Raw genomic sequence first — 137,368 nt, forward strand, 5'->3', positions numbered from 1 at the left:
TAAAATTTAAGCAAAAATACCTATTTACGCCTAATTTTAACAGAGGTGGGTTACGGAAAACAAACGGTACATATCTCAGGTGGGTTGAGTGACACTTTTTAAACCACGGATAGGCAAGGTAATTTTCATCCAAACCACAGGTGGGTTATTTGTAATTATCCCTTATATATAAGAAAGTGGTGCCCTAACCTTTGCATAGACTATTTTAAAGCCATCTAAACTACTTCTAGTGTGTGTCTATATATATATATACATCCAAAAAAGTAATGTTTATGACATTTATTTGCATGAAATACAGTGCTTATTAGCGTGAATAATGAGACAACTGAGCAGGGTTTCAGAATCTGAAAAATCAATAAGCACAATCGTAACAATTTATTAATTAAAAAATGTATCATTTTGACAAATCTAACATAATCAATTAATACTTAGGTAATATGTGGGCAACAACTTATTTTATCTTGTTTTATTTATTTATTTTTTTTTTTTCTGCATTGGCTTTTATCATCGATTTAATAGTAAATTTTTTTATGGACGTAAAAGCATGTTGTAATTGACTAAATGCAAGAATTATTTTGTTTTGAATCTTTTGATCCTCATTATATCCAATATTCATATATGTAGGTACTGTTCCAAATTCCAATTGATGATCCATTTTAAGTTCAGGTCCAAAAAGGGAGGCATCTTTAACGGTGATACACAAATATGGCCCATGCTTTCAAAGACCAATTACTGATTCTCAATCACACTGAAATCCTCCTTCAAGACCAATCCAGAGTGAACTCAATCCACTCCATGTTCTCTAACAACTCAGATGGCAACAAATTAAGAGAATCTCAGGCCACCACCCTTCCGGATAATTCTGGTCTCACCATCGGCATGGGTATCTACATTGTCACCGTGGGCCTTGGCACCCCCAAAGCCGATCAAAAACTCGCATTTGACACTGGTAGCGACCTCACATGGGCACAGTGTGAACCATGTGCAGAAAAGTGCTTTAAGCAAGTAGACCCAATCTTTGGCCCATCCAAATCCACATTCTATGCCGACATTTCATGTCTTACACCCTTATGCTCTCAACTCACTTGTCTTTTATTTACTTATTAAAATAAATTCTCCTTATTTTCTATCTGGAAAATACTAAAGATACAAAAAAAAGTTCATAATTTTTGTTACAACTTGTTATGTGAATAGTTTTGAGAGGTGGTGTGGACCCATCATTTACCTTCACCACTTACAACTCACCAATGGTGAATTGTAATAAAAGTTGTGAACTTTTTGGTGTCCTTAGTACTGCTCTTTTTCTCTAATCTACATCATAGTAACATAATGAGGAATTTAGAATTTCCAAAGTTTGGTGATTTTGACCTAAATTTGAGGATTTTTTTTTTTTTTTTTTTGGATTTTTTTCGCTTCATTTCATGTAATGTTATTAAGTAACTAGATATATAGACTCCTCTAGTAAAATCAGTAGAATCCCAAGCATTATGCAAAAAGTAAGTTGGAGAAGTTCTTACCCAATTATTCAAAAAAAATTAAAAAAGATTATTTAGAGACTAAGGATAATGTCACACATACACTTTTTTTTTTTCCATTATAGATACTATAGCATTTCAACCTATGAAGTCTATTTCATAATAATAGTCTTTTATCATCAAGCCCAAGATATCAATTAGTTTTTAACGTATGTTGGGTTCAATCCTTAAATCTCTTATTTGATGACAAAAAATTTTACCAAATGAACTGAAGCAATAGTAAACTTGTGAATTTGGTACTATAATTTAATTAATTTTTACATTTTATTCACACTATAGGAAGCCCACGAAAATGCTCCACCAATTCACAATGCGTATACAATAAACACTATGATGACAAATCATATACAGTTGGATATTTCAGCAAAAAGAGACTAACCATAACATCAGATGTGGTGGACAATTTCATATTCGGTTGTGGCCAAACCAATGAAAGCCTCTTTGGAGGCATTGCTGGGTTGCTAGGCCTCGGTCGCAGCCAAGTTTCCCTTTGTACAACAAGCTGCACAAAAGTACAAGAAGTTTTTCTCATATTGTCTTCCTTCCACAATTAGCTCAACGGGATACCTTACTTTGTGAAAAGGCAATGAACTTTCGAGTTCACTAAAGTTCACACTTATGGTAATGCTTTCTCTAGGGCAATTATTCTATGGCCTCAACTTGATTGGAATAAGTATGGGTGGACTAAGATTATTGATTCCCACATCAGTTTTTTCAACTGTGGGTACTATAATTGACTCTAGGACAGTCATTAGTCATTACACATTTGCCTCCTACAGCATACAATGCATTGCAAACAATATTTCGAAAAATGATGCGTAATTATCCAATGACAAGCTCAAGTATGTCACTATTTGATACATGTTATGACCTTAGCAAGAGCCAATCTGTTTCAATTCCGCACATAAGCTTTTTTTTTTTTCAATGGTGATGTTAGCGTGGATTTGGAGAAAGTGGGAGTACTTGTCATGTTGAGCCAAACAAAAGCTTGTTTGGCCTTTGCTAGAAATAGTAATACAAGCAACGTTGCCGTTTTTGGGAATGAACAACAGAAAGGATTAGAGGTGGTGTATGAAGTTGTTGGAGGGAGAACTGGATTTCGTCCTGGTGGTTATAGGTAATGGAGTTATAGTAATAGTAATATAATAAAGTGAGCGAGTTAGTAATGAAAAGGTATTTGGTATTAAATGATACCATGTCAGCGGTATTAAAATCCAATAAGTGTAATACATATCAACAAAAAATAATTAATCCACTAATAAATGAAAGACGTGTTAGTGGATAGTTATTTTTATACACATATCTCTCGTTTATTGAATTTTAATATGGATGACGTAGTATCATTTTTTTTTTTTTATGTGAACTACGACAATTTTATTAAGAAGAAGAAAACATTACATCAGAAGTCACTAAATGCTCCACAAAAGGAGGGCAAGATTCTAACCAAATGACAGACTCAGATAAAGACTTTGCATGCTGGGCTAACCCATGCGCTACTTTATTACCACACCTTGGCACAACAGAAAATGAACATTCTCTGAACCGAGTAGCTTGAATTAAAGAGCCAGATATCAACTTGCAGATACTGAGAGGAGAAGTGATTGATCCGGTCAAAGAGTTATGAACCACCATGGAATCGCCTTCAAAGATAGCTGAACTGAAACCATGATCCCAAGCAAAACGCATACCTTCCTCCATCGCCTTGGCTTCAATCTCCAAAGAGCCTAAGGGAGTGTGGATCTTCATGCTCAGTGCAGCACGCACCAACCCGAGATGGTCTCAACACCAACACCCGCAACTCGCTGTCTCTCAAAAACTGCACCGTCAACATTGACTTTAAGCCATGGTTGCTAAGGACGAACCCATCCAACATCGACCTCAGGAGTCTTGATCTTAATACAATGATTTGCCACTTGAAACTCCTCCAAAAGCTCCAATTTCCTGCCAGCAATACCAAAAGCTGATTTGCGAGGCCCCCCTACCCGAATCTCATTTCTATTGGACTAAATGGCCCAAGCCACAGAAAATAGCCAAGCCAACTCCTGAATCAACCACTGTTTCATATTCCGAGCATACCAAACCAGATCAATAAAATCCCTCACCTCTCCAACGTCTGAACCAAGATCAATATTCGCAGTTGTCCACACCTCCTTAGCTTTAGCACAATGCCAAAGCACATGAGCTGTGGACTCCACAGCAATCCCACACTCATCACAAACATCATCTTGGGTTATTTTCCAAGAGAACAAATTGGCTTTCGTGGGCAGGATATTCCTACAAGCACGCCATGCAAAAGCTTTGATTTTGTTGGGCAGCGACAACTTCCAGATACAACGCCAGAAGGACACCATGGGCTGTGAGGTCGAGCTTTCTCCCTGATGAGTATCACACCGAGCTTGGCGAGCTACACAGTAAGCACTACTCACAGTGAACCGGCCTGAAGGAGTGTAGGTCCAAATCAACCTATCAGCAGGCAACGACAGACTAAGAGGAATAGAAAGAATAGCTTCAGCATCGAAAGGAAGAAAAACCTCATGGATTATATCTGACTTCCAAGTTGCTGTCTCCGGGTAAATTTAGGCAGAAACCAAGGCATCATCAGGGAAGAAATGAGGGCGGAAAGGGCAACCACTTATCTCTCCACAAGCTAACCGAACCTCCATTACCAATCAGCCAGCGACATCCTAATTAAACAACCTTTTGAGCTTCCATAATACTATGCCAAGAATATGATGGATGCCTCCCCAACGACGCATTTAAAAAATCACCATTCGGAAAATACTTAGCTTTATACACTAGGTGAAATAATGAATTTGGACAATTCTGAAGCCTCAACCCCTGTTTAGCCAGCAAAGCAATGTTAAAAGCTTTCAAATCTCGAAAACTCATACCTCCTTCCTCTTTTGGTGCACACATCTTGTCCCAGCTTAGCCATGCCAATTTATTATGGTTTTCCTATTGCCCCCACCAAAATCGCCTCACCATGCCTGCAAGTTCATCACATAGATCATTAGAGAGCTTAAAACAGCTCATAGTATAGGCCGGAATAGCTTGGGCTACTAATTTAATCAAGATTTATTTGCCTGCACTTGACAGAACCTTAAATGTTAGCTCGTGGTGGGAATTATTATGGATTAGGATATAATAAATAAATTCATTGATAAAACCAATGGAAATGTTAAATGAAGGACATTGGAGATGATTAACTCGGATGTACCGTAATTACCAAAAGTTCTTTTTGGACCTTTTGAGATGAGGATAGTGATTTAGAAATTTGAAAAATCCTAGTAAAATTCTCAATGAATTTTAAAATAAAAGTTGAATAAGATTAGGGGAAATGAAATCTATGTCAAAACTCCTCAAGATCCTATAATGAAATTTTAGTTTTAATACAGGTAAAAGTGAATATGGTGGTAAGCTTATTTTTTATTTTTTATTTTTAATTGAAATTGTGTTAAGTTATTTAAAATTTTATTTCACCATAGAATGAATAATGATAACTGATTTTAGGTTAGAATATACTACTAACCCAACTTAAAATTCTTAAAATCCCAATGATTCATGTTTAAATGAATTATTTAATTAATGTTATGTCACTAAAATCTTACATGGATAAAAGAAAATAGTTCTAATAAATATTTTTTTATAAAGGTTGAATACAACAATCAAAGTAAAGCCAAATGCATATATATGCCAGATACAATGAATAATAAAACAAATAAAGTAGTTCCTCACCATCTCTGCTTACATTTTAATGAATTTTTAGTAATGGTATTCTAATAGGCATTGAATATTATGCTAAATTAACATAGAATTTTAGAGAATATGAAAGTAAGATCATATTGTGCTAGCACCTTAAAAGAATGAAATGTGTTTATATATATATTTGACATATTCCAAACTTTTCTTTTCTTTTTAATAATTCGATAGTTATAACAAAGAGGAATGAGGATTTGAATCCTAATTCTTTTCATAAAGCAGAGCATACAATTCTACTCATCTATAAGACTCTAATTGGCATCATCGGTTGGTCTAAGATGCCATGGATGTTCCAACTAGTATGGCATTGGGGGCATCCTCATTGCACCTCACTCGTCTAGGTCGTTTAAATCAGAGTTGTTCCTCCTAATTTTCCTAGCACACAAAGAGTGCTTAGATTAATAGTTACAATAGACTTCTTAGGTAAGTATTTTTCAGGTCAGTCAACATATTGGCTTCGTGTATTCCAATTTAGGTTTTAGCTCATGGTCTTGACAGCCTCAATCCATTTTGATTATGGGTTCTTATTAATATTGACCTCCCAATCCCACAAGCACAACATGTGAATGAAATATGATTGGCTAATTAATGGAGGTTTTTCTCTAAACTATTATACGATTTAATTTCTTTTTCCTATAAAATTTAATACACAATTAGTGTTACAAAGCTGTTTAATTTTCAATCATGAGAATAGATAATAATTTTGAGAAGCAAGCAATTGTTTTGCTGTATAAAAGTCACCTATAGGAACTCAAATCATTCACGAAAGTGACAAAGATAAATTATAACGCCTTTGAAAAAGCCATAAGAACCCTACGGAACAGGCTTAAAATTCATGGATGAGGCATTCCAAACATAAGGATTACATTCAGATTATGATTCCACTTATAGAAGTTAATTTTAACATTATTAGAGTTCTAATTTCTCTTGAATACAACAAGCAAGGCTAAATTGCTTCTATTTCTATAGGCCAAATACAATGAAAACCAACAAAAAACAAAAGGGCAAATAAAGTAACTTCAAAGTTCAAATTGCCTGTGCTTTCCTTTTACTGAAATTAGTGATGAAGTTTTAGTCATAGCATTCTTATAGGTACGAAATTGGTCGTGAATGTTAAGTCTTATTATTGGCATTGAATTTCATGCTAAATTTAAATATAATTTGAGAAATTGCTAAATATATTGTGGTTGTGTTCACAATGTTGTGGTTGAAGAGGTTGACTTATATTGTAGGTTCATGTATTTGTAAAACAAAAAAATTTCCTCTTATTACACTAATTGTGTAAGTGCTACAACTCTAGGGTTAGTCTAGAGTGAGTTAGCCTAGAGTGAGTTCTTATATACACTTTACTTAGAATTCATTGTAAAATAACATTTTAGTAAAGATGTAGCCATTAAAGATCTTTTATTATGTATGTAGGCCTTAGGCCAAACCGCATTTCACGTCTTCTTACATCTGTTGTATCTCTCTACATCTATATATATATATATATATATCCAAAATTTAGAGAAAATTCAATTAAAATCCAACTTGATTGGATTTCAATTGGAGTATAATTTTGTGTCATGTGTCCCCTTTAAACTTTCTAATTTTTGTACCAAATGAGTTATTTAGTCCAAAAATCGAAAAGTTTTTCAATCAAAAAAACGAAGAGTTCAATACTAATGAACCATTATATTTATGGCCAATACTATATGTTAGGCCTCCACCAACCACTGTCAGGAAAAAGTTATGCAGAAATATTTGGTGCCAACTCTACCTGCATTTCTCGTATGGTAGAATTCAACCCATGAGGCCACATGGGTGAATTTTCCCAAGAAAGCAATTGAGAAGTGAAAAAATTTTGTATTTGGAGACTCCAAAGGGCTTTGACATTGCCAACTCTACCCACATTTTCTACTATGGTAGAATTCAACCCATGAGGCCGCGTGGGTGAATTTTCCCAAGAAAGCAATCAAGAAGTGAAAAAACTTTGTATGCGCCAAGTGCATACGTCATTTGTCTCACTAACAGGGCAGGCCTCACACCTATGGGGGCCGTCTATCAGTGAGACAAAGATCTCATGTGCCAGCGCATGAGATACCTTCTCATCAAGAAGTACAACACTAATGATGTCTTTTAAATCAATCTTATTATTGCTTCTTTATTGGACAATTTCTTCTCACTTTTCTCCCCTTAACTCATTGTTGTTATTATGTTTGGACAAGTTCTGTAGAAGAACTTCAAGTTCAAGGAGGTGGAAACAAGATCGGTGAGGACAATGCGATCAACGACATTGGGTAGTGGGTATAAAATATATTGTAATATTGATTATTCACAAAGTCAAGTAGTGATTTATTTGATCATGTACTATCATTGTTCGTACTTAATTTTGCCTTTTTCTTTATGAATAAATAATTATCCCCTTTAATCTTGATGCAGGCATATTTAATATTTTCCTTAAATCTCTAGAAGGACCCATTTTTAAGGATTCAAAATGTGATTGGAAACGAATGGATTTTTCATATCATATTTTATTTCATAACAATAGCAGAATGTGTGTTTTGGGGGGTGCAACACCCAATCAATGTAAATGCAAGTTGTAGATACATGTATCCTCAACTCCTCACGAGGAATGAGTATACTTGACTACAGTGTACGATGAGGATCTAAGATATAATCCTATGAGAGCCACCTTAATTGGATGGGTGTTTCAACCTATTCAATAACTCTTGGGGTGGGGAGGAAACATATAGGGTTGATAATTGAGTTGGATAAGGATAAAACCCTATACACAGGTTATGGAGTATCTAAGATCCATGTGAAGCAACAATATTTCGATGTTGTAAAAAAAAGAATAATAAAATATAGACAAAGTTTAGCTACAAAATTAGTTGTAATATAAGATTACAATCTTACTCAATAAAATAAATATTACTACATGTAGGGACACGATTTTTAAACGGCCCAAGGATAACGTTGGGCTCGTATGTAAAGGCCCCGAACAATACGATTTGTAGAGAGTGGGTTTGGAAAGGCAGGACCTTGGTCGTCAGACGGCGGTTTAGTCATGAGTTACATGGAAGCCCATACGAAGGTGGATTTGGCCTATATAGCTAAGCCTTACACGGATGTGGTTTGAAAGGTTTGTCTCCTCGGACTTAGTCCGAGGAGCGTCTCATCCTCGCCATTCTTCTTTTTTATGGGGTCTCCCCCCCTTTTTCCCCTTTTATCTCAGCTCTCTTTCCCTTTTATAATAGTATTTCCTTCCCGTTCTTCACCAACGTGTCCGTTTTTCCTTATTCGGGGTAGTTACTCGTCTTATCAATCCATACGTCAAAGTAGTTGGGAAAAGCTGGATAGCATGGTATGAGTATGGGCTTGTCAGGTGCTGGGCTCCACATTATGGTGTTGGCAGCTTTCTCCCGCGTACTGCTCTTGTACTAAGTTTGTCCTTTTCTTCATGCGTTTCTATGAGGTGTTGAGCGTGAGATTGTCCTCAGCCACATCCTTGGGCCTTCAAGGAGCTTTCATCGCGCGTCCTCGGCAGTAGGGCTCCTCGGCCTGGGCTTTGGGCCCTTAACACAAAGTGGGCTGGGACCTCAAATTTCGGGCCCCACAATAGCCCCTCAAAATCCTGCTGCCCGACTTTTTGGTTGGGGAGGAGGGTTTTGGTGACGTAAGACCCACATTATGGCTCGCTCAAATCCTGTACTCCACTAGTATTTGTGTTTTTCCATTTACATGGGAGATGTGCCAAAATAAGAGGCACTCCTTTATTTTTCACTCACGCGGAGCCTTTCGATATTTCGGTACTCGAGGCGCGCCTTCACGAGGATCTTCAGATCCTACGGCTGCGGATGAGGTTGGAAATTGAGCCAGGTCTGCCTTGCCTGTAGCATTCCTTGGAAACTTGCATGAATTAAATGCCACCGGTTTGCTCTCTGTATAAATAGGATAGGGGGTCACTCCCCTTGCATATGAACTCTCCTGTTTCCTTCAAAATCATATTCCTTCCGCCATACCCACGATCTCTATTTCTAGTTCCATTCTGCCTCAGAGCAAGATGTTTGAGGCGTGGGTGGGGATGAAAGGTCTTCACACGCTTCAGAGGCACCGAATCCTCATGATACTCAAGGTGATGTGGTACGGACAAGGAAGTCACAGATTCAAGTCAGTCCCCCGTTTTGACAAGGGGGAGATGGCATTTCTCCCTCTTTCAGTCAAAATCCGAAGCAGGTACTGTTCGCTCCAGATTCTTGGTGCGTCAAAAGCAAAGTTTTCCGCCATCAGTGCCGTCTGCTTTATCGCAGGCATGATTTTGTGGAGGCTCATCAACTTCCGGCTCCCGGCACCTTTTCTTCAACTGTGCCGGCCGTAGGTTGGGTTCCCTGCACCTTTTCTTCAGCGGCGCCAGCCCGGAGTCGGGCTCTCTGCACCTTTTCTTCAACGGTGCAAGTCCCAAGTTGGGCTCTTTTACTGCCTAAGTTGAAGGCATGTAAAAGTATTACGGAATGGCTCCCCTAGATGAAATTTTGAAGTGGCAGCACGTCTCTCCCCTGCACCTATTCTTCGGCTTTTTCTTAATTCCCTTGTATTTTCTCTTTTTGTTTTGTGTAGTTAGTTTCAGTATGAGCTCATTTGAGCTCTTTCAATGTACGCTGTACTGTTTCTTTGTTTTAATAAAAGATGAATTAATTTCTTTTTAAATATTTTTCCTTTCTGTAACAATTATTTTGTGCATGGGTGTGCTACATGTGTGCTTTCCTTTGATGATACTTAGAGCAGGAAACCTTGAAATAGAAACCTACTAATTCTAGTTTACCGACATTAACAAGCATAATAATGATAATTCCCAGTAAATTAAAACTCACAAAACTAACCGGGATAATGGCTGAGTGCTTCGTAATGCATGCAAGGCGACCGTCCGAGAACGATAAACTCTAAATAATTCATCCGAGAGGGCAGCCGAGCAGTGAGGGACTTTGACTGTGTGATTTTGGCAACATGTTGTCCTATATTGCATCAATCCTCTGGGTATTGAGGATCCGAGGATAGACCGAGAAATCCATGTAGTTTAGGGATTAGCCCAACTATTAATGGGGGATTCTACTCGGATAGATTCTAAGGTCCACGTAACGTCCAGGTTGTGCCCAAACCCCATGTTGTCTCTTTTAGGTAGTTGGTTTCCCCATAGGCTTAAGTCCGAGGACCATGCAAGGCCTTGGTTCTGTCCAAAACCTGTAGTTTTTCTTTTGCGTACTTGGTTTCCCCATAGGCTTGAGTCTGAGGACCATGCAAGGCCTTGGTTCTGTCCAAAACTTGTAATTTTTCTTTTGAGTACTTGGTTTCCCCATAGGCTTGAGTCTGAGGACCATGCAACGCCTTGGTTCTGTCCAAAACTTGTAATTTTTCTTTTGAGTACTTGGTTTCCCCATAGGCTTGAGTCCGAGGACCATGCAACGCCTTGATTCTGTCCAAAACTTGTAGTTTTTCTTTTGAGTACTTGGTTTCCCCATAGGCTTGAGTCCGAGGACCATGCAACGCCTTGGTTCTGTCTAAAACTTGTACTTTTTCTTTTGAGTACTTGGTTTCCCCATAGGCTGGAGTCCGAGGACCATGCAACGCCTTGATTCTGTCCAAAACTTGCAATTTTTCTTTTGAGTACTTGGTTTCCCCATAGGCTTGAGTCCGAGGACCATGCAACGCCTTGGTTCTGTCCAAAACTTGTAATTTTTCTTTTGAGTACTTGGTTTCCCCATAGGCTTGAGTCCGAGGACCATGCAACGCCTTGGTTCTGTCCAAAACTTGTAGTTTTTCTTTTGAGTACTTGGTTTCCCCATAGGCTTGAGTCCGAGGACCATGCAACGCCTTGGTTCTGTCCAAAACTTGTAATTTTTCTTTGTATTTATTTATTTTTCGAAGGTTAGCCCCTAGACCAGGGCGGGGAGAGCTGGGTTGAGGCCAGCAGTCCCTAGAGCTGCCCGCGCCATTGGCACTGCAGGGCGTAGCCCCTAGCAGAGGTTTATGTCGGAGCAACAACTGCGTGTTGCCGGAGATGGAGGAAACCCCGCGAACCTCTGCTTGCTAGAGAGTTGACTCCACCGCCACCTATGCCAACGCGCAAGCCTTCCCACAGACAGCGCCAATTGTAGGGACACGATTTTTAAACGGCCCAAGGATAACGTTGGGCTCGTATGTAAAGGGCCCGAACAATACGATTTGTAGAGAGTGGGTTTGGAAAGGTAGGACCTTGGTCGTCAAACGGCGGTTTAGTCATGAGTTACATGGAAGCTCATACGAAGGTGGATTTGGCCTGTATAGCTAAGCCTTACACGGATGTGGTTTGAAAGGTTTGTCTCCTCGGACTTAGTCCGAGGAGCGTCTCATCCTCGCCATTCTTCTTTTTTATGGGGTCTCCCCCCCTTTTTCCCTTTTTTTCTCAGCTCTCTTTCCCTTTTATACTAGTATTTCCTTCCCGTTCTTCACCTACGTGTCCGTTTTTCCTTATTCGGGGTAGTTACTCGTCTTATCAATCCATACGTCAGAGTAGTTGGGAAAAACTGGATAGCATGGTATGAGTATGGGCTTGTCAGGTGCTGGACTCCACATTATGGTGTTGGCAGCTTTCTCTCGCATACTGCTCTTGTACTAAGTTTGTCCTTTTCTTCATGCGTTTCTATGAGGTGTTGAGCATGAGATTGTCCTCAGCCACATCCTTGGGCCTTCAAGGAGCTTTCATCGCGCGTTCTCGGCAGTAGGGCTCCTCGGCTTGGGTTTTGGGCCCTTAACACAAAGTGGGCTGGGACCTCAAATTTCGGGCCCCACACTACATATTTTGAAAATCTAATTGTTAAATTGCATGTTTCTTACACTCTTAATACACATGTCAACTTTTGTGTCAATCTGATATTCATATTATTTACTATATAATCTATAAGTTTATATTTTATGCATAATTTTAAATTACAAAAACTTGCAATTTAAATAATTTATTAATGACATAGCTATTGATCTTTAATTTTTTAGAAATTTTGAAAGTATAGGGGATATAAGAAGAAGATGTAAACCAACAATGGATTTGTCAAAATTCAAATCCAATAAAAAGATATTAAGTAAGGTTGTAGCATAAGACTAAAATCAATTTTGTACCTAAACTTTGTTCATAAAATATTACCTTCTCAAATACATCATTCTTTTATTAATTATTTATAGCCTTCAAAATATTTTACATAAACCCAGGTGGGTTGGCCAAGTGGTTGGGCACTTGGCCTCAAAGTGCTTGTCCTAGGTTTGACTAGGTGTGCTCCCCAGTTTGAGTCCGGATACCTATACTTTGAAAAAACTCCCTGAGCCAACGATTTACCCCACTAGGCCTCACCCGTTATGAACAGTGATTAATCTTTGGTTGAAAGTTTTGAGAATACATTGTGGGAAACCAAATATATAAATATATATATATATATATATATATATATATATATATATATATATTACATATGTTGTTGGAGTTGTTTTTTATTCAAGCTTATATTTAAAATTGAAATGGGAGTGAATTCATTATAAATGTTAATAATCGTAGTTATTAGTGTGTGTATGTGTATGTGTACATAGTTGAAGAGTAGAATCCAAATTAGTTTTTAATTGTAGTTTAGCTAGGTGTCCATTTTAATTCTTCTAATTTGAGTGCCAAGATGATCATCTCACTTACCTAGGTAATACCTCTTTATTATCACTATTGTTGAGTGTTTCCATGTGTAATCACATGTTACAAACTAATTATTTTTAATTGCCTTCTTCTTGTTTTTATTTTAACACAATATCAAAGTTATGTTTCAAAAACTTAAAAATGGTATTAAATTAAGTCACTTTTCTATGGCCTTCACTAGGTTGTAAAAGGCCTCTTCTGACCATTGGTCAACTCAATCCCTATTGACCATATTTTGGCTCAACGTTGGGACTAGTCAATGTTTACCACCATCCTAAGCTCCTAACTGTTTACATAAATTTTTTCCCTAAATCATAGCCTTCATAGCCTCTCTCTTTTTTTGGCCATTAAGCATAACAATTGATACATAACTTAAAGATCAATTGAATGCAAGTCGAACCACCCTAAAAGAAGGCCACACATTCTCCCATACTCCACCAATGATCCGGCCATGTCCTTGGAGCTTCTCACATTCCTCACAAGTCAAACAAGAAGTTGCTTGCGTGCCATCATATGTTAGGAACCAAATAGTTCCTAATGGGGATGGATCGGAATTATTAGAGAATTAACTTAATTCAAGGTAGTCATCTTCCATAGAGAAAGAAAGAGATTAAGAGAGAGAGATGCACTAATGCAGTAAGCAATTGGTTTATTCTTCAATGATATTTAATGTTGAGTTACAATCATGTATTTTTTAAAAACTAGCCCTAATTTCATTAGCCCACATGGCTTAAGAAAATTGGCTAGTTAATTCAACATGTGCTTTATGAATTAAGTCATGTGTTAAATGAGTTACATGTGATCAAATCCTAACTAAATCATCATAATCTCAACCAACTAGCTAACTACCTAACCACAGGGATTACAACAGTTATTTCATATTCCTAGCATCATATGGCCTACATGCCTAACATATCATATCAACCATGTTGGCCATCATCCATGTTAAGTGAATTAATCACACAAAGTGGAAATGATATGGTGACAAAGTGGAAAATCAATATAAAACACTCTAAAGAAAAAACCACTTCGAGGGAAACTTTTCCCAATAAAACAATCTGCTATAATCAAGAGAAGATTACAATCTAGTATAAAACTATTACCTAGATTCTACAAACCAAGTAGAACAACTTACTTCATAAACTTTCTACAGCTTTAGAACCTCTAAACTCTTCAGTTATTCGGATGTTTCAAGGATAAAACACCTATGGTAAGATAGGAACCCTTGATTGAATCCAAGAACCTCCAGAAGATTTCTTCACAACAGCAACAACAACAATAATGTGTCATGTGTGTTTCAATCTTATTGCTCAATATCTTCAATCGCAGGGAGAAAATGGGCTTTTGCCCTTTTTAAAAAAAAAAATCCAGCATTTTGCCCCCTTTCCCAAACTAATTAGGGAAATGCCCATGTTTTTAAACTCGATTTTCTAAAAATCGAGTTTCAATTTAAAACTCGATTTTTGGAAAATCGAGTTATAACAAACTGAAAATTATAAAAAAAATTAAAAAATTAAAAAAAATTCTGGAATTTGAGTTTCATGTGAAGTACTCGAGTTCCTTGCAAAAATTCAAGTGGAACTCGAGTTCCATGAACTCGAGTACTTTACATGGTAATCGAGTTCATGGAACTCGAATTCCAAATAAAAAATAAAAAAAAAATTTCTAAGTCCACATTCGTTATAACTCGATGTTCCAAAAATCGAGTTATACATTTGAAACTCGATTTTTAGAAAATCGAGTTTCAAAACAGGGTCATGTTCCTAATTAGTTTGGAAAATGAGGCAAAATGCTGGATTTTTTGTGTGAAAGGAGCATTTGCCCAATTTGGCCTCAATCGCAGTGTGGAATCATCTTTCAAGTTTGATTTCACCGAATGAATGATATTAGGCTTGGATGTGATATCTCTCTAGAGTACAATAGCATCCTCTCAAGCCCCTTTGAAAGTCGTGCTAAATAGTCCCTTTTATATTGACATCAACTTGGGTAGGAAATTTTGTTCACAATAGACTTTATAACTTTCAAAACACATTATCCACGATTTTTGATTCATTGAGCTTCAATCGATAGGGCTGTCAAACTTTGATGATCAAGAGTTGATCGAATGGTAGTTGAACTCTGTCAAATTTATTTTTCTTAAGTTTTTTCTTGCATTGTATGTCTTGAACTTGATCTAATCTTCAATGACTCATAATGACTTAATTTCGACACATATATACATCATGTTCTGACACTAAAATTAACCCTAGCAATTCAAGTCAACATCTTGTCAACCTTATTGCCATGTCATACCATCATTGACTATGGGGAGAATATGGGCAAATGCCCTTTTCGTGCAAAAATTTCAGCGTTTTGCCTCCTTTTCCAAACTAATTAGGGAAATGCCCCTCTTTTGTAACTCGATTTGTAGAAAATCAAGTATGGGGCGATCAAACTTAAAAAATATATAAAAATTGCATGGAACTCGAGTTCATAGAACTTGAGTTCCATAAGAAACGCCACTATAGGCCTCCATGAAATGCAACTATAGGTAAAAAAAAATAAAAATAAAAAATTGCATGGAACTCAAGTTCATGAAGCTCGAGTTCCATATAAAACGCCACTATATATATTTAAAACACCACTATAGGGCTCCCTATGGAGCGATCAAATTTAAGAAAAAAACTTGCATGTTTTAAAACACCACTATAAGGCTTTAAAACACCACTATAGGGTTTTAAAACGTCACTATAAGGTTTTAAAAAATTGCATGGAACTCAAGTTCATAGAGCTCGAGTTCCAATATATATATATATATTTTTTCAATTTGCTATAACTCAATTGTCCAAAAATGGAGTTTTAAATTGAAACCCAATTTTTAGAAAATCGAGTTTCAAAAGATGGACATTTCCCTAATTAGTTTGAAAAAAAAGACAAAACACTAAAAATTTTGCACGAAAAGGGCATTTGCCCATTTTCTCCTTGACTATTGTCAAGTGTTGATCACCTTGTCTAACACCATCACCATTGATTGTTGTTGACCAACCACTTCCAAACACCTTTTTACTCTAAGCGTGGAACTTTCAAACTCCACTTTTCACATATTTTATTTATACACTTTTTTATACAATTTATATTTTCACAATTTTTTTTTTTTTTTTTTTTTACTTATCTCCTGTACTTTTTAAACTTGAATTTTATTTTATTTTAATGAGAAACTACCACATCATCCACTAATTAAATAAAAAAATAGAAATTAAAACTCACTTCCACTTATTACCATTGTATATTTAAAACAAAAATATATATCCAATTAAAAAAATACAGGGAGGTAATTCAATCTTTCTTTTTTTTAATTTGTTATAAATAAATAAAAAATCATTTTGAGCTGAGCTAAAGTGGAATTTAATGGCCCACCTCATCAACAGAAGGGTCTGAATTAAAGAAATATGTAACGTTAGAATAGTAAAACCGTAAAATAAAAATATTTCCAAATTTTAAGATGTAAATTGCAACTTTATGAGATCCTTGGGAGAAAGAAAATTGCAACTTTATGATGATAATGATGACGATGACGATGAAGACAATAAACAAATGGAACTAAATGCGCATTCCATTCAAAAAGAGCAGCACAAAATTCATTGAAGCGCATGTTTTTTGGACTTTTGGCCTCCTTTTTAATAAAGGGTCCATTGATTTTATACACATGTTTTTAGCTATTGACCTGAAACACATGTTACATGTAAGTAAATTAAAAAAAACTCAGGCCAGGAGTTCAAAAGTCAAAATAGTCAAAAGGTCAAAGAATTATCATGAGGAATTGGCTGGATAACATTGAACATTTGGCATGTTTTCTATACATTGAATTAATTTGCATTATAAGTTCATATTGTAGGTAGAACAAGCTGTTGAATTGGCTTTTTTTTTTTTTTTAATAGACATATCTATGATTTAAATTCCCAAAGTCCTAATATTGACTTATATATATATATATAATATGCATTATTATATATTCCATGAACAGTTGTTGGAAATTTAATCAATGTAATTCATGCTGTTGTAGCATTTTACATGCCAAAGTGATCAATGAAGAAAAATTGGATGACTCAGCAAAAATAAATAAATAATCCGAAATTCTTTTTCTTCCTTTGTAATTTTTTTTTTTTTTGGATGAATTTTAATTCAAGTGGAATTATTTTTATTAAAACACTGAATACAATTATGGAAAAAAATAGCACCACAAAAAATAGCATATTGGATGGTAAGTAAATGTTACCTTCAGGGCAGAATTTTTGCTGTTATTATTATTTTTTATAATTATGATAGAACTTGAATAAATGGTATCCACTCCATGATGATCTAATTTTTACCATCCAATTAAGATATCAATAAATGAAATTATTTTTTGTGTAGGCAGGTAGGATTTGAAAGTGAATTTTGATAAATTCACCATTGGATTACATATTCTTCTTATATTTTCCATTCTTGCAAAATTTCTAGAAAATTAAAGATCAATAGTTATGTCATCAATAAATTATTTTTATTGCAAGTTTTTGTAGTTTCAAATTATGCATAAAATTTAAGCTTATAGATTAAATAGTAAATAATATTCGATTGATACAAAATTTAATACATGTATTAAGAGCGTAAAAAACATACAATTTAGCGGTTAAATGTTCAAATATGTAGTAATGTTTATTTTATTGGGTAAGGTTGTAACCTTAAATTACAACCAATTTTGTAATTAAATTTTGTCCTAATAATAAAGCCCGTAAAATTTGTTGTCTAGTTAGTGTCTATATATATATATATATATATATATATATATATTTTAGAAGATGTCTAGTGAGTATTATTTGTGGTAACTTGGTAAGTAAACATTACCTTTATAGCATAATTTATATATGTGTGTATATATATATATATATGATAGAATTTGAACATAAATGGTTTTCACTCTATAATGATTTAATTTTGCCATCCAATTAAGATCTCAACAAATAAATTTACTTTTTGTGTAGGTAGGTTGTAGGTAGGGAGGGTAGGATTTGATCCTAAGTCTTTATTCAATGACCAAAAAAAAATCTAATTGAGGTAATTAGAGTAAAAATATTTATACATTATAGATAGGATAGGAATTATAGGATAAATTTTGGGGTTAAAATAATAACTCAGTGTTAATAATATCTTTTGTACTGTTTTAGGTATGTACAAGCTAGGTTAAACCCCACCTCCCTCATCCACTATCTATAACATTATTTTTTTCTCAAAAAAAGAAAAGAAAATTACAGATGAGGGTTGGATGACAAGGATGATGTGAAAGAAAGTGGTAAATATTGTTGTCTGGTTTAGTATTTTTGTTGGGGGTTGAATTCCAACATCAAATCCCAATTCAGACAAAGAACTATAAAATTTCATCAAAGACTAATAGAGACCCAAAAGGACTCTTAAAAGACCAAAACACCAACCTTTGTGACCAAAATTGAACCAAACCAAACCCATATCGAACCTAAACTCACTCTCTTCCAACTCTTCCTTGTTCTTTCCAAAGTACAATTTTTTTTTTCTTTCCAATTCTCAGAATCTTCTCTCTCTTTCCCGAAATCCTCTCTTTGTGGCCACAAACCACTGCCCCAGATTTTCTCTCTCTCTCTCTCTCTCTCTCTCACTTGTCTCTGTTACATACCTGATTTTCAGTTTTACTTATATCCATTAGCGAAAACCCAATTTGTCGTTTTTGGATGACAAAGACCATCATGGATTAGTGGATAGATTAATCTTATAAATATATATTCATTATCACTTTCTTCTGCTAACTGAAAAGAAAAGGAAAAAAAAAAACGACAACCATGCATCACGGTTCCTCTGTGACCCAAGAAACCAGTCCTGTCTTCGATTTCGTATCTCAATTGGGTCGGTTTTCCTTCAGTAGTACAAAGCTTAACAACTCAGATGGCTGCTCTTCTTCTTTACTCTCCAACTTCGTCCACTTCGATTCCCTTGCTTGTACTACTGCTTCAAAAAAGCGCAACGTGCGTGCCTCACTGAGTTTGGGCGGTAGAGGCGGTTCGGGTATTCGGAGAATTCTCAGTGACTTTAACAGAGCTATAAAGTTCCATTGTGAGAGAATCCCAATTGGGTTTGCTTCGGTTCGGGTTGGTTCGGGGGACAACAATGGGATTAGAGAAGATGGGTGTGGTGTATTGGAAGATGATGGGTTGGCTTTGAATGGTGTGGCCGGAGAAACCCCCAAAAAAGTTTTGATTTTGATGAGTGACACTGGTGGGGGTCATCGGGCTTCGGCTGAAGCTATCAAGGCTGCGTTTCATGAACAGTTTGGGGATGAGTATCAGGTCAGTTTTTTGATGGATTGTTCAGTTTTTTTTTTTTTTTTTTTTTTTTCAATCTAATACTTTCTGTTTGGTTGCTTAGGAAATGTGGGAAAAAGAACAGATTTTTAGAAATTAGGTTCTTCAAGTTTGCATTGCCAGGGACTTGAATTGATAGTATATGGACATGTTTTATATGACTTAATGTGTCTGCCCCTTCTGTTTTACTCTATACTTTTATTTTTTCTGAATTTATGTTTTACTGTATAGGTACCTTAGTCGTGGCCCCTTAGTATTTCCTTAATCAAGGCATATTAATTATCCTTGATTCAGGCACAATCTGTTGCCCTTTTTTTCAATTATTGTTTGTGGATATATACCCCTATATTGGGTTCGTTTAATACACAATTCATAGTAGTATATGATCAAAAAAAATTTAGAATAGTAAAAAATGTAGCCACTAAGGGCTTTCTATTTTAAAAGTAGGCCATCAGGCTGAACCATATAAACCGTTGCTTCTGCTCTTTCCTTCTCTCTCTCAATAAAAAAAAACTTTTATTTTAATGTGAATGATGATGGATCACATGATAATATAAGAACACTTAGTTGGCTGAGAGTAATGTATCTATTTGGTTCAATTCAGAAGACATTTAAACTTTCGGAAGCCAAAAGCGACTTCAATGTTCTTTCTTTCTCTCCACAATTTCATAGAAACCAAATAGAGGAATTGGGAAAATAAAGTCATTTGGGTGTATGAATTGCGTATTTGTTGATCATGTTCTGTGTGTTAAGAGTGCGTGTCACAGGTGTTTGTTACTGATTTATGGACGGATCATACGCCTTGGCCATTTAATCAACTTCCTAGGAGCTATAATTTCTTGGTGAAACATGGGACATTGTGGAAAGTGACATATTATGCAAGTACGCCACGTGTGGTGCATCAATCTAATTTTGCTGCAACTTCAACATTTATAGCTCGGTGAGACTTTGTTAGTCTCTGAGTTAATACATGTTTTTTGTTTTTTTTGGTAAATTAATTATGTGATGCATTTTCTTCTAATTGGCCTCTGAGTTCTTATCCATTAATTGAATCCATAGCAGACCTCTTCAATTTGGGATGAGTTTTGGTAACCTGTTTGTGTCATGCTAATGCAGAAAACGTTTTAGAAGATTATAATTTCTATTTAAAGCAATATATGTGATGAATTAGTGTTTCAGTTTGCGGCGGCACCAATTGATGTTTTTATGGATAAACGTTGATTTAGGTTATATGTACATATCATGAAGATCTTGGAGTTTTTATTAACTCTTGGGAGCAGTAAGATTATTCTGGTCTCTCGCTGCAGCTTGTGCAATTCTGTATTTTGATCATGCATGAGATATGAATAAGCATGAACTTCTAAGATTTTTTTCCCCATTGAACACCTTCATCTCCATTTAATTCTTGTTTTGAAGTTTCAAATATTGGACCCTCGGGCCATTCAAAATGACATTTTGATTGTGAAAACATGGGAATTATCAAGAGTGTTTATGCTTGAACATGCAAAGTATGACAGATGCACATAAGCATATAAAATCATAAAATATAGAAGTATAGTCAGTTTTTGTGCTGCCATAACATTTAGAGATGTATTGGTATAACGTTGCATATGGATTTTACTATAGTTTTCAAACTATTTCACTATGTCGGGCATTAAAAATACATCATGGAGTGACATGCCAAAGGAATTTAGATAGCAGAATCATGTTTCAGAAAATCTCCCTCTTTGGAATGTTAAATCTTTATAGATGATTGGCTTCTGTGCCTCTCATATGAATTTCATTTGCTAGAGTACTGGTGGGTGGAAAAACAGTGGCAGCTAAGGAGCTAATAAGCTCTTGCTCAAATGGCACTTACTTTTCTCATAAGAATGGGTGGGAGGTAAGGTCATTGGTTCAAAACCCATTGGGTGAATGTATAACTTACCAATAAATTACCAATAAAAAAAGTGACAGCTAAGGAGTCACAGCATTCCATATTGGATAAATAGTAATAGAATCTGTTTTGCCTTTCAAGCCATGATGCTAGAAGGTTTTTTTGTTACATTTTGGCAGTAGATTATCTCACTTCTCCCCTGTTATATATTACCTCTTTGTAATCTTTTCCTTTTTGAGTTTTATAATCCCTTTTTTAGGAATTTTTTAGCTCTATTATTTGTTGATCTTCTCCTTTCTCTTTTTGTGTTGGTTTGTAGAGAGGTTGCCAAAGGACTGATGAAATACCAACCAGATATTATTATCAGTGTACATCCTCTGATGCAACATGTTCCACTTCGTATCTTGAGGTCAAAGGGTCTTTTGAAGAAGATTGTGTTCACCACAGTAGTGACAGATCTAAGCACTTGCCATCCTACATGGTCAGTTCTGCACTCAGTCTTACTTAATGATACTCTATAGGTATAGTTTTGATCGGTTATGTTTTTATCTTCAGGTTTCATAAACTTGTAACTAGATGCTATTGCCCATCAACAGAGGTGGCAAAGAGGGCCTTAAAAGCTGGACTCCAGCCTTCCCAAATTAAGGTTTATGGACTTCCTGTGCGGCCTTCCTTCATTAAGCCTGTTCGGCCAAAGGTTGGTACTTTCCAACTGATTTCTTTAATCTTGGTTCCTGTCTGATGTGGTTTGTACTCTGTTGCATTGTATGTTTGATGTAGAATTTACGGTCCTTGTACACTTATTCATGGAAAATACCACTTGATCTTTTTTTATAAGCTTCTTTGTAATATGTGATGCATGTGCTTTAAAGCATCTTTCCTCTGATATGTTACAGATTGGGATTTCTTTACATCAGAATTGATGGTTATGTTAATTCTTATGCATCCTAATGTTTATTTGTTGTCAGATATGCCATTAACACTATGATATTGACTAATTTTAACCCACTTCTTGTTCAATACTTATAGTTTGAACTAAGAAGAGATCTAGGAATGGACGAGAATCTTCCTGCTGTGTTGCTGATGGGAGGAGGAGAAGGGATGGGCCCTATTGAGGCTACTGCTCGAGCACTTGGGGATGCATTATATGACGAGAATCTTGGGGAACCTATAGGCCAAGTGCTCGTGATTTGCGGCCGCAACAAAAAGCTTGCCAGCAAATTGCTTTCAATTGATTGGAAGGTTCCTGTCCAGGTATTAACATACTCTATGAAACCCACCCACCGTCTTGATTGCTATATGCCTGTTTGAAATCATGTTGTTTATTTTGAAGGTTCAATTCAAATTAGTGCTTAGTGGCCCACTTTATTTACGTGCCTTTTTTATGATTTAGTTAATTTTCTAGCTGCAATTTATGTGCCTCTAGAAACAATCTCTTGGCCAAAAGAACTATTAAAAAAAAAAAAATCTCTTGGTCCAAATAAACACTATTCCATAAGGGCTCCACTATTCATGTGTTTTTGCATTAAGCATAAAATATAATTCAGTTCATGTATTAAAATATTTTACTATTATTTACTGAAACATCAAAAAATCTGAGTTGTGTTTGAAATTGTATGAAGTTATTTGGAATTACTAGACATGCAATGTCATTATTGATACTGCAATATTACCTCCTTGAAGTTCTTGTACTATAGCTGTTCAGTTATACTTGGTGCCTAGTGATCCCTGAAACTGAGATTTTTGTCACGTTTATCTGGATGTACTTCTGACTGCCTGTATTCACTCCAAGTCTCACAACACTCTATACCCATGAACCTCCTCCCCTCAGAAAATGAACAGACGCCACCCAAATTTGAGATAACTCTGTGATTAGCATTTGTTATATAATTTGTTGCAATGGTCATGGAGGATTGTATTTTCTAGGAACAAAATACATAGCCAAACTTCCATAAAAACACTACTATGTAAATTCATTCATGTGTACTATAAATTTATATACAGACATAATTTGCCAAAGTTGATTTTTTAACATAGGTGAAGGGGTTTGTCACCAAAATGGAGGAATGCATGGGAGCTTGTGATTGCATCATTACGAAGGTATGTCTCTCACAAAAGTTAAGATTATATATTCTAATTATATATCAGCCATTTACTAACAGCTTGCTTCTGTAGGCGGGGCCGGGGACTATTGCAGAAGCCATGATTCAAGGCCTTCCCATTATTCTGAACGATTTCATTGCTGGCCAGGTAATTTTTTGCTGTAAACTGTTCTATATATTCTCAATCTACATTTATTCTCTTAGTAAAATCTCCGTTAACTTGATTGCAGATATCTTGCAATTTTTTTTTTTTTAGAGTAGATATCCTGCAATTCAATCACAACTTTTCTACTTTGTGAATTGAAGTGTGTTGGGACTTGGGATGAGCTTATTTTCATTAGTTTATTTTGTTTAAAAAGTAAGCTGTGTAAATTTATTGTACCTAAAAAAAAAAATTGAGGTTTTATAAAACTGTGTATAAGCTCTAAAAATAAGCTCTCATTTTATGCTAAATCAAACAGAGCTAAACAGACTGACCTTTAGAACTAATGTGTAGTGAGTGAACAACTTAAATAATTAAACTAGACAGACTAGAGGCGTAGATGTTACAAGTCCTATCATGTCTCAGAAACTTACTGGAGTGAGTTCATATGTTTATCTTATATGCATGCTTTTCCATGAATTTGATGTTGAAACTGGATGCTCAATTAAGGGCATTATTTCAAACAAGCCGGTCTAATAATATTGGCATTGGATAATAACACGAACATCATCTGTTACGTATCAAAAAAATTATCATCATTGTCATAAACAGTAGATTGCAGTCACCACCCTTTCCCTCTCTTCTTATCTCCCCTCAATCATCTACTAAAGCTCTATCAATTTTGCCTTTTTTTTTTTTTGGCAGGAGGTTGGAAATGTGCCATATGTTGTTGAAAATGGATGTGGGAAATTCTCTAAATCTCCCAAAGAGATAGCAAAAATTGTTGCAGACTGGTTTGGTCCAAAAGCTGATGAGCTGAAGGCCATGTCGCAAAATGCGTTGAAACTGGCTCGGCCTGATGCTGTATTCAAGATTGTTAATGATCTTCACGAGCTTGTTAGACAAAGAAGTTTAATACCCCAGTTTTCCTGTACAACTTGACTCAATTACTCAATTGCCTTGCCCCCATCAATTTTGGCACATCTGTTTTTGACAAGGTCCACCATTGGGCAAATTAAGTGACAGTTTTCCTTTCCTTTTCATTCTTATTTTTTTTCATTTTATCAATAATAGTAATAATTTATTCCTACCATAATAAAACATCTGCCTGTGATATTTGTAAGCAGGGAGTTTTTAAAGTTAAATGCAAAATTCCACACATCGGATTTTCAAGGAATTATGTAAAATTTAAAAAGAAATGATTCATCGCTTCAACCTCTTTTCTCATGGTGGTAGGTAGGAGTTAAGAAAAGTGTCTTATTTTATTTGATCAGATTGATTTTGTCTGATCTTGACTCTTATCTACCGTAGCTATCTGCAAGTCTCAACCGCCTCCAAACAATTCTTTTTACTTACATATGGTTTTTAGTAGCCAAAAGGTTAAACTATATTTCTTGTGTTTTAAAAGGAGGCATTCTCTGCCGTTTTATTCAAAAAAAAAAAAGAAAAAAAAAAGAAAAAAAAGAAAAAGGAGACATTCAAAGGTTTTTTTTTTTTTTTGAGAAAGAGTTTCAACCTATGACGTCCGCTCCTGATAATAACTCTTTATTATCAGACCAAAATACCAATCAGTTTTGGTGTAGGTGGGGATTGAACTTCAGATCTCTTATACAACCATCAGAGACTTTACCAGTTAAGCTAACTGGAACCCATAGGAGACATTCAAAGTTTAAATATTCATTTCTCAATTATTGAATTGTCAAAAACAATTGGTGTTTTTTTTTAGTATGTTTGACATATTACTAAAATTATTTATTATTATCCTAATCCCCTTTAAAAATTATTATTTTAGGGTTACGGATTTTGAGATTGTAGGGGTGAAATTCCCAAAATCAACAGTGGACCTAGGACCCACACAAAGCCTAACCATGACCCAACGGGGAATAGGGGCCCAAATGACTTCTGGCCCAACCCTATTGAGTCTGGTTCGTTCTAGAAGACGTCCGAGGAGGAATGCCTCCTCGGACACTCAAATATGGGCCCAATATGCGTCCCCCCCCCCCCCCCCACAGTGAAGAACCTATCCAGGCGAACGTGGGTAGGAGAGTGAGCCTCACGCAGCAGAAAAGAGGAAAATGTAAGACATCAAGGAGAAGCCACAACTGCCGCATTAAATGCAAGAAAGCTACCTTTTCAGCCGCATTAATGTGGAGAAGACAGGCGAACAGTGCTACATTGGCCAGTGCAACTCACAGAAGGATAAGGGAGATGTCCGATGGGACAGGCACTCAAGTGAAGGTCCAGATGGCTTACAAGTGTAAGTTCCTTATCAATTCAAGAAGTCTATATAAGAGAAGGAGATCCCCATTAAAAGGGGATCAGAGAATAAGGAAAAAAGAGAGAGAAAAAAGGTGAAAGAACTCCGTAGTCTGTAAACAGAGCGAGAGGTGCACTTATACGTCTCCTCGGACCAATATCCCATTAAACATAAATGGAATAATCTCACGTTCAACATGCTGCATAGGGTACATCTAACTGACGTTCACTTCGTCTAGTCCTAGCTCTGTAACCCACTCTCTACAAATTCATTGTCTGGGGACTTTTGGGCCAGAACCACTTACTTGCTGGGCCTGGGCCCCAAAAACCGCCCCTACAATTGGCGCCGTCTGTGGGAAGAACTTGTGTCTCGACAAGTGAAACAGTAAGAGATGGAAGGATCAGGTCCGCGCCAAACCGGGCGTGCGGAATCTCAACGGCAAGACAACTTTTTAAATCTCGAACGAGGGAAGGACCAAGATAATCAACGAGAGGGCAGTGTGAACACCTCTCACACAAGTAAAAGCCGCTCAAAAGGGAAAAATCATGCATCCCATAAGCAGAACGAGCGAGAGGCTCTACAGCAAGAAATTGATGATTTGAAGAAGAAGTTACGTCGAGCGCAGCGAAAATATCCTTCACCTAGCTCGGACACTAGCAGTGATGAGGATGGCGAATACAGGCGAAAGTCAAGAACCCCTCCGAGCGAGACTTTTTCCTATGAGGAAGAGCGGCCTCGCAAACGCAGCCACAAAAGCCCATCTTACCAAGGCTTGGCCAATGATGCCATGAGCAAGGCCCTGGATCGCATCTCCCAGTTGCCATTCACGCGTAGAATAGAGAGGGCAGTGCTTCCTCGGCGGTTCCATCAACCAACGTTTGCCATATACAATGGTCGGACTGACCCAGTGGAGCATGTAAGCCAATTCAACCAGAGGATGGCCGTCCACTCCAGGGATGAGGCGCTAATGTGTAAAGTGTTTCCATCCAGCTTGGGACCCATGGCGATGAGATGGTTTGATGCCCTCCAGTCGAATTCCATAGATTCCTTTAAACAGCTAACGTAGGCTTTTGGTTCCCGCTTCATCACCAGCACTAGAGTCCCTCGGCCCCTCGATTCCTTCTTATCCTTGTCCATGCGGGAAGGAGAAACGCTGAAGGCCTACTCGGACAGATACTGGAAAATGTACAACGAGATAGAAGGAAATTACAATGACGTCGCCATTAGTACGTTCAAAAGGGGCCTGCTGACAGAGCATGACTTAAGAAAGTCTCTCACTGGGAAGCCAGTTACCAGCGTGCGCCAACTTATGGACAGAATAGACAAGTACAAAAGGGTCGAGAAGGACCAGCAGATGGGGAAAGGTAAAGCGAAGGTTGTCCCTCAGGAGAGGAGGGACTTCAGGTCGGACCACTTTAACAGCAGTAACAGACCGAGAAGAGACTACGTGGAACAGTCCGGACCTACTGGGGCTCAGGTAGTCCATGCTGTGTTCCCAGAACCATTGCACAAGATCCTGGAGAAGGTAAAGTGCGAACCCTTCTTTCAGTGGCCGAACAGGATGGCAGGCGACCCCTCAAAACGCAATCAGAATCTGTACTGCGCGTACCATCAGGAGCCTGGTCACACCACCGATGATTGCAAGAATCTGAAAAACCATTTGGATCGGCTTGTCCGAGAAGGAAAGCTGAGGCATCTATTGCACCGCCCTGAACAGTCAAATGTCGAAACCAGACAAGGCACATTGAGGCCACCCATTGGCACAATCAATGTCATTCTTGCCACACCTAGGAGGACCGGTTCCAGCCCTTTTAGAGTAATGTCAGTGGGCAGGTTCCCGACTGAGCCAGACGAAAGGGAATCCAAGAGAGCCAAAGCGAGTGCCACGCCATTGATTGGGTTCACGGAGGAAGACAAGCAAGGAACCCTTCAACCCCACGACGATGCCCTGGTCGTCACAATCAGAATAGGAGGTTATGACGTGAAAAGGGTGTTAGTTGATCAAGGCAGCGCCGTGGAGGTAATGTACCCCGATTTGTATAAGGGGTTAAACTTGAAGCCAGATGACCTGTCGCCATATGATTCCCCTCTGGTCAGCTTTGAAGGAATAATTGTCATCCCGAAAGACATGATTAGGCTGCCCGTGTAAACAAACTCAGACGTGGTAGAGGTGAATTTCATTGTCGTAGATGCATACTCCCCCTACACAGCTATTGTGGCCCGACCGTGGCTTCATGCACTAGGAGCTGTGTCATCAACCTTGCACCAAAAAGTGAAGTATCCGTCAGGAGGTCAAATCAAAGAAACAATAGGGAATCAAGGAATGGTTAGGCAATGCATGGTGTCGGCAATCTCACGACGACCAAATAGGGAACCTTCCACTTCAGCCGAGAGCGGCTTATAGCAATCAATGACCCCGGTCCCAGCTGTGGATAGTGAAGGACCGGCCATGGAGGTGAACTGTGAGGAGCTAGAGAAAGTACTTGTCGGATTAAACCCTGAGAGGTTTTTTCAGATCGGCTCGGAATTACCACCACAGGAGAAGTCAACGCTAATTGATTTTCTTCGACGAAATGAGGACGTATTCGCCTAGGATCCCTATGAAACCCCCGGGATTGACTCATATCTCATATGCCATCACCTTAATGTCAACCCGGCCATAACACCAAAGAAGCAACCTCCTCGGCAGCCGTCAAAAGAACATGCAAACGCTGTGAGAGAAGAGGTCGCAAAATTGAAGAAAGCTGGGGCTATCAAGGAAGTACTCTACCCTGAATGGTTGGCAAACACAGTCGTGGTAAAGAAAAAGAGCAGGAAATGGCGGGTCTGCGTAGACTTCACGGACTTAAACAAGGCCTGCCCGAAGGATCCTTTCCCAATGCCGCGGATAGACCGATTGGTGGATGCGATCGTCGGACACCCCCGAATGAGCTTTTTGGACGCTTTCCAGGGCTACCATCAGATATCCCTAGCTACCGAAGACCAAGAAAAAACCGCTTTTATCACCCCAATTGGAAACTATCATTATAAGGTGATGCCCTTTGGCTTGAAGAATGCCGGGTTGACCTATCAGAGGATGATGACTAGGATATTTGAACAGCAGATGGGTAAAACCGTTGAAGTGTATATAGATGACATAGTAGTAAAAAGCAAATTGGTGGCCGACCACATCAGAGACCTCGGTGAAGTCTTTCAAATTCTGAGAAAGTATAAGCTACAACTGAACGCATCCAAATGTTCATTTGGGGTGGGATCAGGAAAGTTCTTGGGCTATATGGTGACCCACCGAGGAATAGAAGTTAACCCTAACCAAATAAGAGCCATTCATAGCCTGCAGCCTCCTCGGAACCCCAAAGAGGTCCAGAAGCTTACCGGCATGATAGCTGCTTTAAACCGTTTCATCTCCCGCTCGGCGGACAGATGCAGACCTTTCTTCCTCCTGTTGCATAAGTGGAAGGGCTTCGAGTGGACTGAGGAGTGTGCATTAGCTTTCCAACAGCTCAAGGAATACCTCGCCCGACCACCGATCATGTCCAGCCCCAATGCCGACAAGGTGTTGTTTGCATACATAGCAGCAACCTCTCATGCGGTGAGTTTAGTGCTAATCCGAGAAGACAATGGCACACAGCGACCCGTGTATTACGTAAGCAAATCGCTGCAGGAGGCAGAGACCCAGTATCTCCCTCTCGAAAAAGCCATATTGGCCGTCGTACAAGCCACGCGGAAGCTCCCCCACTATTTTCAGGCACATACAGTAGTTGTGCTAACTCAACTTCCGCTGAAATCCGTCCTCCGCAGTGCCGACTACACAGGTAGAATAGCTAAGTGGGGAACAATCTTGGGCGCCTTCGACATTAGATACATGCCTCGCACCGCCATAAAAGGTCAAGTCATCGCCAATCTAGTAGCTAAATTTGCGGAGCCCACCCTAGAAGGGATGGAAATGTCGGGGTCACCAAGTGCTGATGGGAAACTGATCAGCACAGTCTCTCAACATGAACACAATTGGTGGAAAGCACACATCGATGGTGCAGCAAACCAAAGGGGCTCAGGGGTGTGGCTCGTTCTAGTCTCTCCCGAAGGGATAACCATAGAAAAGTCGTTGAGGCTCGGATTCTCTGCCACGAATAATGAAGCCGAGTATGAGGCAGTGTTGGAGGGGATGTCGATGATCCGGAAATTAGGTGGAAAATGTGCAAGCATATTCTCGGATTCGAGACTCATTGTGGGACAAGTAAATGGGGAATTGGAGGCGAAGGATGAAAGAATGCGAGGGTATCTTGCCCGAGCTAAACACTTGCAGACCCATTTCGATGACTTCCGTTTAACGCATATACCCAGGAGTGGGAACACTCATGCTGATTCTCTCACAACTCTGGCCACCTCCTCGGCTCAGCCCCTTCCACGGGTTATTTTAGTTGAAGATCTCTGTTGCCCAACAACAGAGGAGGCCAACGGTAGTCGGGTACACAACGTCGGGGCAGGACCTAACTGGATGGATCCTCTGGTGCTGTTCTTAAAGCGCGACACCTTACCAAACGATAAGGTTGAGGCTAATAAATCAGGAGGAAAGCTTCTCGGTTCTGGCTGTCCGAGGACTCCAAACTTTACCGACGATCATTCTCGAGGTCATACCTGCTATGTGTGCACCCAGAGGCTACAGAACTCATCCTGGAAGAGTTACATGAAGGGATCTGTGGAAGCCATACGGGGGGTAGGTCCCTGTGGAAGCCACAGGGCCATGACGTTGGGTTACTGGTGGCCGAGCATGCACAAAAAAGCTCTAGAATACGTGAAGAAGTGCGACCAGTGCCAAAGGTTCGCCCCGAACATACATCAGCCGGGCGAAGAACTTAACCCGCTGTCTAGCCCTTGGCCCTTCGCACAATGGGGCCTAGACATACTAGGACCATTCCCCAAAGCGGCTGGAAACAAGAAATTTCTTCTCGTCAGCACCGATTACTTCACAAAGAGGGTCGAAGCTGAGGCGCTGGGAAACATTAGGGACGTCGATGTCAAGAAGTTTGTTTGGAAAAACATCATCACTAGGTTCGGGACCCCACACACCCTGATCTTGGATAACGGCCTCCAGTTTGACAGCAAAGTCTTTAGAGAATACTGCAATGAGCTGGGAATTATCAATCGATACTCCACACCGGCCTACCCACAGGGTAATGGACAGGTGGAAGCCATCAACAAAACCATAGTGAATGAACTGAAAAAGAGGTTGGACGACGCGAAGGAGAGGTGGGTTGAAGAGTTAGCCCACGTCTTGTGGACATACCGCACCACGCCTCGCAGGTCCACGGGAGAAACCCCCTTTTCATTGACCTACGGAGCCGAGGCTGTCATCCCACTGGAGATAAACTTCCCAACCCAGAGGACTACTACCTTCGACCCCATTGCCAATAACCGCCTGCTGGAAAAAAGCTTGGATCTCCTCGAAGAAAAAAGGGAAAGCGCAATGGTCCACCTAGCATACTATCAGCAAAAGCTCAAACAGGGCTATGACTCCAAGGTGAAGTCAAGGCCATTGGCGCCCGGGGATCTAGTGCTGAGGAAAGTCATGGGCACCGCGAGGAACCCTGCATGGGGAAAGCTTGGACCGAACTAGGAGGGCCCATACCGTATCACTTCCGTAGCCGGCATAGGGGCATACTTTTTGGAAGATTTTGATGAACATGTAGTGCCACGCCCATGGAATATAAATAACCTAAAAAGGTACTGTTATTAATGAAAGACACCATTCTTGATGCCATATTACTATGCAGCTACTCGGGATAAGTGTTAAACAGAACTCAAGTCCTGCTTGGCTCCTCGGACCATAGACTTGGGGGAAATTAACCACGCAACAATTCTCTATAAGTATTAAACAGAACCCAAGTCCTGCATGGCTCCTTGGACCACGGACTTGGGGGAAATTAACCACGCAACGATTCTCAATAAGTGTTAAACAGAACTCAAGTCCTGCCTAGCTCCTCGAATCACAGACTTGGGGGAAATTAACCACGCAACGATTCTCAGTAAGTGTTAAACAGAACTCAAGTCCTACCTGGCTCCTCGGATCACAGACTTGGGAGAAATTAACCACGCAACGATTCTCAGTAAGTGTTAAACAGAACTCAAGTCCTGCCTGGCTCCTCGGACCACAGACTTAGGGGAAATTAACCACGCAACGATTCTCAATAAGTGTTAAACAGAACCCAAGTCCTGCCTGGCTCCTTGGACCACAGACTTGGAGGAAATTAACCACGCAACGATCCTCACTAAGTGTTAAACAGAACTCAAGTCCTGTCTGGCTCCTTGGACCACAGACTTGGGGGAAGTTAACCACGCAACGATTCTCAATAATTGTTAAACAGAACTCAAGTCCTGCCTGGCTCCTCGGACCACAGACTTAGGGGAAATTAACCACGCAACGATTCTCAGTAAGTGTTAAACAGAACCCAAGTCCTGCATGGCTCCTCGGATCACAGACTTGGGGGAAATTAACCACGCAACGATTCTCAATAAGTGTTAAACAGAACTCAAGTCCTGCCTAGCTCCTCGGACCACAGACTTGGGGGAAATTAACCACGCAACGATTCTCAATAAGTGTTAAACAGAACTCAAGTCCTGCATGGCTCCTCGGACCACAGACCTGGGGGAAATTAACCTCACAACAATTCTCACTAAGCGCTAAACAAAACCCAAGTCCTGTATGGCTCCTCGGACCATGGACTTGGGGGAAATTAGCCTCGCAGCAATTTTGTCTAGATTATTAACTATCATTCTTTACACATTCATTCACTCATGCTTGGTTTTCAGCGGTTAATGGCAAAATAGACATCCATTTATGATAAAAAACAGAAGAAAAGGTAAAACAACAAGAATAAAGGGAAACGACACCTTTCATTAAAATCCTCAAAAGCGATCCTTTTATAACCATTAAACAGAACAAAATATAAAAAGTCTAACAAGAAAGATCCTACACTACTTTCCTAAATCTGATCCCTGAGTAGGCCCGGGTTGGTCGTCTGCTGGCTGTGGCCTCGGAACAGTCTCCTTAGCCTGTGCAACAACCTCCCTGATTGAAAGATTGTCCTCGGGCAACTTGTCCTTCATGGCTAGCTGCGCATCCTCAGCTTCAGGCATAGAGGAGTCCGAGGCTAAAGCCTTCGTTGGGAGAGGCTCTCCAGTCGTGACCTCGTCAGGGATCTCACAAACGTCCTCAGGAAAAAAGATATTCTCAGTTTTCCTAAGATCGGAGTCCGCTGGGACTGCCGCCTGGTCTAAGGCTACACCCCAAGACTGGGTGATGTATTCTTTGCATACAGTAGCCACCTCCTCGACCAGCCTGGCCTCAGCATCCTTGACCCCGCAATCATAAGAGGCTACCACTGCCTTCTTGGCCGCCTCCCTGGCCAGACAGGCCTCCCCCTTAACCTTTGCAAGCTCGGCCTTGAGATCTGAAACCGCCTGCTTCTCTGTCCCAAGATTTTCCTCGGACTGGCGGAGCTGTAGGCGCAGATCCTCAACCTGCTTAGTGGCATTTTTAAGGCCGGCCTTCGCGCTCACCCAGCCCTTCTTGGCCTCCTTTACTTCATGGCTCAGGCTATCGTTTTCCTTCTTGAGGTCGCCAGTAATCCTCTCAACAATGCGACAGGACTGAGTCTCATTATGAAGGTCCTCACGTGCCTTTTTGGCCCACTCCTCAGCAACGAAGATTTGCTGAGTGACCTGCGTCAGAAAAATAAAAGCTTAATCAAAAAAGAATGGTGAATAACTAGATGCGTAACAAGAGAACGAGATAGTAAAAGTTTTTGCTTACCATTGCCATGTCCCTCTTCAGCAACATGAAGAGTTCTGGTTGCTGAGTATCCCGAAGCCCCTTCATGTCGCGAGGCAAAAGAAGAGGCTGCTGCAAGGCCTCAGCCAAGAATGACGCCTCCCGTCGTTGAGATTCCCACAAGGTTGCATCCCAAGAAATTGGAGCGCCATCCAATTCGAGCCGCGACAACCATGTTCGTTGTTCCCTCCGAATAGCCGCCTCGTCTCGGCTATCAATGGACTTGGTACTCTTCTCTTTGGGCTCCTTGGTCTCTTTGCCCTTCTTCTGGGGTTTGGCTTTTTCTTAGCCAATCTCACCCTCCTCCAACTCCCCCACAGGCCTTTTCCGCCTTAAATTGGGCATAGGCTGCAATGCTGCATCCGAGGTGGGAGGAGGAGGAGGAGGAGCCTTGGAGGTCGGCTGCTCCTTTAGGGCATCCTTGGAGGACTGCCTTTTGTTCCTATTGGCAAGGAAGCCCCTGAGGCCAGACTTTTGTCTCAGGTCCATTCCTTCTTCTTCAAGCTCTTAGCTGGTACCGACTTGTGCGGTTACTAAACCAAGGTCAGGGGCTGCCGAGGCACGGTCTAGATCTGAATCAGAATCCGAGAGCTCTACTATCTTGGCCGACACCTCTCCCTCCTCGGCGAAGTGAAACTGGTCTATTTGATCCTCCAAAGACGAGTGCGAGGAATCGGCTTCTTCCGCTGGGATAACTACTGCGGGAAAGGCACGCTGAGCAGGCAGCTGGACGGGAGGTAAATCTCTCGAAGCAAGAAAGCCTGGAATGGAGACGTCGATTCGTGCCAATCACGGACTACCTGCTCTGATTGCTTGGCCGGGCTCCACTAGAGCACGAGTAAGGGGCACGTAGTCCAAAATCAGAGGCGCAGATCGCAATTGCCCGTCTTCACTCACGTAAATCTCAGACCTCAGAAAGAAATTGAGTGCCTGGACATTGACCAAACTAAGCCGAGGAGTCGTATGCTTCTTGTCTGCAAGGTCCGAAGAGAAGGTTATGTTAGTCCGAGGAGGCAAACAAGTAAAGTCAGAATCGAAACAATAAAAGAAAAAGGGGGAAAGATCAAAACTAAGATCCTTTCCTAGGGATCTAACTCTATGGTGCCCCACCTGGTTCTCCTGCCTTGACTGGGTAGTGAAGACCGTCGTGCCACCGTCCGGAGACGATCAAAAGGTCGTCCTTCAAGCCTTTGTTGGACTTAGGAAAGTAGGATATCAACCTCACCTCATCGGACCTGGACTTCAAGTAATATGAGTCGCCGAGGCTGTGCAGTTCATATAGATGAACCACGTCATGCCATGTAAGGCCGAGGTTCATCTGATTGTTCAGGACCTCTATGCACCCCAGGATCCAGAACATATTCGCGACGCATTGGTGAGGGGCCAACCTATGACTACACAAATAATCCCTAGTTATCCTCCCCATAAGGATGGTCATTCCTCCTTCCACAAAGGCTATCACTGGAATGGCAACCTGCCCCGTTCTCCTCTTAATTATGACCTCCTCCAGAGAACAATACTCTAGACCTACCTCCGGCAGAATACGGTATTTGGCCCTGAAGCCCTTCATACCGGCCGAGGAATTTACCAATTTGTCAAGTTTACCCATCCCCCTAATCCTAGGTGACGCAAAGACGATTTATTTAAAGGAATAATGCCGGAAAAAGGCAATGGAAAAGGAATGTACACTTACGGGTGAGGAATTTGCAGGAAATCTTCAAGGGGACAACGACGAAGGCTTGAACGCTTTAAAAGGGAGAGTGCGAGAGTGCTCTGAGTGCTTGAGTGCTTGTCCAAAAATAAGAAGGAAATGCCTTTTGAAAATCTTATGTATCCAAGAGAAGCCGGACAGACATACTCCCGCCTAGGGAAACGGAAATGATCTCAACCGTTGATATAGCGTCCAACCGTCGGATCAAAATACATAAAACCACTAAAAGCAATAATTAGCGCCGCATGGGTCATCAACCACCCCCGTCATTAATGAGGCACGTGAAAAGCATACGTCCGCGCAAGTGAAGCATGGACCCACAGTAGATAATCCTATGAATGTCAAAATCTCGCCTTTCCTCCTTGGACAAGAAAGAAGGAGCCGGAATTTTGAGGGGCTATTGTAGGGGTGAAATTCCCAAAATCAACAGTGGGCCTAGGGACCCACACGAAGCCTAACCATGACCCAACGGAGAATAGGGGCCCAAATGACTTCTGGCCCAACCCTATTGAGCCTGGTTCGTTCCAAAAGACGTCCGAGGAGGAATGCCTCCTCGGACACTCAAATATGGGCCCAATATGCGTCCCCCCCCCCCCCACAGTGAAGAACCCATCCAGGCGAACGTGGGTAGGAGGGTGAGCCTCACGCAGCAGGAAAGAGGAAAATGTAAGACATCAGGAAGAAGCCACAACTGCCGCATTAAATGCAAGAAAGCTACCTTTCAGCCGCATTAATGTGGAGAAGACAAGCGAACAGTGCTACATTGGCCAGTGCAACTCACAAAAGGATAAGGGAGATGTCCGAAGGGACAGGCACTCAAGTGAAGGTCCAGATGGCTTACAAGTGTAAGGTCCTTATCAATTCAAGGAGGCTATATAAGAGAAGGAGATCCCCATGAAGAGGGGATCGGAGAATAAGAAAAAAAGAGAGAGAAAAAAGGTGAAAGAACTCCGTAGTCTGTAAACAGAGCGAGAGGTGCACTTATACGTCTTCTCGGACCAATATCCCATTAAACATAAATGGAATAATCTCACGTTCAACATGCTGCATGGCGTACATCTAACTGATGTTCACTTCGTCTAGTCCTAGTTCTGTAATCCACTCTCTACAAATTCATTGTCTAGGAACTTTTGGGCCAGAACCACTTACTTGCTGGGCCTAGGCCCCAAAAACCGCCCCTACAGAGATTGTTTAAAGTTTGCTTTGGGGGATTTGTTGTGAAAATTTGAACGTCAAATTCAGATGTATTTTATATTTAAGTAATCAAATGAATAAAAACGATAAGCAAATGATATTTATGAAAGGAAACAGTGTCATTTATAAGTTCTATCAACACCATCACCACAGGATGGTAATTTTTCCCCACCCCTCCCTACTTCACCCTGTGCGGGTTTTTTCCGCCCCGCAAAGGTGGTGGGGCGGGAATAGGGCAAGATTTTAGCCCCGTACCACGGGACAGGGCAGGAATGAGTTTAGACTTTTTAGACCCACCCTTCCCCGTCCTCGCCCCGTCCCATGTTGCTAAAGGTTATAATTGTAAATTTTTTATACCCTAAAACCCTACTATTTAAACAAATATATCAATATTAGCTTATTTTATTCTACTGTTCCTTTATTTTGTTATGTGTTATACTATGAGATTTTTTATTTTATTTTTTATGATTGTCTTATTAAACACTTTGATATATTATTCAATTTTTTTTTTCTAAAAATTGATTTGATTTGATGGGATAAATTTAGTTGTAATTTCAAATATATTTTTATCAATGAAATAGGTTTCATTAAAAAAATTGTACTAGTTGTAGGACAAATTAACAAAAAGTAGAGTTTTACAGGATGGAGCAGGACTTCGTGGGGCCCCAAGGGGCGAGGATGGGGTAAGAAAGATAAAACCATGCGGGGTGGGAATGAAGACCCCATCCTTCAGCCCTGCCCCGCCCCATTGCCATCCTTTATTTATAATTACCATCAATGTCTACAACTATAATGACTATTCAATGTCACCATCACTCTCACCAACATCTTGGTATTGTACCAGTACTATCATCAAATTCTACCACCATTACCATTATCATTGTAATGAAGCTGTTATTATAGCATTATAATTTCTTTATTTTTAAAAAACAGTATAAACAAGGGTTAAGGATTTCCCTTTTGTTTGAGCAGGGGTGTGGTGGATTTTCCTTTTGTTTGACCGACCCTTTTCGTAGTGACCTTGAATTAATAGGCCTCTCCTTCTTTCTCATTTTGTTTTGAGGCGGGTTAAAAAAAATCGTTCAAATGTAACCAAACACAGCCTCTATATATATATATATATATATATATATATATATATATAAGTTCTAAAATTCTAGTGAGGCTTATTATGACGAATATTTCATTACGAAAGAAATCAAATAATGGAGAAAAATTATTGTATAATAATGTGATTACATCTCCTTATAAAATACAAAAAGTCTAGATCTCTACATAGTAGGAATCGTAAAATTATATAATCAATTATAAAAAAGTGATTGTTGGAGGAGATCATGTGATTTGCTCTCTTAGAGGACTCTAATAGTAATGGTGGTTGACAAAGACTATATTTGGTATCAGAGGAGTGATTGTTTGAAGGATATTGTGCGATTGTTTCTTTAGAAGATCACAATATTAAAAATGGTTAACTAGAGTCATATATGGTAATAATGAAATTGTCCAAATTTGGTATCTTGCCTTGATTTTAGCTAATAATAAAGTGGGTACATCACCTTTACCAAGCATTGAGACCTAGAAAACTAGTTCAATTGAGCTCTTTAGGGATCAACTCGGTCAAATTCAAGTAAAATCAGGTTTGGGTCAAAAACTTATGGCGAAAATGGCCAACTGGCCTTAAAATCGTAACTATCTAGTTAGTAGGCGCTGTTTAGAAACATATTTTGTTTATAGCATCTCGAGTCTTAAAGACTCGATTTTGGGCTTCAAAATCGAGTCTTTGAGGCTCGATTTGTAGGCTTAGACCAGTTCTGATCTGGCACTTTGTCCACATGGGTGTCCACCTGGAAATCGAGTCTCTAAGACTCGATTTCAAACCCAAAATTTTTAAAAAAAAATTATAAGTCTCTACATACCGAAATACCCAAAACAAATTTCACCGCTACGCATATCAGATCAGATCAGAGGGAGAGAAAGAGAATCACACAGCTACTCAGATCAGATCAGAGGGAGAGAAACAGAGAACCTCACCAGCGCGGCCTGGGGCTCGCACCGGCCAGCGTCGCGTGCGGCCAGGGGCTCGCGCTGGCCTGGGGCTCGCGCTGGCCTCAAGCCATGCGCGAGCCCCAGGCCGCGCGCGACCCAGGCTCGCGCGAGCCCCAGGCCGCGCGCGACCCAGGCTCGCGCGAGCCCCAGGCCGCGCGCGACCCAGGCTCGCGCGAGCCCCAGGCCGCGCGCGACCCAGGCTCGCGCGAGCCCCAGGCCGCGCGCGACCCAGGCTCGCGCGAGCCCCAGGCCGCGTGCGACCCAGGCTCGCGCGAGCCCCTGGCAGCGCGCGACCTAGGCTCGCGCGAGCCCCTGGCCGCGCTCGACACTGGCCGGCGCGAGCCCCAGGCCGCCTGGGTCGCTGGTCAGTTTCTGGTCATGCCGCGCGCGCTGGGTCTCCAATCTCGATCTTCTCTCCCTCTCTGTTTCTGGTTTTCTTTTCTTTTTTTTTTCTTTTTTTTTCTCTGGGTTTTTCCTCTGATGCTCTGGTGTTTGGTTTGGTCTGAGTGTTATATATAGGGCTTAGAAATCGAGTCTTAGAGACTCGATTTCCAGGTGGACACCCATGTGGACAAAGTGCCAGATCAGAGCTGGTCTAAGCATACAAATCGAGCCTCAAAGACTCGATTTTGAAGCCCAAAATCGAGTCTTTGAGACTCGAGATGCTATAAACAAAATATGTTTCTAAACAGCGCCTACTAACTAGATAGTTACGATTTTAAGGCCAGTTGGCCATTTTCGCCAAAACTTATTCTACGAAAACATGTTACTGGATTTCTATATTTTATTTCCAAAAAAGAAACATGTTACTAGATTAGACACGGAAAACATTTATATTTGATAATTAACTGTAAAGTTGATAAGTAATGTCGTTATTCTCATCTACAATGTAGAAGATTTAATATGACTTTATTACACACAAACATACATTAAAAATGAGTCAATAAAAACAATTAAGTTTTAAATTTTATAATAAAAGCTTAATAAGCAAGTTAAGTTCGGGTTCGAGTTTGAGTTTGAGTACACAACTTATTAGACAAAAACATGTAGCTATTTCTATGGCCCATTTTCCATACCCTATATTTTTTTTCATTCGAGTTCAATCAAGTTATCAAGGTCCAGATTCAAATTTGCCAAGTCTTTAGCAATTCAAAATTAATAGTTAAGAGGACAAAATATGGTCTTAACAACTTAAGGTTGCCAAAATCACTATGGCCCACTAAAAAACATGCAAGGATCACAAAAATTTATACAATTTTTGTCTCGATCCGTAACTGTCATATGGTGAGTTATGAGTAGTGTGTTTATATGAGTTCACACCTCCACCACTTACTACTCGATTGTCGCTAATTGTGGTTAGGGGGTGGCAAATGAGCGGGTTGGGTCATAAATGAGTTGGGTGTGTAATTATCCATTTATTTATTTATGACCCGTTTATATATAAATTCATTATCCATTACTAACCCAACCCATTTAATTAGTAACCTACTTATTTAACCCAATATGACCCAAATACCTCTAAAACTACTTGAATACTCTCTTAACCTCCAAAATAACCTTAAATACCTAAAATGATGCAAATACCCCTATACTTCCAAAATTACCAATATATCCTTAGACATTCAAAATTATCCCTAAAATCTTTAAAATGAGCAAAATACTTATGAAACCTCTAAAATAACCAAAATACCTCAAATATTTCTAAAATTACTAAATATGCTCAAAAACTACTAAAATAACCAAAATATCTCCAAAATCTCTAAAATGACCAAAATATCTCCAAATATTCAAATGAATTGGGTTAAAACTTATCTAAATTATGTAAATAATAGATGGGTTCATAGATATGGATAAAAATTACCACACCTAATTGTGGTATAAATTGTGTTAAGTTTTTGTGTTCAAACTCCTAACGTTGCTCTGCCGACTACACTGCTCTGCCGACTACAGCAACTGAGTACAACAATCAGTCAATCGAAGTCAAAAGGGAAAACAACAACCGAATGAATATCACATGCGTAGCACCTTATCTTACAGCAATAGCACCAGTGTATCACAACATCCGGCCAAAAGAAAAAATCTCATACTTGATACTGCAACGACCTTCTTTATTAATAGTTTAATCCACGAGCACCACTTCCACTTGTCAGTCTCACAAAGCTTTTATTGCCTACAGTACACTGAAGAGAAGCAAGCAAAAAAAAAACTGAAACTTGAAAGACTTCAAAGCAAAGTCTGTCCCAGCCGTTTGACAATTGACACTAATTATTTCGTAACTTTACTAAAAATGTTGCCACAAATGTCAACTTCCAAACGTTGGATTCCACAACCTCGGCTAATTTCATGGCCATAAATACAATACGTACACAAATTAACTAAACAATTTGCTTTAATGCTCCAGAGTTTTCCAGAGAAAATGCTGATTTTATAGCAAAACTTGAGCCTACCCGGCTTACATTTCGGGTTAGGTTGTAAAGCAAAAGAGACTTTTTTGGTGTTTGGAGTAATGGGCTGGAAATACAATGCAGGGTTGGGGTTGATTGGCATAATTGTGTTCATATGGGTTGCCTCTGCAGAAGTTACTCAGGTTTGGGCTTATACTTTGTAGTATCTCTCTTTTTGTTTCATTTCTGTTTGGATTCTTTCTTTCGCATAATGGGGTTTGTTAGTTTGTTATGCTTTTTCTCATAACTTTGTTCTATTACTGTTAGCCGGTTAGGTTGCTAAGATAAGGTAGTTGAAGAAAAGAAGAGTCTGAATTGTTAATTTTTTTTTTATTGCTATTAACAATACTAGGTAAAACTAGTTTAAATGTTCTTTCTTTTGTTCTGTTCTTATATTTATCCATACGTGTTGATTAATCTGAATATTTGGTTTTGATAAATACAAGAAATTACTTTTGTTTGGTAGGATTGGTTGGTATACGTGGTTATATAAGCCTTTTTAATTGGGAGGGAAATATTTTTGTTAACGGTAATTTAATAAAATTTACTAATCTGGTGTCTCTGATATTCAAAATTGTTTGCACACAATGTAAATTGAAGTTTTAAGTCAATGTGCTTATTAGTATTACATGACAATTTGCAAGTATCCCTTAGCTTTGTAACTTATCCTTATCTGCTAGTTTGATCCTGGGATCCAGTATGTAAAGTCGAATCCGATTGAAGTTTTTTTTTTTTGTTCCCAAATGTTGGCAATCGCTCTTCAACTAAGCCAAATGGCCAAAATATTTGTATAATACTCAGTTGAGACTTTTCTTGGGACTTTACATATGGTTTATTCCTTGATTATGTTACCTTTTCTTTTCCACGTTTACTGTTGATGTGAATAACTTGAACTAGTTCATATGCTTTTATATTTGCATATACTTAAAATTCTAGATAAATAGTTAGTTGCCTCACATCTGGAAAAGGTTTGATAGATATTCAGTTAAATTGTTGAAAAATGAAAACTTCTCTGCTAAATATTAGCCCCCATCTTCCCCATAGCTCTCTCATTGTTCCAACACCCATGACAGATTCAAATTGGCATCCTCTGATTCTTTGGGTGATACTAACATAATGCCATTCTCAATGGACAAAGAATTTTGAAGAATTTTGGGTTGGCGATGAAGTGTTTGTTGCTTTTCAATTCCATTCAAGACTCTGACATGTAGACTTCCCTACTGATCTCTACAAATTAAGATTGTGCTTTGCATATTAATCAAGTAGAGGTCAGTTGTCCCCACTTTTTTAAGTTAACTATGTGCTTGGGCACAACTGACAGTTGTCAGCATTTAGTGTGCCTGAAAAAGCTTTGCTCTGAGGCTGGTCCAATGTCCGGGATACTAAGGTTAAGAGTAAGTGTAATGAGTCTTTGCTAGGCCCTTTGATGTGCGCCCATTTAAACATGCCATGTGGTTGAGTGGGTGTAATTGACCCTTTTTGGTAATACATTGTCTCCATATTTTTCTTATTACTACAACACCTTCTTGGGTAATCATATCCTAAGGCTTTAGGAACAGATGCACCCATCGAGTAATTGTTTAAAAGCATATCACCTAATTTGTTTCTTGCATCACTTTATGTATATATATATTCTTCTTTCTTATTGTTCTATATAACATTGTCTAGAAATTTGTTTTCATTTGTGAAAAATGCTTGATTTTGAGCAACACTGCATCTTGTATAACACAGATACTACAGAAAGTTTTTGTTCTTTTGTGAACAATGTTTGGTTTTGAGCAGCCTCAATCTTGTATAATGCACAAATTATACAGCAAAAGCTGGTGTTATCAGAAGTCAAGTTTATTTTTGAAGGATCTTTTAAACTTACACTACTTATTTGCTGCAGAGAATTTTCACAGACTATAAGCAGCCATTTGCAATCACTTATTTGGGGGTGTCTCTTATGGTGGTCTATCTACCAATTGCAGCTCTTAAAGATTGGATCTGCAGCTTAATGAATGCATATTTATATAAGGACCTTTGTGTTGACTCGAATGTTATAAGCACTTCAACTGGACTTAATACCCCTCTTAGAATTAATGAAATGCACCATGGACCAGAAACGGAAAACGGCCTAATTACTGACAAGAATCTTAGTGAAAGGGAAGAGGGGTGGCCTTTGATCGCGAAGAATGAGGAAGATGAGTCTCAGTTGCTTGAACAAAGTTGTGAACTTAGTTCATGGGATATTGCCAAGTGTGGTTTATATCTTACTCCAATATGGTTTGCAACAGAGGTAACATGTTCATTTTGATATCTTCTGTTCTTTGTGTATGACCTTTTGTACTTCTCTTCAAATTTGCATTGTGTGGCAAAATTAAATTATTTGGTTGGCTGAAAATGTCTGAGTGGATTAGTAGTACAGACATCCAAAAACAGCAGCATAATCTGGTCAATGCTTAATGTTGCAAGAATGTTTCTTGACTTAAACAATTGTATGCCTGCAGGATTTGATTGAAAATTAGAAAAGGCAGCAAAGGGCAAGGCAATGAACAACTCATCATTTAATGGGGGAAAACATTTAAATTTTAAGAATACATGGTTATGAGATTTATCAACTAGGGGAGAACATAACTAGAAACTTCTGTCAATTTATTGAGATAAGTTGTAAAATGTCACATACAGGCTAAATCATTTCCTTATGCTCTCACCAAGAGCCTTGTAACGCAGTAGCATTATCAGGTTTCCTTTATAAGGAGAAATAGGGTTCAAATCTCCCGTCCCACTAGTTATAACTATTGAATTATCCCAAAAAAAATCCTTATACTCTCTTATTTTCATTCATATCACAAGTTTCCCAAAAAAAAAAAGGTTTCTATTTCCTACATCTTCATTCTTTGCATTTCATTTTTAAATTCTGAGATTATTGTATTCTCCATTTGTACTTGATACCGGACGGGCAGTCATAGGTAATGAATCCTAGAGAAAATTAAGGAGATTGAAACAAAGATAGTGAATTATTGTTGATGATCATTAACTAGAAAATTAAACCAACATAATCTAAACCTCTAATCACTTTTGCAGTCCATACATCAAAGTCAATAAACTCATTAATGTCCCTCAATACAATGATCTCACCTTTAAAAAGCACCTTTACAAGCTTAATGGATCCTGTGAAAATAGTTAAAGATCTTGAAAAATTCAGTGATTCTATAGCCCCAGAGAACCTCAAAATTCATGATCAATATCACGTAAGTTGTAAATGTGGTAGCTGAAAAACATATTTTGATGATGATCTGGTGATGTGGATCATTCAATACAACTTTGACTTTATAAAAAATCTACTAAGCCAATAACATCTCATTGTACTTCTGTTGACTTAGGAGGTTGTCATATCTGCTAAATCAACATGGCCCGTATGATTTTGAGGACTTATTCTCAAACAATGTGTTAACAATTGGTCAAAGTGTACCATGATATTTTGGATTTGAGGCTTATATTACTTTTTTATTTTTTAAAAAGTAAATGCATCCATTAGGTAATAGTCTGTAAATTTCATTAGGAGTAGGACTAGTTTAACATTGCAAACTGTTACGCATGTAATAAATTCTTATTCATTTTGACATGTGTCTATCCTCAATGTTGGTTTTATGGATTTTTTCATGATATGCCAGTTATCAATATCTATTTCTTAAGCAATGTAATTAGTGTTACATTTGTTTTGATGTCATGCAGTATTTATCGAACTCTGCACTGGCGAATACTAGTGTAGCAAGTACAACTGTCCTGACTTCTACATCTGGGCTCTTTACACTTTTCTTTGGAGCTCTTCTTGGCCAAGAGTCGGTAAATATCACAAAGGTTGTTGCTGTTTTTATCTGCATGGCTGGTGTTGCCATGACCACATTTGGAAACACTTGGATACCTACTGAACTGCAAAGCATCTCTGAGTGAGTTTATCACTGCTTTCTTAGCAGTAGAAGGCTTCTATAAAGCGTTTTCTACATTTCTGCCAACCCAGTTCCTATATGATAATGTCATACCACTTTTAGTTATCTGTTTGTGTGGGGTGCATAACGTTATTCTATTTCATTTTTACTGTGTAATTTTGATGGTATTATAGATTTAGATTGCATCCATAAGCATTATAGAGATGTTATCTGCATTAATTTTTACAGTTGAAAACCTTGCTTCTTATTTTTTCTCCTTTTTTTGGGGAAAAAGAGGGGGAAGGGGGGGGGGGGGGGGGGGGCAGCCACTCCAACAGAAGATTTTTTCTTCCTACCCCGATTCTGTACATTATTAAGTATTCTGATAGTATAAATTTAGACTGCTCATGGTCAAAAGACATGTTGCTATATCTCAATAATACGTTTTAACTCCAATATTTTTAATACTTAATAGGTTGGCTGATTGATAGCATGTGTTTTTTGCAAGTTGCTGACAATCACAGGGTTTATGTAGGAAATAAAGTCAGCAAAAAGAGTCTATCTCGGTCTTTTGGCAATCATGTTTTAATGAAAAAAAATAATCATTAAGAAAAAAAGAGAGAGCTAATTTTCATCATTAAACAGATTTTATTCTGTTGCATTCTGCATTTAAAAATAAAAAATAAGAGGGGAGCTTATGTTCCACCTAGAATCAAGATATTGTTTATCTTGGCTGTAGACTAGATTGGCAATTACGTCAATGTGATTATGGATCAAGAACTACATCTTTATTCCTACTACAGCTAACAAAGCCTATTATATTTTGTAAATTTCATTCAGTTTTTTCACCTTATGTGCAGAGATATTTACTTTCACTTGAATTTGTTTGAGATACTAGTATTAATATTTATCTGAAATTTGAACCATGTATTTGTTGCTTAGGCCTAGAAAGCACTCTATCACAGGGGACGCTTTTGGTCTTCTCTCGGCGGTATCATATGGCTTATTTACAGGTAAAACATAACAAAACCGTTTTTTTCTTTTTCTTTTTTGGATTTAATAATTGAAGTGGTGATATGAATTTGAAATTGTTTTTTTTAAGTCCCCTGTGTAATTGTTAAATTACTGGTGTACTTAGTACAGTGCTGCTGAAGAAATCTTCTGGATCAGAAGGGGACAAGGTTGATATGCAAAAGTTTTTTGGATACATTGGTCTCTTCTCTCTCCTTGGTCTTTGGTGGCTTGGTAATTGAACTATTAATTTTTTTGATGTATTGTCTTTATCACTACAAATTTGTAGGAGTAAGATTTAAAAATACTTGAACTGGAATTAGGGTATAGCAGTTGTTTGTTGTGGTTTTTTAGGATAAACTTTCCGAAATCTTTGACAATATCAAGATTATTTGATAAAATGGCAGTGATAGTTTCAGACAACTGAACCACCATTGGTTTGGTCATCTATCATGAGTTTCAGGACTCGCAATGCTTTATATCTCAAGATGCTTCTAGATGAAAATTCAGATAGTTGAGCAAAAGCATATAAACTGAAGTTTCTGAAACTCATAATTTGGTCAGGTCAATCTAGATGCTGCCCTTCTTGTTTGAATCCATTGCTTCCTTACAAGAATTTGGAAATTGGTTTGTCTATGTCACTCTGACAATAACTAAGTTTGAAGGCTGGACAGGAGTCTAGCTTGGAAATGTGCCTCAATTGACACCATACAGTGTGTTTGGAGCAAGAGAAGCACAATTCTTTACAGTTTTTTTCTTTTCGAAATCTATGTGAAAGCTTTCATGGGTGTCATACCATCTTATTACAGAGGTGGTGGTTTGTTTTCTGCCCACCATCTTTCTTCTCTTTTCCTGTGGACTGTGTCACCTCCTCATTCATCAACCTTGATTTAGATGAGCTCTACGGATAACTGGGGTCTAATAGGCATTGTTGAATCTTGATAAATAATGAGGTGATAGAATTTTTGCTAGTGTTTTAAATGAAAGCTCAAAGATCGATATCCATGGTATTACAATTTAAGGGGATAGCTAGAATTTCACTAAACAGGTCAAAGGATGACCTCCCAGAAGAAGTGTTTTGAGTGGTCCATTGCTAAGAAATGTTATTCTATCTAATTCTATACAGATGAGAGAAGAGCTTTGTTTGTGTGAAAGATACTGCAAGTTGAATTGGCTACAACGATTTATTATTGAGTTCACATAATTAGGATTTCAAGGGACCTCGCCCCTAATGAAGTAGTTGTTGTTAGTTAAGCTGTTCTGCTGTGTCACAGTTTCATGCTTCAATTATATTACCTCAAATCAACTAAACAATCTTGTTGAGAATGCTGTGATAATCTCATAACAAAATAGCTCTAATGTACCAGTTTCCTATAGCTGGATTTTCACAGCAATGATATTTCATGCAGTGTGGCCACTCACTGCTGTGGGGATTGAACCTCCATTTAAATTTCCACATTCAGCGTCTGTTGAGGAAGTTGTGCTGTTAAATGGCTTTCTGGGAAGTGTTCTGTCAGATTACTTTTGGTAAGTAGTAGAGCCACCTCCATTTACTTTGGGTTTTGATTGGACAACACTAAAACATAAGAATGTTATATTTTGATCTTTCATACTAATTCACAATGAAGTCAACCTCCACCCATTAGCATAAGGAAGAAAACATAGTAATAATTGCATATTATTGGATTTTTATTTTTTCAAATATTTTGTGAAGAATATTTTTGGATTTACTGCTAGCTAAACCACTGATGATTAAAACTGTACCTTTTGTAATCAAATTTTAAGAATAGTTGTTTAGGCTCCAGCACCGCCTTTTCAATTTGATGCACAAGGATTGGTTTGATTTCATTTCTTTTATGGCGTCCAAACAGCCTATCAGCACTTCGGCAGTCATACTAGTACTTTCTTCATGTTGATGTAATTGCAATCTGATTCTTCTAGTAAAACATTTCAGGGCCCTTTCTGTTGTTTGGACAACTCCATTAGTTGCAACACTAGGCATGTCCTTGACAATTCCGCTCGCGATGGTAGCTGATGTGGTATTACATGGCCGTCACTACTCTGTAGTCTACATCCTTGGGTGCATTCAGGTATCTCTCTCTCTCTCACTCACAGGCCATTTGGAAAGTCATTGCTGCCTTTGAAGCCCAGCTTCTCAGCATAAAATCCAATGATTTACTTCAACCTTACCAGAGTAGAAAGTTCATTTAACTAGTTCAACTGGATTCAGGTATTTGCAGGATTTATATTAGCAAACCTTTCAGACAAGTTTTCATGCAAGAAAGAGTCATAGCAACCACATATAAATTTTGGAGGAGCAGACGGTTAACATAGACATAATGTACACGATACAGACTGTTGTTCACCTAAGATAGAAATATGCACATTGACAGTCTTACCTATTTTTGTGAGTGTGACCATTAGGTAATCAGAGTAGCATGTTGCTATGATAGATGTTGTGCTTAATTCTTTGCCTTTGTTCTTTTATTTTCTGATTGTATGGGCTTATAGTAGAATCCCACTACTGCCCTTTCTGAGACTCAGACCTGGTGAGGATGCTGGAATTTTCCAAGCCCACTATTCAGGCCTGTTGAGTAGTAACATCACTGTTACTCAAAGAAAATGTTCCCCAAGCACTATGATTTGTCTTACCAGAAAGAAAAAAGCATTGTGATCTATAAAGACAGGAGTAACTTTCTTTCTGTGTACTTGATTTACTTCATCCAATATTAGTGGCCCACTATACCAATTTTCATCTTTTCTATTAAACAGAAAAATGATGGGGATTAAGAATCACTTTCTATCCTTGCTTCCCAACAAAGCCTTATTGATGTGTTCAAAAATCAATTATAACAAAGGATTGTTGGCAAGGTTCTCATGCATGCCAACCATATATTGTCTCCTTCACACACACACACACACAAAAACCCTAAATATATTGTAGGACCTTAGCATATAATTTGAGTAATAACTGATAAGATCCACTGTGAATAACTAACTTAAACTTATGCATATACGGGTCAATTATACTATTATCAATTAAACTTATGCCAAATTCCTCGTAACTCTATTGATCGACACTTTTTGATATTTTCAATTGAAATATCTAAATTTAAATCCTCTCTTCCCTCAACTATCGAATAATTATGAACAAAAAGAATTAAAATACTATTATAATCTTAAGATTAATCGAAAGTTAGTTTATTATATAACTTTCAATAACATTCAGTGGATTCATTATAATAAAGATCTCAATGACGTAAATTTGGACTAATTCTTTTGTTAAGTTATATCATTTTCATTGCGGCTAGAGGAAACCACAACGGAAAACAAGGAACAAAAATCCAAATCAGACAGGCAAAACATAAACAACAAAAAGGACGGCTGACCTACAAGTAATCTTTGGTCTCTACCATGGTTGAACAGGGGATGAGCTTGGTTGGTTTTCAGCCTGCTCCAACTTAAAGAAAATATATAGGGCCCACCAGCCGATTGTATTTTTTGTTTTTGTTTTTAGAGATGCGTGACTTTATACTTCGGTCATACCCACGTCTCTTATTTCTTTTTCTTTTATGCAACTTTGTCATGAATCACTTTTTAAATTCAAGCTAATTAATAAGGGATATTTGGAATTGTTTTACTATAACTCGATAAGATAAATATGAAACATAAAAGGGAAATGATAATCGTGAAAGTTCTAAGAGAAGATGAAAAATTATTTTAAAAGTGACAATAAAATATACGTATAAAAAAAATAGATTATAATTAGCATCTATAAAAAAAATTAAATTATATTTATAAATATATTAAATTTATAATAAATAAAATATGCATATATACATTTGGGTGAGCAAAACTTGTTCCTAACTCATCACAAGGGAGGGAAAAAATTTACATGGGACAAAGCTAAGGAAAATACTAGGACCACATAATTGTACATAACTTTGATCACAACTTACCATGTGGCGAGTTGTGAATAATAGAAGTGGTGATCCCATCACTCATTCAAAAATCACAACTTGCCTTATGATAAGTTGTTATTACTAAAGTTGTGTGCAATTACATAGCCATAACATTGCTCCAAAGCAGGACATGGCAAATCAGACAGGTCGGAATATTTTTTTTTTCCATCTCTAGACTTCAACCAAAATGGAGGAACTCCAAAGTTAGGAAGTCTGATCAAGAAAATAACAGGCCCAGCTCATTACATCAGGTCAGATTGATTGGGCCCATGTAAATGTTGTATAAACCACGAGGCCCACAACCCAACAGCTGAAAATAACAAAACGAAAAATCACACACAAAAAAAAAGGAGTAACCAAAGGCGAGCAGTTGAGTGAGTTAGAAGAAGCACAAAGAGGCAGTAGCGAGAGAGAGAGATCAAATCTCGATTTGAGAAGGAAGGAAAGATGGAGAAGGGAAAGGGAGTAATGGTAGGAGGTAGAAGATGGGGCGTTGACTTCACTGACAATTCTGCATCTCCTTCTTCTCGCGACATCCCTGACCCTCCTGGCTTCTCTCGCGCCTCCCAAGATCAGGTTCCCTCTCTCTCTCTCTCTCTCTCTCTCTCTCTCTAATTGGATCAAAATTCACATATAAATATATATGTATTCATTCTCTATAGGATGATTCAACGTTGAGTCGCCAAAAGAAGGATGCTGAAGCCAACTGGAAATCTCAGGTTTTGCTTCTTCTTTCTTTTTCTTTTTTTTCGATTGGTTTTACGATTAAGGACAATTTTTATTTGATTAACTGTTGCAAAATACCCCTAATAATATTGAGGTGAGTTTCTAAAATTTGTGAAATATGTGGAAGAAAGGGGATTCAATTAGGCTATGTTGAAGTTGTTTTTGGTGATAGTTGTTGTTGCGGGGTAATGAGGTTTTACAGGAAATATATTATGGAAGTGATCATCCTTAGGTGTTTTATTTTCTTTCAGTCGTTTGAATTGTCGACAAGCTATATTGATTATTGTTATTCTGTTAGTATTAGGAGTTTGATTATGTTATACTCAGGAGTTAGATTTATTAAATACTTGGTATGTGAATGAGGCTGTATCCCTAGGATGCACGGACACTTCATTTGGAGTGCCATGCCCATGTCATACCCATGTCATAACGGTGTCTTATCTACCGTATCATGTTATAATTTTTCGAAAATTGTTTGTGTCGCCTTATCGTACCCGTACCATGTCCGTGCATCCTATCTGTTTAACATAACTTGTATTGATTTTTATTGCTGATTAGAATGGGACTGGATCAGAAGCGAAGGTACTTAATGTCATAATCTGTTTGTGTTTGAACAGAAAGCTTGGGAAGTGGCACAGGCCCCTTTCAAGAATTTACTAATGATGGGTTTCATGATGTGGATGGCTGGAAGTACGGTGCATTTGTTTAGCATTGGTATCACATTTTCGGCTCTTTGGCAGCCAATTAGTGCTTTACAAGGGGTTGGGAAGGGTAAGATGAGACAAATTGCCTCTCATTTTGTTTTTATATCTCCAACTTTTATATATTCTGACTTCTCCATGAAGCATAAACAATTTTTATGGCCTGAATCCATGGCTACAAAGGAAGAAAAATCTAAGATTACTTAACTTAAAATCCGCTAACTTCACATATTTTTTGATAATTTATTATTATGATGCACTTGGTTTGTGACAACTCTTCAGGGCATTAGGATCACTTAAGGTTGTTTACCTCCCTTGTGCTATATTTGTAATAAGCCTTCTTATGTTTGTTCCCCCCTTATACTTGTTTTTATCAGCTGGGTTAGAAGCTAAGCAAACTATTTATTAAACATACGTATGAAAAAAAAATGATCAAATGAAATTACTAGGATGGAAGCCATGTCATTAATGTATATTGCTATAATGATATTTAAACTTGAAAAATGTTACCCTCCTCATTCTTATTCATTATAAATGTTTCGTTTCGTTAACACAAAATTTACACATCAGCGAATTTTTTTCATGTTTACCTTTTAGAGTGATGGCATGTTTGCTAGCCATGAATTGATTGCAAATTAGTCAAGGCATTTCAATCCAACCAGACTTAGCTGGGCCAGGGACCAAGGTCAGCTTGAGCCAGGCCCTGAAAAAGAAAACCTTGGCTGAAGCTCAGGTCATCATGTTCTGAATATTCCATGTCCAACTCATTTGTTTAGCTTCAGACTGATTACAGCTATCTGAATTAAAGATTTCTTGTTGCATATCATAGTGAAAATTTTAACATTTATATATCCTGTGAACCTGAGCAAGTTTCTCTTTCTTAATCAAATTCACTACTTAGCCCAAAAACAGAAGGTTAATTTAACATTCTATGTATGGAACTAGTTTTGGACCCCTTAGTCCATTACCCTGAGTTGTAAGTTTCAACACTTTAAGCATTTGAATGTTGTCATTTAGCCACCCAAAAAAAGAAGATATTGATCTAAATCTGGCTAGGCCTAAAACAAAGCCCAGAGTTGAATAGGGCCCAAAAAATGAAAAAATGTGAGCAATCTCAGCCAGCCATAATTCAAAGGCAACTCAACTGAAAATATTCTGGGAAGAATGAATAGCTTCAGACTAGTTTGTTCTTATTGACTGTCCTATGTGTGTCACATCTTGGACGTATCCTTTTTGGAGATTCAAAACCACAATTTTTTTGATAAGTGAGGTTTGAAACCCCATTTTTTTTCATATAGTGAATCAAAGAATCACCCCTCCCCCTTTCAAAAAGAACTCCCCCGTGCATGTGCAAGGTGGATCCAATCCTCCTATCTGTAGGGGTATGGAAAATAAATCTAATAAAGAAATCTAGTGCTGCTCATACAAATTGTTCTTTTCTGTCCTTTATTCTTTGGGTCAATTAGTTCATCCACCCCTAGTGGTGGACATATCGAAAAATGAATTTGACCAGTTGATGTGAGTATCCTTTCTGTATAACCAATCATGATCGACATGGCTTATTTATTGTATTTTGGCACTCGTGTTAGGCTTACTGTAGTTTTCACATGATTTTTGCCACCTGCATTTCTCCTTGTATATTCTACTCAGATCTTCTATTTGATCACCAAGTTCATTCAAGTAATTCTAATTTCGGTTCTGCAGTTTTTGAACCTTATAAAGACAGTAAAGTAGAGCTTCTTGGGCCTAAGTTACTCTTCATTGCCCTCAATTTGGGGGGCTTAGCACTGGGTGTTTGGAAGGTGAGATCTACTTTCAATTTTTCATCATTTGTTGTTTTAATTGCATTATCACCTTGTTTCAATTTTCAAAAAAATAAAAAGGCTTATATCAATTCCTCTCTCTCTCTTGTTCCTTTGACACGCTTCCTTGTTCCTTAGTATTTAAATTCCTTTATTTAATTACTATTTTTGTTTTGGCAGCTTAACACTTTGGGTCTTCTTCCCACACATGCATCAGACTGGGTCTCTTCATTACCTCCCGCACAGGTTAAATTCCTCCTCCCATGATGATTGAATTTGCTAATTTATTTATTATTATTTTTTAAATTGGGTTTTCTGGAAATGTTTCTCTAGCTGGGTTGAATGGTTTTAGTAGCCAAAACTTTAAGCAGACTACTAGTGGCTCTAGCTTTTTTTTTAGTTTTCTTCTATTGCAGTTTAAGCTTGGTATTCCTCTAAATTATACTAGAATACTTTCATTGTTTATATTAAACCAAAAGGCAAATGATTTAAATCACTATTGCAATTTTCTTATTTTGACTTTTGTACATTCATTAATAGTAACATTAAAAGTTCCTTGTAGACTGTTGACATAATATCCCATAAGAATAATTTGCTGGAAAATGACATGGATTATATGTAGTCTATCCACTATTGCTTGTCCAAACTTGTTAGCTGCAGCCTCAGTTTTGAACAGCATTCTGCTTCATTATAAGTCCAATATAAATATATATATGTATATATATATATATATTTGATAGGCAATAAACTTCATTGGTAGAAAAAACACGTACAAGAAAAACCAAAGCACACAGGACGTGTACAAAGAGAAGCAGAAGACAAACAAAACTAAGAAGGATAAAAACTACATCTATTGAGCACAAATCAGACAAAGAATTGAAAGAGAGAACACCCGACACATTTGTCCACCCAAACAAAGTATAGAAGAAAGAGGTCTTCAATTCTTGAATCGATCATTCAATTCCTTCAAAAATCCAATTATTCCTCTCCCTCCAAATACTCTACATCAAACAGTCCAAATGTTCACATAAGAAACCATGTTGCTGCCAATCCCTTATCATTTTTCTTTATCTTTTTGTTTCAGCAAACCAACTCCAACAGAACAGATACCATAATTGACATCTTTGTTCTTCTTTGAACATACTCTTAAATTCTTAATTGCTTTCTAATTTATTGTGCTTCATTTTCCAAATTTTAACATATTGGCTAGCCATGTTTGAAGGGTTACTTAGCACCTATAAATATACTGGGCCTAACCCATCCCCAACCCTTTTCCCGTTCTCACCTTTGATGAGGATTGGTAGATTTACTTGGTTACATGGATAAATCTGTGGTCTCCTGGAGACTTCAAAAAGTGTCATTTTTTAGGGGATTTTGTGTCTAGGGCTTTTAGGAAAATACATAGGTGGAATAAATTCTCTCTTATTTGCTTCTAAAGTTTAGATTGGACAATTTTTGGAGTTAACTGGGAGAGCATAGTGATTAACCTATCAGGAATAGTCAGGTAAAGTGTGCCTAGCTCTAAAGAGTTATGTGAATATTATTACCTGAGTATTCCAAGTTGGAATCATGAGATCTCCTTTTGAATTCATAGGGCAATTGGATCACTCCCATTAAGAGTAAACTTTCTTTCCTTCCTACATGCTTCATGTCACTCTTTACAATACCAATTTATTTTGCAAACAGATAGGAAAACTTCAGAGAAATTTTTTGTGGGGAGGAATGGGTGATGTTTCTAAATTCCATCTAGCAAACTGGAATGAGGCATGTTCACTCTTAAATGAGGGAGGATTTGGATTTGCAAATTGAGTACTTTTAACAAAACCCTTCTAGCTTGATGGCTATGGAGGTTTGGAACTGACAAGAGAATCTTTAGTCATTTGTATGAAGTATGGAGACTTTTTTTTTTTGAGGGACTCACACAAGGTAGGCCTACTGATAATTATTAGGGGGTGGAATAATTTTTTCAAACTAATTAAGTTTGTTGTTGGAGATGGCTCTTGAGTTCATTTTTTGGTATGACTTGTTGTGTTGACTATCCCTTGAAAGACCTGATCGGGTTAGATTAGCATAGGATAAGGATGCCTCAATAGTCATGTATCTTATTGATATTAGAGGTACAAGGCATTAGAATCTGCAATTCACTGGACACTTTCTGAATTGGAAAGTAGAGTATGTGGAAAATTTGTTTGGTTTGTTGTATTCAAACATTCTGTCTATTCAACAAGAGGTTCAGTTATCTCAGAGTTTAACTAAGATATGGAAAGTAATATCATTATACGTATTGTGGCAATTTGGGGGGAGAGAGAGAGAGACTTTTGATGGGGTGCCCAAATCAATTTCCTAAGTAATTTACTTTAAGATCTTTGTTTGATTGGATGACTACCTTGGGTAGTATCCTTGCATTTTCTAATCTAGGGGTTAGATCTTTTGAATTTTAGATTTGTCTGTTGGGAGCTTCCACTGAAATGTGCAATTTTGTCATCCACCACAAGATTGGTAGGAAGAAGCCTTTGACCGGTTTATGGGGTTGGTCTATTCTTCGACAGTGCGGGGGCTTGGCCTAGATATGGTTTGTTGGAAGCCTGCAAGGAATAGAGGTTTTGAGGTTAGAGGTTATTATAGCTCCTTCTACCCTCCTACTCTTGTTTCCTTTCCATGGAGAATGATATGGCAATCGAAGGTTCGTCCAAGGGTAGTTTTCTTTTCTTGGTCTGCTTCCTTAGGTAAGATCTTAACAACAAACAATTTTCGTAAAAGACAAGTGATAGTGCTTGATTGGTGCTATATGTGTAAGAGGTGTGGGGAGTTGGTGGATCATCTTCTACTTCATTGCTCCATAGCTTAGGAGTTGTGGTCTTTGGTTTTCTACTTGTTTGGTATTCAATGGGTTATGCCTCATACTGTTCTTGAGTTGTTTGAGGCTTGGTAAGGAAAGTTTGCGCTACATCATCACATTGATGTTTGGAAATTAGTGCCTCATTGCTTGATTTGGTGTGAAAGGAATGCTAGAAGCTTTGAGGGTTGTGAACGTTTTTTGCTGGAGATTTAAGTCTTTTTTCTTACACACTCTCTTTGAATGGAGTGTGGTTTTTTCTCATTTTTCTTGTTCTCCTTTTTCTACTTTTCTTGACCATTGTTCTTTTGTTTCTTGATTTGTGCCCCCATAGTACATCCCCAATGTACTCGGCTTGGCAATTTTTCTATTATTAATAATATTCTTACGTTATTTATCAAAAAAAAAAAAGATTGTAATTTCTTAGGAGTGTTCAATGCACAATTTGTGTATTTGAACTATCTCCGCTTTCAAATAAAACTATTGTGCATTAAAAAATGTTCTCTATATTAAATGGCATCTCTCCTACCCTACATAACGGGTGGAGGATGAGAAAAGGAGTGAATAAAACTTCTTAAGATTTTGAAAGAGGTTGTCTACCTTGACGATAAGGATCCTTAAGAATGTTTTCCTGGAATATTGTACAATTATAAATAAAAAATAAAAAATTGTTATTTTTATTGCCATGTGATGTAAACATTACTGGATTGAGGTTGGGTTATAATTTATCACAGGATTGGGGTTGCATCTTCTACTAATGTATTTTATGCATTTCTCTTCCTTTTTTCTTTCTCTCGACTTGAATTGACCATCTCTTCATTACTAGTGCATTAATTGCTTTTATTTTCACATGACTAAACCATCTCCAACAGCATTTCCTCATATTCTCATCAATATGGGTCACTCCTATCTTTGAGTGAAATTCCTCATTTTGAATCCTATCTTTCCTTATATTTCCTCTCTTTTTTGTTGTGGTGAAGAATTTAGTTATCTCACAAAGAAGAATGAGAACACACTGAAATTGTTTGCTTACTAATATAAACATGAAAAATTCATGAATGGCCATTGACATGCTTTTCCCAAAGTTAAAAACATGAAGCGATGGAAGTTACCAATGAGCTATAGCTCAGTTAGTACTTCCTCCTCTCATAATAATGGGATGTTGGGTGAGATTGTGGGTTCAAGACCCACTTGGTGTGTGTGTGTAATTTACTGTATCATATTATAAAAAGAAAATTTAAACATTTAACCCATCAGGCTGCCACCGAGCGGTGGGAGGCTTGGGATGAGTTGTAGATCCAGGCATCCTAGGTTTGTATCCCCACTAGAAATTCTCTTGGATTGCTTGGTACACAGTTCTAGCGGGTGGAGTCGTGTATCCAAGGTGTACTCCCCAAGGATGGGTCCAAAGAGCCTTGCCTTGGAGAAGTTCTACGCCATAAACAAAATAAAAATAAAGAAATTAAAAAATTTTAAATTAAGGTTAATGTTCTACCCTTTGAGATCACTGTTCTGGGGCCTTGGTGAGGTTCCACGCCATCAAAATAATAGTTTTGAGGTTAATGTTCTACACTTTGAGATGACTGCTCTGGGTTCTGTGGTACGATATTTTGTTAGTTAGACTTGAAATCAGGTTTGATGCTTGGTTCTTAAAGCATTTCTTTGTGGCAGTTATTGCTCTTGATGATTTATCCTAGCTATTGGGTTGCAGTAAACATCAAATTTGTTCTATTATTGGCTAGAATTCTTTACACGCCCTACTGCAGAATGCTCTATCAAGATCCTAACATTTTCTTCTTTGATTTCAGGAAGTTGAGTATTCTGGTGGGGGTATTCCTTTACGTTGATGTGCATGTTTGGTTAAAATAGACTTGACGGATGAAACTTTGATATTGTTTTTGACTGTTGGCTTATTTCGCATGGCCATCATGTGGACGATTTGCCAGATGTTTTTAATTTAATTTTATCAAACTAGTGGCTAGGTTTTGTGGAACATACTGTGAGTCAGTGGATGATGCTGGAATATTTAATCCAATACTTCGTAGTAAGCAAACGTTGATGGTATCATGATTTGTGCTTTATTCAAAATGTAGTTCCTTCATTGCTTCATACTAACGGTCTGTGATTGTTTGTAGACATAAATAAAACATTTTAGCATTTCACAAATCACCCTTAACCAGAGAGCCGAAGGTAGCAATAGTCTATAGATGGCTCTCTGTTAGATATAGATCTCAATTGTATTTTGAAAGACAAATGAAAACCATGAGACTAGTTACTACGCGTAGTGCTATGCACATCTCAGGTCTAACGCCAAGCTAAATTAGGGTAAGGGATTATACTAATGCCAAAGTGAATCAGGCAACCACACAGTTTGCGAGCCAAAGTTGGAGCTGACTCGAAGCTTTAAAAATTATCTTCTCTGTGCTATTCAATATGCATAAAGTCACGAGAGAAGTATATTTCTAGTTTATACACCTTAAGATTTTCGTACTCATTTTTATAAAGAACCATGAAAGGAGTGTATTATATATAACTTCCAGAATTATCTTACTTTCCTTCAATCAAATTGCAAATCAACTAATCAAGTAGAACAAGAGAAAATAAAGAAAGTTGGCAGCAACAACAATGATAGGGTATATTTTCACCAAAGCAAAATAAATCTAACACACGAGAGTCATCCTGTCTCCGAGGGATCGTCATGTGCAGGAGGATCGCCAGCTACCCATGCATGGTACCTTGCAATGCAATGCATCCCATGACCACTTGTCGAGTACACCATTGTGACAGACGAACACGACCTGGCAGATGACCCCCTACACTTAGTCTCCCAAGCCATTTGCATATCTTCAACTTCACTATCTCCATATGGAAAGAACTTGCACACCATGCCCAAAAATCCTCTTCCATATTCGCATCCTCCAATTATGGGAAGTTAGACTCAAAAATCTTGGGACTCTCCATGAGGGAAGATCCTAAATTCATTGGAACTTGGTCAAGTCTATACCACTACATAAACACCAAGCCCCCTTCTGTCCAAGGTATGTATAATTTCTCAGTTCTCATACTTTTGGAGTTATTAAGAATCGTTGAGTTGCTAATTTAACCTTTAGAAGGTCTTTAGCTGACACCACACCAATGCACTATGTAGATCTTTTATTCTTCAAGAACTCCTAGCGACTGCGCATTTAGACGATTGACTCATTGACGATTCATTGCATCATCAAAAAATAAATTTTTGGTCCCAATATTTTGAGATCAACAATGAATCTTCAACAAATTAGTTAGGAAGAGTATTTATAATGAATCCATTCATAATAGAGTGACTAAATTTTAGTCTAGTTGTCAACTTACCACAACCCCTTAGGTATATGTGTGGAGTAAACATAGCTTTTACAAACCAACATAGCATTTCTAGAACCACAAAACAAAGATAAAATGTCAATAATATAAAGAGGAAGTCTAAATACACAATGAATTTGACAACAATTAGTGGTATCTCATATCACAATAATATTGCCACTAATTATATTATGCCAACTCAACAAGGTGTGAAAAAAGTTGTGAAATTTATTATGCTTGAAGCATTGGGTGAAGAGTCATTGGAGATAATGCTAACGATGCTTCAATTATTTGAGAATCACCGCCGGGAGGCTTATAATTAGCAAAATCTCCAAGTTTTTTCCCCCTTTTTCTTTTAGGTTACTATTTCCGTAGGTATTAAAGAAAAGAAACTCCAAGTCATTGAGATTCAAACAAAGAGAATTACTATATTAATAATATTTTCACAATACTTTCATAACACATCTTAGATGGCAAGTTGTTACTTACTATTATTGGTAGGTAAAAAAATAATTTTAGTAGTGAATTCAAGTTAAAAACCTATAACAACCTGACACTTAAAATTTATTATGAAAATGTTGTAAAAATATTATGGACGTAATACTTCTCTCGAACAAATAGCCATCAACATGGACAAGAAAGGCCATAGCATTTATAAAAGTCCACAAGTATTTTTGATGAGGGTGTGATTTACACCATATTCTTATTGAATTTACTTTCTAATTTAAATCATTGAATAATGTTAGCAATATAAATTTTGTTTTTCAACTTCTTTTCATCATTGTTGATATCACTCTCATGATCTACAACTACAACTTATGTTATTTTATAACAAGTCATGTTAATTATTTTTTTTAAAAAAACATATTAAAAATTTTGCCACTAGATTTATTAAAAAAAAAAAATTGTCTACAAACTATTTTAAATATTTTAAAAGAAAAGCCCCAAAAAGGAAATAAAAGCACTTTTAAGTTTTAAGTTTTAATATTGACCAAATATTAATCTACTAAAAAAATAATTGAGCAAATAAAATAAAATAAATAAATGAAATTTTACTTAAATAAATATATAGTGCCGTTCCCACTCACCGCTCCATCCAAATCCATTATCTAATCTCTTTCTTTTGTAGTGACTGCCACTAATACTCATAACAGTCTCTCGGAAAGTCTAAACTCAATCGCAGAGCAATGGATTTGACATCCCAACAGCTTACCCAATACAATGGTACGGACGCATCAAAGCCCCTCTACGTGGCTGTGAAGGGTCGCATCTTCGATGTCACGAACGGCAAGTCCTTCTACGGCCCCGGAGGTCCCTACGCCATGTTCGCCGGCAAAGACGCCAGCAGAGCTCTGGCCAAGATGAGCAAGAACGACGAGGACGTGACACCCTCTCTCGATGGCCTCTCCGACAAGGAGATCGGAGTCCTCAACGACTGGGAGAAGAAGTTCGAAGCTAAGTACCCCGTTGTTGGTCGCGTAGTTTCTTGAATCCTAAGCTTGTTTACATGCTTTATTTATGAAATGGGTGTCTATGTATGTATTGGTAATGCTATTTTGGGGGCTAATACGCTTCTGGGTGTTTGTGATTTCGTTGGAATTTGACGATTTCGAATTGTTAATCATGGATGTTGTTGTGTTACTGTTGGAGGGTTTGTGTATGATTAGTTTGGGTCAAATAATAAATTTTGGTTGTGTGAAAATTGGAGAGTTTGGTACATGTGTTTTGATGTTTGAAAATATGTGTCCAAATATGTATGAGTGAAAAAGTGTGTGGAAATTAGTGTAATGTTGTTTAAAAATTGAAAACAAGTGTTTAAACAAGTCTACCAAACAGCCCCTGGGTATTCTGCTTCTATCTTTGATTACTTTGGTAACATTAAGGATGTTCACGCAACGCACCAAGAACCATGTAGCTCAACTAGCATTACTGGTGTTTCCAACAAGACATTCAGGGTTCAAATACCCCCTCTAATGAACCTTACTTGTTGACCTCATTCCCATTTCACATATAGGTGTGACAAATTCTGTATACATGCTTACGTGTGTATATACCACATGCACAAACATATAATTGCTTATGTGGTACTCTCATGAGGTGAAATTGAAGTTGTAATGCCATAAATCTGTATTACGCTCCATCAATTTGTTCATCATTTGATACATAGGGATGCGGAGTATTTCATTTGTTCTTTCATTTAATTTTGAGGATGAAGTTTTTTTTTTTTTTTTGGGGGGGGGGGGGGGGGGGTGGGGAAGAATTCTTAGGAGAAATCATCTTAATCATATAAGTGCGGTCATCTGCAACCTGTAATCAAAGAGTTGTTTCTCTGAGTTAATTCTTCCAACTCTAAATTTTCTTAAAATTTGGCATCTATGTTTGATACCTTGGTAAATATTTTGAAATATGTGGCCCACATAGGAATTATTTTAATTAGTAATTTTCTCATTAGAATGCTTGAACAATCATGATTCATGACTAGAGGTATGCCTTTAATTCTTTTGTTGTTTTTCAATTCCTTACAAATATGAGTTGTTGCACATTAGTTATTTGGTTTGCGTCCGGTGTTCTAAGAAGGAACAGGACATTGTGAATTGTATGTGTCTTTTTACGTCTGTAAAATATTCACTCGCAAAGATTTTTCAGATAAAGCATGACTGACATGATGATCTAGATGATAAATTGCTCCAACTTAATTGATATTTGGAATCATTGGGTAAATGATCCCTGATGTGTTCATCTCACTATTTCTGACTCTTCCTTGGCAGATTTTTCTCTAATCTCTTCTTCATGAATGAGGATAAATTGACAAAGGAGAAGTTGTTTTGTAACTCTTGACTGCCACTTTTGTTAGTTTGTGATCTTGACTCCTAAATTTATATATAATGTGCCTTATAAATCCTTTTCTTTCCTTCTCTCTCTCTCTTTTTTTTTTTTTTTTTTGGGGGGGGGGGGGGGGGGGGGTTCCCCTTTGAGTATATATACTGAATTAGTCAATTTTAGATCTTATAGCTTGTTGAGCTGATAGTATAATGCCAATGTACTTATTTCAAATTTTTTAATAATTTTTTTTTTTTAAACTATCTCAATCATGTGACACTAAGTTGCTGCAGCTTTAGGATTATTATAACTTGTAAGAGATCACTATAAAAGCAATTGTAAAATAAAGAGAAAAGAGTTATCAAATGCTAAGTTGCAAGGATTTAGGGCATCCTTTGCTTAAAATGTGGTGCTTTCACAAAGGTCAAAAGGAACCAAAATAGGTCAATGTAAGTTGTGTTTGTGGGCTCTGTAATTTATGTATTGTTGCAGCAAAACTGGAGAAACCTGTGTTTTGTGAGCCTGCAGTTTGGGTAGCAGTAGAAAGTAGATGAAGTTATAATCATTGAGTAAAATAAATTTTCGTAGAGATATATCTATAGACAAGGTTTATTAGTTAACATCCCATTCGTACATCTGGTTAGTCAAGAAAAAATTGATTACAGGTTTAAGTGGTTATCCTTAAAGGGTGGATATGGTCTTTGTGGAATGGTTGATTATTTGGTTGCTTTGCATACTCGGTCACAACCATAGGGGTGCAGGAGAGAGGTCTTCTAATATCTTTGTGGTGTGTAGGGACCCGGTACTTGTAGGGTGTAGCATCTTGGAGTGATTTACTATAATGAAAACAGCAAGGAGTTGTATTGTTAGTCTTTCTTTTTTCATTTTTAATTACATGTATACCTGTGTGTATGTGATTTTGTTTGTTCTTTTTGGAAGATTTATGTACATATGCCTATAACGAATTACTTAGTTTTACACTAAAAGTTAGGGGTGGCTCAACCATTAGGCCATTTAGGCAATGGCCTAAGGCCCCCAAATAGAAGAAGGCCCCCTAAAATATAATTATAGAATATATTTACAAATCTATAAATAATCTAAAACCGAAGATGTTTGACTTTTTGTTGACCTCTTTGTATAATGACACATCAGCTTTGTAGCTTTCACAATTTTCCACATTAGCAAACTCTTTTTTATTAAATTTTGCTTTCTTTCCTGTTACCCCCGATTATTTTTTCTTTCCCACATTATTCTCTCTCACTTCCTCATAGAAGAGTCTCCTCTCCTTTATGGCTTTATCTCAGTCATATTTTCTGTTCTCGGAGGTCTTTCTCTCTCTTATTTTTTAGTCTAATCTTCAAAATTGTATCTCTCACTTATTCAAAATTCAGCCAGATCCATCTTTCCCACGAAGAACGGCCTATTTATCCCACATCCGGGTCAAGAATATGAACCAAATTGGACCAAATGGCTGCCACCTTTGTTGTAAAATGTAGCCCCAGTCCTCGGCAATTTGAGCTCCAGCCATCTCTACCTGCTTTGTTAACAGCCCTAGGTACTCTGTCCCAGGCTCCCAGCCCAGCCCAAAAGGCCCTAAAGTTTCATTGATTCACATATGGCCATCTCAACATAGCCCAGCCGCCCTTGGTGCAGGCCAAATACAGCAATATTTTGGTATCTTTGGTAGTATTTCGTAGTCCATATATTTTTGCTAGATTAGGAAATATTGTAGAAAACCTAGGTATAAATTAAAAAATCGAGTCAGTGCTTCTGTGGTATATAAGATTTTGAACATTCAAAGTTGTAATTTTGTTGATTGTTGCCTTTTTACTTCCTAATCAATTTATTATATGTTAGTATTGCACTAATTGTTTTTCACATGATTAAATTGTTTCTTGAACTAAATCCTGTGTATTGCTGTAATAACACCATTAAGGATGTAGATTTGGATTTATGTAAGATTGTGGCATGTTTTATTCTTAGTTCAAAGCCGGTGTATTGTTATAATAGTGTCTATGTGATATTGTGATTAAGATGACTAATATTTTAGTAATTGATAATACTCAAAGCTAAGTTGTGATATGTTTCCAGCATTATATTCATTATAGGTCTTTGCTGATTTCTTTAAGTTTTAATTTTGCTTATATAGAACTGTTAGTATTTAGATGTATTTGTGTGTGCTTATCTTTAGAATGATAAATGGATTATGGCTTTGGGAATTTACTTTTTGACCTAAGTAATTTATAAATCTTGGGGCCTTGTAGCTTATTTCATCATAGTTTGCCGCAAATCCATTGATTATGTATGACCTATTATCTATCCCTTTAAAAGAAAATGTCTGTGAAAGGGGTTTGTTGACCCTATTTGATGCTTTTTCAATGGGTATCATGACAAAGGTATTACAACCTGCTGGTCTCCCTACCTGTGTGCTGCTATACTAAAGGCTGGTGCTGCTGTTTGTGCATTGTTGTTGTTGTTGTACATGCTTATATGCACTATGCTTCTGTTGTACTTGGTGTTAGCTGTATTGTGATACTTGGTAGCTATTAGCATTGTACTAGGAATTGATATAGAATCCTAGGATGTTTTGGTAGTTATTGGCAGGTCACATTCAGCTATAGATGACCTGGCTAATTAGGCATGTGCTCAACGTATTATAGAGCATGTGATAGATAAGGAGTTAGTTAATCAATTCAGCTGCAGCTTAGTTAAAAGGCTGCAATGATTTTAAGGAAGAATATCAGAAGAATAATAATCTGAGTTTTCTCTTTTTTGTACTCTAATCTCTACCCCCAATATTCTTAGGAGGCCCAGCTACCTTGAATCAACCATTACAATTCACAATTGCCTGGTTGGTTTTTACCTTCTCCCTGTTTGGTCATTGGTGGGCAGAGCCAAAATATATTCACTAGTCAAATGTTGTCCAAAGCCGTCAGGTGTTATCAAGTATCAAGTCATGATGTTTTTAAATAAACACATTCACATTGGTTAGGTCCAATAGTGTGACAAAACATTACAGGATCTCTTTACGAACTCTCTACAAAGCCAGTGAGTCCTCTTGTAGTTGTGGGACTGGAAGACAAGCAGGATTAAGGCACATAAAAATTTTTTATCGGTGACTTATTAAGTATTATTAGCCACTTCTCTGCTCTTAGGACTTGTCACATATCAATTCCAAAAGTAAAACCCATGACCTGGTTCCGATCATCACCTCCAATGATAATCTCTCTTTTCTTTAGTAAGCAATTCATAAACTCCGTGGACAAGAATCTGTGACCTCATCTTCCACTGGTTTCTCATGAGGGATAAAGGTGTCATTTGAATCAAGAGCAATGTTACGAACAAAATTTTTTACAACAGATAACTTGGCAATTTTTTACTGGTTTTTATCTGTTATAATAATATCAATTTTTTACTTACTACTTAACAACATGCCACACTAGCAATTTTTCAATTTTTTGTTGGGAAATTACCTTAAATTCTAATTGTGACTTGGAAAATTATTTTGGGTTTCCTTAGTGTGGAAGGAAAAAATCTATTCCTCATTAAAGAAGTAATGAATTTCTTGTCCAAAAGGAAAAAGGAAAAGAGTCTTATAAATAGATACTGCTACAAAGAATTTGATGGTTTTGACCCAAGGTACTCCTTATGGGAAGAGGAAATATATAGCGTGAAACTAAGAAAGATAACAAAAGGTTTTTTTTTTTTTTTTTTGTAAAGCACACAAATCAAAGAGAGTTTGTGAAGTTTTGTTTGATGTTGCAAAGTGCAAGAGAAAGAGAAAGAAGAACCAAATAGAGAAAGAGAGAGAGCCGTGCATGAAGAAGAAAATAGAGAAGAGAGAACAAAATGTTGCTGCTTTTTAGATAAATAATTAGTGTGTGTAAGAGCAAAGAATATAAGGAGATTTTATCTAGCTGTGAGACATACACAAAAAGATTTATCATTGTATTAATTAGGTGGATTTCAAGTTAGGTATAAACTTGAGAATTATTGTAAATGATTTGATAATAGTAAAATTATACGGAATTTGACCCGTAGTTTTTCCCCTCAAAAAGAACGGCTTTTCCACTTAAATATTTGTGTTTTAGTTTGTGATTGCTATTTTAGATTAGTAATTTTGGTGATAATTTAATTTGGGAACCCAACATTTTTTGTTTATAGACTTTCTCTTTCTCTTGATTCAAAGGACCATTGGCTGAATGATATCTCATTATGCTACTACCACACTTGTGTGTCCTTTCGAATTAACATCTACGTAAACCTTCAATGGCTTCAACTATCCGAAGTCCCAATCAGACTTCCCTCAACCCATGGAAAGCTAGATCAACATGCCTATTCCTTCCACATCACAATCATGTCCTTGCAATATCCATTCATTCAGTTCCTATAATGGAGGGGTCTCAACCCTTCATTGTGTGAAGGACCAAATGGAATTAACGTGGATCTCGTATGGCCCCAGGTTTGTCCTAGATTATCCCAATTGGACGCTAGACATAAATTGATTTTTTTTTCCCCATTAATCAAGTAGTGTTGTTCATAAATAGTGAATTTTGATTCCATTCAAAAATAGTATACTTTTCCCATAATGAGTTCTAGTCTCATAGTACGAAGTGAAGAAATAGAAATGATAGCGGAATAGGAAAAAGTAAATTCTATGTGCAAGTGACAGAGAAATAGAATATGAAAAATGATTAAATGAAAGGAATCATACAAAAAAAAAAAAAAAGGATATTTGGTTTTAGTAAATAAAAAAAATAAAGGGCATTTGATTTAACATTTTTATATTTACTCTTTTTTATCCTATAATCAATTCTACAGGTGAAATAAAATGAAATATCTGATGATTTCCTTATCTACTCTATAAAATTCGAAGTAATTATAAATCATAAAAAGAAATAAAATTCAAAGTCATCTTAGCTGGTAAGACTGGGTTATAATAAAATTGCTATGTTCTCTTTTAAAAAAATTCCCATGCAAAAAATAAGGCCAATGAAGAAAATCGAAAACATGCAATGAGTACCTATTATATATTTCTTATCAACCTAACTGAAAAATATGTACAAAGATATTCTGTTTCAAAGGGGGACAAAAGAACAATATTTAAAGAAACGGTTAGGCAAACCTTCCCTGAGGCCATTCTCTTAATTATTATAACAATGGTTTCGATAATTATCCAATGAACTCAATTATGATAACTGATATTATTGTTAGTTTGAACTTTGAAGTACTATCAAGTATCAATTCAATTATTTAGCATAATAGACAAAAAAAAAAAAAAAAAGTAACATAATCTTGACTAAAACCATCTCAGGTACTTAAATATAAAAAAATAAATAAAATAAAAAATAAAAACAAACAAACAAAGAATAATTTGCTTAAATGTTTTTTTTTTTTAAGATAGGTAGATGGTAAAAGAGAAGATAATGTGGAATTTGAACCATAGATACGAGGCATTAGTATTGTGGTAACATTTAAATCTTGTTATTTCGATTTTGTAAACAGTTAAGTATTGGTATTGATATACCATGTTAAATATGCTGCTAAAATAGATGCAGAAGCAGAAACAATGGTTCAGCCAAACGGCCTACAACCACGAAGGTAACCTTTAAAATCAACATCTTTAATATATGAAAGTGTAGTACAAATTTTATGATATAATTAACCATAATATGGTTATATATAGTAAGATAAACCTTAGACTAATAGACTTTTTTTATTCAAGTAGAAGACTTGACTTGCACACATTGTAGGACTAAGCTTTAGCCTATGTTATTGAGCTAATATATCTCTAACACAAACCAATTTCATACAAATTATTTATTACTGGATTGTCAGTTGTACCTCAAACCTGATTAATGCCTAACATATTCCGTTCTTGCAAACCAATTTTTTACAAGTATTATTTTGTAAACCTCATTGATTTGTAAACCAATTATATATATATATATATATATATATAATTTTATCACTAAATTATCACCATTAGATTATCATTTGAACCTCGAACATGCTTAATGCTTAACATATTTTGTTTATGCAATCCAATTTTATACGAATCATTTAATTCCTGTACTAAGAAATAATCTCCTGAATCCAGCTATGCTCATACTTAATTGACTTTCATGGAATGTCATATTGCAATAAAATGGAAGGTAATAAATGCTAGCGTTGAGCATGCCATAATTCAGAACTCAGTTAGTTTTTTTTTTTTTTTTTAATCTACCGTATTCTTGGGACTTACGTCATGAGTCATGACAATGAATGAAAGTCAGCTACAACAAAAAGCATATTATACTAATAATTTGCAAGAAAAATATTTTCAACGCTTTTACTTGCAAGCAACAAGATGCGTAGTCGGTTTAGCAAAAAAAAAAAGATGCGTGGTTGTGTACTTGTATACGTGCCTAGCTTGCCTTGTCCTGCATCGATAGAAGATTAATATAGAAAACGCTAAATAAAAATAATTAAAAAAAGAAACTATTTACTTTTTAAGTTTCAACATTTGTCATGGCTATCAGATTGGCACTGGCTGCTTCTTTATTCAATGAGTTAATGGTTATTATCTTTTTATTCAGTGAGTTAGGACAATTATTGGCTAGTTCTAAAATACGGTGACATAATGCTCATTTTTTTTATATTTATTGTGAATTTTAATATGAATTTAATTAGTAGAATTTATTATAAATATAAGAGAAAAAAGTATTGTTTTATTATACTTAAAAAGCATCTAATAATTACTTTTGGTGTTAAAAAAAAAAAAAATTTAAAAAGTCATTTGCTTATGGTTTCAAGAATTCCTTACAATCCCTGGTATTCTTTACTTTTCCCCGCTAGATGAATCATTGAGCATTTACGTTGCATAATAGGAGATTCCAATTAAGTCATCAATTTGATTGAGTAAACAACAACGTCCCTTATAATATTATTGATTCTCTAATGACTAACAGAATGGATATTGAAAATGAATATTAGAATAATGAATATTAGAATAAAAATTAACAAGAAGTTTACTAACAAAAAAAAAAATCATAATTTTTTTTTTTTTTTGGGCAAAAATCCAAAACTGACCCACTAACTTTCAACTTTTGTCATTTCAATCCTCTTACTTTTAGTTTTGTTATTTCAGTCCTCTAAGTTTCAATTTTTATCAATGTAGTATTCTGTTAGACCTCAATTATTTGCTGCCATTAAGTGGCTTTTTTTTTAATTTCAAAATTAAAAGAAAATATAAAAATTAAAAAAAAAAAGTTGTAAAAAAAAATACATTTAAGGGGAACGAAAATGATGTCATTCCCCTTCCCCTGAAATCAAAACCAAAAAACACGATGGGTCGGTTTGAGAGAGAGAGACCGAGATTAAGGCCATGAAGGTGATGGATTTTTGATAAATCGAGTTTGAGAGAGAGAGATCGAGATAGAGACCGATTTGCAGAGAGATTGAGATATTGCAAGGTTTCTATTGCTAACATTCTAATTATAGAGAATCGACATGAAGAAGAGGATGTTGAGTTCTATTTTTAGGATTTAAAATATTTATAGTATGTAACAACATAAAATGCCCATCCACACATAGAGCTAACAACCACACATCAAACCAAACAATACAAACAATCACAAAAGCAAAATTAACCACAAAAATCATTAAATCAAATACAAACACCATAATTCAAAATAAGAAAAACTAAATAATTATCCATCCATATCATCTAATTACCTTGAAATATCTCAAAATTAACCAAAATATCCGATTTCTTTTTTCAAAATTAAAATAGAAGAACCTCTATCTCTCTGTCTCTCTCTTTATCTCTCTCACTCAGTCCAGAGGGACTTCCACGTCACCATCGGAGGTCCCACTAAGGTATTTGGCCATGCATCTAAGGCGCATAACCTTGGCAATCTCAACGACGTCATCGAGGGAGATATTCCCGTTGTGCTTGATATTCTTCGTCTTCTTCCGATCACACTCCGGCTCCTTCAGTGCCTTGATGACCAGAGCCACCGTCGATGGCACCACCGACACCTTGGCCTGACAATTTTGCACAGTCAGCTTCACCATCATGCACAGGCCCTTCCAATCCTTCATGGTCTCCTTCGCTATGTCTTCTCCAATCTTCTTCAACGAGAGACCTAGCAGACCGATCTTTGGGGCAAGTGAACTTGCAACACCGACCTCACCTCTGGTGATTCGATCTCTCTCTCAAACCGACCCAATTTTCCCCAAATTTACTCAATTAGGGTTTTAGAAATCCATCATGTTTTTTGGTTTTGATTTTAGGGGCCAATTAGGAGTGTCAATGTTTGACCCAACCCACGAACACGAAACGAACTCGACACGTGTTTTTACGGGTTAGGGTTGGGTTTTAGCGGGTTTGGGTCATAAACAGGTCGACCTGAAAACAACACAATAAGAAACGGGTCATAAGCGAGTCAACCCGCGTGACCCACAATAAATACGTTTGACATACCAATTCATTTGTGTCAACCCAAAATGACCTATTTAACACAACCCGTTTAACTTGTATAACAAATAAATATTCATTTTATTTTAGATTTTTCAAATACCTTTTATATCCAACCTATATTTTAAACTTAAAAAGGAAAGTAAATAATTACAAAAACTTACAAGGGATATAATCGGAAATTGAAACTTTACAAATCTTGACTAAATCTCTAAACCTTTTTATATTTTTGTAAAGAACTTATTTTTAGATGGATGTTATATGTTTGTTGAACTATATTATTTTAAATGTGGGTTGAAGATTTGAAGTGTATACACTACTTTTGGGATGTAAAAAAAAAATTTTAAAAAAAATAGATAGATGTTATATTTAATATTAAGCAAGTTGAAATGAATTATGTCACATTTATGTCAACCCAACACGACCCATTTATTAAGCATGTCAAGTGGGTTGGGCCAAGTCAACCGGCCTTATTAACAGGTCAGGTTAGGGTTGAAAGATTATGACACGATTATTAAATGAGTCGGGTTCGGGTTGAGTCATTTAGTCGAATACCCCTACCTCAACACGACACAAACCTGAATTCACACCCTTAGGGTCAATGTTCTCTTCTTCTTCTTTTTTTTTTTTTTTTTTTTTTTAAATTCACTAACAGCTTTTTTTTTTCTTTTAATCCTGAAATTAAAAATAAATAAATAATAAGAGCCAAAACGGCTCATTGAACGGCAGCAGGTAACTGAGGTCTAATGGAATACTATATTGACAAAAATTGAAATGAGAAAACTAAAAGTTAAAGGATTGAAATGACAAAAGCTAAAAGTTAGAGAGTTAGTTTTGGTTTTTTTTTTTTTTTTTTTTTTTTTTTTTTTCACAAATGTTAATGTGGTATGTTGTGATTGATATTAATAAAAAAATTTGTTAATCCATTTGAAAATGTAGTATAAGTTTAATAACAATTTATCCTGTTAACAACTGTGAAAAAGAATTGTGACAATTTTTATGTACCTAACGTTATTAACATTTTTATTTTTTGAAAAGTTATTAACATTAACATTACTAACAAATTAAAAGGTAAATTATCTTCTAAAAAAAAGTATAAGGTAAATTCGAGATTCCTTTTGTTTCAAATAAAAGAATTATAGAAGCATAAAAAACTCACTAGCTCCATTTTATAGCCAAAGGTCGCCATTTTTGTTTCTACACTTTTCTAGTTTCTAATGGGTTTGGAGTCTTTGGACCGTTTGGTTACAAATTCGATAGAAAAAAAAAAGTGATGAAGGTTGTAATAAAGGTTGGAATTGATTGATATTAGTGGGTAATGAAAAATGATCCATTGGTGATGATCAAGTACGCCTTTTAGTGCGCGGTCCAATAGTCATAGACACTGGCTAATATTCTACGTTGGGGCTTTCAGTCTTGTTAGATTCTTTGGGGGAAAAAAAAAAAAAAAAAAAGGTCTTACTCTTGTTAGATAAGTATATATAGACTCGATTCTCAAAAAAAAAAAAAAAAAAAAAGTATATATAGACTCTCTGACTAACTGGTCAAAATTAGGTAGGTAATATCATATTGGTACCGACTATATTTATTGTACCAAAGATTTTTTTGATGGTTTCGACTGGTGCAATAAAATTTTTAAAAAATACATTATAAAATATATTGTTTAAGTTAATACATTGGTGGATTAATGTATACTTAGACTTATATTTGGGCTTATAATATATATATAAATATATATATATATATTTAGTTATAAAAAAGCAGTAATCTCTAAAATAATACATATGTATTAACGAGTACCGAAATATTTAATTATTATAACAAACTAAACTGAAACAACATCAAGTAAGAAATTGACCCTCTTGATCAAAATCCATTATTTGGGCAATTGGCACCCACATTAGGAATTGATCTACCAAAACCTTTATCATTTTTGATTATTTTCCTAGTCGATTTAGTGATAGCTCAAATTTCTCAACAAGCAAAAAAAAAAAAAGAAAAAAAAAATGAAGGGTATGGTAATTAACAAGAGCACTAAATCATTGATTAAGGTTAGAGTGACAATTCTTGTCAAGGCAACGGAATTTGAAGAAATAGCTTAACTTCAAAGACCCATTTAATTATGGTTTCAAACCCCTCAACCATAATTAACTCGTTTATTAAATGAGTTGACATTAAAACATTACACAATTCATTTCAACTTGTTTAATAAACAATCTTTAAAAAAAAATGTGAAAAATTCAAATTTTAGAGTTTTAAATAATAATTTATCAATATAACCATTAATTTTTTTAATGACTCAATTATATATAAATTCAAATTTATGTCAAATAAAAATGATATTATTTATATGAAAGGGATCATTCTAAGTTGATTGTGGGTTAAGTAGATATCAACCAATTTATTAATCATGTTAAAGCGTGCTAACCAGTTTTGACATGAACCAATTTATATAATTGCCATTCCTAATTAAAGTTGAATCTTATAATAAAATTTATTGGCTTTTTATAGGGATTTAAGTCACTTTCAATTTAAAAGTTATTTTTTACTCTCTTTTTTTTGTTACAATCCATTATTCCAATGTAATTAAACCGATTTTAGTTAATTTTTTTATTATAATTTGATGATCAGAAGAGGAGGAATTTAAACTCGAAAGATTTTCCTTGAAAATGCTAAGAGATGCAAATTCTCTTTAGCCTCTTAACTAGTGCACCAGAGTACCTATTATCATACACTAAAATGTCCTCACTGCGAAGCTTCACGTAAATTTGTTTATTTTTTATTAATTTTTACAAGGGCAGGACGTGAGAAAGTTGGAACTTGGAAGCCACAACAAGTCGGCTTCGGCTTTACTAAGGAAGGAGACTCAAAAGCAGCTTCTTCTTCCCTAAGTCATTCCCAAACAGAGCTTTAAAGCTTTGCTTTTTCTATCTCTCTCTCTCTCTCATCAAATCAGTAAACAGTAACCCAAAAAATTCCAAACCCATTTCCCTTTATTCTTCAAAAACTTCCAAACCCAATCTCAGATCCTTTCCTTCTATACATCTTTTTCAATAATTTCATTGAAAGATAGAATCTTTCTTTTCTTTTTTCAATAACTCCATTTTTTTTTTTTTTAATATTGGTCTTTCTTCTTAACAAATTTTTGTGATTTGCAACAAATCAAAGCCTCTTTCTTCCAATCTCTATCAACATGTCCTCAAGAAACCCTTCATACACAAACCCAAAACCTTGCAAGCATCTTGAAGATTACAAGCTGAGGCATGGCTTGAGTGGCTATAAATCCATACAAAAGCACCTCAAGGCCACTCCACATGGGAGAACAAGTGTTGAGATGCTCAACACAGGGGTACCCAGATGCAATTCTTGTAATGGGTTTCAAGGTAGACTCTATCTTTGTTTGATTTGCAACTCTGTCTCATGTTTGGACCATACCCTTTTGCATATTCAGTCTGAGGATGGCCACGATTTAGCTGTGGACATCGAAAGGGCTGAGCTTTATTGCTGTGTGTGTTGCGATCAGGTCTATGACCCTGATTTTGATAAGGTTGTAATGTCCAAGCACAACATGGGTGTCCCAAGGGATGATAAGCATGGTGATGAGAGTATTGGAGAGAGATTGGTTAAGAGGAGGAGGTTGGGTTTAGGTGTAGCAGAAGAATTAGTGGATTTGAAGAAATCTAAACAGTTGGTTTCCATGAGGGATCGGAGGGATAAATCTTGTTATCCATTGGGTTTGAGAGGATTGAATAATCTAGGGAGTACTTGTTTCTTGAACTCTGTGTTGCAAGCATTGCTACATGCTCCTCCCTTCAGGAATTACTTCTTGAGTGAAGGGCATAATCATGAAGCTTGCCGGAGAAGATCGGGGGATCGGCTATGCTTGTCTTGTGACATTGATGTCGTTTTCTCGGCTGTGTTTTCAGGTGATCGGGCACCATATAGTCCTGCTCATTTTCTATACAGGTCTGCCATTGCTCTGTATGCCAGTCTTTAATTTTGGCATATCTTGTTATATGGCATAATTTTGATGACTGATTTATATTGAATGGATAAATTTCTTACATTAGTTCTTTGTGAGAGGATGTATCTGCGAATTGTCTTTTTTGACTATCTTTTTGGCAAATGTAAGTTTGTGACATTGCTTTGTTGGTTGATTTGTTTTGAGCCTCTTGATGTGAATAAAACAATTGGAGATGGCTTGGATGGCTAGATGAGCTACATTTAAAAATGCATAATCTCATTTAATGTTATATAACTAGGATGCTTCGGATAGATTTGAAGTTTGAATAGAACTTGTTTTACACATCATTGTTGCATACTTGCATCACAGGTTCTGTGATTGGAGTTAAATTCTGCACATGAATTTAATTGAAAGCTGCATAGAATCACTTACAATGATATATGTTTTTATAAGAAATTTTTGGCCCCTAGGAGAGGGGACAGGGAGATTTGAGCTAGTGATCTCCACTTCATGAGGCGTGGTCCTTTGCTGATATGCCTTGGGAGAATAACTGACAATGAATTCATTGGTTTTGTTTGATGGGATCCTGGTTTTGTCTAGATCTTATAGCATTTTTCCTCTCTTATTTTTTTGTCCGATTAAAAAAAATGGAGATAAACTTGCTCTGATATGTTGAAACTTGGTTTACATTTCAAGTTGGTGGCAGCATTCAGCAAATCTAGCAAGTTATGAGCAGCAGGATGCTCATGAATTCTTCATATCAGTCTTAGATGGGATCCATGAGAAAGAGGACAAATCAAGGAACCGAAATAGAGGTAATTAAAATAAAATCTGACATCTGGTATGTTTATTTAGGTCTCCACCTCCCCCCCCCCCCCCCCCCCCCACACACACACACACAAAAAAAAAGAAAAAAGAAAAAAAAAAAGTGAGAGAAATCTGGTGCTTTTCTGCTTCTTAGTCACATAATGTGTGTAGTGTCACAGTGGCTAAAGATGATGCATGATTCCGTCTTATATGCTGAGACACTGTGCATATGGTCATCTTCCTGACAATGTGCAGCTGGGGGACTGTGTGGAAGGACAATGACTAATTAGAGATTCTCTGATTTATTTTTCTACTGCCAATCACTGCTAATCAGGAAGAATATGGACTTGCAAAATCATATGCTAGTATTTGTTGGAGAAGTTCAGAAAATCTGAAAAGCATGTGTTCCTATTGGGCATAGCTCAATAAGAAATAAGTAGAATCGTAGAAAGATGCTGGACCATTATTGTTATTTTATATTTTTGAATTAACTTAATATTGTTTAGAATAAGTATGAGAATTTTTTGCAGTATCTTGTGTATTGCTTCTCAAAGTTTTATGTAGGCAGTAAGCAGTCTGTCACACAGTGAAGGGTACAGGTGTAATACACTTAGAAAATGAAGTGTTTTTTTTTCACCTTTCTTAGTATTTATAGTCTTTTAAAAATAATTCTTCTTTTCTACAGATAGTGGAGATTGCCAATGTATTGCTCATAGGGTATTCTCTGGACTGTTGAGATCAGATGTCACCTGCATGACCTGTGGATCCACTTCAACAACTTATGACCCTTGTGTGGACATCTCAGTTGACCTGGACACTAGCAATTTCTCTCCAACAGATATAGTTAACAAGCGTAGCAAACCAAATGAGAACAGCAGTATATCTACTCTTTTGGGTTGTTTGGATTTGTTCACAAGGCAGGAGAAGTTGGGATCAGAACAGAAACTTTTCTGCGAGACCTGTCAAGAAATGCGAGACTCAGTGAAGCAAATGTCGATCAGGAGACTCCCATTGGTCTTGTGTTTGCATATAAAAAGATTTGAGCATTCACCTGTCAGAAACATGTCGAGAAAAATTGATCGATATTTGCAGTTTCCGTTCTCCTTGGATATGACCCCCTATTTGTCCTCTTCAATTGTCAGAAACAGATTTGGGAATAGAATCTTTTCTGTTGAGGGTGATGAATCAGATATTATTACTGACTTTGAGATTTTTGCGGTGGTTACTCACTCAGGGACACTTGAATCCGGCCATTATGTTACTTATCTGCGCTTGAGAAACCGATGGTACAAATGTGATGATGCTTGGATCACTGAGGTTGACGAGGAGATAGTGAGAGCTTCACAGTGTTATATGATGTTCTACGTGCAGAAAATGCTTTACCAGAAAGCAGATGAGGATTTGAGTTCCCTGCCATTATCCCCACGGAGGGATGCGTATCTTCCAATTGCTGGTTGATGCGAAAGATTGTTCAAATGAGTATGGGCAGGCAGTTGGCCAAGCATGAAATGGTCTTTCCATATCATTCAAGGTCAGCTAAACAGGAAAGAAGACCCGGTGAGAATGGGGAAACAAAAGACTTAGTTGATGGGGCGTGCTTTCAGGGTCGAAATCCATTGGCCTGGACGACATATATTTCAATGTTCATCAAGACAAGTCGTGAAAGGCATCCATAAGTTGCACAAGAGGAAGATCAATAATTTGAAACAGAGATCCTCTTATTCCAATCCCTGAAGATCCCTCAATGATTTATTAATGGTCTAAGTTATAAATAGCTGCATGAGAAATTGGATGTGTAGAGGTGAGTGAGGGTACCCCCACCTCTTTACAAGACATTGCTCAAGATTCTTTGACTGCAGGTCGGTCATCAGCAATAAATCTGAACTAATGAAGTTCTATTTAGTTTGGATTGCACTCACTGTTGCTCTTAAAATTTCTAATTGGTCACATAAATGATTGGCTTTCAATAATTATACGTATAACATGCTCTGTTTCTCTTAAAATCTGGAAATTTTTTACTGCCAGGCCCTTATATCCTTAATGCCATGTTCCCTGTCAAATATAAGACAGTTTCACTGTAAAGTAGAAATTATCCGAAGGTCTCATATTGTATATACCTCATGGTGAACTATTCTTCTTTTTTTGATAGAGTAAAGAAGATTGATGAAAAACAATGGTATTAGGAAGGAGGGGTCATCTTCAATTTTCCAGTTTTATTTTTTTGAATGGTTGGATAGTTACAACAATGGGGACGGGCAATTCAAACCATAGTTCAAACCATAGTTCTTTTAATAGAGGAGAGTAGGCTATGTCGTTGAACTACAGGCTACAGGACACCTGACTCATTTTTCCAGTTTTGATTACTGGATGATGTATGATTAAGGACGAACTGACTATTGGAGGAAATGATCTCTACTTACTATTCAAAGCATTTGGGGTTTTCAACTGTATGACTTGAAAACAAGCTTGACTCAGGCTTTGGTGTAAATTTTTTTTGTGGAAAATGATTTTTCCCAGCGCATATTGTCTTTTGCTATATAGAATAAAACATTTTTCTGGGTAGGAAAATCAATCAGAAACACGAAAACTTAAGCATTAAAATCTTCAAAATATTGTTAAGGACATATCAATAGAAGGTTGAGTTTCATCCCTTGTCTTAGCAAGACCTCTAGCAAGTCATTATAAAAAAAAAAAAAAAAAAAAAAAAAAAAAAAAAACTAAGATTTGAAAATGAGCTAGAAGAAAAAATTGATTTTGTCTTAGGCTACCGTCCTTAAATTTTGACCTAAAAAACCTTTAAATAGGCCAAAAATCTTATTACAAGTAGAATTATCATTTGGAAAAAATTCTTAGATTCTACTTAACCGATTTTTTGACCCATTAAGTGTTAGAATTTGGACTTTTTATAAACGGCAAAGTTGTAACTCTTTGACTTATCTTTTCAGCGCAACTTGAGTCATCACAATCTAATATGTGAGAGTTGAAAGTTATGTCCAAAACAGTAGCTTGCGCATGCTTAAATCCTAATTTGAGTTTGATTTGTATTTAGTGTGTGTTTGGGAATAGATTATAAGCCAGTTTTTTTTTGTTTTTAGCTTTTATATATAGCTTTGTAAAATCTCTTCTTCTTCTTTTTTTTTTCTTACTTTTTCTCACTTTTTCATAGTATAAGCATATTTTAACATATTTTTAGCAAAAAGATTTTAGCAAAAAAAATTAAATAAGATATTTCCAAACGAACACTTAGTGTAAATTTCTTTAATTCCTTAATCCAATTGGGCTCAAATTTAATTGGGTAAGCCTTATTTAACTTCATTTATGCCATTGTCAAAATTTAGCCCATTAGCCTTGTAAGGACTAGATTTCGACCCTCAGCCCACTGGAAATAGATGATGGCCCAACAAGCTCAAAACAATATATTTGTTAAAGGGTGGATCTTACAAGTAAGACTCAGCAAATCATATAAGGGCCACAATAGATTGGATTCGCGTCAAAAAGATAAGAAAACACAATTTGAAGGGAATAACACTCATCGGTCAAGTTCGAGGATGAAGTATTCTTATATTCACTCAAGTTTATCTAAGTACAAGATGTTCTACTCCTTTTTTTCTTTTCGATCCTCTACTCCATTTTTCACGGGGGCTATTTCTTTATATAGTCCTATTCTTTTCAATCCCAACCTTCCACTTGTTGATCATGTAGGCGATCTCTTGGATGCTTATCCCATTAGAAACCTCTAGGAAGTTTTGTGAGTAGCTGTGAGCTGAGATATCCTTGCTCAGGGGTTATTTCCACATAAATGCGGTTAGTTGGTTAGGTGCAAAACATTTAATGTGGTGGTAACAGCCTTCTTTTCAGATATTTACTAGTTCACTGTAGACTCCTATATCTGAAACTTATCCTTAGAAGTATGGTACCTTCTTGCATGATACTTTCTAGGCGATCGGGCTCCAATCCCCCACAACACTTCCTGAGGAAGTTTGGATCCTCGGGAGACAACCTTTGTTCGTCATTACCTGTCCTTGTTCTCGTCCCATTGCCCCACACGCTTATCTTACTATTCGACCCTCCTCTGGCTACCATACATCCTTGGGAATGGCCCACGGCCCAATACTCCTACTCAGCTCGTTTATCCAAACAAGCCTTCTTCATTGCACAAGCCGGCTCATACCTTTTGTTGATAAATCTTGCAATAATTAATTCAATTCTCTTAGAAAAAACATATTCATTCATTAAAAATAATTTTAAACACAAAACTAACTATTTCACATTATTTAAAATCAAATATGAAATGCATGATTTAATACCAAAAAAAAAAAAAAGTATTGTATGATAATACTCTCAAATAATGATACAAATATACAAAATTAAGCAATTATCACTCGTCACATTTATAAGGGAGGGGAATTGACCTTCCAAGGGGATTTACTTGTGTAGAGGCACGACAACACAAATTTCTGCACCTAAGACGAAAAAACTTGTACATATGATGGAACTGGTCTTAGTTTTTACCCGTTGTGGGAACCTTAGGTGCTCGATTTTGATTTACTTGGTTTTAGCCAAATAGAGAATGAGTTCAGTTGCTGATAGTCATAGACAAGTGTGACTTGGGGTTTGGGCATTTAAGGCTCGATGCTCCTTAGATTAAAATTAAATAATTAAAAAAAAAAACCCTCTTAATCCCCACTCTTTTTTATTATTATTATTTTTTTATGAGAATCCCCACTAATTTCATTTCTTGCCTCTGTTACAAACCCATGGGTAGAATTCATTCTTGAAAACCGACTTGCAAGGAAATGATGCCTAAAAGCTTATAAACATATGGTTAAGCTTATACTTAATCCATGTGGGACACTAGGATCATAACATACTGCCACGCTCCGTAGCTGATGTCCACGACAGCTCACTCTAGCGACACTAACCCGATAGTAGCCATTTTTCTTTTGATGGCTCCACTCATGTATCATTTATTTTAATCTAGCCTCTAGGTCGCCCACTTCAAGATCCAACCACAAAGCCGCAACTCATTTGATCCCATACTTAATGAGCTACACCTGATTACCCAGAGTGGTAGTTAGCTCTAATATCACTTGTTAGGAACCCGGTGGTTCTTAATGAGAATGGATAGGAATTGTAAGAAAATTGACTTAATTCGAGGTAGTCACCCTCCATAGAGAAATATTAAAAGAGAGAGAGATTAAGAAAGAGAGATGCACTAAGCAATGAGTTGGTTTATTCTTCATTTCATATGTAATGTTGAATTACACTAATGTATTTATAGGAGACTAGCTCTAATGTCATTGGCCCACATGGCTCAAGATAATTGGCTAGTTAATTCAACATGTGCTTTATGAATTAAGTCATGTGTTAAATGAGCCACATGTGCTCAAATCTTAACTAACTCATTCTAATCTCAACCAACTAGCTAACTACCTAACTAAAGGAATTACAATAATTATTTCATATTCCTAACATTTCCCTCCCCTTGAAAACACCTTGCCCACAAGGTGTTGTGAAATGACACCTTCATTAGGGCAAACCGGCCACTAACCCAATACGCTAAAGCATCTTGACCTTTGATTACACGAACAGCTCCAAAGCAATTAATCACAGCCCATGACATAGGAGCATAACGAAAAGCGATCGTATTGAACTTAAACTTCAGCAATATAGAACTCAATTTCTTATCAAAATTGTGATCATCTCAACTATGGAATTCATCATTTATCCCACAGCTATCACCAAGAAAAGAAGCATCTAGTTTCTTGGCTTTGTGATAGCTACTAAGCAACGAGATTGGACCCCCAACGTGAGTGTGTGGTAAGTCTACGTCTTTCTTCTTGATTGCATGAATAGACCCATTTCGTGAAACATGAGTTTGGCTAACGCCAATGAGCATTGGATTACTCACAAGAACAGGTGGTTCTTGAATAGTAGCCTTCAATGGATTGTCATAGACAGTAGATCTAAATCTGACTTGTAGTGCTTGAACAAAGGCATCCCAACTAACAAATAACCCAATATCTTTAACATATTCGAACCACACTAATGCTTCCCCATCCATGTGAAAATAGGCCATTGGAAGCTTTTCATAATCTAGGGTGTTGTGAAATTTCAAAATACTCGCAAGTGTACGAACCGTACCGTAGTATAGTTGGACAAGAACGAGGTCGAACCCACAGGGACTTGTATGAACGAAGGAAAATTAATTAAACCTTAACCAAATTAATCCTAATCTAGTTTAATAAAAATTGGTTGTTTGCAATCAAATAAACTAAGCAAATAATAAAATTAAACAAATAGTTAAACTAAGCAAAATATATAAAGCAATAAAAAGATGTAAACAATCAAGAGAAAGGAATTAAGGTTTTGGAATCCGCCTTGTAAATCATATCAGCATATATTTATGATCATTAATTTTTCCCAACTCACTACATGATAATCTAAAAATCAATCTTGCTATCATGGAAAATATCATCATTAAAACTAAAGTTTAAAAATCTAAAGCATGTTCTTCTTCGCTTCTTAAGTATAAAATCAAATCATCAATTGTATCCGTAGCCAAACAAATCACAAGATATATCCAATTCTAAAAATCAAATCATAAATTGTATCCATTGACAGACAAATCACAAGTGATATCCAATTTTATAATCAAGAATTAATAAACCAAGCATTCAATTAATTAAGACAAATCCTAAATCATGAGAAAAACATGATTGAACTCATATCTAGAATTTCATCTTAGTCAATTGATAGTTAATCTAAGCAAAATATATAAAGCAATAAAAAGATGTAAACAATCAAGAGAAAGGAATTAAGGTTTTGGAATCCGCCTTGTAAATCATATTAGCATATATTTATGATCATTAATTTTTCCCAACTCACTACATGATAATCTAGAAATCAATCTTGCTATAATGGAAAATATCTTCATTAAAACTTATGTTTAAAAATCTAAAGCATGTTCTTCTTCGCTTCTTAAGTATAAAATCAAATCATCAATTGTATCCGTAGCCAAACAAATCACAAGATATATCCAATTCTAAAAATCAAATCATAAATTGTATCCATTGATAGAAAAATCACAAGTGATATCTAATTTTATAATCAAGAATTAATAAACCAAGCATTCAATTAATTAAGACAAATCCTAAATCATGAGAAAAACATGATTGAACTCATATCTAGAATTTCATCTTAGTCAATTGATATGAAGCAAGAACAATTTAAATCATTAAAGAATAACTAATGTGGGAAAAATCAAATCACATAAATATTACTGATAATCCTTAACAAGGTTTCATCCTCAACCCTAATTATAAATTTAGCTACTCATAGCAATTGAAAGAAAACACAAAAATAAAATACTAAACATTAAACTAGACAAATAAAATAAAACTAACTGTCATGAAAGAAAACCAAAGAAGTAGCCGCACTCTCTATACATTCAGCCCTCAGCCCTAGCACTAGCCTCCGCCTCCCTGAATTTTGCCCTAAAGAGTCCTTAAATAGGTCAAGAAATCCTATTACAAGTTGAATTCTCGTTTGGAGAAAATCCCAGATTTTTAGGCTTCATTTAACCGACTATTTTGGCCCATTTAACGTCAGAATTTGGACTTTTGGTAAACTACAAAGTTGTAGCCCTTTAAGTTATCATTCCAGCCCAACTTGAATCATCTCGATTGGACATTTAAGCCGAAAGTTATGCCAAAAATACTAACTGATGTGCAGTCTGGAATCCTAATCCGAATTGGACTTGGATTTGGTGCAAATTTCCTTTGATTCCTTGCTCCAATTGGACTTAAATTTAATTGGGTTGGTCTTTTCTTGAATTCATGCCTAATTGGGTTGGTCTTTTCTTGAATTCATGCCTAGCTGAATGTAAGTTGTCTTGATTCAATTGGCCTAGCCCCACTTTGCATGTAAAGCCCTTGTTACCTACAATACAAAGATATTATATAATCAGTCACATAATTTCTGCAAAATGATACTAAGTTTTTTCTGAACTTCTTGAAAGTTGAAAATGGCTTCATTTAGAAGTATTGTAGATTTAGTTTCAACCATGGCTTTAGGATGAACGACTCTGATACCACTTGTTACAAACCCATGAGTAGAACTCATCCTTGAAAACCGGCTTGTAAGAGGAAGGTACCCAAGAGTTTATAAACACATAGTTAAACTTATACTTAATCCATGTGGGATACTAGGATCATAACATCTTCCAATATTTGCAGTCACCAACTCACCATGGCCTTGATCCTTCTAAGCATTTGTTAGTTGTCACTACCTCACACTTATTAAACACTTTTACTTTAGTTTAAACTTTAAATTCATTAATGTGTCCTCATTTAATAACACCATTATCAGCAAGTAAAAATGCAACTGAACACCCTACTGGCAAATTAATAATATAAAATTAAAGTTCTCAAAAAAAATATTATAATATAAAACTAATTTTTTTGTTTATACTTTATTTACCCTATCTTAATGTATTATAGGAAATGAGGAAGAAAAAAAACCCTCTAATTGTTTTTATTCCATTCATTTCTTGTATAAAGTCCCTGACATAGTGTTGGTATTTTGAGTTTTTGACTATTACGCAAGAAATGCATGAGTCATTATTAGGGTTCAATGTTACTTATGCATTTAATTCCTTTCTAAGCTCATTAATTTTTCTTTTCTTATTAGATACTAGAATAAGTTCAGAATTATCAAGTGGGGGATAGAAGATGAGGACGAGTAGAAAAGTAGAAGGATAAAAAACTCTTTTATTTGGTTGAGTAGAAAAGTGAGAAGATAGATAATATAGTTTGCATAAATTTATTCTCATGCTCCTATTACATAAAATAAAAACATTTTTTTAATAGTTTATCTCCATAATTCTCTCCAAATTGGGGGGATTGATATTTGGCGGCACGAGGAGAAAACACCTAAGCCCCATGAAAATCTCCCTCCATTTTTCCCCTCTAACCAAGCAACCAAAAAAAATGTTTTTTCCCTTATTGTCTCCTTTATCCCTCCCAAAATCATTCCAACTTAGGAGTGTGCAGAATATCCGCTTAACTCGCCAATCCGCCCGACTCGAAGTCGACCCGCCTGCCCTATACGGGTCATTAAGTTAGGTAGTTTGGATTGGGCGGGTTAGATGCCCAAAATGGCGGATTGAGTTGGATAGCAAATTGAAACATTGACAACCCGCTACAACTCGACCCGCCCACTTTATTATACATAAATAAAAATATATATATATATTAGTTCAAATTGATCAACCGTATATTCTGTATATAAAGTTAATCAATTCACCTAATCAATTTTTACAGCTAATCAATAATCAATTCACAAAATATAAAAGTCAACATTGAAACTCTAAAATCACTTCAACTGTATTCCATATACACTTTGTATTTAGCCTTCACCTTTAGCCACTTCCTCTCCCTCCTTTCATGTTGTTTTGTCTTTTTCTTCCTTAACCTTTTTGAAGCCTTCTTTTTTTTTTTTTCTTTTTTTTTTTTATCCCTTCCATTCTTCACCTTCCATCAACTATGTACTCTCCTAGACAACTACAAAGGTAGTTGTTTTTATGTCTTGTATTGCTTAATGTTTGTATCTATATTTTTATTGAGTATGTTGTTGTTTGTCTTTTTGATTTGGGTCCCATATATTCTTGTAAATCTTGAGATCATGCATACCATTTTGAAGTTTATTTGTTATGTCGATATGTTATTATTTTGAATCCTTGATGTGACTTTGGGAATGTTAAGACTTTGGGTTTGTTGATTTAATTTTCTTCAGTTGTAAGGCAGTAGCCTACCATTTTTTCTTTTTCTTTTTCCTTTTTTTGTGGAGACAAGGTCTATTAGAGATGCTATATCTCTTTTTTATTGACCCTAGGTTTGTGTTGGAATTGAGATTATTCAATGAAATATACCTTTAATTTTTTGTGTGCATTAGTTATATTTTGAGATTATGCAATAATAAATTGTAGATTGTGAAAGTTAAAAAAAATAAAATAAAATAATATTGTTAATGCCAACCTGCACAACCCGCCAAGTTAAAACCGCCAAAATTTGTAACCAATCCATTGGATTTAGACTTTGGTGGGTCGGTGGCAGATTGGAATTTTCCCAACCCGCTAGTGGCGGATTGGATAAAAATATTGGCTTTTACCCACCCAAGTTGACTCAACCCGCTAGGGGTGTGGTGATTATGCGATGTTTGGCCCAAGTTGACTCAATTCAAATTCAAGGTTTACTTCATTAACCACTTATTTCCCTTGTGACTAGGGTCCCAAAAAAAATTCAAACAAACAAACAAAAGAAAAAAAAAAAATCATTTTTCTTTTTCAAACTCAGCCCCAATTTTTTTTTTTTTTTTGGTTAACATATTTGACTTTTACCTTTTTATTTTTTTTTTCCATTTTTACTTTATGCTTTAAAATTTTTTTATTTGACTATCACATTTAAGTGTAATTGTAATTTCACTTGTAGGCATAGTTATTAAAACCCAACCTGGCCCAATAGGTTGGACCTATAATTTGGTGAAGCGATACCTAAGCCAGTCCAGTTGTTTAATCGGATAACTTATGAAATTGGCCGGTTAAAAGTAAAATCCAACTATTTTTTCACAACTCATGCAATCATAACGGGTTGTTGCGACCCATTTGGCTTTGTAGTTTTATACTTTCTAGTGTTGTTACTTGTGAAACTTTGAGTTTGTATTATATTAGGTGATTTTTATTTTAGACTTAATTTTAATTAGTAATTAAGGCATGCCATTTTTTTTTATGATTTATCCAACTTATTTTCATATTTATTTTAGTTCCTCGATCTATACCCACTTGTTGAACCAGTAACCCAACACTTATTCCTGTTCAAGTTTAATAATTATGCTGGATCCAAAATCTTCTCTATTTTCAATAGTGGAAAAAGTAGAAAATAAATAAAGAAAGAAAAAATATAAATAAAATAAAATATAAATTGACCAAACCAAACCCCAAACACTAAACTGTTTAGTATATTCCGGAAGCACTAATTAGTAATTAGCTGTGACTTACTAAAACTCAAAACCAAACAGTTGACAGGCCAACGGCTAGAACCCAAATTTAATCACCGCCTTTCTCCAAAATCCGATTCCAATTCCAACTCGGAACTCCTACTCCTTGAGGATCAAGGAAACAACAACACAAGCAGCTTTAAATACATATAAGAGTTTCTACAACACTGTACTTCAATTTGGAGAGCAAAGCTTATTTGGTTGTGTTTTTGGGAGAGGAAGAAGGTAGCGCTGATCATCAACAATCTCACTACACGTTGTGACAATGACAACAGCGACTGAGGTTCTCAAGTTTTGGCTTCCCAAGCCTGAAACAGATATGGGTATGGCTTTTCTTGATCATCAAGATTCCAAGGTACCCATCATCAACGACAGTAAAGGTGGTGGCTTTGAAAAGGATTCTGGGGTTCCAAACAAAAAGAGGCTAATAATCAAGGTTCGTATTCCAAATCCTAAGGCAAAAACAGAAATGAGCCTAGTGCCTCTGCAGAACAAAACTGATGATCATCATCACCAAGATTCCAAACCCACCAAAACCGTTGGTTACCGTGAGAGGGTTAGGAAACAGTTGCAAGAGGCCTTTTCTAGAGTTTCTTCTGAAACTGATGTGAGCATATCACCAGCAATGGACCCGGTTCAAATGGCTGTTTCAGTAGAGTCTGCTATGTTTGAAAGGATTGGGTGGTCTAATCCCATCAAGAAGGCTAATTATCAATCCATCTTGTTCAATCTCAAAGACCCAAAGAACCCAAATTTGAGGAGGAAGGTGCTTCTTGGAGAGATCAAGCCTGAGAGTCTTGTAACCATGAGTGCCCAGGAGATGGCCAGTCAAAAAAGGCAACGAGAGAACATTCAGATACAGTTGAAAAGCTTGAAAAGATGTATGCATGATGCTGATGAGGAAGAAAAGGCCACCACTGACATGTTCCAGTGTAGTCGGTGTTGCGAGCGCAAGTGTACCTATTACCAAATGCAGACCCGGAGTGCCGATGAACCCATGACAACCTATGTCACTTGTTGCAAATGCAACAAATGTTGGAAGGTCTAACCAGGGCCAGTAGCTTGAATTAATTGATTGTCAAGAGCACTACGGCTACTGTTGGAAGAAATTATTAGTCTAGGAATCGGAATTACTTCCATTTTTTGTCCATATCATTGATTCTTGATGTAACTACATTTATAGTTTTGTATGTTAAGATTCTCTGTCTCATATGTAAAGTTTTCTTATCATCTTCTGATATGGTGTTCTAATTAAATTGTTTGACTTTTTTTTTTTTTTTTTTCTCTGGTTGATTAGTAGCACATTTTGTATTTGCTTTAGATATTAACATATTTCCTGTCTGAGTAATTTTTGCTAAAAGCACATTATTCTAGTATTCAATTTCTTTTCTTTTCTTTTCTTTTTTTTTTTTTTGAGTAAGTGACTGTTCTTCAACCATGGATATCTAAAAAAGTGAGCAAATATACATTAATTGTAAATAATTAGTTTTACAATTAGTTTACTACATACCATATTGACTATATAAATTTATTAACAAGCAGTAAAAAGTTTTCTTCTAGAATTGTTAGACGTGCAGCAGAGCTGGAATCAAGTAATGCAAAAGCTCCATTAAAGTCTATAATGACTCGTTCTATAAGATCAAGTATAGTCCACAATGATTCCCTATATATGAATTCTCATTAAATTTTAATGATAATCAGTTTCAAATAGTTAGATTTTTTTTTTTTTTTTGGGTTAAAAGTTTCTCGCATATTTTGTATGTGCATTGTTTGCCGAGAGCAATTCCTTTTAGTGAGAATCCTTCTTTAGCCCTGATGTATAAAATTGTGAGCAACTGATCCATACATTGAGTGGCTGTGAATTTGTGCTGGCACAGGATCTCTGGTACCTTTTTTAGCTATATTTTTACATCACGGTTATTAAGAATTCTGTTTTGTATTCAATGATGCTAGCTGCTTCTACAAGCCCTCTTATGGAAACAAACAAATGGTATCTGATATGGCCAAGTGAATGTGTTTGTATTACGTTTAATATAAAGAATTCAGTATTCACCCATATATGACCTCTTAGTAGAGTCCCCAACCCTCTGAAAATGCCTCATATGGTAGCTCTACCTCACCCAAAGCAAGTTTTGGTTTAACTCCTTTGAGTATATGCCCTCCCTTTGTTATTTGCAACTATCCATTGACAATCACATCAAAATCCCATAATATCAAGTACTAACAAAGAGGAAAAAAATTAGGTCCAACTGGTTTTTCTTGTTGCTTAACATGAAAAAAAAAATTAAATTAAATTAAATTTTACCAGTAAATGTTAATCATTATTAAAATGATAAGTTGTACAAGTTTTAGGGTGATTGGTTAATTTTCAATGACAACTAATTGGGGTCACATTATACAGAGAAGAATAGCATCACCTATTTAGTGAGGTTATGATGAAAGCCAACAATGTATTAGACATAAAAGCTTAGACTAATGACACATTTCAAGGTGATTGGTTAATTTTCAATGACAACTAATTGGAGTCACATTATACAAAGAAGAATAACATCACCTATTTAGTGAGCTTATGATGAAAGCCAACAATGTATTAGACAGAAAAGCTTAGACTATGAAACTCAATATAAGCTTGAAAATTTAGATCTTTGGGACTCCAATCTTTTTGTATCTATGTCCTTTATAGTGGCTTTGTGGCTAATGACTATGGTTCTTCAATGACCAACAACAATTTGCTAGATTCAGAATTAGCATGTTTTCTAAACTAAATAGAAGACAAATTTGGTCAGGAAAAGGCCCTCTTTGATTGGTGATGCATAAGCTATCATCCAATTTGACACATTTAAATTAGTCAAGCTTAAGTTTGCTCATCACCTTATGTTTACTTGTGCTAAGTGCAAACTATTTGATATATTGTCCTGTACCAAGTCATGCATCCAAGCAACCCCATACTTGAAGACCGGCTAGATTTGCTTAAATGTGAACATCACAAGGAACTACCCAAAGAACATGACATGCCATATCAGTATATCACTGATATCAAGACATACAACAAAATGTTAATGCACATAAAATTCTGACATGTTGAGTAAAGAGGAGCACAGCTCATGAGTCTTAGATATTACATTTAAAGGGTCATACCTTGTCATTCCAACCAACATAAGGGGGGATTGGGTTGTTAGGCTCGGTTTAAAAGTCAGCCTGTCACTCAACCCGATCATGTCGAGTTAGGAACTCTCCTACTTATTGGCAACTAAGCACTCAATCAAAGCCAATCACAACTCATTCTTAAGTGAGCAGTCAGATTTTGGTCAAGCAATGAGAATAGTTTTCAAACTCAGACTGTTCCAAAAACCAGTAAAAAAAGAAGTTTAAGGTTTTTAAGGTAGGATCGAGGTTCAACCTCAACCGAACCGCGATAATATCATAATTACTTTAGTAATTGATTAAATGAATATATATATATATATATATATATATATGGGGGAAATGAAATGATTTTCAAGTATATTTTTGAAAATTAAATAAGAAAGTTAATAAAAATAAAGTAATAAAGCATGAAAAAACATTAAAATTTAAAATTTATTTTTAAAGTATAAAAGTATGAATATGCTTTATATATTCTCTTTTAGAGATGACTAATTAAAATATGTAATACAATAAAAATATTATGAATATTAGTTATAATATATAATAAAAGCAGTAATAAAAGTAGTAATAAAATTTTATTTTATTTAGTAGTATGAAATTCCGTTAAGTTTACTTCCAATGGCATAAGCATAGTCTACTAGTTAGAGCCTCAGCCCAGGTTCTAAACCTGATATGTGCACTTTTATTCATTTTTTTATTTATTTTTTCCAATCTATCAAGCAAGGTTGGACCGTGATTGAACCCATACTAGTTCTACCTGAACCATACGGTCCAATTGCGGGTCAAGTGGTTCACGGGATTTCTTTGAAATCCGATTCTACATGATTGAAAAACCGAATTTCAATCCAGTTCCAAGTTAAACTGGTCCAACCAGCCAGTTCAGGTCTAACAACCTTGGTGATGAGTAGTGCAATGGTGGCAAGCTCAACATGTTAATATGTTAAGAGCTTATTTTTCATTAATTTTTTATGAAAATCTAATTGGCTTTAATATCGAGTTTCAAAGTGTTTTTTTTTTTTTTTTTTGTGTAAAAGATTCTCTTAAGTTCCCGAACTATGTATTTAATTAATATGAATAGCACATTTCTTATGTGCACTAGAAAATTTTCCTGCCTGAATATTGTTTGTCAAAAATAATTCCTTTTAGTTATAGAGACAATTTCTTAGCCCTAGCTACATAAAATTGTGACCAACTGATACTTCGGTTCACATATTCGGTTTTATAAACTTAACTTCACAAGATAAATGAGTTTCAATTAACTCAACTGGTAAAATCTCTTGTGGTTGAATAATAGATTTGGGATTCGATCCCTGACTATACCAAAAACCAATTGGTGTTTTAGTATGAGGATAAAAAGAAATCATCGAGAGTAAACGTCATAGGTTGAAAGTTGAAACTATCTCTAAAAATAAAAAATAAAAAATTCACAACATAGGTCAACATTACCGGTGGATTTCATCCCTTCATGGATTGAGTTTGGTGTTCTACATAATTCTTCATAAGTGGGCTTTATGATCCATATAATTCTTCATTACTTTTACGAATTGAGCTTTACAACCCATAAGTTTTACTAGATGAATTCGGCTCATGATAATTCTTCATTACTTTATAAATTAGGCTTTACGGCCCATAGGTTTCATTAAATAAATCGGGTTCATGATTCATTTTCTCTTTCTCTTCGTGGGTTGGACTTATGACCCTAGTGTTCACATCTAAACGCTTTTTATTTATACAAAATGGGCCAATATTGAGGCAAAACTTTAGCACATGGTCTTTTATACCGAACAACCAATGAGTTAGCGAATCCTTGAAGCCCACATTATGTGTGGGGTAAAATGAATGGGATTTAGAAATATGGACACTCAAGTTCATTTCTTTCTCTAGGAGTTGAATGGGTCGCAATAAAATTCGAGCTACTCAATTTTCATATGGCATATCAAAGAAAAAAAAAAGGCTTTAGATAGTTTGATTCCTACCTACAAAAATAAAAATAAAAATCAATTGGTGTCTTAGTTTTGTGATAAAGAGCAATCATTGCGAATATTATAAGTTAAAATTATCTTTTTTTTTTAAAAAAAATTGTTGCCTTGTTGGGCAAAAAATTAAGTCACAAATAGCATGTAGTGATTCTAAGATTTATTGGGTTGTGAAGTTTAATACTATGTTTAAGGACCGGATTTGAGTCCTAAGCCAAAAAGTTAAAAGGATCTAGGCCCAAAGAGCCCAATACAATGAATTTATAGAGAGTGGGTTGGAAAACTAGGTTCTAATGAGTTTGGTAGCAATTCTCGTGGATCCAAGTGACAACAAAGTAAATATAGACTGGTTGTATCTCATGAAAATTGTCCTCGGCATAGTTCGAGGAGTTTAGCTCTTGTATATAATTCTTGAAGTTGGTTACAAGTACAGTTCTTATTGCTAATTCTCCGATCTCCTCCCCTTAGGGTCTTGTTTCTATTTTATACTATCCTCCTCCTTCATCTCTACCTTTCACGTGTATATTAGATTGCTGGTGTTGATCATTATCCCATTAGCACCTTCTTGAAGTCTTTAGGGAGTAACTGTAAGGCTGAAAGTTACTGTTCAGGTATCACTTACTCATTAATGCAGTTAGAGAGTTAGCTACAAAGTATTTAATGCGGTGGTAACAGCTTTACCTTTAGATATTTCATAAACTCCCTCTGTCATGTTCCTTCTTGATACTTATCATCATAAATGGAATTGTACAGAACATTGCTCTTAATGTCAGACCACACCTTTTGACCTCGGTTTTGCTCAGCTGAGGAAGCATTCCTCCTCGAATCACCTCCTTGAAACATCATGCCTAGATCCATTCCTTTATTTATTAGTGCTAACCTTTATAACATGTTTATCCATCCTCAGGCTATGAGGTGTTCTCAGACTGGGCCCCTAGCCCAATATATTCTACTGGGCCTAACATCCCTATACTGTGTATCACTGTATTGTATTGTATTTTTTTAAGCTTTGAGCTCATTCGTATGGAGTAATCTGTTAAACGACATTTTTTTTGGGGCGTGGAGGCCCAATGTCATGAAATTCCGTCCATTATTACTATTTTTTTTTAATAAAAGTCCATTACTACTATTGGGTTTGGGCTAAACAAAGTCCCAAAAAGAAAAAAACAATGAACGCATAAATCATTGTTTAGTTTCAAGTTGCGGTATTTTTATAATTTGTTTATTAAATCACAGTTTCTAGCCAATTGCTCCCCAAACGCGAATAAGAATACAATATCTTTTTTTAAAAGGAATCGCCTCATTTAAAATTGCTCCCCCACTCGTGCAATGCATAAACAAGTTTAACACCATAATTTTTTTCTCATTTTTTCAATATAAATTTTGATAATTACGTTAATACTAATACAATTTATTGTGATTGTGATTGTATGTGGATTTTTATTTATATTTTAGAAGAGATTGTATATATAATATATATGCTAGCATCATTAGGTATCTATCATGATTGTGTTTGTATATAAAATTATATGTTCATAAAAAAAATATAGAATTATATATTAGATTTAAATATAGAATAAAATTCAAATGTAATTTAAATTTACATATTATAAATAATTATGCCAGTAATCCGTGCCATACATATTAAAATTTTAACATATAATATATATAAATATAAAAGGGACGGACCAAAAAAAAAAATCCACCATCCAGATATCGGTGAGATATTTTATGTTTAAAAAAATAGTATCGATGAGATGCCATACAATTTGTCACGTTGTAACTGTACTATTTTAATTGAAACGTAAATGCTGCTGTACTATCCAAGTATAATATTAACAATAATTTCCAATCTTACGCAAAAAAAAAAAAAAAAAAAAAAAAAAAAAAAACTTTCTCATTTACTAATAATAAGTAATGAACTAAGGATTCCAACTAGTAATGTTTATTATATTTGAATAAGAGAGATGAATTCCAAAATCGCTTATACAAAAAAACCAATCAATTTATATCTTTGTTTGATAATAAAAAACTATCATCAAGAACAGACAATATATATAAAAAATTATCTTAAAAAAATCGTGAGCGCCTATTGACTACATCAAGGGCGGCGCTATAGCCAACCCAGGGGGTTCAAATGAACCCTCTGGCCTGGCCAATATATATATATATATATATATATATTAATATATATATAAAATTTTTTAAAAAAAATTTTGTTTTACCTCCAAAAATAAAAATTTGAACCCTTTGACTTTAAATTTTGTTTAAACCCTACTGAAATAAGCTTAAATATGATCATTTTAGTTCTATTTTCACAATATTTTTCACAATAAATGTTAAGTGGAAAGTTATAACTGGTTTTTATCTAGACTCACAACTTACATCACTTTTTTACATACCTTTAACAACTTGCCACCTAGATTTTGCTGTGAAAGTATTGTGTTAATAGCACTACTCTTAAAATTGCTCACTCATTAAAAATAAATAAACATTCTCTCTAGAAAATAAATAAATACACTTCAAAAGCAAAAACTTGTATCAATTATTATTTTTCTTAGTTTCATGTTTACTCCCAATTTTACTTCCAGTGTTTTACTATTCTTTTTTATCATAAATTTTTATATAATTGATATTAAATATAATAAATTATTATTAATTTTGACAAAAATATATGATTAGTTAATTAATTATATTTATTTATGCATTCAATGGTAATTGTCTTACCAATATTTAAACTATTAATAATTTTTTTAGACTATATTGTATATAATATTTAGAATACTGTTTTAGATTATTGTATATAAAATGAAAGTTGTATATACAGAAAAAAAAAATCAATTTATTTTTTACTCCCCACAACGAATTTCTAGTTCCAACACTATTGACTACTCCAAAAAATAATCCTTGAGCCACCACTGGACTACATGACGTTTGATTCTAAATAAATAAAAAAATAAAAGAAGAAGAAAGAAACAAAGAAGAAAGATGGCATCTTAAGGCTGTAAATGAATTAAGCTGTTTATGAACAACTCGAGTTCGGCTCGATAAAAAGCTTATTTATGTTTATTTGTTTATGAAAGTTTGAACCTTAGTTTTAGGCTTGTTTAATAAACAAGCCAAGCCCAACCAAAAAAATTTGTTCATGAACAAATTCGTGAGCTATGAAACTTGATACAAAATAATTCAAGCATATAGACTCATTTATAAGTTTACATGTGTTTGATAAATAAACTTATTACATATATCTTAATAATGATATGGCCAATAGGACACCACTACCCATTACCTTAATTTTTTTTTTCTTCCCTCTAAACTGACCAAACACTACTTTAGACTTTAGTTACATTTAAAAAAAAAAAAAAAAATTAAGTGAGCCAAGTATGATTCTTTCCCATCAACCATCTAATGTAAAATTATGAAACATGTTAGTCTTTTTCCATTCATAATAATTACAAATAAGTATTTTTCTAGTTCTTCATCATCTAACATGAATGTAAAATTTCTATTTTAAACAATTGTTGAAATTGTAGACAATAAAGGATGAATGAGCGGATTTAACTATGTAAAATTTAAATTTGAATAATGGCTAATCATAAGTGGATTAGAAGCATGATAAAATGAGTAATTCTTTTTTTTACTTGATTTTGGAGATTTAAGCATTTTAATAATGTAATTTTCTTAGATTTCAAGTTTGAAAACTTAATCTGAGCTTGAGTTTGAACTTGATATTAAGTTCGAGCTTGGCTTAACTAACTAATCAAGCCAAGCCCAAACCCAAGCCCAAGTCTTTTGACTATACAACGAATTCAAGCTCAAACATTATTTTAGGCTTATCACATGCACAAGTTAAATCTAAATTTTTAACTTTTTCTAACAAGTCAAGTTTGAACAAAACCCACTAGATGAAACTCTGTTCGTCACAGCCCTACATCTTATTATGGTTATGTTAAGGAAAAAGTATTTTATTTTGTGGATTAATTTTTGCTTTTGTTTTATCAGAAACCCAACAACCTTAACTGGATAACTTCAACAACTGTCTCGGACAGATTGGACTTTACCTCATAAGAATACAAAAAGTGATGGGTCCCTACTAGACTACAAGCAACGTGTTTAATCATCTTGTGTCAGTTTATTGGTAGAGGTGTTTTTTTTAAAATAAATTATAATTACAGTAATGAGAGGACAAATTCAAACCCTTTAGAGCATCCATATCCGGATTTGTGCTACTTTATCAATTATACTATATCATTTTACAATACATCCAGCATCTCAATTTTTATTTTCCTATTCTACTCATTAAAATAATATTTTTACATAATAAAATAACATATCCCATAATTACCATCATTTACAATACAACACATTATTTATTATTTCTCTCTCTTTATTTCTGTTCAACAACCACAATCACCACCGCCGCCGCACTACACACACCTGACACCACCGCCACCACCAGCAACCCATAATCTACCGTCAACACCAAAAAAAAAAAAAAAAAAAACCCAAGTAGCAAACCCACACTGCCACCCATTGACCTAAAACCCACTCCGACGAAGCCACATACACCTACCCCACTGTCGGCCCACCAGCCACAACTACTTCCACCACCTCCACCGTTGGCCTACCAACCACAACCACAAACCCCAGTAGCTGAACCCAAAAAAAAAAAAAAAACACAATCCAACGCCAACACAGCACAGCCACCACCAACAAAGCCACAACCACCATAAAACAAATCCACAAAACACCACAAAACAAACCCACAACCACAAATCACAAATCAAACCCACGCCACCGAAACCCACACCAATCAAATCACAAATCAAGCCCAAACATCGAAACCACACACTGATCTCAACCTTGTGGCATCCTTGTTGCTGCGTGAGAGAGGCTGAGCATGAGAGAGGCTGAGCGTGAGATGGAGTGAAAAGTTAAATGGGGCTTGAACGGACTGGCTTGAGATTTCCGAACCCACAAACGTTTGAGAACCCTTGAGATTTCTGATGGAGCTTCATTTGAGATTTGATTTGAGAGACCGACGGAGCTTCGCTTGAGAGGGGCTTGAATGAACTGTGAGGGGATGAGAGAGCAAAAACAGAGAGAGTGGACTGTAGCGCTATTAAAATACATTATTTGTTGGATGACATAGCGTTACAATGCAATCTCACATATGAGATTGCACTGTAGCGCTATGCCAAAAAAATTTGGCATTCGGCATTAATAGCAATCCAGTTGCTGGAGCAATTTGGGCGCAGATGCCAAATGTATTTTACAATTTGGCATTTGAGAAGCCAAATGCTGATGCTCTTATAAAAGAGATCATTAAAATATTTCTGATTCAAAAAATTCTTTGTAGAGTAAATGAATCTTACTTGAGGATGAAATATCTTGTGTCAAGAGATCATTAAAATATTTCTGATTCAAAAAATTCTTTGTAGAGTAAATGAATCTTACTTGAGGATGAAATATCTTGTGTCAATTTATTGGTCTCTGGATTTTTACTTTTTTTTTTTTGTGTAGCTTTTCTTGTTTTTTATGAATTTTATTTCATGGAAAAAAAAGAAAAAAAGAAAAAAAACTGCCAACAAATCAATAGGTGCAAGAGTGTTGGGTCATTGACATTGGTCCAATCTTCCTGTGAGAGTTTTTGGTTTGAATCTACCAATAATTGTAAGAAAAATACAAAATATCAATAAGTTTGAGATTTTTTAAAACTTTTGTCCGAGATAATTGGAATTTCATTAATGTATGTTAATGTCAAGAATAGAATCTTCCTAAAAAAATGTCAAGAATAGAATTATTTACTTTTAGTATATATGTATATTTTATTACTAAATTCCAATCTCCCCTCTCGTTGTAAGAAAACATATTTTTTGTTGTTGAGAAATTCGTTGTAAGAAAACATAGATTAATAAAACTCACATATTTTTTTAGGCTTATGCCCTTTTACTAAACCCAAATTTCCTAATAATGGTTGATTTTGATTTCATATTTTATAAATGAGATACAATTGGAATTTATAATAATTATTTCAAGATAATTGCATTTTATCATTGTATCAAGATATCAATTGATTTTTAATATATACCAAAATTCAAACCAAGCCTTTTATTATATGACAAATAAATTTACCCATTAAACTACTTATATAACTCGTGTAAAACATGTTTTATATATCAGAGACGAAGTAGGAGTAGCTTCATTATCATTTGGGATTTGGATCCTGTGCCCAGCAATTACTATATTGATGTGAGATGTAAAACTTTTTTTATATTTTTTGAGAAAGGTGTAAGATGTAAAACTTAGAAGGTGAAAAAAGAAAAAAGGAAATAAAAATTACTCCGTAAATTACTAATTCATTTTATTTGACGCTGATATTAAAACTGATTTTTTTTTCTTTTGATTTCAACCGTAGATATTATATAGAATCGGTATCTATTTATAACTTTCTCTTACCCTACGTGGATCCCACAATCGTGTGGGTCCCACCCAAGCCTTCTCTTGTTCTTTTTATTATTTTCTTGAGCAATGTTATAGGCATAGACAATTTTACAACATTTTTAAAAACCGTTAATATAGTAAATTCTTACTAATTTTCATCTAAACTGATCATTAATATCACATTTTTAATTACAAATAACTACTTACCATATCAGTAGTTTGTAAAATAATTTGAAGTTTTAGTATTTTCCTTTTTTTTAGGTGTTATTCTTCCGGTAATTAATTATTATTGGTTCCCGTCTAAGCCACTACTGATATCAGATTTTCACTTACTAGTCACTCACTATATCATAGGTTTGTAAAATAATCTGATCCATCCCTAGCTTTACATGGGCATGTGATTCAAGACATTAGATGCTTAGTTTCCTCTCTTGTTAGTCATAGTTTTACTCATGTTCGTCGTCAAGGAAATAATGTAGCTCATGCTTTAGCATGATGGGCAATTAACTCGCTTAATTTAACTATCTGGATGGAAGATGTACCATCAAATATTCAGAGCGTTGTTCAAGTTGATTTGGCCTACATTGATTAATGATAAAGAAGCAGGTTTTCTCCCAAAAAAAAAAAAAAAAAAAGCAGCCTTTACCAAGATTAGTAACAACTGCCTATAGGTACAACAATAATTTACATTTACTCATTATTTGACATCATTTTTACGCCCACACTCCCATCCCTCTAAATTAGGAAGAAATTGTGTTAGATATTGTGCCCGATTATTATACTTTTATACCGTTTGGTAGGTCAAACCTGCTCTAAAGAGAATCTTCTGCAAAGGACAACCTTGTCACTACCGCACTTTTTGTGATAGCAATGCTAGGTATACAACCTATTTTATAATATTTTTATAAATTATTGATGTGTTAAATTCTTACTAGTATTAATATGGGTTCAATACTAATATCACATTTTTACTTATAATGACTATTTTAAAAGTACTAAATTTACCTCAATAATTTATAAAAATATTATAAAACAGTTTGTGTGCGTAGCATTATTATTATTTTTTTAAAATATCTTCATCTACCTTGAAATAGTTCTTTTCCCTATCTGATATCAAACTTTCGAAGGAATTAGATTGTAAAAATAGTTCCACCCTCTTTACAAGAATTACTTGTTTACAAAGTCAAAGGTGGTCTAAGTAGAAACCATACTCCATTTAGCCCAATTGATAAGTTCTCAGTTCTGACACTTTTCCTGAGGAATTTCCATCAGTTTGAAAGTACCCAGTTCAGGAAAAACAACTCAGGTCAGAGTTTCTATTTTACTTTCAATCTTTCCTGACTAGTTATAGGATACCCAAGTAAGGAAATACCATTTTGTGAACTGGGATGGTGTTGTTTTTCAAAAGTATCTAGTGCAGAAAACATAACACAGATTCCAGGAATCCCAACTTTTCCTGAGGATATTCAAAAAAGTTTGATATTTACAGATCAGGGTTGTTGTTGTTTTTTTGTGTACACTTGTATCAGCAGGAGTGATGATGAAGGAAGAGAATCTTGAAGAAGCCTCTGGTGATACCGTGGAGGAACATAAGTCCAAAAGGGGATTTTGTGGTTGTTGCTGCATTCCGATCCATTGGTTTAAAATGCTTGCCACTGAAATGCATTGGAGTTTTGTACTTGGGGTGGTGGTTGTTTATGGAATAAGTCAAGGATTGGGTGGAGCTCTTAATCGTGTAGGCACAGAGTATTACATGAAGGATGTTCAAAAGGTGCAGCCTTCTGAAGCTCAAATTTATGGAGGAATTACTTCCATTCCTTGGCTTGTCAAGCCTCTCTGGGGTCTTCTTACAGATGTTCTCCCAATTTTTGGGTATCGAAGGCGGCCTTATTTCATTTTTGCTGGTAACTGACACATCATTCAACTTTCTCTTACCCCTAAAGTCAATATTGAATATGCAATTTAGCTTAATGGGATCTCATTGATACATTCATATCTACATCAGAAGTGTCAAATTTGAATTTCGAATTTTTAGCTTCCAAATAAACATTCATTTATATACTATAATTAATTCTTCTAATGATTCTGAAATTGTCCAATAAAGCTATAAAGGTAGATAATCTGCATTGATTAGTTTTTCGAAGTAGTGTCTCTTTTTTTTCGCATGTGGGTGTTGGTGTCGTTAGGACTTAGGTGTTTGAGTTCCTTATCATATTTTATGTGGAAGCATTCTCTGGATTTTATGCAAAACAGGTAGATAAAGTGAGGATGGTGTGAGCAGAGTTACTTAGCTAAGCAAGATTAGTTAGTAATGAAAGATCAAATAATTTTATATTTAGATGTAATGGGGTCTGATGTGTGAATGCTCCAAGAAGATGGACTTTTAATTGTAAATGTGAGACACAGAAAGTGGGTAGATACTGGGTAGGAAGTATTTTTGGGTAGGAGCTGATGGTAGGAGTGAATTTCATGATTCTGGAACTGAAGTAAAGTAAGGAGAACATTCTGTCTAGTGAGGGATTAAGGTAAATGCTTTGCAACACCACAAAGAATTGTTTCTGTACTTAATTTAGTAGTACATGAAGATTATATATGTTTTTGCACTCATCATATTGTAATATAAGATGGACCAGCTTGTAACAAATTGATGGGTTTTATGATTAATTGCAGACAGGGTATTTCCAAATTTAGTTGGCAATACTTGATGGAACACATTCTTTCTAATAAATAATTTAGACAATGGATTAACCAAGTAGAATTTTTGTTATTTTAAATGCAGTTTTTAATAAGTAAAATGATTTATTTAAGAAAAAAGGAAGCAGTTTGAATACACAATATGTGCATAAAATTACACCTGAAGGATTACAAACTTAAGTTCAAAGAATCTATAAAACGTTAGGATGCTCGACACCTTAAAACGTTTTGCTATTATGCTCATGCCAAATTGCCCAAAAAAACACAACAAAACTGGTATTATTCTGTCTTCTTAGTTATCCTTGAAGAGATGGTCTTTTACTTCTGCCTTTTTGGGGATACATGCACATGCATACCTTACACGTATATTCTCACTCATCCTGGGGTCCTTGCATTAATCACGATGGTTCATAGTCATGACACTATCCCCAGAAATTCCTATGTTACGAACTTGGCACTTGTGTTGCATATTAAATTGCATCTGTTAGATTGCATTGTCCTTATAATGTAGCATTCAGGGCTTAGCATCTTAAGACATATTTGGGGAATCTGACATGTACTATCTTTAGGCAAAGAAAGGTTAAAGGTATAGATTCTAAAAATGCTTTCCCTTGTCATATGCAACTGCATACAATATTAAACATATCTACAATTTGTTGTTGTTCCCTATTCACTAAAGTGGTGTAGGTGTCCATCATCAACATGTTCTCTATTATGTCCAAATTGGAGGGTACTACAACTTCTAGAAATCTTAACATAGCTTACAAAAATGAGAGAGGGCCCTAAGCCAAGAGAAGAGAGAGCAACTAAGGTTGGCGATAATTATTATGGGGAAAAAAGAAAAACAGAGAGAAGAAATAGATATTGGTCCAATTTTGTCCCAATAGAGCAGATAGATTTAAATTACTCGTGAATCGGACTTATACATTTGGATTACTCTTGAATCTGACTTATTTTGTGATTAGAACCATAGTCTACACTTTTAGGCTTGTCATATTGACTGGAAAATGAACAGAGGTTTCAATTATGACAAAATTAACCTTATTTTTTGCCTAATAGATGTTAAAATGCCGTAGTGTTACTATGCTGAAGGAACTTATTTCAGAGGGTTTAAGCATCCTTTAAATCACACCACAGAAAGTACAGAGCATCCAATACCTATTCTGGTGATAAATCTTTGTTTAGTATATGAGGAAAATCTCTTTTGCATGGATCTCTACCTATCGTTTAGGTGGTCCAATTAGACTGAGCAACTAGTGTTGGAATTTCCACTTTCCCTAAGTGGAAATTGTAGTGACAACAATATCTATATTGTGGAACGTACAATATAGTTACTTCACATTATTAAAATATAAGGAGAAACCTAAAAAGGGGAGAACAGAAAACTAAAATTTGAAAATTTTGCAGTTCAATTAAGTTTTGCACTTGCTTCAAATGGAAGATGACCACATAATCAGGAGTAATGGAATCTTAGACCTGGTTTGTCTTTAAGTTATCAATCCAAAATTTTGTCCTTTATTTAGCTAGTAACCTTACAGGCTAGACCTTGGTGTGATGGCAAGTGCCTTCCACCAAAAGCACTTTTCATTGAAAGTAAGGTTGCCTACCACGACCTTTCATAGACCTGACAAAAGTGGGAGCTTTGTGCACTGGGTACTACTTTTTATTTATTTATTTATTTTTTTGACTAGTAACCTTGAACACAAAGGATTGACACAGTTGTCTCATTAAATATTTTCTCTCATGTTCATTCAGGTTTTCTCGGTGTGATCTCCATGCTCTTGTTATCATTGCATGAAAAGCTTCATCTCGTGTTGGCCCTAATGTCATTGACAGCAGGAAGTGCTGGGGTAGCAATAGCAGATGTGACCATAGATGCCTGTGTGGCACAGAACAGTATAAATCATCCTTCTCTCGCAGCTGATATGCAAAGCTTGTGTGCCTTGAGTTCCTCCATCGGAGCGCTAGTAGGATTCTTCATGAGTGGTATCTTTGTTCACCTCATAGGCCCTAAGGTTAGCTTCATATCTTCAAATTTAAAAACCTTTCTTCATCTTTCATATCTTCTATTTAAATTTATGATTATATTTTTATTTTAAAGATTTTTTTTTTCTTTTCCCTCGTAGGGGGTATTTGGTTTGTTGACAATCCCAGCTGGACTTGTATTTTTAATTGGAATTCTGCTTGATGAGCCTTGTATGCCCAACTTTGATTACAGACAGGTATTCTTTGGCTCCTGTTAAATCTAGAATTCCTTTTAAGCTCATGGTCTAATATATGTATGCTGGACTCAGGTAAACCAGAGGTTTATTGATGCTGGCAAGGCTATGTGGACAACATTGAAATGCCCAGACGTTTGGAGACCATGTTTATATATGTACATATCTATTGCAGTGAGCTTGGATATCCATGAGGGAATGTTCTATTGGTACACACAAGACTCAAAGGATGGTCCCTCTTTCTCCCAGGTGCAATTATCTTTTCCTGGACTCCTAGTCTTGAAAACTTTTAAGGGGAACCCAAAAACCTTGAGAATCCTGATTGTGAATTATATTGGCAGTTTTGAGTTTGAAATTTGGGATGAAGTCAAAGGAGTTGCTCAGCCATAGGTGAGAGTGAGTTCCATCCAAAATTCACTCTCAGCTATGGCTATTATTCAGAGTATAGTCCAGTATATTTTCAAATGAATATGAGCATACATGATACACACTAGCACACATAGAGATGATATTGTATTGTCTGGGTATTTCACACCATGAAACATGATTGAATATATGTCCCAGTGGTTTAATTTTAAGTTACAATGTAGTGCACTAGATGCAAATCTTGCTTAACATATTTGGCTTATAATGCAGAGAACTTTGTGCGGTGCTAGTAAAACTTATGTCTTATGATTTATGCAGGAAACTGTTGGTTTTATATTCTCTATTGGTTCAGTTGGCTCTCTATTGGGGGCAATCCTTTACCAGAATGTTCTGAAGGATTACCCCTTCCGAGACTTGCTCTTCTGGACTCAGTTACTTTTTGGTTTATCGGGAATGCTGGATTTGATCTTGGTGTTGCGATTGAATTTGAAATTTGGCATATCAGATTATTTTTTCATAGTGATTGATGAAAGTGTATTTCAAATGATTGGAAGGCTCAAATGGATGCCTCTTCTTGTACTCAGTGCAAAGCTTTGCCCCTTAGGTATCGAAGGAACCTTTTTTGCTCTGCTCATGTCAATTGACAACGTTGGACTTCTCTCAGCAACATGGGGAGGAGGCTTTCTCCTCCATGTATTGAAGGTTACCCGGACCAACTTTGATAGTCTATGGTTGGTCATATTGATTCGGAACCTATTGAGAGTCAGTCCACTTTGTCTGCTATATTTGGTACCCAGAGGTGATCCTAACTCTTCATTTCTTCCTGCTGAATTCTTGGAAACAAAAGAGGGGACTGAAACTCAAGCAACTGAGAATATTGAATTGGTTTCCCTCATAAATGACGTTGATGGTAAATAGCTGAACACAAAAGTCATTCACATTAAAATCTTCTTAGATTTTCAATCCCAAACATACCTAGATAAAGCCAACTCACTCAGTTTGAATCTGCGGAGGCGAAAATTCTTGGAATTTTGTGGGTATCCCTTGTGTACAATTTCTAACATTTACCTTTTCATTAATATTACTTGTCAGCTTTCATTGCAATTTTTTTGAATTAATGGTAATAGAAAATTTATTGGATGAACAAAAAAATTGATATTGTTAGTGCTTTTTATGACACATGATACGTAATTTTAGTTGTATGTTAAAGATACAAGCTTGTCAGTCTTTCTTTTCAACCTTTGTATGCATTTTATAGTTTGTATGTGAGAATATGATATTAATTTTAAAACATGTCAAATTGTGCCATAAGCAATGCAGTATGCAATTGATAATTGGGGTACTGTTTCTGTAGGTTTCTAGTTCAGTAATTTTCTAAGTTTTTTTTTACTGTTTCCTCGCTTGGTTCGGAAACTTTCTAGATTTATTAACTGCATTTCTTCTTACTTTTGGAAAAACTTGACATCATTTGAGTCAGATTTTGGCCGGTACATTAGCATAGAATGGAAATGTTTCTGGAAATGTTTCTATCCCCAGAGACAACCTGCTTCTTGTTGAAGCTAACGTTCGCGCTGGTCAGGTTGGATTAAACTTAGCCATGTAGATCAATTGGATGTTTCTGACATAGATGTTCAGGACTCAAATTCCTTCTCTTCTAAAGTTATAACTATCCAATTATAAAAAAAAAAAAAAAAAAAATTGTACATTTAAATCTGTAAAAAGTACAAAGAATATTACATAAAATTATAAACAATTAAACACCCATGTTCCATGGCCATTTAGATATACATTAGGCTTAATTGCCAGACAAAACTTGCACGTGCATGGAAACAGGGTCCAAACTTTTGAACAAGAGTAGAAGTGTTTGAGTGTGCACGGTCTTATCACTTGCCTGTATTCCATATAGTGGACTCCGGCAAACATGTGGATCACATCCACATATGAATCCACACTTTGTGACTTGCTCCACGCAGAAATACATCCCCCCAGTTTTAGTCAATGACCTTATCTCAAAAAAAAAAAAAAAAAAACTCATCTAGTGGCAATTTTATCATTGCGATAGCTCAAATTGATCCCAGGTGATTTCAAATAGTATTTAAAAACAATTCACATAAGGTTCTGACTGGAAAAATTAATAAATAAATAAAAAATCGTACAAATGTTTTTCATGATGTTTGTAATAAGAGAGTCTATGGACAAAACTTTTGTGTCACAACTTTGATGTGGTGGATAAAAAATGACGGATTATGTGAAGGTAATTGTCCACTACTCACAATTGACCATTTCAACAAGTTGTGACACGTAGGTTGCGTTTGGATTGGGATGAAAACTTCTGCGTCTGCGTTTACGTTTTTTTTTTTTTTTTTTCACGCGTTTTGGAGCGTTTTGGGTGTTGCGGCTACTGTTCATGCACTGTTCAATGAACAGTAACCGCAAACTTTGACTTTTCAAATTTTTTTGACCAATCACAGCACATCGTGTACTGTTCACGGATCCACAAATTTCACTTTTCAGCAACTTTTTCATTAAAAATGGGTCCCACGATACTATTCACACATTTAAAAATTATTTCGCTACAGTGTTTTTCAGTTTTCAGTTTCAGTTTTTAGTTTTCAGCTGTATCCAAATGGACCCTAGTGTGATCCTAGAAGAACTGTTGTAACAACACCTGTTTACCGACCCCCATAGTTGAGGCTTGAGGTCATTGATGGTTGAAAGGAATGACCTTCTTGGGGTGGAGGGATTGGCTGCAGCAGGGGATCATGCATGTCATGTGAAAGCTCTGGCAGTGGTGATTCAAGCAGAAGAACCTTAATTACTTGTCCTGTCTTTGGCCTTTCCTTGTAGTTTGGATTAGTACACCACAATCCCACAATTAACAAGCGTTTCATCTCATCCCTGTTAAAACTCATGCGCAATCTCTCATCAGCTGCATTTAGAATATCTCCTGCAAGATAGAGCTGCCAAATCCACCTCACCAGTGACACATGAAATTCCCCATCTTGGTAAGTCCTCCTCCCGCATGCGATTTCCAGAGCCACTACACCAAAACTAAATACGTCTGAAGCTTTACTCGCCTTCCCTTCATTAGCATATTCTGGGGCCAAGTAGCCATAAGTCCCTACAACACCAGTACTTTGAGTCCTCAACCGAGGATCTACCAACTTAGCAACCCCAAAATCACCAAGTTTAGTACTGAAATCTGCGTCTAGTAATACATTAGCTGACTTGATGTCTCTATGAAGTACACAGTTCTCTGCTTCTTCATGGAGATAATGAAGGGCCGAGGCCAAGCCTAAAGCAATCTTGTATCTCGAAGTCCATGGCAAGATTTCTCCATCGCCAAAGAGATGATTGTCAAGGCTACCATTTGACATGTGCTCATAAACAAGTAAGAATTCGCCTCGCTCATGACACCACCCAATGAACTGTACCAGGTTTCGATGTATTAAACGGCTTATTATCTTTACTTCATTGATAAATAGACACTGAGAGTGTTGTGATTCCGTGAAGATTCTCTTGACAGCAACAGGGCGGTCTAAGTCACCCAAGGTTCCGCTGTAAACTTGGCCAGAACCTCCTTGACCTACCCTTCTATCATCTGCAAAACCCTGTGTGGCTGCAACTAAGTCCAAGTAAGAAAATTTTTTAGGCAACGCTCCTCTCTCAAGATCTGTACTTATGGAGGAGACTGAATCTGTGTCACCTCCATGGCTATCATTCTTGTATCTCTTCCTCTTCGCACCTGCTAATAACCAACTGATGACGCCCACTACAAGCATCAAAATCAAGACACACACTGCAACAGACACCTCCACAATTGTCCTCTTTTTATTGCAGCATAGCGCCGTGGACTCAAGATTTGAGTGAAATTCCCATGAATGAATATGCCAGTTATGCTTTGAGCTGCTGGCAGCAAAGAAACCAATTGTAACCAAATTGGGAAGAGCTTCTTCTAGATCAATAATATTGCTGCAAGAAAGATTAGACCTCCCTTTAATATAGGAGTTTTTCTCGTCATTCCAGAACGCATTAAGGGTCTTGGTTTTAGCATTGTAAGTAATCAAAACATTCCCAGTCAAGTTAGCATCCCTACGTGCATAGCTTTCTGAACAGTTTGTCTTTCCATTGATATTAATTCCAACGTTTGAATTTGGATTAATTTCGAACTCAACCACCACGATATCTCCACGTGCAGTCAAGTTGAGTGGATATGCCGGGGGAACAGGAGCCAGGAAAAAGGAAAGGCTGGCACTGGCATCAACACTGTCAATGGTGAAAGAGAAATTAGTTCTGAAGTTTGCCTGAGACCTTGTTGAGCAGTCCCAAAGGTGCATGCTCTCTGCATAGAAAATGATTCCGTTTGATGAATCAGAATCATCTGAGTTGAATTTAATTGCTCCACCGGAAGCAGCAGCATCACCTTTATGGGCGATTTTTGAAGCATCGTTATGACAAAAATCAGTTACGTTGAAGGAAAGTGGATTGGCAAAGGAATGTAGGAAGGGAGAGGAAATGAAGAGAACAATACAGGGACCAATGAAACAGTGACGAAGTCTGGTTATAGACATGATAAAATTGTTGTGGATTATGCCTGTGTTTTGCTTTTGGTTTGTGAAGGTTTTGGCACTCCTTGCTCTTTGGTTTTGTTTGCAGCTATGAATTGTAAAGAGCAAGGAGTGTGACCCGTTAAGAAGTATAGGTCTAGGATATTGGTCATATATAAAGACTTGGATTTTATCTTTTGTCTGAAAAATTAATTATTGAGGAAAAGCTCACAATCAAGGAGTCAATTAAAACTCAGTCCCCACTACCACTAGAAATGATGAAAAAGAGGATCCATCAAAATGGCTAGTAACTTCCACCGGCACATTGAAATTGCCTTCCTTTCATTCACATGTGAGTAATAGCATTTCGATTGTAATTAGAAATCAATAAAGCTGCTAGTAAACGAAAAATGAGAACAAGCACCAATACAATATCTGAAACAGAGAAGATATTATTTACATTCTATACATAATTTTTTGTGCATACCTTCCATTGGTAAAATTGATTTTATTTATTTTTATGTATAGAAAAAAAGAATTTTTAGTAAAGGTTTTTCAATAATTCAATATTTGGAAGTAAAGCGATTTAATTCTTGAATGTCTATATTGCAAACATAGAAAGTGTCAACTAATTGCGACACAAGATGACATAGTTGCGTCATAATTGCGACACAAGATGACATAATTGAAGTAATGAAAACGCTGAGAAAGCCGAAAAGAACTACAGTACAGTTGAGATTAGAAAAGGACTGTACCTTTACCAGAGAATGAAAAGGACTATACGTAAAACATGTATTTGCAACTTTCAACTTTTGTCTTAAAAAAAAAAGAAAAAAACTTTTATGAATATGCGGGCATTGTCACACTCCTAAATTAGGTTGCCATCATTCCACTTTGATCTTAAACGCAAACCCAGTTGACTTTTCAGCCACTTTTGCCGTACACAGTTCGTATAATATATATATAATATGGATTTTACTAATGTGTGCCGTTAGGGCACACTTTAATTTTCATTTTTGGAAATAATTTTCTCGAGAATTGAAAAAGTAATGACAATTTTTTCAATTACCGAGAAAATGTTTCTAAAAATAGAAAACTTAATGTGTGCCCTTAAGGCATTAACCGGGCCCCATATAATATACTATCTTAATGGTTATTTTCTTTGAAGGTACATCAAATTTTAAAAGAATTTACTAACGTGTGTTTTTATGACATATATTAATAAATTATTTTAGAAAATTTTTTATGGAGTAATTCATTGTTTTAACAGTTTTTTTAATTTTTCATAAAAATTTTCTCAAAATGAATGGTTAATGTGTGTCTTGCTAAAGAAACGGAGGCATACTTAGACCTTGGGGGCAATGCCCTTACCCCCTCCCCCAAAATTTTTTTTTTTAAATATTAGTATATGTACTAATTTTAGTAATTTTGTTATATAAAATTATATTTTGTCTCCTTAACAATATCATTCATTCTTTTAAGAGTAATGCTATAGGCACAAATTTTTCCTACAACATTGGTGCTTATTTGTGTCCACCATTTATATCACTTTTCTACTTACTAAAAATCACTCACCATATTTGCAGTTTGTAAAAAATAAAAATAAATAAAAAATTATAGCTTTAGCTTTTTCCTCCTTTTAAGGGCCATTAAAAATTTATAGGTCTAAAATCTAAAACAAAATATACAATCCCAAAAAAGTTAACCCAACAACAAAAATTACCAATAGTATACCTAAAAATAATTAAGCTCAATTAACAAATTTTACCCAAAACAAACAACCCGACCCTTTAAAAATTTAAAATAAAATAATTTTGTTCTTAACTAGTAGCAATGCACACATAAAAAACACACACAAAAAGACCCCTTACCAATTAAGTAGTAGAGCCAGGAGCCAGAGCCACTGCACGTAGCCGCCTCCGTTAAAGTCTTGGCTTTGTCCTTGCTCATTAAATATTAAGATAGTTTACCTTATATCAAAATCTATTACCAATAGTTTACTCTTGTCTTTCTCTAACTAATTTTCTTCTTTCTTTAGGTGGATCTTTTATACTTACAGTTTTGTTTTAAGTTGATGAGTTTTGTTGTTTTTGACAACTATACTTTAGGTTAATGTGTTTTGGTGTTATGTTTCTTAATTCCCCATCACATGTCCTCTCTCTCTCTCTCTCTCTCTCTCTCTCTCTCTCTCTCTCTCTCTCTCTCTCTCTCTCTCTCTCTCTCTCTCTCTCTCTTATGACTTTGGTTTGATTTTAGTTTGGGTTAACATAAAATTGTTTTGGAAGTAAGAATTTAAGTAAATATCAAAATACAATCTACCTGAAATATGTCTATCATGCAATTGTTTGAAGAATTGATTACTGCAAATTAAATTCTTATGCCTTTGATTTCATTTTAATTTTGGTTATGATTGATGAGTTTGGTTATCATGATAATCTTTTTGAGAGTGAGAAATTTGAAATACACCAAAATAATAAATTTAAAACTTAAAAAGTTCGGTTGTATGGGGAAAAAATCTAAGAAGACATAACCCACTATAACATAACTTAGAAGATATATGGTCCATTTGAAAAAAGAACAACATTAAACACACCCAAGATAACTAAGAGTAAACAACATAGAAAAGTAAATAGAAAGAAATATTTGTAGAGACATTGCATTCGTAGATAGAGACTCAATGAATAAATGGTTGATACTTAAATGAAATGAGGAAAAAGAGAAAGAATGAACTGGGGGACTCGAGAAAATTGATTATATTTCTCGACTAAGTGAGTCTATTTCTTCTAAAGAGGGCTAGTCTTATTAATTAGTATAAGTTGGAGGTAAAATTAATTTGGATTTTTAAGCTAATATAAGAGGGATTCAAACCCTAGACGTCTTCATTGAAAATACTAAGAGATGTCAATTGAACTATAAAACTCTTGATATTCATGATTTTGTAAATGGCATCAAGTTTTTTTTAAAATTGTCCAAACATTTATTTCCCATGATGCTCACTTTACACATATAATGTTTTTTTAAATTATAATTTAATAGTTGGAGGAAGGGGATTTGAATATGGATGTCTCTTTTTGATAGGTACACAATAAATGGCATGCATTTCACATATTCACACTCGAAAATGCGTCTAGCCCATGGGTTCATTTCCTTTCCTATAATAGTTAATTGGGCTACTTGGGATTTGACAAATTAATTATACAAGTGAGGAAAGTGGCAATAAGTAAAGAAGGCTGGCATTATAAGGCTTTGTTTAACGAATATTTTTAGGACATTTATTAATAAATTATTATATGAAAGTTTTAATACCACTTTTATATGAAATATTAAAAAAAAGTCAAATAATTATTTTCTCTTTCCCTTTCCCATAAAAATTTTATAAAAGTATTTCCTAAACGAATATTCTTAGAGCATCTGTTAACAAAATCTATATTATAATCATGGCTAACACTTTTTTATTTAAAACAAAAAGTGCACACCTCAACTGATCCAATTGAGTAAGAAAAATGTTAAAAGTATTATGAATTTCACTAAATAAGTAATGAATTTGATTAATAAATTTTAGAAATTTAATAAATAAATATATAATTTAAAAAAAAAATTATAATATCCCTAACAACATTGGACTCACACACGACCATAGGACATATATCATGCTTTGTGTTTTCCCCCATATATAGGAACACATAAAGTAAACCCAACCTGGTTAAATATTACTAAAATGTACACACTCTATGATTAAAAAAGAGTAATATTACAAATACAATTTTTTTTACAATATTCTAACAAATTATTAATGTGACAAATTTTTTTTTATTCTCACTTGTTTATTTATCAACAATCATTTATTATATCAATAATTTAAAATAAATAAAAAAGATGCATTTTCCTAAAAAATTAGACACAAAGGTATAGGTACGTTTGGATTGTGTTTTGGCTATGCGTGTCTGCATCTGGGTTTTTTTTTTTTTTGGGAAAAGCGCATTTCAAGTTTGGTAGTGGGTCATGTGCACTGTTTACAGAATTCACAAACCTCTTTTTTTAATAAAATTTTCATTAAAAATAGGTCCCACAGTACTATTTATTTATTTAAAAATTATTTTTAATTATTAATTTTCAATTTACAGTAAAATAAACATTGTTCAAAGCCGCACGTACCACTATCTAATTGGCCCAAAAAAGCCGCACGTACCACTATCTAATTGGCCCAAAAAAGATAAAGTTGGATGAAACTTGCCCCCTGTATACGCACTTCGAAATCAATCATTACAGCACACGTGTTTTGATGTACATGCTGATAAATTTGCGCGCTTCGTACGCTTCTTACACAAGAAGATACGTGACATATCAAAGCCGCCATTTTTTTTTTTTAAAAAGCTTGTCAACTGAAAAAACCGTTATTAATTTTTGTGTTTCAAATTCCAAGCATGTTTGGTAAAGAGAGGGCAGGCGTAGCATTTTGATTGGACCATATATGAGGGGAGGACAGGCGTAGCATTTTGATTGGACCATATATGTAAAAATGTAAACGGTGCTAGCTAGCTCGTAGACTCGTGGAATGCAACCACGTATGTGCTTCGAAGCTGCGATAGTTGTGGTCGGTCTGAATTGCCTTAGCCTCTTTTACTTTCGGTTGACATTTCAGGCCGCCTTAACCGCGTGCTGCCAAAATAAAATTTAATGCATATCATTGCTTTCACCATGTTTCATAGGCCGGTGCATCCAATGTCCAGAGGAGTATGGTTGGGTTTTGGGATACAAAGTCTCAAATCTATAAACAACTAAATTAACTCGTCTACAAAATTTAATTATAAAATTAGTTGAATCATAAGATTATAATCTTATTCAATAAAACAAATATTATTATATATTTTGAAAATCTAACTGAATATATATGTCAAATTTTGTGTCAATCAGATATTATTTATTATATGATCTATAAGTTTATATTTTATGCATAATTTTAAACTACAAAAACTTGTAATTTAAACAATTTTTTGATGACATAGCTATTGATTTTTAATTTTCTAAAAATTTTGTAGCTAAACTATATTCAACTAGTAATAATGTAAGTTGTATCGGATTATAATATATTTTGATTGATTGAAAAATTTATCAATCCGAATCCTACCCATGGGTTGGTGGGAACATCCTTGTGCAAGGGGATTAGGTCCTCATCCTCTCTATTTTACTTTCTACATTTAAAAAAAAGAGTCAATTTTAATTTTTATGTGTTGTTGAATTTTATCATTAATTATCAAATAATTTGTCAAATTTCTTATATTGCTGCTATTTATTAGGATAAAGTGAGTTGGTAAATGAAAATGTGTGGAAGTTCTGGTTTGTTAATGGAGGGCTAGTGACTTGTAGTCTAATTTCTGCTCTTTAATTGGAAACTCTCGCCATGACAATAATGTGCCCGTTTGGTTTGGACGTTTTCCTGCATTCAGAGTTTGCGTTTTGGGCATAGGACCCACGGGACCCACGCTACAGTAAACGTGTCCTTCTTCCTTCTTTTTTTTTTTTTTTTTTTTTTTTTTTTTTTTTTTTTGGTTTTCACACATTTCAGAGTGATGCGGTTACTGTTCATGCACTGTTGCATGAACAATAACCGCAAATGTTGACTTTCCATTGTGAACAGTGATCCGTGCACTATTCATGGACTCACAAATTCCACTTTTCAACAACTTTTTCATTAAAAATGGGTTCCACGGTACTATTCATACATTTAAAAAATATTTTGCTATAGTGTTTTCAGTTTCAGCAAAAATAAGCTCAATCCAAACAGACCCAATGAGTATAATATAATAATATATATGTAAATCAATAGGTTCTGATTTCCACTAATCGCAAGTAGATCTTATAAGCCTATAAATTAACTCATTTTCAACATCCCTATATAGAATAAAATAATAAAGTACAATGTTCATAGATATGCCAGATGAATTTATGTATAATTCTATAAACTATCTGAATAAAGAACTGTGTTTTATTTTGCAGAGCTTTGGACTAAGTTATTAGTAAAAAATTAACTTCAGTCACATGGCGATGGAGTTGAGTTATAGTATCCTGAAGAGGATAGGTCAAATGGAAATTTGTTGCACCGATTTGCTGATCACAGAGAGCTTGAATTTTCTTAATACTAATATTTCTATGTGTCAAGATGATCAAATTTTTTTCTCAAAAAAAAAAAAATGATCAATATTGTTCTAATTTGGCTAGAAAATGTAAGAAGACCCCCTAGAGTTTGGGTTAGTTACAAATTGACCCTAATATTGTCAATTTTGTATTATTGAACTATGAGGTTTAAGAATCGTCCAAATTATCTCAATTCTATTAACTATAATCGTCAAAAAATCGTCATGCATTATACATTATTTTTTATATAAATTTTATAGTAAAGTGGTCGTGTGCACACCGTGTGACCTTTTTTTTTTTGTCAATAATAGTTAACAAAATTAAGATTGAGGGATCAAATTGAACAATTCTTAAACCTAAAAGGTAAATAATACAAAATTGATAGCATAGAGATTAGTTTGCAACTAACCCAAATCTCAAGAACTATTTTTGCATTTTTGACCTAATTTTTTTTTATTTTACAACAGTGTATTAGAGCAAAATAGCTCAACTGGTTTAGACCTAAGATTTTTTCAAAAATAAAATGCAAAATTAAAATTTATGGTCTTTATAAGTTTTTGTCGCTTTTGACTAAAAATAAAGGTCTTTCTTTTTTATTTTTAGTTGATATGATGATGTTAGTATTTAGGGTTGGAGTTCCAACAATTACTTTTTGAAACTAAAATGTAGAATTTTACTCATTCAAATGGTAGTTTAATCGTTTACATTAAGTCCATATAGAAGGAGGATTAAGAAGCTACAACTTCTCCCAAAAAAAAAAAGAAAAAAAGAAGCCAAATGTACAAGAATCTTACAAATGTCAAATGTATGGTACGGCGTAAGCACATCAATTATTATAAATAAATACAACCAGCCTGGGCCACAATTGGTAAGGCAAAACATTATTTCAATATTTCACATATGCTGTCTATCTTTACAGAAAGAAAAAGAGAAAGATCAAAGATGGGTTGAAAATAGTGTTTCGTCTTCTCTCAGCGCCAAACAATTTTTCATTTCAAACGTACCTAAGTGGGATACAACATTTTCAGCATTTCTGTCGGCAAAACTTTGGACTAGTCCTCTTCCCCCCCGAAGTCTAGTCTTGCCCCTTCGGCTTTCCCAGGTCGTTTGACCACTTCTGTTTCAATTTCACGTGCAGGTAGAATGTATATTATAGGCCCACAAGCTAGATGGAGATGTAAAATAAGAAAGAGAATCCCTACCTGATATGCAAATCGATCGAATCACCAAATTTTAGATTCGCATATTGAAATCGAGATTTTCAGTAGAAAAGGTGAATCCTGTCTCTGATATGGAAAGACCAGATATATTAGTGTCTATTTAGTTTATTTTACTATTCAGTTTATTTTTGTTACTATTCATGGGTCTCACTGAATTTTTTGGTACTATTTAGAGGTCTTACTATATTATTTCAACTAACATTTACTTTTATCTACAGTACTTTCAGTAAAAAATTTTCAATTTCGGCAAAATAAGCAGATCCCAAACAAACTCTTAAATTTGTATATCGAAATCGATATTTAGTAGAAAATGTGCACTAACTTTTTTTTTTCGGCAAAAATATAAATTACATATTCGGTTTATTTTTGTTACTATTCATGGGTCTCACTGAATTTTTTGGTACTATTTAGAGGTCTGACTATATTATTTCAACTAACATTTACTTTTATCTACAGTACTTTCAGTAAAAAATTTTCAGTTTCGACAAAATAAGCAGATCCCAAACAAACTTTTAAATTTGTATATCGAAATCGATATTTAGTAGAAAATGTGCACTAACTTTTTTTTTGGGCAAAAATATAAATTACATATTCTTTTTTTTAGAAAAATAAATTACATCATTTAAGTTTGGTCAATTGTTATTTTGGTCTTCTAGGTTTTGTTTTTGTCATTCTGATCTTGTAATAGGCTCTAAATGAGCTGAGTATTTAAATTTTAAGTTTGTTTTTTTTCAAACATAAGCTAAGCTTGAGCCCATCACCAAATAAGATTTTATATTCAAGTTTGGCTCATGTTTTACCTCTTCACAATTCTATGAATTTTTACTATAAATAATAATTTAATATCATATGAACCTATTGATAAATTTATATAATCCAATTTCAAGTCTATATAAATATATTTTTAGACAAGTATACATATAAAAATATAATATTACATATAATTAAATCCAACTTGACTTGTTTATTAATCAAGTTTAAATTTAAGGTTTGAGCTTAACTTGTTTTCTTAATTTTTTTTTTGAAGACAACTTGTTTTCTTAATTAATAAACATAAACAAGTTTTTTCCCAAGTCGAGCTTCATTTATAGCCCTCATTTAAATAAAATACAAATTACACATTTTAAATTTAGTCTATTGCCATTTTGGTAAATTGCGTTCATTTGATGTTACTTTTTTTTTTACGTCAACAGTTTGGATTGGGGGATGGGGGATTTGATACATTTGCTGTCACTATTACTCCTCCTTAATGATAACTTTTTTCACGAAATGAGGAAGGAATAAAACCTGGAAAAATTGGACCAGGACACGTTATCTTGACTCGAATCTAAGATTTTTTTATCTGAAATAAAAATAGGTTGACCCATGACCTAACCCCTGTTTATTTGAAATATATATATATATATATATATATATATTTATATATATTCATCATATAAGCTGGCAAATTACTCCAAATGCTAAATCATGTAAAGGTAACACGATGTCAACCGTCCAAATGTAATGACTACATATAATCAAATAACAACCACTGAAAAGTTTTATTTCTAATTTGACCATAGATCCATGGGCAACATGATTAAGAAAAAATAAGTTTACAATATAAATTTTGACAGTATCAAAGTAGCTTTTAGATTGAAACAACATTTCTATATCCTTTGGTGTGATAAAAAGCTCAAAACATTGGTCTAAACCCTAAATTTCTACAATAAAACTCATAAGATCCTTGCTATTGTCAGACTTATTTGCTGCAAGTGAACTAACATATCTTTTATTGTTTTCAAGAGAAAAAAATTATGTATCTAAAAGAACGAGAGTCTAAGGAATTTTTTTATTGTCCCATTTATTTTAATTTATTTTAAAATAAAATTTATGGATTAGTTTTGCAAATCACATTTTTCTCAAAAAAAAAAAAAAACTGCAAATCACTGGACTTTTATGGCGATGATATCATGAGTGAATTTTGAATTGTGTAAACTTAGAAATCTGTCTTATTTAACTTTTATTTTTGATTATTTTGTTATTTTATTTTTGACATTTAATATATTTTTTTTGTTTGTTTATTATTATTAAGTAACTCCATTTAACATGCTTGCAACCCATTTATTAGGACCTGAATCCAAGTAATTCAACTCAACCCAACCCATTTGCTAGGTTTAAAGGACGGTGACGGAAAAATAAAAACTTACAGTACCAAAATGACAAAAAAAAAAAACTTGTCAGATCAAAAAGATAGTCAACCAAACTTAAATGGTATAATTTGTAATTATTTTTTCCCTTTTTTAATGCACTTTCTACATTCTTCTTTTTTGGTTTTTCGTTTTCCCAGGTGAGTTGGGCTAATCTGAGCTATGGGCAGCCCATACAATGAAATGGTTAGCACTTAAAAAGTTGTGAATGAGGTGGGCTTGTTTTACACGACCCAGCCCACTCCATTTGAAGCCCTAGATCTACATAGTAGCGCGTGAACAGAATACAATACACACAGGCTTTCCTCTCTCTGTGACCAAACAGCTGGTTCGTTTTGCTCTTATTCCGGATTAGGGTTAAAACTCTTCACAATCACAGACTCTCTTATAGCTAGGCCGCGCCAACTCTCTCTCTCACATAGTACTCAGTACGAACAGGTAAAAATCTCTAACCGTTTGTTTCGCAGTTATTTAACAACCTCGAAATTTTATGTTTCTCTGTCTTGCTTTCATTTTCATGGTACTACTCTGTTGTGTTTGGCATTGCTTTTTTGTTTTTTGTTTTGGACGATGCCGTTGTTGTAGGAAAAGTTTGAATTTTCATCCTCGTACCTTCGAATTATAATTGTGCTATTCATGTTTGGACAAGTCTGATATCTAGGTTAAGTAGATTTATTAATTGAGCTTGATTGAATTCTACAATTGAAACTTAATTGGTTATGGCGATCTTCTTGAAGCTTTGTTTTGAGCTTTTTTTCTTTGAATTTTTTTTACTCATTGTTTCTTTAAGCAATGAAATTTTGTTCACACTGTGCTACTCTTTAGAGTGAAGGTTTCAACTTTCAAAACGGTCAAGAATTAGAGTAGTTTTTCTTTCACTGTGCTTGATTGAGTTTGAAAGAACCTTTCAAATTCTAGCTATTATTCTTTCTGGGTTCGTGCATTCATAATTTGGATGTACACTGCAGAGGTCTGAATAATCAATTTTAGGTTTGATGAATGTGCTATGTAGAAGCAAAATCTTAAATTTCATCTTGGTTGGATTTTCAAAAAATGTCGATTGGCTTAAATTTGTAACAAGCGGAGAAGATAACGATTGGTTGGATTGAACTTAATTTCTTATTATCTGATCCGATCATGTTGAGATGCGAGGAATCAAAATTGTTAGCTCCTCCATTTTGTTTTCCATAAGAAACAGCAGAAGTCTTTAAAAACAAATCCACTTATGTGCATTTTCTAGTCATGTATTCTGTTAGTAATAAAGCTTTATCTTTTCTCAATTCTCTTCATCCATTCACTGAAATGTCTTGTTGGTGGTGGTCCTGGTTATGGAAAACTTTAAACAAACCCTCTTATGTTGCACCTCTAGTCTTTTTGCCCTGGTTTCATTTCATGCTATGCATGAAAAATATTGGTTCAATTTATTTCATTTTATTTTTATCTTTAAGCCATTGATGACAGTGATGCATCATTTTTCAGATAATAATTAGTAAGGTATGTCATCCTGCCGCACCTACATGAACCTGCATAACTTTTCCCACATTATGACCTTATTAAGATGGTCATTTTGATTTACTTTTATAAGAGTACCCCAAAATATACTAACTATATGTGTTTGTGTGGGTACGCCTGTGTGATTCACATAATTATATTAATAATTAGATTTCTGAAAGAATTATGAAATTTCTTAATATTCGTAGAGAAAGATTTTTCCATAGCATTAACTGTTATAAAATAAGCCTCTGACAATCTAAAATATAAAGACAGCATCAATGTAATTGACAAAGACATATCTTTTTGTGAAAAATAAGAAATCCTACTTGGTCTCTACTAATCTGACAGAGATTTGTTTGGAACTGGATATATATATATATATATATTAATAGGGTAAATCTACTGCTTGGCTCAAAAGGTAAATCAAGCTACTTGACATTGGCTTGGAAAAAGGAACCATTCAAATAACCTGTTGCTTTGGCTCAAAAGCTAAACAATCCAATCCTGAAAAAATTTCTACTTGCCTAGATGTTTTATGTCTTGAAAGTTCAAGCTAGTTGAGCTCTCAATAAGAAATTGTTCAATAACTCATTTTTCTTGTTCTTCTTTTCCTATTTTTCTTGATCGTTGTACTTTTGTTTCCTGATTTGTGCCCCCATAGTACATCCCTAATGTACTCGGTTTGGCACTTTTTCTATTATTAATAATATTCTTATGTTACTTATAAAAAAAGAAATTGTTCAATAACGTTCTTTAGACAAAACCAATTTAACCCACCTACTAGGCTCGTTTCCAATACTATCTTTGTAGGTATAGCAGTCAACTACAAATAATAATACATGCCCTCTCAATGATGAATAATCAAATGTATAGTAAATATGCTTTTGATTGGTAGCATTATGTATGCGTATACAAGTTATTTTTTTTATTAATTGAAGTTTTATTACTTAATGAAGCACATAATTGAAACAAAAAGTGCACGAACCTTTTCTCTTGCTTGGGGTTGAGTCTGGCTGGTTTATTATGTTTTTGGTTTGTCGGGTTGCCTTCTTCTTTAGTTGTATTTGATATGGTTTAAAAGGAGTCTATTGATGTTTGACGAAAGAAAATCCTTGCTTAACGATGATGACATGCCTAAATCAATTACCTTAAATAAATTAAATGGTTTAAATTATTTAGTTTGGACACACGCTATGAACAACTTTCTAAGTGTAAAAAAAAATTTGAAATATTTGATAAATGATCCTTCCCAATGTAGGCTTATGATTGGATGAGTGAAGATTCTATTGTTATGGGATGATTTTGGCATAGTAAGAGTTCGTTTGAGAACAACTTATTTAGCTGAAATTGAAAATTTTTTGCTGAAAGTATTGTAGATAAACTTTTTGCTGAAAGTACTGTAAATAAAACTAAAAAGTAGCTAAAATAGTATAGTAGGACCCATAAATAGTAGTAAAAATAAGCTAAATAGTAAAAAAAGTTGGCTTTTTAAGCCAATGCCAAACGCAACCTAAGTAATCCCATATTGTGACGACAGTCAAATTTTGTGACATTTCCAATTCTAGGACTCTTCTACACTTTTTTTTTTTTTTTGGAGTCAGTAATGTTTTTCCTGTTTTTGAGATATTTGAGAAAAAAAAATGTCCATTGCCTGTTTGGAAAATCATTGGTTGAATACTACAGTACCCTTAATAATTTATGGAATCATTTATTGCAATATCGACCCCTTACAATTGATTTGAAGCAACATAAGCGATATTGAGAGGAATATATGATTACTACATTACTGTCTGGCTTAAATTCTGATCTACATGGTTTTAAAAAGCAGATTCTTTCTAGTGAAACCCTCACTTCAGCTGCCAATGTTAATTCTCATTATTGTGCTCATGCTTAGGCCAAGGTTCTATTGAGACAACCATAGTCTTTTGCTTTAGTTTCTAGCATTGGAGGTTGTAATAGCTTCTAGTGGTAATGGTTGTAATGGTGGATGTGGTGACAAGAAGTGATCATTTGGTGGTATGAATTGTACTAAACCTTATTGTTGGGTGAAATACAACAAGACAGAGTACGTGCATCAGGTTATAGATGGTATTAAACAATCACAGTTTACTTCTGTTCTAGTTGGGCATACGGCTCCCAGCACTGGTATCAAGATGCACTCACTTCTCAACTCAGCGAACTCATTCTGAAATTGAGTACTGCTCTCCTTTCTTACAGTGTTACATTTGTTTCAAATAATGCAGCCCAATCTTCTCCACTGTGGGTTATTGACTCCAGCATGAACAAACATCGATATGGTATATTGTCTGTCTCTTCTACTTCTTCTTTTTCATCCTGTTAAACACAATATTGGTTTAACTAATGGTTCATCTCAACCTGTCCTTGGGAAAGGTGTTCTTCATTCTGCAAGACATTATCTCTACCGTTTAGTCTCTATGCCCCTGAATTTTCTTCGATTTGCTTTTGTTAGTCAATTGACGAAAGCCTAACACTGGTCTATAACCGTTGATCCTACTTCTTTTGTCTTTCAGAACCTCAAGACCAGGGAGATGATTGGTTCGGGCCATGAGAAGGATAGCCTTTAGTATCTGGATCCTGATGGCTTGTTCTCCCTTACTCTCTCAGCTTTGAGTGCTACCATGTCTCCTTTCCAATGGAAATTTTCATTTGGGCGACCAAACTAAAGTTTGTGATTCCTTTATTGAGTCATGTGTCTAATCTTGAATGTGAAGCATCTCACTTAGGAAAACATCATTTTAGTTCCTTTTTGAGTGTTAGTTATAGTCATCAGTTTGAGTCATTTGATGTAGTTTGCATTTTGCACTAGCATATGGAGTCCTTCCCTCACTACCATTTTGAATTGATTCCTTTATTTTATTATATTTCTTGATGATTATTCGCATATGACATGGTTATTTTTTATTAAGGAAAGATCTAAGCTACCTTATATTGTTTATAAATTCTATTATGATATCCTTGTTCAATTTAATAAGCACATTAAGGATTTGGAACGTTCAGAGGCGCAGCTCAAAGAATTGTTTGCTGGGACTTTGTTTGACTGTCATGCTTGGGGACTCACTTCTAGTGATTCCATTCCATTGTTCATAGATTCTTTATTTTCTTGTATATAATCTCTTTTTTGTTGTTTTCCTGTAAATATTTTTTAGGCTGCTTCATTTTTTTCGAATGAAGTAGTACTTTCATTTAATATAACTATTTCTTACTCATCAAAAAATTTAATAAGTGCATTAAGATTCTTTGCTTTGATAATGTCTTAGAATATACACAATCTTTTATTAACTCTTTTTGTGTTGATTGTGGTATTGTTCATCAAACCAGTTGTGCACACAACTCTCAACAAATTGGAGTTGTTAAAAAAAAAAAAAGCATCTTCGTTTATTAGACATTGCCTGTACCTTGTTGTTCAATATGTATGGGGTGATCTTGTTCTCACAGCATGTCATCTCTTTGATTGATAAACTTTCCCCTTGGTCTCACAAGCATGTTTTCCTTGGATACTCTCGTACTCAAAAGGGCTATTGGTGTTATAGTCCTGAGTCTCGACCTTACTTTGTGAATGCTGATGTTACACTTCTTTAATCCTCCTTTTTCTCATTGGGCCAGAATTTGTCTACCAATCTCATCTTTAGTTGTGAGGGGAGTTTTTGGTACCTTCACCTACTCTTCATTCTATTGTTTGTCATATCTTGCATTATTTGAAAGGAGCTCCTAGGCGTAGACCATTGTACAGGCCTTTTAATTCCCCCATCTATTACTGGTTTAAGTGATGCTGACTGCTCTGATAGGCGGTTCACCCCTGGTTATGGTACCTTTGTTAGAAGCAATCTTGTTACATAGCACAGTAAAAAGAAAAATTCTGTTGCCCCGCTAGTGCTAAAGTTAATATAAAGCTACTGCTCATACTTCTTGAATGGTTGTGTGTTTGGTCTCTCCTTCGAGGTGGTGTTGTTCCTCTTCCTATGGAGAAAGATTATGATAATCAGAATGATATATATTTTTTGATAAGTAATCAGAATGATATCATTATTGCTAACAATACAGTTTTCTATTAGCATGCCAAATATATCAAGGTTGATTTCCATTTTATTTGAAATTTATTGATGAGGAAACAAACTGTCAAACACCCCTCCCCCCCAACAGAAATGTTTGATTGAATGATTAGCCTAGTGATGTCTTGAGAAAGTCATTAGCTTGTGCCTTCTTCTAGCGATTGTCTTCCAAGATGGACATGTTTGATCTATTGGCATTATTGGTTATAATGGGGTTGTTATTGTACTTATCAAAAAAATAATTGGGTTACTATTGCATTAGCTTAACAGTATTCTTGAAATCATGCCATATTACTCTAATATAAATATATGCCTATTTTTTAGTCTTTCTCCTCTTTGAGCATTCTCTCCTCTTCTGAAGTTTACAACTCAACTGATGTCTTGTCCAGCTCTCCTCTCCTCCAATTATTAGATGATATGAAAAATTTTCAATCTATTAATTTCTTAACCATGAAAAACAACTGTACTACATGCATTTTTGTTAAGATTAAGATTGTTTTACTTATTGTCTTGGGGCTTTATAGTTTGTATTTTTTATGGTGTTAATGGTAGAATTTTTAAAGTTAAAAATCCAACCAAGTCTCATTATTTGTATCTTTTTGACTGAATGCTACCACAACTTTGTTTTAATTGCAAGACATGAGCATTAAAATTCTGTAGAAAAGTCACATTTACTGCATTATGACCCTTATTGCAGATTTGTCCTTTTCCTTCCTCTTTAGCTATTCAAAAGAAATAAGGTCGTACCCAATGCACAAAACTCCCACTTTTATAGGATCTGAGAGAGGTGATTAGTAGGCAGCCTTAACCCCATTTTTTTCTGTTGAAAGACAACAAATTCCTGGATTTGAACCTGCAACATGCCGCTTTGGGTGAAAGACACTTCCACTTCAGCCATCCAAACAAAATGATTAATAATATTTGCAATTTTTAGGGGACAGAATGGGTAGCCAAACTGCTACAAGCAATGATCGATCAAGGACATATTGGACACCAACAATGGAACGGTATTTTATTGACCTTATGTTAGAGCAGATGAATAAAGGCAATCGGATTGGCCATACTTTCAACAAGAAGGCATGGACGGACATGCTCAGTGTGTTCAATACAAAATTTGGATCTCAATATGACAAAGATGTTCTAAAAAGTCGTTATACAAATATGTGGAAGCAATTCAATGATATAAAGAATCTTCTTAGTCAAAGTGGATTTTGTTGGGATGAAACTCAACAGATGGTGGTAGCTGATGATTATGTCTGGGATGCTTACATTAAGGTACATTACTTTTTTCTATTCATTCATATCATAAAAGCATCTTGCCATTACTGTTTAATAACATGAAGTAACTGCAGGCTTACCCTGATGCCCGAATGTACAAAACTAAACCAGTGCAAAATTTTAATGATTTGTGCTTGATATATGGGTATACAACTGCTGATGGAAGATACAGCCGATCAAGTCATGATCTAGACATTGATGAAGAAATGCAAGGAGTAAATATGGGTATGTATACTTTTTCTGCCCCAGAGGGTTGGCTTTGTGACTGAATATGATCTCTTATTGATATTCTGTTTATAGACTAGTTATATGATGTTTATATTTATTTAATATTAAGATTTTACGCATATGGTCAAGAAGGAAAAATCAGGAAGAAGCTCTGAGCTCCACAACCTATTCATGGTTTATGAAATTTATTCACAAGATAGGGAATGATTAGGAGGCAGATAGAATTCAGCCTTACAGTCTTCAAATGGTAAATGTTCCAAATAATTCCTAAAAAAAATTTCAGCTTAGGGGCCTTGTTATTTTGTTTTGAAAATATGATCTTTCTTAGTGGACCAATGAACATGAATTGCAATTAAATTCTAAATATATAGTTTGACTGCTGTCATGATGGTTAGCTTTCCAGAATGTACTTCATAGTAAATAAAGATGTACATCCAATAATATGAGATGACTGTGTTCACCTATATGTTCCTCAATTTGTAGGTGATGGAATGGGCGGCCTTGCGCCTTCAAGTAATGAGCGTGGAAGGACCGATTGGACTCCAGCAATGGACCAATTTTTCATTGAGCTTATGCTGGACCAAGTAAAAAGAGGGAATAAGACTGAAAATACTTTCAATAAACAAGCATGGAATGATATGCTTGCTTCGTTCAATGAAAAATTTGGTCCACAACATGGCAAAAGGGTTTTAAGGCATCGATACAAGAAATTGTGGAAGTACTATAGTGACATAACAATTCTTCTTAAACAAAATGGCTTTTCTTGGAATGAAACACAACAAATGGTTGCAGCTGATGATGATGTTTGGGATGCATATCTCAAGGTACATAGTTATAAATAATTTGTCATTCCTGTTTTTTGAGGGGCATATTTTATTTACTAACATAGATTTGCAGGCACACCCGCATGCACGGACATATAGAACAAAAACCCTTCCAAACTACTATGATTTGCTCCTAATATACGGAAGTCAAATTGATAATGGGATTCACTGTGATTTACATCAGAACAAAAATGTTGAAGACGACGTCTCAGAAAGAAAGGCCGGTGAGTTACACTTACTATATGTACCAAGTGAAGATTAATTTGCTTGACTTTTACAATCAAAAAAATATTTAATGGGGTCTTGCTTTACACTGTCATGGAAAGTCTATTGAGACTTTGATCAAGTGGAAAATAGATAAATGGGAATCCCAGCAGTAGTTATTTACTTATCTATGCTTTAATTATTTAATAACTTATACTTTTAAGTGAAAAATAGTAATTGGTCTTCTGGCTTCCGTATCAAATCTCTTGGATGCAGTTAAATGAGCAGTTCTCAAGGCCATAAATCATAGCAAGATTTTCTTGTAACTTCTTTTATTGGCCAATGAGTTACAGGGTTATGAACATGGTAAAGTATTTGGAAGATGTTTAGAAAATCTAGTTACATAAGAACTGCTTTTTATTCACGTGAGATGCTTTGAAGTACTTGCCAGTCATTGTATGCTTCTATAACTAAATATTTATGACTATAGGTGAAGGAAAAGGGGGGCAGAACCCTACTTTTGGTGATCGTACAAGAACATATTGGACACCACCAATGGACCGTTATCTTATTGACTTGTTACTAGAACAGGTTCATAGGGGAAATAAACTTGGGCAAACTTTCATAACCCAGGCGTGGATTGACATGGTTACATCTTTCAATGCAAAATTCAATTCTCACCATGACAAAGATGTTCTGAAGAATAGGTACAAACATTTAAAGAGGCAATACAATGACGTAAAGATTCTTCTTCAGCTGAGTGGGTTTTCATGGGATGAAACAAGAGAAATGGTAACAGCTGATGATCATGTTTGGGATGCTTATACCAAGGTTAACTACTCTGCATTTTATTTCTGGTTGGTTTGTTCTGTCCTTCTGCTGCTTACATATAGTGCTTGCAGGAACATCCTGATGCTCGATCATATAGAGTGAAAACTCTGCCAAGCTATCACAAATTGTGTGTGATATTTGGAGAAGAACATGCTGATGGTAGATACAGCCGTTTGGCACGCAATGCAGACCCCAGCGGTGAATTACCTGTTTCATTGACTGGTATGCATTTTCCTGTTCCTCCTGATAGTGGGCAGTGACCAAAAGTTTTGTCTTGAGTCATGAATTTGGTGCTAAGTGTGAGTTCTGTTGCGTCTTAAATTAAATTATATGATGCTGCTTTTTGTTGCTGGGGATTAAATTCAACAAATAGTTACTCTAATGTGGCGATTCAATTTTAGGTTTAATCTTAAAATATGTTGTATTTACAACATTTAGTTGATTGTAGTGAACTAAATTAACTTCAGAACACCCCCCCCCCCCCCCACACACACACATAAAAAAAAAAGGGAAAAAGAAGTACTTGAAAGAACATTGGGCACGAATGCACGATCATATTGAACTAGTACAAGCAACTCTTCCTTTAAGATGATTTGTTCTTGATATGATGTGGCTAAGACTATAAAGCATAGCCATTCATGTCATTCCATATATGTTGACAATGCAATAGTGTAAACATCAGTCAGTTCCCTTCACCTTGTGGGGTTCTTTCCTAATATTGCCCATGAACACATTCACCAAAAGCACAAACAACAACAATATATAATAATCGACTTGCTGATTCAAGATAAATAATTTACTCTAGAAGTTCTTATGCAAACAAATTCAAATTCAAATTCAAAAAAAAAAAAAAAAAAAACTTAGGACTAGTTTATTCCAAGTCAATTTTTAGGCTTGCTTAGAATAAGCCCAAACAAGAAAGAGAAGACAAATTCTAAAAATTACCGTTTGGGGTTTCTCGGAATTAATTAAACTGTCTTCGTTAGAGTATAATACTGCAGTTATACAGTAGGACTAAATCCTAATCCTAATTGATTTGGGCAAAGCTCAATTATTGAATTACGAAAATAGCCTTGACTCTAGGAAATTAAATAAAATACAAATCAACTATTTAGCTAATAAAATCCAAGGATGATGTAGGACAAATTGGAGAATTTGTATATGTGTGGTTGTGGTGGGTTAAGGTTTTAGGGGATTTGTGGATTTTGGGGTTTAGAACCTTTTTAAGAAGGGTCAGGGTTCAAGTGGGAAAAGATACCAAATTGACATAGGAGACTTGTGCAAGTAGGATTTAGAGTTGTTGAGGAAAGGGTTATGCAGTGTTGATAGGAAATTAAGGGACATGTGATGAGTTATTTGATGGCTATTTGATAGAAGAAAGTATGTGGGGGATTTAGGGTTATGGTAGGTAAAAGAAAGGGCTTGATTTGGGGTTGTAAGAAAGAAGAAAATGAGAGGTTTGTATGGTATTTGGGTCTGTATGAACAGTACCCCGTGAATCTTACCATAAGTAAGAGAGAATAAGCAGAGAGAGAGAAAATATCACACAAAGGCCAACATGCCTCAATTCTCAAAACACTCAATAATTTTTATTAAGCAACTACATCTCCTCTGAATGCATTGAGCACATATGTTTATAAAGACTCTTGTTCTAGTAGTATTAGGACTCCTAGTTTGACTAGTAAACTAAAAACCTAATAAAAGATGAATTTGGACCCAAAGAAAATAAAACCTAAGATACTTAGGAACCCAGAAAATTCTAGACTCAACTAAAGTACCAAAATACATTAAATTCGTTGGAATCACAAAAATTATAGATATGCTCAACCGCAAAATTGATGATAACTAATATTTTAACCCTAAAAGACTCATACTTAGACCTTTAAAACCACATGACTCTTACCTCAATTGGACTTCACATGTTGACCCCATAAAATAATTCTTGCCAAGAGATAGCTCAACTGGCACCTCTGGTATTTCCAATAGAGACGTACAGGGTTCGGATCTCCCCTCTCCCATTGTAATTATCGAACTATCAAAATTAATTCTTGAATAGGTGAACTTGCAAAGTAATAGCAAATTAATTGTCTATGGCTGCATCAAATTAACAATAGTATAAATACAATTGACTTCTAAAATTAAATAAACTTCCCGCAAACTCAAACTTTGAAGTATTGAACGAAAAATACTCTCACCTGAGACTTGCACCAACTCTTGGACCTTTAGCAGTACTAAGAACAGAGAAACTTTGTGTTCCATCATATGGAATGATAGAATTAATGGTTGGAATCAGAGTTTCAAATGATATAGCATTATTTTGATCCACATAAAGCATTTCTACTTCATGCACTATGAAGGGCTGATCAATAGGAATCGCCACCTAGGGTTGCTTAACAATTTTTCCAATGGGAAAATTTTATTAATAAAGCAAATTTGTCTCGATTGGAGTACAATAGTGCACTTATATAGAATTTAGACCACGATGAATAAAACTTAATTGACTTGGAATAATTGAATTATGAAAAGAACCTTGACTCCATAAATTTAAATAAAATACTAATAATCTAATTAGCTAATCAGACCTAAGATAAAATTCATTTGTCTGATATTAAAAATATAATTGGCTTCTAAAATTAAATAGCCTAAACAAAATATAGTTCCCTGCATCTTGTTCCCTTTTATTAGCCTAGGTGTGTGCTAGGACAATGTAGACAACTGGGAGCTGTGATATCATGCATTAATTTAGTAAGCTGATTGTGTTAGTGTTTGGTGTGATTATATTGTCTTGACTCTTTGAACTTGTTATTTGACGGTTGCCTAAAACTGTATTTTCTGAATTTGAAAAACAAAGTTGTCACCACTCACTGGTATCAGGAGAATCTTGTTGGAAAGTAAAACAAAAAGGTCACTGACTTCTTTTTTATTTCTTATTAAATTATAAATTAAATGATAGCATGAATGCTGGAGAAAGGATTTGTCTTAGATTTTCTGAAATTTAATATAGACTGGATTTGAGTGCATGCCATGGGAAGCAAATTTGTTTTATTTTTTCTGGACACAACTTAACAGACCTTTTGTGAACTCATCATTTTCCTTAATTTGTAGGTGAGGGGACAAATGACCAATCACCTGCTGGTGATGCTCCTTTGGTGATAGATTGGATACCATCAATGGAGCTCTATTTTATTGTCCTTATGGTAGACCATGTGCAGAGAGGCAATAAGGCTGATCGTACATTCAATGAGCAAGCATGGGCTGATATGATAGAATCATTTAATGAAAAATTTGGACTAAAATTTAACAAAAATCTCCTAGAAGATCAGTATACATTCTTGATGAAACAGCATGGTGAAATCAGTAATCTTATCAATCATAGTGGTTTTACGTGGGATGAATCTCAACAAATGGTAACAGCTGACAATGATGTCTGGGAAGCTTATGTTAAGGTGCATTCCTCCCTCTGCTAATATTGTTATTTATTTTCTTTACATCAATTGGCTTGTAGTTCATTGCAACTCCCCCACCCCCCAAACCACCCCCCCAAAAAAAAAAAAAAACAGTGAAAAAAGGGTAAAGGGAAAGTTTAGGATGTGAACTATTTAAGCTTTCCTCTTTTTGTGTGTGTGTGACAGCCATGCCTTCTGCATTATAGTTTATCATGTGAACTTTTTTATGAAATGATGGCAATGTATCCTGCATAATTGTATTGACCGTAGTCTGAATTGTTTGCCAAATATACGGCTTATTGATCCCATCAATCCTAAGGTGTTCATGCATGAATTTTGCAGGAATACCCAGATGCTATTTCATACAGGGATAAAATCTTATGTAGTTATAGAGATCTTTGCAAGGTCTTTGGAAATAAAGTGTCAGGTGAAAGATTCAGTAATCACGGTCTGGTTATGGAAGCGGACATAACTGCCCAGGGAATAGAGATGGAGGGAACATCTAGAGGTCAAGAATTTCCAACGAGGAATACTCAAATGTCTGTTGATGAGAGAAAGCGGCCAACTGAGACACCATTGGAATCACAACGTCCTAGAAAGGTACAAAAGACTGACAATAGAATGGAAGAAGCTCTTTCCGAGATTGCGGGTGTAGTCAAAAGATTGGTCAATAAGAAAGAGAATAAAAACTGTAAATTGATAGAAAGTGCAATTGATGCTCTCCAGGCAATACCAGACATAGATGATGAGCTTATGTTGGATGCTTGTGATCTTCTGGAAGATGAGAAAAAGGCAAAAACGTTTTTGGCATTGGATATCGCTTTGAGGAGGAAATGGTTACTAAGAAAGCTTCGACAGTAGTATTGTAGTGGCCTTAGTTTTTTTGAGTGTTGCATACAATTGCCTCATTTGAGAAATTTTTTTTTTACTAGCTTAGATACTGTAATTTGTAAATGTATATCTGTTCAGGCCTCCTTTTTCTGGCCACGTGGCAGCTCCCCAAATCCCCACAAAAACTCTATTGGAGCAAGGCTAAAATGAATGGACCTAATATATATTAAAGAAAAACAATGGTCTCAAAGCCTGAAAAGAAAAAGAAAAGCTCAAGAAAAACTGGGAATCAACCTAATAACAAAATGAGTTTTGCAACCGACATTCCTATTCCCTTATTTTATTTAGGCTTTTATTTATTTTAAAAAGGAGAGGAAAAAAAAAAAAAAAACTCCAAGTTGGGTTAAGTGACCCCCAAATCGAAGTGGGTTAAAAGACTCACAAACAAATTGGAGTTCACAATCGACAACCTATATTTAAAGTTGGGTTAAATGACCTGCAAATTTTAGGCTAAAAGACCCACAAATAAGTTGGACTTTACAATATACAATCTGCACCTAAGTTGGGTTAAGGGTGTGTTTGGTAAAAATTATTTTTACCAACTTATTTCATTATTCAATTTATTTTTGTTACTATTTATGGGTTTCACTGCACTTTTTGGTACTATTCATGGGTCTTAGAGCATCTTCAATAGATTAGCTAAATCTAATTTTTGGAGAATAAACCCCAAAAATCAGCTCCAACAGATTCTGTAATTGCAAAACTTTTCCAAATTTTTTTTGATGTTGCTATAGTGCTTCTTTAGATATAGAAAACAATGTAGCAACTCCAAATGAATTTTTCTCCTTAAAAAAATCATACAACTCAATAAAAAATAATTTTTTTCTCTCTCCTCTCACAACGGCTACAAACACAACAATCATTTCTCTTAAACATCTCTAAACTCAAGCATAATCAAAATACAAACTCAAAAACATAATCTTAAAATTAATCAAATCATAACAAAAAAAAAAAAAAAAAAAAAAAAAAAAAAAAAAAGAAGAAGACAGAAGCCATCTGACCCATTTGGGCCGCATTGGGGAGGAAGACGAGCGACGGTGGAGCAAAAGACGCAACTTGGCATAGTGAATGCCGATTCTGCGCCTGCCTGTTTCCTTCGATTAACGGTGGAGCAAGCCTCTCACTTGTTCTTTCTCTATTTCTTATCATATAAAGAACTAGAGTGTGTTCTAAAATCAAGTAGAAAAAGAAAAAGGAGAGAGAGAGAGAGAGAGAGAGAGAGAGAGAGAGAGTGATTTGGAATCAAGTAGAAAAAGAAAGAAAGAGTGGGTATACATGTGTGGTGGAGAAAAAACAAGAAAAAAAAAAAGAAACATATGGATGAAATTGAAAGGAAAAATAATATAAAGAATAAGAAATGACAATTAAGAAATGCTACCACAATATTTTCATAATAAATCTTAAGTAACAAATTGTTATTAGCTAATATTGGTAAGTAAAAAAATAATTTCAGTGGTGGATTCAAATTAGAACTAATAATAACTTTTCACATAAGATTTTGTTGTGATTCTTGTGAAAGTATTACAAAAAATGTTGTGAATATAACACTTCTCGCTGAAAAATATGATTGTTGGGAATAAACATAGGAAGAATAAATGATGATTAAAAAAAGAATAAAGAATGAATAAAGAAATAATATTTAAATAAAATGGAGAAAATGATAGAGAATTTGTTGGAAAGTATATTTGAAAAAGTAAGTAAAAGCTAAATGTCACTGTTTACTGTCCAAACAGTACAAAAATTTAGATAAACTGCTTGAGATACTCTCACTATACTATTTCAGCTAACTTTTACCTTTTTTTACAGTACTTTCAGTAAAATAAGCGGATCCTAAACAGACCCTAAATTATAATGGATCTGTAAAAAATTTTAGGCTAAATGACCCATATTCTCACCAAGATAAAATATTCATATCTTATTCATCTTATTGGGTAAACTGATCCATAAAAGTCGAGGGTTCTATAATCAATGTCTCGTTTATGCGATTTTGGGGTTCCAATTAACTAGTCCTTATTTACGCATAATGGAGTTAGCATGAGGAAAACTCAAACCTATATCAATTTAAAAACCCAATTATTTAAAGAGGCATTAAAGGGTCTTTCTTTGACTAAAATAGTTCATCATCTTCCTCAATTTTGGAGACAAAAGCCATGGAAGGACACATCGAAGCCACCAAGAAAGCTAGAGGATCGTGAAAAAGATACCTTGCAAGTTTTGGCTCAATCATGGTTCAATTATATACTCTTTGCTGACCATACCACATCAGCAAAGGGTACAACAAAATGAAAAATACGTGACAAGTGTAACACAGGTCATGGGCCAAGTTTGCTATAGGCCTAAAAGATGCCCAAAAGTGTCCTTTAAGCCCACACAGTTTAGGCCCTTATCTAAAAAGGCTTCAAGTCTGTTTTTTCAAAATATTGGGTCCAAAATTCACCATCACATGTGGCAGGCTCAATTACCCAAAACTCATCACAACACTGAAAGGGCATAAAAGCCCGAATCTCCTTGCCACGTGGATTGGGATTAAAGGCCTAAAAAACCTACATGTTGGCCCTAAAAGCCCAAAATTCCCTCACCTCATGAGCTTTTTTCATGCAAACATGGAGGCCACCCTAAAATAGGTCATTTCGGCCATTAAAAATTTAAGGACCAAGTTCCACTTCAAGGCAAAGCCCAAGTGCAGGGCAATTAGAGGCACCGAGTATAGGGAAAGAAAAAAAAAAAGAATAAAGTTTCTCTTCAAACTAATTTGGAGAAAAACTTTTCAAACTTCTCATATACCTCTTTTTTGGGTATGAATTTTTAAAATCTAACCGTTGAATTTCATGTTCCTTATGTTTTTAACATGTATATCAAGTTTTATTCAAATTGGATATTATTTACTATTCAATCGATAAAATTATTTTTTATATACAATTTTAGATCACAAAAACTTGAAATTTTAACATTTTTTTGTTAAACAACAATTGATTTGTTATCTTCTTGAATTTTTTATATTCAAAATTCACACTCAGTATAAATTATATTAAAATATATGTGGAATTTGAATGGTTTCTCTCCAAACTAGAAACTTTGTTTAAGAAAAAAGGTGGAAGACCAATTGTTGGGTCTTTTGAAATGACAAAATTTAGTTACAAAATTAGTTATAGTTTAAGGCTACAACCCCCTTTAAAAAAATTAATTACTACACATTTTAAAAATCTAACTGTTGAATTGCATGTTCTTGGCACTCTTAGTACACATGTCAAATTTTGTGTCAATTGGATATAATTTGTTATATGATCTATAAGCTTATATTTTATACATAATTTTAAGCTACAAAAACTTGCAATTTAAACAATTTATTGATGACATAGCTATCGATCTTTAATTTTCTGAAAATTTTGCAAGCAGGAAGGATATAAGAAGAATATAATTCAATGGTAGATTTGTCAAAATTCAACTCCAATAAAAAAATATTAAGTAAGGTTGTAGGCTTAGTGTACAACTAATTTTCAAGTTAAACTTTTTCCCTCTTGAAACCCAACCAAATCAAGGTTAGAGGTAGTTATGAGAGCATATAGGCCCAATGATTTTGATGGTTTGGAGGGTCTAAGGGAGTGTGTTAAAAAAAGCTCTTGTCATTTAAGGATGACAAAGAACATATAGCTTAGCATTAATTGTCCAAATTTTGTGGACATCTTTTTTATGAAATTTTTTTGGGATAAACTACATATTTGGTCCCTATGCTATATACCATATTTTAATTTAATCTCTAACCTTTCCATTGTGCCAATTTGATCCCTAATCTTTCAGTACTGTGTCAATTTAGTCCCTACCATTATTTTTTGGATGAAAATTGATGATGTGTCTAATGGCCAAAAAAAAAAAAAAAAATTAGCTTTCGTTGATGAGATAATACACGAAAATTTTATTTTAGCCATTTGCCATATCATCAATTTTCATTTAAGATATAACGACAATGACTAGATTGACACAACACTGAAAGGTTATTGACCAAATTGACACAATTGAAAGGTTAGGGACCAAATTGAAATATGGTGTAAAGGATAGAGACCAAATATGTAGTTTATCCTTTTTTTTTTTTTTGGATAAAAATTTAATGGACATTTGATGACCTAGTGTGAAGGAAGGTTATATTTGGTCAACGCCCCATATACTTGACATCACACAGGACAATGAGACATCCTTTTTACTCTATACTGAAGCCTAATCAAACATTAAATGCATACAAGGTGATTAAACATCTCGTGATCCAATGGTTTGAGCAACTTACACCATTTTGGAAGTAATACCAAAAGGTTTGAGAAGAGTTAGGAAAGTATTAAAACCTAATGCCCAATGGATCACACCGAAGAAGTACGGATAATTCATTTAGGGTACTGTACCCATGTCATACTGGTGTCATACCGGCCATTTCATTTTATAATTTTTCAGAAATTGCTCATGTCGTACCTGTGTCTGTGTCTATGATTCCTAGAATCAAACTATCATATGACCACCTATTCACACTCTTCTTCATCACTCTTTGCCTCTCTAAAAAAAACACAAAAAAAGAAGAAGATATAAGGGACCTTAATCTCAAATAAAACCAATCATCCATCAAGCAAAGCCCTAATGGTCCTATACCTCTCATAACCTCCAAAAAGATTTTTTTTTTTTTAATCCCTTCAATGAAAACCATACACCACACTTACAAGTAAAGGTGTCCATAGATTGGTTTGAGTTGGGTTTGTGCTTAACCCATACTTGACCTGACTAGATCGGGTGGAAGAAAATTCAACCTGTTATCGACCAATAAGGTGCAGTGGTTCAAACGAATTGCGCTTTTCATGGGTGGCAATTGGATCAGTCAACACCAACTAATGATGAGAAAAGGCGAGAAAAAATGTTCTGAACGACAAAGATCCAGTGAAGATCTCATTAGATTTGGTGGAGATCTCATTGGATTTGGTAGATCTATGTCAAATTTAGCTTACTTTGTTTGTTGGATCGGGTGGGTTGGATTTTAGAGGAGGAAACCCACCACTTGATCCACCATTGTTGGATTTTGAAGGTGGAGACCCATTGTCAACTACCGCAACCACAAGATCGATTGATTTTTAATTTGGGTCAAGTTGTATCCCTTGGGTGGGTTAGGTTCAACGGGTTTGTGGACAACCCTACTTATAAGGCAAACCCACTAAGATAATGGTATTGAATAAATCCCTTATTAGTGGAAGTATTATTGGAAATATGCAAAGAGATAGGGAGACTATGCACAATGGAAAGCCCATTGAAATCTTTTAGGGTCCGTTTGGTTGGAAGGATAGAAAAGTGGAATGATAGAAAATGGGAAAGGGGTGGAAAAGTGAGATGATAGAAAATATTTTAGTTTCCCTCATTTGTGTTTGTTTGGGGGGTGGAAAAGTGGAGAAATGGAAAAAAATAAGTTTGTATAAATTTACTCATATGCCTTTATTAAAAAAATGATGCCCAATTAAAACAAAAAATGGCAAACAACCACAAAAAATAAATAAAAGCCAATCACCTAAATTTATTTAAAAAGATAACTATGCCCAAAAAAAAAAGTAAAAAAAAAAAAAAATTCACATTTAGTTAAACAAAGAAAAGAAAAGGAAAATAAGAAGAGCAAAACCTGTATCATGCCTAGAAAAGTTAAAAGAGAGAGAGATTAACCAGCAGGTCCACGCCTAGGAAAGAAAAAAATGGTGAAAAAGCAACCAACATGTCCATGTAAGAGGAGGAGGGAGGTAGTTTAGTCATTGACTGCAACTATTTATCTCCCTCTATTTTTTCTCCAAATTGGAGAGAAAATTTTGGTAAGTTAGGGGAGAAAACACCTAGGTCCCACCAATTTTTCATCCTCCTTTTTTCTCCAATCAAACACCCATAAAATTAGTTTTCTCTCTACTTTCTCCTCTATTTTCTATCCTCCCTATTTCACCCCAACCAAACAAACCTTTAAGCTTGCTTATTTCAATGATGAGTAATCCAATAGAAAAGAGGAAAAATAAGGTTGTACGGATGACCTTTAGAAACTTGACAATATAATATATATTAAAAAAAAAAAATGAAAGACGTTAATTAAGTTGAATTAAAGGTGATATGATAGGCCAAAATGGGATTGGCCTAGATGAATCGAGTATAGCACCAGTGAAAATGGACAATTTAAAAGCAGAAGTTCAAGATCCTCTTAGAAGTAAACCTATGAAGCGAGTAGGATCAACAAGTGACTTATGTAAGTGGCCATTCTGGGCCATAAGAATTTGAAAAAATAGTGCAAAATTTTAAAGATTGCTTTGTCTAGGATTATCTATCTAAATTTTCTAGGACTAAATAGATGGTAGATATATAGAATGTGAATCAAGCAGGGCTATCTAACAAGCACCACAAAGCTGAGGGCTAGGGAGTCTCACAGGCAGGCCAAGACTGACGCACGAGTTGTCCGTCGAGAGTTGAGTGGGAAACAAGCATCTTAGGACTTTCTCACGAGCAACATGATTTCTAGAGTGAATAGGTCGAATCATTATTATGGTAAACCACTAAATCCAGTTCCACTTTGTTCTGACTTTATGCCAAGCCCTCCACGCCAACAGTTGTCGAGGTTACATAGGGAACTTCTCATTTATCAACGTTACACTTGCACCCGTCAACTAGGTTCCAGTGATTCCATTTCCAATGTACAGAGCAACACTTGACCATGCCTGAGCTACCTCAGAACCTATGCCGAGGATTAATACCTATCATTTTGCTGTCCAGGTACCAGGAGATGATCCTCGCCACACTGATCAACAGAGCTACCATTTACTTTCTTTTTTCATTTTCATGTACCTCAGCTT

At 35.4% G+C, this 137,368-nt stretch overlaps 12 protein-coding genes across 18 annotated transcripts; 10 read left to right on the forward strand and 2 right to left on the reverse strand.

The window, feature by feature from the left end:
* The first annotated feature begins 18,388 nt into the window (after window positions 1–18,388).
* On the forward strand, window positions 18,389–24,491 carry LOC126712796 (probable monogalactosyldiacylglycerol synthase, chloroplastic). The gene is made up of 8 exons (XM_050412263.1): window positions 18,389–19,313; window positions 20,096–20,268; window positions 21,524–21,685; window positions 21,760–21,901; window positions 22,234–22,458; window positions 23,242–23,304; window positions 23,380–23,454; window positions 24,154–24,491. The coding sequence occupies exons 1-8, from the start codon at window positions 18,810–18,812 to the stop codon at window positions 24,388–24,390; spliced, it is 1,581 nt and encodes a 526-aa protein (XP_050268220.1). The 5' UTR covers window positions 18,389–18,809; the 3' UTR covers window positions 24,391–24,491.
* A 2,397-nt stretch (window positions 24,492–26,888) lies between these two features.
* LOC126695959 (uncharacterized) lies at window positions 26,889–27,854 on the forward strand. Its single transcript, XM_050392752.1, has one exon. The coding sequence runs from the start codon at window positions 26,889–26,891 to the stop codon at window positions 27,852–27,854; it is 966 nt and encodes a 321-aa protein (XP_050248709.1).
* A 1,380-nt stretch (window positions 27,855–29,234) lies between these two features.
* On the forward strand, window positions 29,235–31,319 carry LOC126695969 (uncharacterized). Its single transcript, XM_050392762.1, has 3 exons — window positions 29,235–29,869; window positions 30,047–30,887; window positions 30,948–31,319. Exons 1-3 carry the CDS (start codon window positions 29,235–29,237, stop codon window positions 31,317–31,319), a joined length of 1,848 nt encoding a protein of 615 aa, XP_050248719.1.
* A 9,283-nt stretch (window positions 31,320–40,602) lies between these two features.
* Window positions 40,603–48,551, forward strand: LOC126712797 (thiamine-repressible mitochondrial transport protein THI74-like). Its single transcript, XM_050412264.1, has 8 exons — window positions 40,603–41,068; window positions 42,814–43,203; window positions 44,643–44,857; window positions 45,779–45,849; window positions 45,980–46,081; window positions 47,257–47,374; window positions 47,802–47,937; window positions 48,078–48,551. Exons 1-8 carry the CDS (start codon window positions 40,988–40,990, stop codon window positions 48,138–48,140), a joined length of 1,176 nt encoding a protein of 391 aa, XP_050268221.1. The 5' UTR covers window positions 40,603–40,987; the 3' UTR covers window positions 48,141–48,551.
* A 1,578-nt stretch (window positions 48,552–50,129) lies between these two features.
* Window positions 50,130–57,975, forward strand: LOC126712798 (uncharacterized). The gene is made up of 6 exons (XM_050412265.1): window positions 50,130–50,385; window positions 50,472–50,528; window positions 51,153–51,306; window positions 52,941–53,038; window positions 53,219–53,284; window positions 57,683–57,975. The coding sequence occupies exons 1-6, from the start codon at window positions 50,257–50,259 to the stop codon at window positions 57,719–57,721; spliced, it is 543 nt and encodes a 180-aa protein (XP_050268222.1). The 5' UTR covers window positions 50,130–50,256; the 3' UTR covers window positions 57,722–57,975.
* Window positions 57,976–60,297: 2,322 nt separating this feature from the next.
* On the forward strand, window positions 60,298–60,915 carry LOC126712799 (probable steroid-binding protein 3). The gene has a single exon (XM_050412266.1). It carries the CDS (start codon window positions 60,401–60,403, stop codon window positions 60,701–60,703), a length of 303 nt encoding a protein of 100 aa, XP_050268223.1. The 5' UTR covers window positions 60,298–60,400; the 3' UTR covers window positions 60,704–60,915.
* An 8,933-nt stretch (window positions 60,916–69,848) lies between these two features.
* LOC126695977 (60S ribosomal protein L12-like) lies at window positions 69,849–70,118 on the reverse strand. Its single transcript, XM_050392769.1, has one exon. The coding sequence runs from the start codon at window positions 70,116–70,118 to the stop codon at window positions 69,849–69,851; it is 270 nt and encodes an 89-aa protein (XP_050248726.1).
* A 3,211-nt stretch (window positions 70,119–73,329) lies between these two features.
* Window positions 73,330–77,268, forward strand: LOC126712800 (ubiquitin C-terminal hydrolase 22). Its single transcript, XM_050412267.1, has 3 exons — window positions 73,330–74,460; window positions 75,155–75,273; window positions 75,951–77,268. Exons 1-3 carry the CDS (start codon window positions 73,688–73,690, stop codon window positions 76,721–76,723), a joined length of 1,665 nt encoding a protein of 554 aa, XP_050268224.1. The 5' UTR covers window positions 73,330–73,687; the 3' UTR covers window positions 76,724–77,268.
* A 9,317-nt stretch (window positions 77,269–86,585) lies between these two features.
* On the forward strand, window positions 86,586–87,517 carry LOC126695985 (transcription elongation factor TFIIS-like). Its single transcript, XM_050392776.1, has one exon. The coding sequence runs from the start codon at window positions 86,586–86,588 to the stop codon at window positions 87,366–87,368; it is 783 nt and encodes a 260-aa protein (XP_050248733.1). The 3' UTR covers window positions 87,369–87,517.
* An 11,474-nt stretch (window positions 87,518–98,991) lies between these two features.
* Window positions 98,992–104,270, forward strand: LOC126712801 (probable folate-biopterin transporter 2). 2 transcript variants are annotated; one of them, XM_050412269.1, is made up of 6 exons: window positions 98,992–99,193; window positions 99,417–99,791; window positions 102,337–102,596; window positions 102,708–102,803; window positions 102,876–103,049; window positions 103,485–104,270. In XM_050412269.1, exons 2-6 carry the CDS (start codon window positions 99,425–99,427, stop codon window positions 104,082–104,084), a joined length of 1,497 nt encoding a protein of 498 aa, XP_050268226.1. In that variant the 5' UTR covers window positions 98,992–99,193; window positions 99,417–99,424; the 3' UTR covers window positions 104,085–104,270. The 2 variants fall into 2 exon arrangements, with proteins under 2 accessions (XP_050268226.1, XP_050268225.1); XM_050412268.1 differs by having other exon boundaries at window positions 99,420–99,791.
* Window positions 104,271–105,474: 1,204 nt separating this feature from the next.
* Window positions 105,475–107,786, reverse strand: LOC126712802 (L-type lectin-domain containing receptor kinase IX.1-like). The gene has a single exon (XM_050412270.1). It carries the CDS (start codon window positions 107,735–107,737, stop codon window positions 105,839–105,841), a length of 1,899 nt encoding a protein of 632 aa, XP_050268227.1. The 5' UTR covers window positions 107,738–107,786; the 3' UTR covers window positions 105,475–105,838.
* A 9,771-nt stretch (window positions 107,787–117,557) lies between these two features.
* LOC126712803 (L10-interacting MYB domain-containing protein) lies at window positions 117,558–130,619 on the forward strand. Of its 6 annotated transcripts, none has more exons than XM_050412275.1 (11): window positions 117,561–117,695; window positions 120,646–121,048; window positions 121,283–121,436; window positions 123,756–124,096; window positions 124,174–124,324; window positions 124,811–125,151; window positions 125,225–125,375; window positions 125,846–126,186; window positions 126,258–126,408; window positions 129,292–129,632; window positions 129,975–130,619. In XM_050412275.1, the coding sequence occupies exons 4-11, from the start codon at window positions 123,764–123,766 to the stop codon at window positions 130,491–130,493; spliced, it is 2,328 nt and encodes a 775-aa protein (XP_050268232.1). In that variant the 5' UTR covers window positions 117,561–117,695; window positions 120,646–121,048; window positions 121,283–121,436; window positions 123,756–123,763; the 3' UTR covers window positions 130,494–130,619. The 6 variants fall into 6 exon arrangements, with proteins under 6 accessions (XP_050268230.1, XP_050268232.1, XP_050268231.1 ...); XM_050412274.1 differs by having other exon boundaries at window positions 120,646–120,896; window positions 120,995–121,048; window positions 121,283–124,096; XM_050412271.1 differs by having other exon boundaries at window positions 121,283–124,096.
* The last annotated feature ends 6,749 nt before the right edge of the window (window positions 130,620–137,368 follow it).

This window comes from Quercus robur, chromosome 2 (assembly GCF_932294415.1).
Source record: "Quercus robur chromosome 2, dhQueRobu3.1, whole genome shotgun sequence".
NCBI lineage: Eukaryota > Viridiplantae > Streptophyta > Magnoliopsida > Fagales > Fagaceae > Quercus > Quercus robur.

Excerpts from the sequence above, each read along its gene's own strand:
- LOC126712802 (XM_050412270.1), bottom strand. The coding sequence starts at position 107,737 with ATGTCTATAACCAGACTTCGTCACTGTTTCATTGGTCCCTGTATTGTT.
- LOC126712797 (XM_050412264.1), top strand. The coding sequence starts at position 40,988 with ATGGGCTGGAAATACAATGCAGGGTTGGGGTTGATTGGCATAATTGTG. Across the intron at positions 44,858-45,778 it reads GAACTGCAAAGCATCTCTGA|GCCTAGAAAGCACTCTATCA; the intron begins GTGAGTTTATCA and ends TTTGTTGCTTAG. Across the intron at positions 47,375-47,801 it reads GTTCTGTCAGATTACTTTTG|GGCCCTTTCTGTTGTTTGGA; the intron begins GTAAGTAGTAGA and ends AAAACATTTCAG.
- LOC126712796 (XM_050412263.1), top strand. The coding sequence starts at position 18,810 with ATGCATCACGGTTCCTCTGTGACCCAAGAAACCAGTCCTGTCTTCGAT. Across the intron at positions 21,686-21,759 it reads AGCACTTGCCATCCTACATG|GTTTCATAAACTTGTAACTA; the intron begins GTCAGTTCTGCA and ends TTTTATCTTCAG. Across the intron at positions 23,455-24,153 it reads ACGATTTCATTGCTGGCCAG|GAGGTTGGAAATGTGCCATA; the intron begins GTAATTTTTTGC and ends TTTTTTTGGCAG.
- LOC126712800 (XM_050412267.1), top strand. The coding sequence starts at position 73,688 with ATGTCCTCAAGAAACCCTTCATACACAAACCCAAAACCTTGCAAGCAT. Across the intron at positions 74,461-75,154 it reads CCTGCTCATTTTCTATACAG|TTGGTGGCAGCATTCAGCAA; the intron begins GTCTGCCATTGC and ends TTACATTTCAAG. Across the intron at positions 75,274-75,950 it reads ATCAAGGAACCGAAATAGAG|ATAGTGGAGATTGCCAATGT; the intron begins GTAATTAAAATA and ends TCTTTTCTACAG.
- LOC126712798 (XM_050412265.1), top strand. The coding sequence starts at position 50,257 with ATGGAGAAGGGAAAGGGAGTAATGGTAGGAGGTAGAAGATGGGGCGTT. Across the intron at positions 50,386-50,471 it reads CTCGCGCCTCCCAAGATCAG|GATGATTCAACGTTGAGTCG; the intron begins GTTCCCTCTCTC and ends CATTCTCTATAG. Across the intron at positions 53,039-53,218 it reads TAGCACTGGGTGTTTGGAAG|CTTAACACTTTGGGTCTTCT; the intron begins GTGAGATCTACT and ends TTGTTTTGGCAG.
- LOC126695985 (XM_050392776.1), top strand. The coding sequence starts at position 86,586 with ATGACAACAGCGACTGAGGTTCTCAAGTTTTGGCTTCCCAAGCCTGAA.
- LOC126712799 (XM_050412266.1), top strand. The coding sequence starts at position 60,401 with ATGGATTTGACATCCCAACAGCTTACCCAATACAATGGTACGGACGCA.
- LOC126712801 (XM_050412269.1), top strand. The coding sequence starts at position 99,425 with ATGATGAAGGAAGAGAATCTTGAAGAAGCCTCTGGTGATACCGTGGAG. Across the intron at positions 102,597-102,707 it reads TTCACCTCATAGGCCCTAAG|GGGGTATTTGGTTTGTTGAC; the intron begins GTTAGCTTCATA and ends TTTCCCTCGTAG. Across the intron at positions 103,050-103,484 it reads ATGGTCCCTCTTTCTCCCAG|GAAACTGTTGGTTTTATATT; the intron begins GTGCAATTATCT and ends TGATTTATGCAG.
- LOC126695977 (XM_050392769.1), bottom strand. The coding sequence starts at position 70,118 with ATGAAGGATTGGAAGGGCCTGTGCATGATGGTGAAGCTGACTGTGCAA.
- LOC126712803 (XM_050412273.1), top strand. The coding sequence starts at position 123,764 with ATGGGTAGCCAAACTGCTACAAGCAATGATCGATCAAGGACATATTGG. Across the intron at positions 124,097-124,173 it reads TCTGGGATGCTTACATTAAG|GCTTACCCTGATGCCCGAAT; the intron begins GTACATTACTTT and ends AAGTAACTGCAG. Across the intron at positions 124,325-124,810 it reads AATGCAAGGAGTAAATATGG|GTGATGGAATGGGCGGCCTT; the intron begins GTATGTATACTT and ends CTCAATTTGTAG.
- LOC126695969 (XM_050392762.1), top strand. The coding sequence starts at position 29,235 with ATGTCCAGCCCCAATGCCGACAAGGTGTTGTTTGCATACATAGCAGCA. Across the intron at positions 29,870-30,046 it reads GAGGCAGTGTTGGAGGGGAT|GAGTGGGAACACTCATGCTG; the intron begins GTCGATGATCCG and ends GCATATACCCAG. Across the intron at positions 30,888-30,947 it reads ACCCACAGGGTAATGGACAG|GAGAGGTGGGTTGAAGAGTT; the intron begins GTGGAAGCCATC and ends GACGACGCGAAG.
- LOC126695959 (XM_050392752.1), top strand. The coding sequence starts at position 26,889 with ATGTACAACGAGATAGAAGGAAATTACAATGACGTCGCCATTAGTACG.